Here is a 121,896-nt window from a genome sequence, read left to right as displayed (position 1 = left end):
GGGGAAGAAAGCTGAAAATCCCTGGTACAGCCCACTGTTGTCTTGACTTTGAGCTGGCAGCACTGTCATTGTGTCTTTGTAACATATGCACAGCTTAAATCCAAAGAAAATTTGTCCTGCCCTAAAAAAAATTTATTCTGTCAGGGCCTCATGAAAAATCATTTTAATTGATGGTTTGGACATAATCTAAGCCTGGAGTGTCAGCGTGAGTTTTCTATTAATATTGGTTCATGGATGAAAGAATGTGTGGCAAATACCCAGCATAATTATGCATGTTTCTAATGTTTCAGCTTGTGTAATACTGCCCACCTTCCCAGAGAGGTCAAGTTACTGTTTCAGGCACTGCAGTTCAATGACAAACCGGTGTGCTAGAGAGAAACCGTGGACTAACAGCTCTGTAAGTTTAGTCTTTTTTTCTTTTTTTCTTTCTTTCTTTCTTTTTCATTAAGTAAGTGAAATCTGGTCTAGTTTGGGTCACTGAGCAGGTTTCGGTGTTACAGTCCAATGGACTACTTAAATGTGGCTTTAAGTAATGATTTATTTTTGAATGTCAGAAGTATTATTACAGAGTGTTTGTGTGTGTGTATGAAATCTTTCTACTGGTATCATTTTCTGGTGGACAAACTGTTTGGAAACTGCTGCAGTAACCCAGATAGTCCTGCACAATCAAAGTCTGCTGGGCAGAAGCTGTGGTGGGATGATGGTTAAGTCGCCGATTTTTCAATTGCGGTGAACCCTAGTACCCACAAGCATGCTGACACTTCACACTGATATGATAAAGCAGCGTTGCAAAGCTTGCACCGGCTTTTTCATCTGCTTTTCCCCTCTGTCCTCTCCCTCCCCTGCCTTCTGCTGGCTGTGCTTGCAAAGGAGTGCCTGCAACTTCTCAGGCGGAATCGTTTAAGCTTGCTTTGAGCTGTGACCTTCACATTTTATGTATTGTGTGGGTAGGGGGGATTTTTGCAATTTTGTATTATTCGTTTGGCTGTTTGAGGGAAACGTGTTGAAAAGAACACAGTTCACATGTTTGTTTTCTCCTAGTCTAGTTTGAAAGATTAGATTGTTAGGTTACAACCTTAAAGTCCGTGAACTGGAGCCTGAAAATCTAGTGTTTAGTGTCTCTCTGTGTGTGTGCATGTTTTCTGTATGCACACATATAGAGAGAGACAGAATACTATTGCTGTAATGGCAGTCTCCCTGTATATTTTTTGGCAGAAGGGACAGAATATTGCCATTTGTGCATGCCTTCTTTTGTGGAGTTTCTAATCTGTGCTGCTGCTGAATATGCTAGCCATGGTAACACTTTCAACAGAGAAGAACATCCTGACCACCATCACGTCTCACACTTGTCCTCCCATTGCTGGTCTTTCTTGCTTATGCTAGGACCAGCTACTGTCCTACTCTGTTTCTGAGGGGCACAGACAAATGTCTTGGAGTGATAGGGCTTGAAAGGTAATTGAGGAAAGCTTTCTCTTAAGAGCTAGTGGTGTGACTCTGGAGAATAATCTGTCCTTTCCATTGGAGGCCACATGCTTGTTTGCTTAACCTTCCTTGTCACTGAATGCCTGGAAATGCTCATTTTTGTCTACCACCCCTTGTCCAAAATGAATCATTGTGTCTAGGACATGGGGTGCTCTTGAAGGTGTAAGGACATAGAGTGGTTATTCAGAATATCTTTATTTGTAGCTTTTCTTGTTCAGGTCATTGACTCGGAACGTCCAATGAGACAGCTCTCATATTTCCTTTCTTTTTTTTCCTTTTGCACAGGGGAGACAGCATTGCCGTGGCAGTGCTCCTCAGTGATATATGACTGTTTACACTTTTGAGGATCCCTCTCATTGTAACCTGCTGTAGCAAGGAGCATACCACTTAATTGCACTGTGTAGCCTGGGGTCATAAATTCATTGGGTTTTCAAAGCTTTAAGCTGAAAATATGGCAGAGGCTTATCTTCATCTTGGTTCAATATCAGAAATTTCTCAGAGCTGTTACACGAGTGTGTGATGGGCATTGAGGGTCATTCCCAAACAGTGCTAAAGGCTGGTCTACTGTAGCCCTTCCAAAAATCACATCCCTTAGAAATATAAGATCTGGAATATCACTAAGAAGATGGTGGCAAGATGAGTTTGAAAATCCCAAAGGCAGCTAGGCAACACACAGATGGGAAGTCCAAGCTTTCCTATGAGGAAAGGAAAACAGCATGAAGAAACAGCAATGTTTTTAGAGGTTTGCTTTTGTCACTTGAAATCTAGCAATTAAGAATTTTTGAGGTCCATCAAGGTTACTGGTTTCTGAGCTGCTGTTTCTGGAGATAATGGTGATCATCTCTGTATCTTTAACTTAATGTTGAAGGTTAAGATTCCTTAGTGAAGCATCTTCTGCCTCTTAAAAGCTGGCAGGCCCCTTTCCCTCCCTTCTTCTGCTCTTGCAGCTCAGATAGGACCAGAAGAATAAGCAGGTGGCATCAGGAGCAGCCTGTGTCCCACAGGCAGGTGAGAGGTCATCTGACCTAGGAATCAGGCAAGCAAGATAGTGCTTTATGGTCCCTTTCAGCTTCATTCTCCACCGTCCGGTTCCTTTTCATTGCAAGACAAATGAATGACCTTCATGCCCTTTCCTAATCTCTGCCGTCCTTAAGGAGGCAAACACAGATTTATCATGTGTTGTTGCTTGTCAGAGGCGTTTCACAATATGGTAATGTGAACAAGCAAAGGATATAACTGCGTAAAGGATGTAGTACAGGTTATAACTGGTGTATTGAGAAGAGTTAAGTGAAGATGCTCTGTAGCTGAGGGTTTCCCCAGTTTTCCTTTTCTTGAACCACTTTTAGGTAACTTCACATCATTGCTTCAGTTGTGACATCACCTTCTTGCTCCATTCCTTGCCCAATAACAAGTATCTCAACTAAACTGGCCTGGCAAAGCCCATCTTGCCTTAGAGCCCTAGGAAATACATTATGGTTTTAAATCTGGGCTGGGTTTTAGTAGCTTGGTCGTGTAGACAGGAACAAAGGGTTAGATCCGCCTGCAGGAGGGGACACGTGAAAAAGGGGAAAAAAATGCCTGGAAACAAATCTTGGGTATGATAGTGACTTTACCACCTCTTACTCTCTGGACATGAAGTCCCTATGTATGGGCGATGAAGTACATGCACAGTGATTTCTGTGCAGACGGAATAAAAGAAAGCACTGGATTAGCTCTAGCACTGTCAGTGAAACTTCATCTATGGCAGCAGCCTTAGTTGTTAGTGTGGATATTTGTGCTGTTTGTTCAGAAGTTTGCCCCTTTCTAGTTAAAGGTCAGATTGCTCTGCCAGCTGAAGACCTCCATTGCAGTGGTGATTGTGTTATGGCACTGTTTGTCCTACCAAGCAAAGATTTCTGTTCAGAAAGCCTGTGGTGGACTCCATAGTTTGTATAGGGAAGGTACTGGAGGAGGGAGTGGGAGGTGTATCTGGCCTCTGAGGGTACAGTGAATGGCAAGTCAGTCTCACCTGACTTGACAGCTAAAGGTGTCAAGACTCAGCACATCTGTTTGTGTGGCTTGCTGGGTTGTACTGTTTTGTCGCAATTGACTTTTGTTTTTTGAGACTGAAGCATTTACCTAGATTGTTACTTTTATTATGTACATTTCACTCTCAGCCTTTGGGTCAAAAAAAAATGTATTGAAGGACAAAGCCCTTTATTAGTCAGTCTCAAACTTATATGTGCACCAGATGCCTGTGAAAGTCCTACTGTGTCTGAAAGTGATTGAGTGGCAAATGTGTCTTTTATGACACCTCTCAGTTTTTCATGAGCTGATGCACTTAGGGTCTGAGAACTGCTGCTTTAGCACCTACTTAACAAATGCAATTTAATTGCTCATAAATGAATGGTTATACTTTTTACAGTGGTATTTATATTCATCTGTGCTGGACCTGGCAGACTTACCTGAGTACTTGTCCACTCTGAGAGCATGAAAGGCTCAAAGGCAGGTTTTGACACTGCTTACTCGATGTGGTTTCTCCCTGCCTCAGTGCAGCGCACTTTATACTAGGCAAACAGTTGTGCCTGTGCTTTTGCAGCAAGGAATGGCCTACTTGTTGAAACCAGTCACTGGTTTCTGACCCCTTAGTGCAAACCCTGGACCAAGGTGAAGCTGCCCTTTCTTGCACCACAACCTCTGCCTGTGCTAACAGACCGAAACGTGAGAAGCTGGCCTTGCCCACCAAGTGCTAGCTGAGCTCTGGTGTATCCCGTTCACCAGCGATGTGAGTCCCCTTGCTAAAGTGACCCGTGCATAAATGCATGTGCTTTGCAGAAGGTCTGTGTTTCTTGTGAGAGGCCGTATGAACAGCATTGTCTTGGAAATGCCTGATTCTTAGATGTGGACTGGTTGGGAGGAGGAAGAGGGGACTGGACAGGGGCTGTTCAGACTCTGAAATTGTTCTGCTTGGCAGTAAAACACTTTTCCCTGGCTTTGGCTTGTTTGAGCCACAGTGAATGACCCTACTGTGTCTTTCCATCCTGTGCTGTGGGGCAGGCTATGAGGCTATGTTCTGCTGCAGGTTGTACTGTATGTCACATGTTCCCATTCCCTCTTGCTCTCCAGCAGCTCAAAAAAACAGTTCCTGTTGGGACAAATGCTTCAAGCTACTGCTGAATACATTATTCCTTATGGCATGTATGTTAACAAGTCACAAGAAGCTCAAAGTCCATTTGCAGTACGTGAAGAGCTGGTCTCTGTGTGCATCAGGTACAGCAGATAAGGTGTTCTGGCTTTAGCCCAGGACTTGCTTTATCACCAGAATGTTGAAAGGCAAGTTGCTTTGGCAACAATTTAACTTTTTCTAATGTGCTAACAACCACACCATTATCTGCTGTTTAGAACCACTAACTTGCAAACATTTACACTAGCCTACAGGGACTCTTCTTGCTCTATTTTGAGACCAGCTGAGAAACTAAAATGTGGGGTGAATTGCTGCAGGTGATTAGTGAACTAATCACCATTATTACACATAGTTCCTCTGAGATGCTGTCCTGAACCTTCCCTGATGGAGAGGAATCTGTCCATACATACACCCTCCCTATGTTCCTCCTCCTAGGAGCCTATGATCCTCAGTCATACCAGCCAGTTATTTTACTTTTCTTTAGGAATTAGTGCGGTGTACAGCTCTGTATTGTCTGCTGTAGGCCACAGACTTAAAGAAAAAGGAGCTGTAGGACAGCTTCTGAGTGGAAACACGCTTCCCTGGGGGATTCATCTTTGCTGGAAGATGCTGCTTTCATCTGAAAGAGACTGCTTGGGGAGGGGGGCAGCGACCAAGCGGCATGATACTTCGGGATGGGGAGACTGCCGAGGCAGCAGAGTAGTCATGTTACTGTGGCATCCTGCCCAGATTAATTAGTGTCTCGGCAGGGTTAATTAGCATGGTGGTTTGTGACATGCAGACAGTCCCTTAGTTGTTTCCTTTAGCAACTATCAGAATTTATGCCGGTGAAGTATACCAAGATTGCATATCACTTTTGACTACTTGAAGGTTTTCTGGCAAAAAAAAATAGGACTTATTCAGCAGGAAGTAGTCTTTACCACTGGAAACATTGCCTTCAAATTAAAATTTATTTTAAAATAATGACTCCTTCCCAGCAGGAATGTAACTACCCTTCTGTGCTGTGTGGGGCATCTTTGACTTTGAAGTGTTTGACGCAGTATCTAAGGCGTATCTCAGTAAGTTATCCAGGCATGTCCTTGCAGTTGAGGGGGCTGGTGCTTTTTTCAGGCCAATATAAATTCCTCTTCAGATAAGTGAATCTGGCTGCTGCAGGGAGGTGCATGTGTTGGAGGAGTGAGTGGGTGGAATTGTTGAAGAATATTAAAATGGAAATCGAGAGAAGATGGAATACCTGTTACCCACCTGTGGAGAGCTTGTCAAACTAGAGTATGCTGTGAAGTACATAAACTTTCCATGAAAAACTGTTGAAAACATGTCTTTGGGAATTTAAGAAATATCTGTTGCATAGCAGGCTTTGTTTAAATGTAAAATGTTATCAAGCTCAAAGCTTCCTGTAAAAATGAATTTATCAGCAAATGTGCTCCCTTTGTATATGCAGTATCTGCTTAACTGTTTTACCATGTTTGTTTTCATTTCTGCTTTTATTTGCTTCTACTTAGCACTCAGTTACACTAATTACAGAGTCAGTTTTCTGCCTGGGAATGAATTTAGGTTGCCATTTGTGAGGCAGATTAGAAGAACTCTTTTTTTATATGAGATAGGTAAATCCTTTTTATACGGATTCAAGTTTTGCTTAGTGTTACCATATATTTTTTGCATCCCCATTGTATCAGAATGTTTTCTAATGTTTGGTGTTTTTATTAATACCTGTTAGGTGTGGTTTGTTCTCTCCTTAAGGGGAAAAAAAAGGGTGTGCAACGTAATGGTTTTTTGTTTTGGTTGGTCTTGGATGTGTAGGAGTCAGATGACTTTGTACGCATGTATGCTGTGATTTGTTTGGGGTAAAAAGCAGTGCTGAAGCATTCTTTCCATCTGGCATGGAAAACAGTAAGGTATGTGATAAATCTTAGCTCCCAAAGGATTTCTGACTTCAGTCCTTTTTGACAAAAAGGAGCAACTCCCACAAAGCTGTCACTAGTACATCTTGGAGCTGAAGCCGTGCCCTAGTTCTGGCCTTTGGTGTTGCACAGTTACTGTGCTTTCAAACTGATCTGGATCAGGTGTGGGCATAAACACTTTTAGCTGAATTACACAGAGTACCTGCTACAGAGTTTATGCTAGCTGTGGGACAATACAAAAGGTGAAATAGGCTGGAGCAAAATTAATGCGTAAGAAATATCTGAATGATCTGGACACCATGCCATGGGGACATGGCGTGCTGGGTATGGTAGTGTGAAGCTGAAAGTCAGGGTATTTTGTCCCCTTGAACTGTGACCTAGGATATGTAACTATTGGCTGAACATCTTGCAGATGAAGGCTGAAGTCTTGAAATACTCTGAACATTTACAGAAAAATGCTGTAATGCTTTATACAGGAGTGCAGACCACAAGCTTGTGCAGAAATACAGTGATTGTACTACTTCCTATTATCTTTGAATATATAGCTCCAAGGATATAATTTGTTTTCTATTATCTCAAGTTTCCTAATGCATTACAGATTTTAATATTATGTAAATGGAGATACTTGTTATCATCTTGGAATGAACTACCATTGACATGTAAGAAAAGCATTTTTAGGGTATCATGAATAGCTAATGTGCAGTGTAAACAAGTTCATATTTTACATAGATAGCTGAAAGTACAACTAAAGGTCTTGGGGAAGTGTGAGACAGAGCAGGGAAGAAATTGTCTCCCATTTCCTTGGGGTAACTAAAGAGCACTGATTTTTTTAAAGCTCACCTAAGCCTGGGGCTTTTGGATTTCTGGGTTTGTAACAGATGTTGCATTTATGGTTTATCTTTCCAGAGTCTAAGGTCTCCCACTAAATCCCCTCTCCCTTCTTCCCACTGACAGACTCTTGCAGTTTCCCTTCAAATGCTACTTGTTACTTTAGTTTATGAAGATACTAAACCAGACTCTTAAGGTTTAGTTGATTTGTAAGCAGTATAGGATTAGAAAAAAAAAAGTACGTAGGCACATTGGTCTGTGACATGCTTTCAGTGCTAATTTTATTAATTTATAATAAAAACTCTTTAATTCTTACTTTGTATGATTCCTTTGTACTCCACTAAGCCCACATCTGTAGTTTTGCAAACTAGGACAGTGGCTGACTTTAGGGAAGTACTCGGTTAAAACCTGGATGATAAGAAGTGTCTTTTCCCTGCAAATAATCTTCAAAACCCTCTTGACTAACCACATGAGAAATAGATAAATTGTTCTGCTGTCCCATCCCTCTACAGCTGTCAAATGTTGCAGCAGGGTAATCATGCAGCTATTAAAGGTCAGCACAGCCTCAGGGTGCAGCTGGCTTGGGCTGTACCTGTAAGGTGTTGTGAGGCGGTACGTCTTGGTGCAAGGAACGGTGTCTATGTCTGGGAAGTTCACTCCTTTGGGGGATTAAATGTGCCAAGTGAGCTGGAACCGAAAAGAGCAATGTCTAAACCCTAGTGATAGAACATCTTTGCTGAATTGCTGTGAAGGGAAAGAGCTGTCTTATGTGCTGTAGTGGCGCAGGCAGGAACTTGGCTGCAGCTGGAGTGCCTTAACTCAGGAAGGGTTGAGTATGTATGAGTCCTTGCAAGATGAGAATTTTTTAAAAAGCCTGCTCAGAGAAACGCGGCAGACAAAGCAGCCTGTAGATGTCTCTCCTTTTACTGGGCTCCATAAAGTACCTCCATGTATGTAGTGCTACCACTTAACTCACATGAGCTTCTGCTGCATTTCCCAGTTTAAAACTATACCAGGTTACCTTTCCTTAAACACTTCCTGGTGTGTTTCTGTAACTGGCATGGCTGGTGTATCCTGACGTGCCTGGAGCTTTGTTCCTGTGCATTCACATGGACAGTTGTTTGAACAAGGAGGATTTAAATTGGGAAGGCAGTGCAGGGTGATGTAGCTATTGCAAGATACATGCTTTCTTTCCAGGGTGCTGTAACCAAAATACTGTTTGTGCATTTCACCTTGGAAGCAAAAAATGACTTAGCCTTTCTTATTTATGATTGTTGGGAGCTTCATTATTGTTTAGCAGCATGGCTCTATCAGGCATCAGTCATTTTAAGCATGTAATATATTGCCTAACATGTGCAGTGACTAATTGGTGCTTTTCATTTCTCTTCTTGTAGGCTGACTCTCAGGTTCCTGAATGTGCTGTCAAATGCTGAAGCACTGAGCTAGCTGAATCCTCTGCGTTATTTCTGATCTTTAAAAAGACCTAAAGTAAAGCAGAGGACTAGCGGTTCTGTTACAGTGTTTTAAGGTAAGATGTGACTCCTTTTGCTGGGGGCGGAGGGAAGAGGACAGACGTGGCCCCGCTGGCTGCCCCAGCCCCACCTCCTGCTCTGTGACAACCTGTGGCGGTTACCCCAGCCAGCAGCGCAGCCGCTCGCTCGCTCCCCCTGGTGGGGTTGGGGAGAGCATCAGAAGGGTAAAAGGGAGAAAAACTGTCGGTTGACACAAAGACAGCTTAATAGCTAAAGCAAAAGCCGTGCACACCAGCAAAGCAACACAAGGAATTCATTCACCAGTTCCCACTGGCAGGCAGGTGCTCAGCCATCCCCAGGAAAGTCGGGCTCCATCACGTGTTACTTGGGTTACTTGGTTACTTGGGAAGACAGATGCATCACTGTGAGTGTCCCCCTCTTCCTTCTCCACTCAGCTTTATATGCTGAGTGTGACATTCTATGTTACGGCACATCCCTTTGGCCAGCTGGGGTCAGCTGTCCCAGCTGTGCCCCCTCCCAGGTTCTCGTGTACCCCCAGACCACTCGCTGGTGGGTGGGAGGCAGAAGAGCCCTTGGCTCTGTGTCGGCCCTGCTCAGCAGTAGGGAAAACCTCCCCCTGTTTATCAACACTGTTTCCAGCACAAATCCAAAATGTAGCCCCATACCAGCTACTATGAAGAAAATTAACCCTATCCCAGCCAAAAGTGGCACAAAACCATACTGACAGTCTTAGAGTGGACCCAACTATCATAATTTTCTAGTTACGAGTAAACTCATTTACATCAGTAAGGTAGAAATCGATGCAATGAAGAAATTACTTGGTTTCTTTTCCCAAATCACCATTCTACACTCTTAAGTGCTTGTATACCTTTCCATTAGAATGTCTTAGTCCTTCACCTATATATTAATAAACTTTTAGTAGTAAAAAGATGTAGCCTTCAGCCCCTATGGGATGTCAGGGTGAGACAAATTCTTCAACAGGAAAAATATGGGTAAGAAGCTAAACACAACTGTAGCTATAAAAGTGACCGTTCTGCTTAGACTGGAGCTGCTGCTGCCATCTTTCATTCATTAATTACCCATATTTTCTACCTGTCTTTTGGATTCATAGCTGGATTGTCCATTGCACTGTAGTGCTGCTGCTGCTTTTTCTCAGCAGCACAGTCGACCCACCACAGACTAGACCAACAGAGAATATGTTTGTGCAATGCCCAGCACACAGCACAGTTTTCTCTCATCACAGAATTGTTTTGGTGACCCCGGACTGGGTGTAAGCATGCCAGCAGGACAGGACTATATAGGAATGTTGCTGTGCACAGATACAAATCAGGTTAAGATTAACACCAAAGGGAGGTCTTGAAATGATAGTAAATTCAGATGGGTAATCCCTGTGTAAAAGCTCCACCACTGACTCCTGGATTCCCTCAGGTAGCAACTGCTGTGTGAAGTGGCAGCTGACTCCTATTTTTATTTACTTTTGGTGATTGTGACTGTCCGCCTTACATGCGCTGCAATGTGCTGCGGGTTCAGTTGAGATAAGACACACCTAAAACTGAACTCATCTCTTGAAGAGCTAAGGTTTAGCCTCTTGGCCTTTCCAACTATTTAGGATGGCTCGCTGCAAATTAATTCTTGTCTCACGCTGCTTTTGCTGCTTTAATCAGAGTGAAACCGAGCAGTGGGGGTCAGCTTGTTTGGCTTTTGACTGTAGAGTAAGTCTAGTGCTTACAGGTGTGGTCTTGAATTGCTGACAGCTGTGGGGACAGGTAGGGGGCTACTGAATCTGTCCAAAAGGTATAGGGGCACCAGCTGTTTTTCCAAACTGTGAAACTCGGTAAGTGTGGAAGAGCAGATCTCCTGTCTGTCTTCATTACGCTCTGAACTTAACATTTAAATGGGGCACGGGCACATGTGTGCATGCATGCACCCAGACTCTGCTGACTCTCCTTTTGGCTCTGGTGCCAAACTCAGTTTGGAGAGGGGGCAGAGGGTGCTGCACGCACCTGTGGCACGCTGCCCTGGCCAGGAAGCCTGCCCGCACTTCAGTGTAGACCTCACACCAGCATGTTTCAGATCAACCCTGGGCTCCTGCTTGTGGAGTGGTGACTGTCTGCAGGCAGGATGAAAAAAATAGATTCTCTTGGTTTGTGTTTTAATCTTAATAAATTCAGAGAGTTGAGTTGTTGCATGTATCTGTATTTTTTTTTTCCTTTTTGCTGTTTCTCTACATGTAAGGCACAAGACTAACTCATCTCTCCTCCTGCTAAATGTACTTTTACTTTTTCAAAGGAGGTGCTTTGTCCACTAGGAACTGTGGCTCAGCATGCTAATAAAACTCACTTTATGCCTTTAAAATGTTTATTCAAAGTGGCCTGGCTGGCTTACAGTAGCTGTGTGGGTGGACTGTCCTTGAATTTTGTAGACTTAATTTAGTACTACACAATACCCAGTGATGGAAAACAGCTATAAATTGTCTGTGCGCAGCCATGCATTATTGATAGAGTAGAATAAGCCCTACAATTTCTTTATTTGATGCTGTTAATGCAACAGCTGGCTGATTTGTTAAGACTTTTTTTTTTTCCCCCTATTGGCAGTAAAATATTTCTTCATTTTGAACTCTGAATTTTCTCCTGAATTTTGATTTGTGTGGAGGTGAGCACTTGCTTTTTCTCCAGTGCTACTAAATCTAATGGAAGTGTTTCCACAGAGTAGAAGCAAGCTTCATTTCTGGGAGAGCTAAGCAAACAGTAAGTTTGACTGTATGCAGAAGACAGGACTTTTTTAATTGTCACAAATACTTAGAAATGGAAAATGGAACATTTAGAAAAAACAATCCTTTAATATACATGATTTGGCACATGCTTAGAGAAAATGCTTTACAGTGAGTTAGGCATGCTTTGTAATTTCAGTGTTCCTTCAAAGTTTATGAAAAAATCTCAATAGTCTTAAATCTGTCATGTGTTTTTTTTTTTTCCCCGTTGACACTTACAGTGAGTAGAGTCTATAATATAGACAATATAATTTGCATATAAAACTGTGCTGTCAACTAAACAGTTCTTTCCTTGTAGTTGAACAAAGTTACAATGAGCTGCTCAAAACACTGGAAATAAATAAATAAACCTCCAGATTTGCCAGCAAAACTATTAAAGGCTTGTTCTTCCCAACAAATGTCCAACACTGGAAGTTTTTTAAGTTGTAATTGCTGTAATGGTAGCTTCCCACAGGCTGTTATTCTAATATGGTAGAAGGAATATACAATTTGTGGTAAGCAAATGGTGTACTTGAGCATGGAACTGTTTATTTCCCTCTTATGTGTGTGCATACATATCCTTTGGTAGAAGTGTTCTAGGCCTTTTTTCCCTTTGTAAAAGCGTTAGGATAGTGGAAAATTATAAGTATAGTTGATCTTCATGAGCTATACTGATGTTCATAATGGTTTCCTCTGTTCCATGGAGAATTACTGTGTGTTAGCTTAGCTTTCCATGTATTTACAGCCTTTTAAGGTAAGAAGTCATTAAGTAATGAAGTAATTAAACTGGTTGTGTAGTTTCAATCAGGAGGCAGGAAAAACTAATGGGGAAAGGGCTAACATGATTGATAGAGGCTTGCTGGAGATTTACATTGAGAATAACTCATTCTCCAAAGTTTTTAATTTTCTGATAAAAATTGTGGGGTAAATCAAATATGGTGGCTACGAATGATTAAAATGTGAAAATTATGAATTCTTACTGACTTTGTAAATCTCTAATTTCTTCACTGCTATTACAAAGTCATTTATCTTAAAGGCGTCTTGGGGCTGTGAGGATTTAAATGAAAGCTTTAACATCTTGAAGAAGACTATTTTGATGTTCAAGATCATGAATTTTGTAGCTTGCTCAATGCATAGAAACCTGTTGTGGAAGGGGAACAGGAGGTTTCCCATGAAACTGAGATAATTCACTTGACTGATCAAAGTGGCCAATTTTCCAGTAGTTTAAATGTTTATGCAGTTCAGACATAATACGGGCAACTAAAAATTCTCTGCTGGTTGAAGAAGGTGCCTTTGATTTGATCTTACAGAAAATACAAACAATTGGGCATTGATATGCCTGCGGTCTTGTTTTTGGAGCAAGTGCGCGGCTGTGTGTGTTTTCATGCAGAAGGACAGACTTCAGCAGTATTACTACAATTCTGGCTTTGTTACAGCCTTCTGTTCATACTGTTTTGGAATATGAGTGTGAGGGTTTTTTTTCTGGAACAAGTGTATTTCAGTAGTGAAATACAATTTTGAAAATTCCTTGTTCCTAGTGTTTAAAAGAGCATCTTTCACTGTCATTGTTAGTGGCTGCTGTGATGAGTAACTGTATGATACAGGAACATCACAAAGTACAGTGGGATGGATTTTCCTCTGCATCTGCACACTCTCCACAGGCAGTTCATGGATGAAGTTACTCTGACCTCTTAATTTACACCCCTGGAAGTTAATCGGAACTAGTCTGACAAACACAGAAGTTTTAATGCAATTTGATGTATCTTAATTTTGTCATACTAACAAAATATGCTTTAGTCTAGAAAGGTCAAGTGACTTTCAGAAAGTTGCCTAGCTTAAAAAATTACTGTGCAAGTGTTGATTGCTACCATCCCAAATTATTTACCCTTGGGAAAGCAATTGTGGAGGAGGTCTTTAGAGTGGGATGGATGAGGTGGTAAGAGGTCAGCTTCGCATGACTGATCTCTGCAGGCCATACTCAAAACACAGGGACAGCTACAGCAAAATCTTTCATATCCCTTATAAGTATGGCTTTAAAATATGAGGAAAAGAAATGGAACAAAATTATCCCGTACAGTCAGTGCAGGTGTTGCAGGAATAGAATGATGTAAAAGGACCTGAAAGTAGTTGATTAAAAAAAAAAATAATAATTTTTCCCAAGGGAAAACATGGGGAGACATTTCCTAGCAGTCAGTATAAATGCAAAGTGGTAGGGGAGCACTGAGGCTTGGCTTGTGAACAAAAGTTACTTAACAACCTTCCATTACTTTTAAGGTGGTATTTCCAGTTCCTTTTCAACTGTGTCAAAATATGATGTTAATTTTTTTCTTGCAGTATAGGAATTAAGGTATGTGTGTGGGGGACATCCTTCGATTATTTTTGAAAGGTACTGCCCAAAATAGTCTCTTTTTTTGGAAGTAGGGTAGGAGGACAATACATGTGTGATTGCATCCATCCCTATCCAGGTGTAATGCCAAGTTCTTTGTCTCTGTCAAGTTGCAGCATGCCCTGTTGTAAGGGAAAGAAAACTGTTCTCTCTGTTGTCCCTTTTCTTAGTACAAAAAGATGGGTAAACTTGTTTGGGTGGGACAGACTTCAGCAGCCTCTTCCAGGTTTGATCAGTGCTGCAAAACCTGTCTTGGTAATAACACAGGTGCCTTGTGCTCTGATTACCTCACTGCTGAAATCTGCGGCCTCTTGCCACACAGCCACGCAAAGCTTTGGGTGGGATTAGCGCTTATTGCTATGTAGCTGAACATAGTTCAGCCTGTCTGCAGTACCATCACCAGTTCTGCCAGCTAGGTTGCAGGACACACTCAGCCTGTGCATCACAGGGACATCATCATGGACAAAATGTTTTTTCCTCTTTTTGTTGTGCTCTACTGATTTGTAAGAGATGGGGAGGATAATGAGTTACACACTATTTTTGATGAAGTAATTTTAGCAAATTACCATGATAACAATGCTGTTATCTGCTCTGAGGGGTTGTTCTGTCCACAGTGGCAGAAACAGATTCTTGGTGAGATCATCTAATGGATTCACTAGATAGCTAGCTCAAACTAACTTTCAGCTGTAAAAGTAATGAATTTTCTGCAAAACTTGCTTTAAGTAGAGCTATGTCCTTGCCTAATGTCTGTAGCCATGATAACTAATCATGTCTTGTCCTTCTAGAGGCCTCTATTGATTATCTTTCTACAAAGAAGTTGGTGAGTCCTTTCTTTTTTGCAGAGTTCAGATCGCTTTTTAACCCTTCTTCTCCCAACAACCATTTTGGCTGACAACACTCCTACAGTTTCCATGAAATGTGGTGTGCCAAGGCATGTTGTGGCTGCCATGTATAGCACATATAGCCTTAGGATGCTTTTCTGTTCTCCTCCTCTTCCCCCTTTCCTCCTCTCTTCCATGCCGCTTTTAATGAGGTGCTCAGGGATGGCTGCACAGATTTTTCCAGCATGCATCAATGCAAACATGGCTAAGCTGTACGTAGTATAAACAAACATGGTTAGGAATGGCAGAAAAATTGCTGGGTCGGTAAAAACTGAGCTATGTTGTTTGGGAAAGGGATTGCACCTCCGACTAATTACAAATAATTGGATAAGCAGTTGTGTTGCCTCCCTGCAAGCTTTAAGTACTGAAACATGATCTGTTTTTTAGTGCTAAAGTTTGCTTTGAAATGGAAAATGGAGTAAGGTTTAGATCCGGCATGATCCTAAGCTGTTGAAGGTTCCTTACCCTTTCTCCTCTACTTTAAACCAGGATATTTCAGTGCTGCTGGAATACTGTGCTATAAAAATGCAGAATTTTGTTTCTATTGTTTTGTTTGTATTGTTTTATTTATTTTGTGCTAGATAAATTGTATCCCTGAACGCTTTCTATAGTATGCCTATAGGAAAGGCAATGCTGACAGGTACGGTTAAAAAATACAGAATAGGCTGGAGAACTCCATCTTAAGGGCACGGCATGAGTGATCGGGCTTGAAGTGTCTTATACTCAAAGAATTTAACTCCCCAATAGTTTTGAGATAAGTACAACTTCCAAGGAGTTACCACCCTGAGATGGAGCCTTTGGAGTGAAATCAAGTTTTGTTCCAGGTTTCTCTGCTTTCTTTGCTTTGGCCTCAAGTGTTTTGACATCTTTTGCTGCCTTGCTTCCACATAGTGGAAACTGATGAGGGATCGCAGCTGCCTCAGTAGATAACATCATTGCCGATATATCTCTTCTCAGATAAAGAAGGATGCAAGGGAAAGTTCCGTGGTGTTGCTTCCCAAAGGTCGGTGTGAAGGTACAGATGATAACAATGTCACAAGCAAGCGTGTAAGACAGATCTAGGCAACAGGTATTTAGGAGTTGTTATAGCTGAATGTAGCTATCAGTCCTTGGGGTGTGAAAGGAAAAATTGACAATGTACTGTGGTCTAAAGAAGGTGAGAGAGGAAAAAGTCACCTTCTGCTGGCTCACTCTGCAGCCTCGAGCACCTCTTCTTTATTGGGTTTGCCCCTCAGAAGAAGAGTGTCTGCTTAACTCATGCTACCCCAGCATCAACCTGCCTGCCCAGCATTTTTTTAAACTTGTAAACTAATTTAAATCTTCATTTTGTAAAGATTTGTGCATGTGCTTTAGATGGGCAGTTGTTTTTTAATTTTGAGATTGCTGATACATTGAGCAATAGAAGCTCTCCAGCCCAGACTTTAAAAGGAATATTGTAAGCATTATTTTAGCTGTAAAGTGCTTCAGAGGTTGACTTGCATGCCTCTTGTGTAGGTGATTAAGGGTTGCCTAATATAGTACTACAAAATCTTCTATTCTTGGGTAGGGCACTTCTGAGAAGGCTCTCCGAGTGATGGGACAGATAATTCATGAAAGTCAGATGTGAGCTGACGACAGCAGTTGTTAACCAGAGGGCTCTGCACCCCGAACCTTCCTGTCCAAATGCATGCACCCTTCACATTGGATGTGGTCCTGCCTGTACATTCATTACTCCTAAGGCAACGTAAGAGTCTGTAAAAAGAGAAGACAGGTGTGAAGAAAGAATGTGTAGGTGGCAACAGGACTTCAGAGAAGAGAGCAAGCTACAATACTGTTCCACTTGTGAAAACCTTTTTGATAGTGTTTAAGGCTTGTGAAGGTATATGGACCATAGTGGAAAACCAGTCTTCTGGGAAGCTTGGGGATAGTTTTCTCTTTTTTTCCTTACAGGACTTGAAATAGATTGAACGCACTGAATATCTCAGCAGCAAGTAGCTTGTAAAGAGACTGAGAATAAAGAGATTAAGGATCCGAAAGTTAAAAAAATATGTAGCATTTTAATTCAAATAAACATGAAATAGGTCATAGTCCATTAATCTCCCATTCTAGCAATTATTTTTTTGGAAAAAAAAAGTCAGAAGTAGTTCTCAGTGGTGCAGTATCACTCTGTGCCTAGTGGGTAACTTCCCCATTTCCCCCTACATTTCTGGTAATGGTTAATTTAATGGAGTTTTCCCCTGCCCCTTACTCTGTGGAATAATTCTCAGACAAAGCAGGAGAACAGATTTATTTTTTGCTGAGAAGGTATACAGTTCACCATACATTTGGAAAAAAGAAAAAGTATAGTGAAATAGAAATTACCTTGTCTTTAGTGTGAGTTACTAGCAGTGAGGAAAGTATGTCTTCAGACAGGGTACAGCTGTCTCTGATCAGGCCAGGGAGGAACTGGAAAAAAGTGTTTAAAGTTATGAAAACTCTTCAGTTTGTCACTGGTTGGTAAATCCCAAATGTAAGTTATGAGTTTCTTTGTAGTCATGATGTGGTTAAAAATAGTTTAGGGTAAGGAATGTGTTGATATTCAGTTAATTTGTATAGCCTACAGCTGTTTTTCTCTTTGTAAACCTCTTAAAAAAAAAAATGGTCATACTAGAGAAAGCATAACTTTGGAAAAGCAAAAAACTTCACTGAGGACACCAGAACTTTGCAGTAAATTTTATTTGTTGTTTTGTTGCAGATGGCTCCTGCATTCTCACGAGAGAATTTAGGTTTAAAAAGGAAAGGGGGGGAGAGTAAAAGATTTTTCTGCATTCCATAACTTTTCCCTGTTTTCTCTGTGTTTTCTATAATGTCTTCCTTGTATTTTCTCCACTGGGTGATTTGGAAAGGCCTTCTGATTCACTAATTGTATTTTATCACACTGATGTTGCTGAAGCATATTTTGCCAGTGTTCCCTGTAGAGCAGTGAGAAGTGGTGGCCATGAAGTGGATTAACAAACAGGTTAAAGGAGCTGTCATGCAGAGCTGTATTAGTACCCCGTAGCTCTTAGTACGCTGTACCACAGAACAGGTGCAGGGAAGCAACAGATGCAGATTTCAAGCAATCACATCACCTGGTATTAGCATTTAGTAGAATTTTTCCTGCGTTGGTCTGTGTGGCGTTGTCCCCCCATATCTTGGTGCTGAGTGTTTACTGAGCGCCTTTAGTCATCTGCGCTGCACAGACAGGGGAGCACTGGTCTGGGGGGTCAGCCTTGGTTATGAGCTTTACAGTGGGTAGGGGGGTGAGCGACCTTGGGTGGCAGTACCTTAGCAGATGGCCAGTGTTCACGATTCTTGTAAGGCAGTTTCATGTTCTTGAACTTACTAGTAAGGCCTGACAATTGTATATCCTGCCTTACTGACAACCCCCTAGTTACAGAGATTCTAAAACATATATCTTTCTTTAGCACTGGATTTGAAAACTAGAATGGCCATGTTTTTTTCCCTGTAAATATTTAGCATATGTTTAGGGTTGTGGTTTTAGACAGAGTAGGTATTTCTGGTCCGGAGTACAGGATTTTGGCACAGGAAACACGTGTTTTTATTGCACTGTGGGTTTGGAAGGTGCAGGCTGGGGGTGCGGGGTGCTCATGGGAAAAGGGACGTACAAGCAAAAATTCTTCTTGGGGGGGTGGGAAGAGAAAGCAGGCATGTATGAGAATTCTGTATACAGCAGGCTGTTCTTCAGCAGGTGGTTCTTCAGCTGGAGAAATTTCCTAGTCTGGGTCAAGGCTGAACAGTTGTGCCCTGGAGAGGTGAGAAGGGCAGGAGAAATGCATGGTTTGGAAAGCCACAATTCAGTGAAAGCACTAATTCAGTGTGCTGCTCAGCAGAAAACTAACCTGACAAAAGAAAGATTTCTACTGTATTAATGAAATCAATCAATCGAGTAAGACTCAGTGGGAGAACCTGGGTAAGGAACAGAACTACATGGCAATGGTAATTTATCTTAATTGTTTTCTGTTTTGACATTTGCTGTTTTGTTCTTCACACTGAGGAATTCGGGGAAATGCTGCATGCTGGGTTTCAGTTGTGCAGTTGCAAAAGTCAGTTTAATTCTTAGGCAATGGAGAGTGAATTGTAAAATTACTCAGTTCCATTTTAGGAGGCAGTAGTTGTTCATGCTTCAGTCCGTAAACAGTCTCTTAGTGAGAAGACCTTCAGGCGTGTCCAAGATTATGGGGTCATTCTTTTGTTCATTTGTTGTAACCAATACAAGTTGTTTTCATTTGACTACTGTTAATCTTGGGCCCTTGTGACCTTCTTCTGTCCTATGTCATCAGGAAAAGTTAGGATCTCTGTAGAGGTTTTTTTAGAACCATTTTAGAACCATTTCTGTCTGTGATGCTAATAGCTATTAATATGCCCTAAGTCTGAGTGCTTTACCTCTTCTCTTGGGAAACAAGGGACTATGTTGTTCTTGACTCTTAACACTGTGCATATAAAAATGTGCATGTTCAGGAAGAAAATCAACTTTTTGCCAGTAAACTATTGGTATGCTTTTTCCTCTTAATCTGTGTGAGTCTATTCTTGTAAAGTGGTAAACTGTTGTGGAACTCAGGAGGTTCTGAGGTCACAGTTCCCAAAGTCACGAACCCTGTGACAGCTGTATGGGACCAGACGCTTATCCTATGTCTGCTGTATGAAGAAGACAAGATGATTTGGAGGCGAAGATTTGGGGCGCATGTAGCAGGCAGCCTCCATTAGGTGGCTCTTGGTTATGGTATATACATTTTAGAATACATGCAGGCTCACTTTCAGAGGCTTTAGCTGTGTTTGTGTCCTGTCATGCAGTCCGAACAGATCAAGAGGCCGTAAATTCAGACTTTCTCAAAAGCTGGCAGCTTTTGGTATCCTGAACAGCTCTGCAAATACTGCCCTATCTGCTTGCTTCTGTTGTTTGTAATGTGTTCTCTGTTGCAGGCTCTACAAGTGAGATAAGATGATTGGGGATTGCCTTACTGTCTGTTAAAAGACACTGGAGAATTATTATGCAGTTTCATTATGAAAAATGGCCTTTTCATAAGAAACTGAAAAAATAACAAAAGCACTAATGTGGGTTATGACTCCTAAGTGGAGGGAGGTTGCTGCAAAATTCAAGCTGTTCTTGTTTGCTCTTTACTTTAAAACTTGGTACAGAAATGAAGGCTGTTCAAAGCAGCAGGTGATACTCATGCCTTTGTGCAGACATGCTAGAGCAACCATTGAGCGGACTAATCTGTCCCGTTCTGTTCCTTGGGCAGTTAATCCTGGAGAATTATTACAATTCAAATACGTGATAATTACCGCATGCACAGTTATATGCTTTGTCCATGATAATTAGGTAGACTTTGCTTTGCATGGAGGACAGCATCTAAAACACTGCTGAAACTGCCTTCCACAACACTGCCACAGGTGCTGCTCTGAAGATTTGTGGAGAGGGGAATAAGATAAAGGATGTGTGTAATGATGGTCCCCTGCTTCCTGAGGCTGCAGCAATATGGCACAGCCACAGGCTTTATTCCTGCGCATCACAGATGATCTCTGCAGATTGGGTATCTGTGGTAGCCCAAGGAGAAGCCTTGGAAGCACTGACTTGCCTTGACCGTGCTTTGCAAGCAGGACAAACAAACTTTTTTTGGGGACAGTGGAGGGAGGAAGGGCACAAGTTTCCTGTTGGTTCCTTGCTGTCATCTTGGGAGCAGGCACAAGGAAGTGTGGGTAGAAGATCTGGCTGGTGAAGAAAGGCACGTTGTTTGTGCCTCTTGGATTTGATTTTGATTAAACCCTCCCCAGAGAGTGCAGCTTCATGACTTCCCTGTGTACCAGCACACCAGCGTGTCTGCATGTGAGCTGGGTCCATGGGACTAAACAGGAATAAAACTATCACTACAGGGGAAAACCCCAATGTTTTCTAGCTGCTCATCTGCCTGATCAGCTTACAGTGAGGCATCCGGGGAGCGGCTGGATCGGGGCAGAGTGGTGGGGCTGGGAAGACCTCTCCTTGCAGCAGCTGGTGGTGAGACCGGCTGAGGTGTGTCGCAGGACTCATGGTTAGAGGACTGCTGCTGGCCATCTGCAAGGGGACTGCTTGCAGTCTCCTCTATTTCCCTGCTTTGTCCCGGGGGTGGGGATGGCAACTGACATGGTTGTGCACAGGCCACACTTCTTGAAGGAAGGCTCAGAGGAACGAAGGGGGTTTTTTTTCCTGTTCAGACATTTGTATCAAATGCCCTTGGGAAGGGAAGGAGGGCTGCTGGCTTGTGTTTCTCTAAGGGAGGAGATACGTTTTTTAGAGAAACTGAGATCCTGAGAACCGTGTGTATTGGTGATAAAGCAGAGACAAACTGCAAGAACAGTGTTATGTATTGTGGGTTTCAGTGCCTTACCAAGAGATAGTATGCCAATAAACTTAACTGGTGTTGTTAGTCAGCAAACATACAAATTTTCTAACAGATCCGGTATACATGATTGCTCATGTGTCTTCTGTGGCGGTACATACACAAGCACGTTCTATGTAGCACTGCCAAAATAGCTTAATTTCTGAAAGGCAGTGTGTGTGCTCTGTCCGTACTTGATACTCTCCACATGGGATGCATGGAAATAAAATAAGAGTTTGCTGTACAGCTTCAGTCACTGCAGCTTAGTAATTGATAACTGTTCCACTGGTGGGATGTTCTTTTGTTAGGAGAATTTGGTGTTAATCCCAACAGTATTAGACTCCATGCTTGAGAGTGTTTTCATAAAACTTTGCATTTGGTGACAAGCTTGTAACATATACTGTATGAAGGAAACAGAAGACCTTAGGCACACAGTGATCATGGGAAAATTTGTCTACACTGTCTAAACAGGAAGAACAATTTTGGTGACGCCTGGGCGAGTTGAAACTCATAGTTTCTTCTGTGTTTACTGCATACTTTGTCCTTAATAAAGAGAATATCTTGGCAGTGCTGTTTCAGATTTTAGTTTATAGCAATGACAGATATCAGAAAAATCTCCTTGTACCTAATTTTTATATTAGGCTTTGCATATATTTGTGTGTCCAAGTTTTGAATAATAAGAAGGTTAAAAGTTGCATCCAAGCACTGTCGCTGTGTGTGTGTATATCAGCTTCTTGATGAATTCTGTCGGTCTGTCTCCCGGTATTTATGCATAAAAGCACAACTTCTAAAATAGTCACAAGTTTTGAAACTTGGCTGTAAGGTTACCGAAGCATGGTTCGCTTCATGTGTTCACACAAGTGTTAAAAGCGGTGATATGTAGTGGGGTGGTGTCCAGGGCTTCCAAGTCATCCATATCAACCCTGCCAAAAGTCATCTTGCTAGGTGGAAGAGGGGAGCGGGTGGACTTTGGCATTCATTTATGGATCACTGAGGCTTACAGCATGGAACTAGAAGGAAGTCAGAGCTATGCTGTGGTACTTGCCCTCACCCCAGGAGCACCCAAGGGGGCTGGATCCCATCCTCAGGATTACACAAAGCCCTCTCTGGCACACTTGCTCTGTAGCAGAGCTGGTGCTGTCATGCTGCTTCAATACCTCTCCTAGTTCCTGGTGCCTTCAGAGCTCTGGACAAAGGCATGCCTTGAACAAGCACAATAGCCATTCACTGGTAGATGCTTTGCATGCTGCATAGCCCCTGAGTCCCCTTGTGTGCTTTCCTGCAGAGCAAATCTGGAAACACAGCAAGAGGAAGTGTGGATTTTATTACTGTGCAGTACTTTCTGTTAAGTACTGTGTCTTTATAAGTGTAGCAGTTAGTGGTCCCTTCACTGGCCACCTGGCCTGCTGTGGCTGCAGTGGGGCATTGGCTATGCCATTGTGCTCAGCAGCATCCTCTTAATGTGGTGTTATACCAGAGGTGTTCCACATACCCTACTTTCTGTCGCCCTAGTGTTTCCCCCACGGCCCAGCTGTGTCTGTTTTTACAGGGTGGAGTGTCCCCAGTCAGGTGGTCTTAAAATGTGCTGGCTGAATAAAAGAAGTACAGCCCCCATGAAAGATACCGTACATGAACTGATTTATTATCTGTCAGATGCTCTGCAGGACTACCAGAGTTTTGACCCATGTGGAAATAGAATTGTTCTTAATCTTGTCTGCATTGGATTGTTCTAAAAAAAAAAAAAAGAATTAATATTGCACAGTGCTAAATCTGTACAAATCATTCTGCATTGGCTTCAATATCATATATGAGATAATTGGTCTGAGGATTTGGATGTGACTCATTAATCAGTCTCTTGCTGTCCCCTAGTGCAGAAACCACAAAGGGCAAGCTGGGCAGAAAGGTGAGTAAAGTTGTTTCATAGGTTTATACAGTAATTGCAGTTACCTGGGTTCCAGTATTTGCCCGTGTAATTTGTGACAAGAACACAACTGATACTGGGGTGCAAATCTCACACTGTGCCTTAGGGTCTGCTGCCTGGTGCCCCTCTGCCTGCAGACTGGAACAGCAGGCAGCTGAGCCTCTGGAGAAACTTCTGTGGGAAATGAGCAGCCCTACGTCCCCAAAGGGCTTGGGACAGGTCTCCAGGGAGGGCTGTGTGTGGCAGCCGCCATCGGTCAGTGGGCAGCAGCACCTCCCTAACCCAGAGGGCGCTTGCTATGGGGCCGCAGGGTTTCAGTGGATGAAAGGTGATGCAATGTAGGAAGTATCCTTTGCTCCTTGGTAAACCTGCGCAAATAGTCTTTTAAGAAATATGTTAAAGGCATTGCTCTCTAAATGTTGGAATATTCTGGGCAGAAAACCACTCCAGAGGCTTAGTTTTCCTCCTTCCCTTCCTTTGCCAAAAAACCTGATGGGTGCAGCAGGTAGCTCAACAGAGAACAAGGTGCTGCATGGAGTAATCAAGATATACAACTTAAAGTGGGGAAGAAAAGCCAAGAACACACAAAGCAACCTTCAGAGGTTCCCAGGAGTCTCTGTAACAGTCGGGAGGGTGAGCAGCTGCAGCAGTTTGGCAGCAGGCACCCTCTGTTTTTCTCAAGAGCCAGGCTGCTTTAGGACTAAGCTATCAGGTAGTATCTGTGTAAATCTGCATGCCTATGCCCTGAAGGATGTTCTCTCACTCTCTGTTCAACAGGATGGCCTCCTTTGGAAACACTGTTTTTCATAACATGCTGTGTATATAAATATATCACGCTAATTAGAAAGGTGAGCAGATTTTCCTCTCTGAGAAGAACAAATTTTCAGAACAACAAGCTGTGTGGGTGAAAATGACTTTTATTTCCTAGTTGGTGATAATCCCTAGATTTGCCAGGCTTCTCTCAAGAAATGTGTAGTTTATGCTAGGCATTCCTTAGCAAAATGCTCTATTTGTAGAACAACACCCCCACAAACAAGTTTTGTCTGTGGGCACTCTTGCATAACCTGATGGAGAGCTAGTAAAATATTTCCATCCCTTTGAAATTAAGTTAACAATTCTGGATAAGTTCTGGCATGTGTCCATGGACATAGGATGCAGAGCTTGTGCCTCCTTTGAAATGTCGTTCCAAATAGCTTGGAAATGCTAAGTATTGATTTAAAAAAAAAAAAAAAAAAAGAAAAAAAAATCCGAAAGCCAGCTGTCTAGAAAGCTTTTAAGAGAAGTGCAAGCTTCCTGCACTATGCTTACGTTCTAGTTACAAGTTGCAGAGTTTAGCATGCATTTGTCCATAAAAAGATAAGGTTGAATACTTAAAAATAACGTAATCACTTCAAACCACTTGTGTTAATGCTACTACTAATGGAAGAAATTATTTGAAGTGGCGCTTTCCCTCTGTCACTTTACAGTGTTTTATTTAAGCAGGTGCAACTGTACTGTATCAGGTTGAGGTCCACAGGGTTCAGGCTGTTCTCTGGCAATGACCAGAGAAAAGTGCCAGGGCAGGCACATAGTGCATTCCCAGACTATACCATCAACCTCCAACAACTTGTGGTCCAGAGCTTTCTCAAGCCACAGATAGTTTGTTTCAATAGCCCTTGGTGGACAAATGCATTGTAATTTTTCTCCCATTTGGGGTTTTTAAATATTGTAGACTTTTAGCACAGTCAACATCCTGTGATGAGTTTCGTGGGTTATTTAGATTGTGTGAATGCACCTCATTTTTACTTTCTCTTTTTATCCTGCGTGATACTGTGTATTTGTTGCAAACTTGGGAAACATTCGTTCCCTGTTCATAGTTTTCAAGCCACACATTTAATATGCCTTTTTATTAATGAAAGTTTCAAATTTATCTCAGATACACCAGTAAAAAACCCTAATAATAATTTTAAAAAATTACTGAAATTTACATTTTAAAAAATACTGAAAAAGGGGGGGATGTTGGTATTTATTGTACAGAATTTTTCCCTCCTGATAGTATAGTAGTTGAATATTGGGAAAATACCTGGTTTTCCTTGCTGTTGCCAGAGGCTTCTTGTTAAACTGGTAAAAAATATGAGCATAGAACTTTTAAATGTATTATTTTTGTCTTCCATGCTGAAATCTTTTGAATATTTCCAGCCCTGAACAAGGAGGAGGAGAGCAAGAGGAATCAAGGAGATCCTGTTTTGTTTCTGCATACATTAGCAGAGATGAGGGGTTTTACATATTTAACAGACTTGTTTCTTTTTTCATAGCATTTGATAATTGTTGCTTTAGTGTGAGAGTGGAGGAAACATTACTCCCTGCCAGTGAAATTCCTCTCCTTCCTTGCTGCTCAGGTTTGGTCTCTTAAGTGCTGTGGTATCATCAGTGTCACCACTCATCAGCTCTGCCTGCAGATGGTGAGACCTGACTTGCCGGTGATGTGGTGAGCTGGCCAAGAAGTTCCTAAGTTGTCCTCCTTCCCAGACCAAAAGGCTGTTCCCCTTCCTACCAGCTTTATAGCTGATCAGCTTTTCAGTAGGGCTTCTTGGCAGGGTAAAATGTCACTGAGGAGTCTCCTTGGTACCAAGTGACCTGACTGCTGTCCCCCTGGGTTGTGACCAGGTGGGCACTTAATGGGCTGTGGCTAGCCTGGACCTAGGTATGGCAGAGTGGAGCTGCAGGTAAAGATAATGCCTCCTAAATTCATGGTACCAGCTGACCACTGAGACTTTGAGAGAGTCTGTAATAGATGACCACCATGGCCCCTGAAGCTGGCACAGCAGGTGGTGACTGCTTTTGGGAGGCTACCACTGTCATCTTACTCATCATGGTGTCTTCCAGATAGGGCCATTGGCCTCCTCCCTCCTTTTTGCTAAGTTGGGAAAGGTGAGTCTTTCTCTTGATTTTTAAATAAAGGCTCAACTGTAGGTAATGAATCTATTCAGTTTTAGACAAAGCTTTCCTGTTCCTGAAGGACAGCAGAAGTTTTAGATAGAAGTGACTTGTCCACACACAGCAAGGCTTGGTCTGCTGATCACAAAGGTGACTGGATTTACTAGGCAGCTGTCTGTGCCATGGACAAGTTTGCTTTTCTCTGCAGTGCTATCCACTCCCCTAAGGTGAACTCTCTTATTACCAAGCAGAAAAGCTTTGTAGTTTTACTTGAAGGAAAGGTGCTGGACTGGAGCATGTCCACTGATTGCTGACCTTGCCTCTCAGGGCTGTTTAGCAGGTGAGCTAAGTGGCACAGAAAGCAACCACTTTCCACGGTGTACAAATGTACGTGGGCACCATGGGATCCTCTCCAAGGATTTTTAGGGCACAACACAGAAAATATCTAGCAATTGATCAAAATGCAGTCTCCTTCAGGCTGTGTCTATAGCAATGTTATTTGTTCTTGTAAAAAGCTTTAGACTCCACACCAGTATGTTTTTTGTAAATTGGTGGACCTTGTTTCTTTATAGCAAAATCAAAGAACTTTCCATTCTCTTCTGGGATGCCATTGAGAGAGCAAGCACTGGATTGCTGGTCTCAAGGTCTTCAGCTCTAAGATAGAAAGAAAACTCATGCACAAGGCTGGCTGTAAGAGCAGCCGTCTTCTCCTAGCAGGAAAATTACTCTAGTTCATCTTACAAGGGTGCTGAGCAAGGTAACTGTGTGAGCATCCTGCCTGACAGTTGTGGGTAGGCAGGCTTATTTGGTCACTAGATCTTCTGGTGTAGTGTTTGGTGACTAATCCAGGTTATAATAAATAATGACAGTGAGCAGGCTGCTGATTTAAAGATTTTCCCACACACACACTGTTACAGGTGTCTTTCAGACACTGTACTACAGGAGGGTGTTACTGTGCACGAATATTCTTGCTTTTCATCTAGAAGAACTCAAAATGCTGAAAACTGGATGCCTTCAGGGGTCCTGCAAAGTCATCACTCTACCTCAAGTGAAATGAAAACTTCATGGCATATTAGTATCATGTAACTTGGGTGGTTAATTGAAGAGAAGGGTTTATTTTCATTTTGAGTTGGTGGGGGAAGCAGTCAGACTTCAGGCTCCTGCACTGGATAAGTTACAGCTTTCACTGGAAGTTTTGACTCCTGCTCTTGTGAAGAGCTGCATCTCCCACTTCTTTAGACAGCAGCAGCCCTCCATGCTTAACCATGTAAGTGGGAGCGGGGTGCTAAATGTTAGAGACATTAAAATCCCTTAGTTAAGAAACAGCCCCTACTAAAAAGATGTGGGGTTTTTGGGTACTAGACAGTGATGCTTGAAAGAGCCAGGCTCAATACATAGCTGACAATATGGTTTCCTCACTCATCCTGCTGACCAGAAGGCAGTCAAATAGCTGGTGTGAACCCCTCAGCATCCTGCAATGGCCCCACTGGCAGGGCGTGGGGCACTGAGTGACCAGTGCTGTGTCCCATGGCTTTGCCTTGTCCTTGGCAGGTAGCTGGGGCGGAAACTGGCCCAAGGTCCTGCTCATTCCTGTCCCTCTGTCCCGTCAGCAGCAGTGGCTCACAAACTGCCGTGGGAAGCAGCTGTGGCCGAGCCCTGACGTTGAGTTTTATTGCGTAGCAGCTGTGTAACCCTTGTCCTGTGCAGTTTACTTCTGGCAGCAACCACAGCCAGTGGCGCTTTTGCTTCAGGCATAGCGTAATGATTAGTGTAACATGCAAATAATAATTTTGTTGTAACATCTGCCACCCTCTTGGGGTGAGGCTGCGTGTTTTCCCTGTGGGCTGACACTTGCTGGATGTATTTCATTTGGTTCCCAGACACACCCTGGTTTCTGTATAATTGATGTGCTTATTAAAAAGGGATCAGAAAAACCTATTCTGTTCCCAATACCTGATCTGCTCCCAGACAGAAATGAGAGTTGATGAAGTCTTTATTCCCAACCCTCATCTCACATCTTTGGGTATTGTGGTCAGCAGTTACAACGGTAGGAGATACCTGTGTTGGCTGTTGAAAAGAAAGGAGAGTTTCACAATTCTTACCTCCTTTTGCTGTTACGTATGGGAGAAACACACTGACAACCTTCTGCCTTAGAACTAGAATTTTTTATTTTTTAAGCATCTTTTTGCACTAGATGGCAGTGTGGGTAGTTCTATGGAAAACTTGTTTTATATGCTGAAACTATATAAATGATGGTAAACGGTATTCAGCATAAAAAGGGCTCTGTAGTGATGACAAAAGCCCCTTTCACTGCTCGTCTGCCACACATCCACACTGAGGAGGTGTGGGTGTTCCAGGTCTGAAAAGCATTGGTAGCTGTACCCATTCTCAGAGTTGCAAATTACTGCATTTTTCTCCTTTTCATTTCCTCCTCTTATATCTCAGAAAAACTAAAGTCCTGCAGGGCTGTGTTCATCTGCTCACTTTTAAAGACTCATTGGTGCCATCCTGCATACATAACCCCTGAGAAGGATTCTGCTGAAGTAGTAGGGGTAATTGCTAAATATTTACAAATATGCCAAAATTATGGGCTGTGATCACACATTCTTGGCTGAGGGTTAGTAGTGGATAAATAGGTGGACCAAGTGCAGGTGTCTTGAAGGAACTATCAAAATTAAGCCATAGTTAGAAAAATATGGCATCTTTATATATAGAAAAATATTAAGCACAGTAGATAAATAAGATGCTTGTGCCGTACTTGAGCATCAGCATGAAAGTAAAATGCTGGTGAACGCTGGCAACCTTTATTGAAATTCAGTAGTGCTACTTTAATATACATTGAAAGAAATTGAAGGGTAGACCTGAACTGAGACATGGTATCTGAAGTACTTTTCTGAGTAGATGGTCATGAACCTGTTAGACTCTGGAAAAAGTAGATGTGTTCTGAGTCATTCATGCCACAGCACATCTGTTTGTGACATGGTGGAGTTTGTATTCCTACATTTCCTTAGCAAAACCTGCCACCCAGGAAAGAGAAGGGGGTTTCAGAACCTATGATAATCAGTGCCACATCTACTTACATTTTTATTTTGAGTTAGGGGGAAAAAGTGGCTGTCAGGTGCAAGAAACTGTTTCTAATTATGCACAAGAGGTAGCTTGTGTAGAAAGTGTACCATGCAGGCATCTCTGTGGAAAACTTAGCTGTCTCAGATATGCAAAAGTGTATTTTCACCAGATATTTTGTGGTATGTCCTTTAGCTCTCATAGATAACACAAATAAGAAATTAAAATTAGTGATTTGAGACTGTCAGTTGTCAGAAAGGTTTTAAGGTCAAGTTAATTATGTTGATAGGAGAGAGAATTATGAAATTTGTAATTGCAGATAGGCAGCCATTACCCAGATGCTCTTATGCTGAAGTGACAGTATCTCTGCATGACTTGTGCTAGCTGCATGAAATAAAAGTATAAAATATAAAATTTTAAAAAGCATACAGTCAACAGAAAGAATAAACCTTGGCTTGCAGACTATCAAACCTGACATTTATTAAGCAAAAGCTAATTAGTAACTGTAATGTTACATGTGTCTATATACCAAAAACTTTCAAATACAAATGTACCTTGGTTTTGTAATGATACTGAGAAGAAAGCAAATAGGTTTGGGAAAATTAAAATTATTTTTGTAAAGTAAAAAAATTTTTGACCTGGGCAATGTATTAAATGCAAAAATATTTTAATCCTTAAGGCCAGTTACATAGAAAAAAGATGGTCAGGATGCTGAACTAAACAAGCTTAATTTCCCTGTTTGCAAGGTCCCTATTCTTTGTCTTGTTCAGATGTCTGCTAGTTAACGCATTAGATTATTCATTAATCTGAGTACAATTAAGAGTTTATCCACAGATGTATGCTATTAGAATGCATAGTTATTTCTTTATTGCCCGTTGCTCTTTTGCCTGTTTTACATTCAATTTCTTAATATTAAAAGTTTCTTAATCAGGTAGAAATTGCAGTGTGATACAGATTAGGTAACTGAATGCAGGTAAAAAATCACATTTCTTTCAAGCAAAGAGAGCAAATTGGATGACATTTACTTGCATTTTCTAAGTGATTGAAAGGGGAACTACCATAAAATGGTCTAGATTTCAGTGCCTGAATTTACAAAATGCTGGACTCCATTCCAGTAATAAAATCAGGCTTCCAATCACTTACAAAATGTCTCTTTTTGCTGAATTGTTAAACTAATTGATGTTGTGCTTTAGTCAAAAGTGCAATTCATTCAACTATACTAATGAAAAGAGAGAGTGTTATTTGTTTTAAATGGCTAGGATTTTGCTTAATTAAATATGGAATAAAACAATCTCTAACTTTACCGTCTTCTTTTGAGATAGATAATGAGGTTAGAGCCACAATATGTTATGTGGTGTATGTACTAGTGTATGCTTATGTAAGTGTCCAGCTGTCCTGAGGTGAATCAGCAGTGACAGGTTTCATAGAAAAAGTTAGAAAAGATGGTCTGGGTAAAAAAAATGCAGTTGCGTTTGTCCATAAACTGCACAGCATGTCCAAGTTTAAAAAAAAAAAAATAACACGGGAAAAGGATGCTTCAGGTTTCACCTCGTACTAGCCTTCTCTTTGCTCAATCTCTCTTGTACTGGAAAAGGGTAACAAAGCTAGTGTGATGATTTACTTTTTCTCCTCTCATTTTTTAAGTTTAAGAATAAAAAATCCCCCTCCCCCTTCTGCTCAGTTTCTTTTTCGTTAACTCTGCCAGTACATTATTTGCACTATAACCATTATAGAGGAATACTGCTAGAAAACTGGTTCCCTAGGAGTGCTTATTAAGCATCATCACCATTTGTTGGTACTAAACAAACAAACAGAAACCTCAACCCCTCCTCCCAGTTTAGAGTGATAGATGACCTTAAAGAGAGCTAGTAGTGCCAGTGGAAAGGTTGTGGTCTACCAAAGATAAATGGAAATACATATATGCTATAATATAAAACTTACAGAAAATTAGGTAATAACTGGTTTGCATTATGCTGTAACCACTGGGCTGAGCATGCTCGAAGTCAAGTGTATTTCTGTGAGTTACAGAGGAGGAGTTGTGGCAGAGCAGTTGTTATGTGCCACTCACTGATTTGACCACGAGTGAAAGGAAGCTTGGTTTGTGCAGCTGTGTCTCACTGATATGATGGCTCCTGCATTGTGAAGTGAAGCCTCTGTAGGAAAATACTGGGTTATTATAATGAAAACTTTATGTATAGTGCTCTCAGCAGAGATTTTTAGGAAATTTTCTTGATTCGATACTGGTTGAATTAGTTTGAACTGAGAGGAGCATGTAGCTTCCTGAGGGAGTAGCCACAATGCTTGGAAATGAGATTTGTGGTCTTTTACCTATCTGTTGATTATTCATCATTTTGCAGTAAATAAGATTGATATTCCCACCAATTTTTATGCTGCCTCAGCCAGCTTTGCCCTCATTAGGTGAAATTGTGTGGAAAAACTTTCCAGGCTGATCATGCAAGATATATATATAGGTATATATATATATGTGCATCTCTGTGTGTGTATATATATCATCTTATTTCTGTAAGTATTGAGGCTCAGACTACTCAGTGGAAAATGATCACACCTTGCAAGATATCAAGAGGCATCTACAGCTGGATGGGTTTGTCATCACTTTGAATGCTTTGCCCAGAGGGGCTGACCGAGCTTAGGAAGTGAGTAGCAGAGTTAGGGTTTACAACTTTGAGGATTTCTCCAGCTGAGAGAAATTTTGTCGTAAAGTTTTGGCCTCCCTTAATGGACTTCAGTCAGTCAGTGAAATTTTGGGCAGTGAAAACATTTTTAGAATGGGTTACATGCTGAGAAACAGACCCATATGAGGTTAGCCACGCTGTTCACATGAGAGCTCTGATCTCTGCGGAGTGCGTGCACGGTGACTGCTCTGAACTCGGGCTCAGCTCTTCTGTGAATTTCCTGAAACAGCTGCTTATCAGTTGGCATGTGTTGCTGCTTGCACGTTTTTACTGCTAATGCCTGGGAAAGTTGGGTGTTTGTGCATCCTGTACTTACCTATTGTTAATGTTCCCCATGACATTCTGTGAAATAGAGGGGAATAATACCTTGGTGCTTGCTGTTAGCTTTTACTTTTTCAGCTCCTGGTAACCACTGGCTTAAGCTAAAAGAAATGGCTGGGCTGGAGGGCAGGATGGGGCAGCCCAGGCTTTGCTTTAGGGATATATACAGAGTGAGCGGCACCATGCACCCTACCTTCAGCAAGCCCCAGCGCTGCAAGCTGGTCAGGGAACTACATTACTCAATCACTAAATGAGCAGTGTTTCCGTGTGGGCTTTTTTTGCTGCTGTTTTCAGTCTCTGAATGGGCCTGCTGTGGGATCTCACGATATTGCAGGAGGGAAGGCGGAGTAGTGCAAACTAGTGGCAGTGCCGACCACCAGCAAGCTTCATGGGAGCAACCAGCTGGGAAGGCTGGAAGGGGCATCTCGGTGGTAACCACTTCCAGTGTCCCTTTACTGTCTCCTGTGAAACTCCCCCCGCTAAAGTCAGGGGAGGCTTATAAATCTTGTAGGTATTTGGGTCAAAATTCAGAGACTTTTAGGAATGTAAAGGTGTAACGTGCATACCTGGCATGTTACTAGCCTAACTCTCCTAAGATTGCTTTCTGCATAGGATGCAACTTCTCTGATGGATTCCTGCCTTTTGAAAGCCAGAGTCCTCATAATTCCCTTAAATCTGCCCCTTGATATCTGAGGAGTCTCCATATTGATGTAGAAAATGTTCCTGGCAAAAATGGCACACCTGTCGGCTTGCAACACATTTCCCTATCCTGTTTTATTTTGAGTTGTGTTGTTGGGAATATTAAGCAGCCTACTGCAGCATCTGTGGTGTAGGGGCAGAAGCTACAGTCTCACCAAGAGCTGTGTTTTGCACCAGAGTTGTTTGCCTGATTACACCCATATAGAGGCTCAGAAATTTTCTGAAGAAAATCTAAAACTAGCGCAAGCCTGCCACAAGTCAACGTGATACACTTTGATGTCATAATATACATTAATAAATTTCATTTAATCAGCAGATCTGGTAACATCAAGATTAGGATGTAAAGAATAAAGATAATAAATCAATAATATCAATAAATCTTGTCTAGAATTAGAGGTTGGGGTAAGACAGTTGGCAGGAAATAATTCAAACACCTTCACTGGGTGATTTGGTTATCTTTTATTCCTGTTCTTTATTCCTCCTACTTCTACTTAATGCAGATTTCCACCCATCCTGTAACTGAGCTGGTGCAAAACACAGCTGGCCGTGAGGCATATTGAGAAGTCTGAGGTCTGTTCCCCTCCCATCCCTCTTTAGTGTCTGCCTTGTAGAAGTGTGTATTGCTATGCCCACTGATGATTTTGGCAAATTTGGTAATAAACTGTGTAGGTTCCACCTGATGGTAATCAGAAGCTCTCTGCCTTGACAACAGAAGCTTAAAAAAATATTTAATTCCTTCATAGCGTCCTGAAAACAAGTTTTAAGCATCGTGGTTTGAATGTTAGAAGGGAACTCTTACTGCCATTAATCAGTGTTTGAATGCTGAAGAGGATGATACTGTAAGCTTTTTCATGAGGTCTCACCTTCTGGAATTAAGAAAGTCTGTTTAAAAAAGCAAAACAAAACTGATTTTTGTAGAAAACGTGATGACCACTGGGTGCACTGGACATAACTTTTGTTCTTGTGGAAATTATCTTGTTTCGATCTGAAATATTCTGTTTTGGTATTATTCTGAAATATTTATTATTCAGAGATACTGTTTTTCATTGTGGTCAGGTGTTTCACGGTTCCTTTATACCTAGACAAGCCATACAGCTACCACTCTGTGAATACCACACAGACTTGTAAGTGCACTGTGGAGAGTGAGTCTGTCCCAGTTTTGGAGAGAGGATGGCATTCAGCAGCCCTGAATGCATTTTAAGATGTGCTCTATGCAGTACTCAGCTGTGCAGCAGCTTGTATTGGTAAGACCAGTGCTTCTCAGTGTTGCAGAGGAAGGAGCTCACGTATCTGTCATCCTCGTAGCAAGTGATGACACAGATGAGCACAGTGGTCCATGGAACGTGTTTTCCTACAGTATTTCTCTCTGCAGGATGAATAGATGAAATCCATAATGTTTTTTAAGAACTGTCCAGTATCTTTGGGCTGCTGGTTGTATCTCTGGTTTTATTTTGTTCTTCCTTCAGAAAGAGGCAAATTGCTTAATGTGTAATTTCTTAAGTACAATACTCAATCGGCAATATTTATTTGTAGTGTAACTAAGGCCTTGAAAGTTGTTCACAGGGAGGAAATAATTACATCTTTAGACAGTAGTTGTCTCTTTCCATCGTGCGTCAACACTAACTTGCAGTATTTATCAACACTTTTTAATAAGATGATATATATATATATATTTACAGATAATATTCATATGCATAGAGTAGCTGTGATTCCTAGAGATATTTTTTAAGGGTGTTATATCTTCATTGTTGCTTTTGAATGCTATTTTATTGTGGCAGCAATGTAAATAAGTACTGTTCTCGCAGCTTCTGGGAGGGGCTGGCTGGTGTCTTCACAGATCTAGAGAGTATGGGAAGTGATTCCTGCTGTTCTGTCCCACTTTCTCTCAGCAACCCGTGTGCTGCTGACAACCAAATGCTGTCCCAACAGTCACTTTCCTTCTGCCACTTATCATTGCTGGAAGTCATCAAAATACAGTGGAATTTCTCAAAGCTGCCTTTTTTAAACGTTATTTTTACCTTTAATACTTTGGCTTTTCCAGCAAAGAGCGGCCACCACCAAGTGTTACGCCTTTTCAGTCTCCCCTTCCCACATACTTGCTAATTGGCACTTTTGGGGGGGGTTGTGTCTGTAGCTTTTTGGGGCATAGCTGCATGCAAAAATACTTCGGGAGGGGAGGTGATAGAGTGGCGTTCACATACACAGCTGTCTTTATTTCAATATGAGTTTAAAACTGCTGAACTCCAAAATATACTACCATAAGTGAGCACCGCCAGAGTAACTGTCGGTCACCATATATAGGGTGTCAGGGTTTATGAGCTGTCCTGCAGCAAGGCCAGCTGCCTCAAGCTCTCAGCAGAGAGAGGCAGATGCTGTGCAGAGCTGTATATTTGTGGGCATTGCTGAATTTGTGGGGAGGTGGTGGTGGGAGGCACATTGAAAATATTGATGTACCTTTATAGCTTTTGTGTGAAAGGCCACCTCCCACTTGAGGCAAAAATCCCATCAGTTATGGAACGAGAAGTGTTGCTCTTTAACATCATGCAAAGGAATTTGACTGCTTTTTATGCTCGTCCTTTCCCTGCACCTGGGAGCAGACTAGCTCACAGAGAGGGATATTCCCATCTATTTTGGCTCAGGGACCCCCTGCTGTAATTATCAGCAGTTCTCTGAGCATGCTTTGAAAGCCCTCTGCTGCTTCTGCAAGTCCTACGTGGACACCCTAAGGCAAATGAAATGCTGAATACCTCTGAAGATCTGCAGTCTACTTTTTGTAGTTGCAGCGTCCACTGCTAAGTTAAACTTTCCTGTGCCTATTGCACTTACTCAAGAATGTGTTCTGGTACCTGCGATGTATAAGCCCAAACCTATTTTTTTTAAAAAAAGCTACCCACGACAAATATCAGCAGTAATCATAGCTAATCTAATCATTGTTTTAAAGCAACTATTGCTGTGTGATTTATGCACCAAAAGACAAATATGACAATTCTCTTAAAGCTAGCTAAGGGCTAATTTCAAACAAGTAGAGGTGCGTACAAAGTTGTGAGGTTTTATGCTGCAGCTACTGAACTTCAGTTAAGGCTAGTTTGCAATCATCCAGTTCTTTATTTGCTATCAGTTGTGAGAGTAGTTCACAGTCACGAGAACATGGTGTGACTTGGCATATCAATTTGTGAGATGTATGGTGCCCAGTAAGGCTTGAGCAACAGTTCAGATCTGTCCACGTTTACCATCTTCTTTCCCAATTTGGTGGGAGTAGAGACAATGTAAACTGAAGAAATTGACTAAGGAGTTTTGTTATTTAAGTGCTACTTACCTTTCTTAAAATTGGCCCTTAAAGAGCATGCCTTACTTGACAGTTGCTGATGAAAATAGTGCTTGTCTATGTGTCCTTGTGCCTGAGCTATTATGTAGTGAATTTTAGTTACACTTAGGAGGGAATTAATGCTGGCTTTCACCCTTTAAGAACTTTATTGTGATGTGACCTAGCCAGCCTTTTCTCATTCTTGGTAATGTCCTGTTTTCATAGTAGTTGGAGTTCAGTGTGATGGTAGCAGGTAAGAACCATAGTGAAATCTGTTCATGTCCTCAGATAACTGAGGATAACTTTTTAATCTTTTTTTGTATTCTTTTTTCCAGTTCTAAATATGCTTTAAAACAATATATATAAAATAAACACTTGAATTGTAATATTCAGTTACATATATAAATATAGTCTACTTCTTGAATCAGAACATTAAAATAAAAATTCATACACAGTGTTCAACATTTCAGTTCTTCCACAAACTTTGTCTTAGCATAGTTTTCTTGATATTTCTTCTCTCCTCTCTTTACATTTTTCTGGTGAAGCAGATATCCTTTTACCATGTTGGAAAATTTGTTACCCTGTTTACAAGTTAGTATTTCATGCTGGTATTTCTGTACTGGTAGAGGTAGGCAATAACAGTTTTTGTACTTTTGTAGTCTTTGAAAATAAAATATTTTTCTCAACAGGGTGTTTCCCCAGCTTAAACAATTGCAGAGAGCTTTCACCTTGCTGGAAGCCTTCCTCCCTGAAAGTGGAACTGCTTTTTTGAGTAGGAAAATGTAGAATATTTCTAAATACTGTGCAATCTAATTTCTTAATCTTTTATTTACGGTATTGCTTAATGGCACAGTGGATATGCCCAATGTGTAAGTATGTATATCTAAGATATGTAATGGTATTTAGAAGTAGGGAATGGAAAATGAAATGTTTACTTAAGGAAACTTTTGCCTAGCTTACACCTTTTCTGCTTTTGAATCCTCACTGCAGGTTAATGTCAGCATGCTGCCTTCTTTTTGTTCATTTTCTTGGCAGTGTTTTGCTATTAGATATACATTGTCAGAAACAAAGGGCAAAACATGGATTAATAATTAGTGATAAATGTGTCGACAGAAGTTCAATTGTAACCTCAGTGCTTGCTTTTGCTATTGTATTGTGAGGAGAAAAAAAAAAAAAAAAAGCCATTCCAGTACAGCAGAAAGGAGCAAAGGGTAAAAGTTAATATTTCCTTATATGCGATTACATGGCTTTAGAAAATTAAGAAGTTAAAGATAATAGTAGGAAAAGTATTTGCAAAAGTCTTTAATCCTAATGTGTCATGCTGTCTTGTAACATTTATGGCTGTCTGTCCTCTTCCCTGTCAGTAAAAATGTGTAGATGTGTACCAGTTCCCATTGCTTGCTTTTCAGCAGTGGACCTGTTGTTCTGAGGAATGGGAGCAACTAAAAATTAGGGCTGGTTCCGTCATAGCCTTCTGTGATGGAGTGACTGGCTGGGCAGACGAGGGGAGAGCAGTGGATGTTGCCTACCTTGACCTCAGCAAGGCTTCTGACACTGTCTCCCACAACAGCCTCCCAGGTAAGCTGAGGAGTGTGGGTCAGGTGAGCGGACAGAGAGGTGGATTGAGAACTGGCTGGACGGCAGAGCCCGGGGGGCTGTGATCAGCGGCGCAGAGCCTGGCTGGAGGCTGAGGCCAGCGCTGTGCCCGGGGTCAGTGCTGCTCCAGTCCTGTTCAACTCGCTCATCAGGGACCTGGACGCAGGCACAGAGTGCACCCTCAGCCAGTTTGCTGATGACACTAAACTGGGAGCAGTGGCTGATACCCCAGCAGGCTGCGCTGCCATTCAGCAGGACCGGGACAGGCTGGGGAGCTGGGTGGAGAGGAACCTAATGAAGTTCAACAAGGGCAAGTGTAGGGTCCTGCACCTGGGGCGGAACAACCCCCCACACCAGCACAGGCTGGGGCTTGGGGGTTGACCTGCCAGAAGGCAGCTCTGTAGAGAAGGGCCTGGGAGGTCTGGTCAACAGCAAGCTGCCCATGAGCCAGCAGTGTGCCCTGGTGGCCAAGGTGGCCAATGGTGTCATCCTGGGGTGCATGAGGAGGAGCGTGGTCAGCAGAGGCAGGGAGCTGATCCTTGCCCTCTGCTCTGCCATGGTGAGGCTGTGTGTGGAGTGCTGTGTCCAGTTCTGGGCTCCCCAGTTCAAGAGACAGGGAATTCCTGGAGAGGGTCCAGCAGAGGGTAAAAAGATGATGAGGGGAGTGGAGCATCCCCCTTATGAGGAAAGACTGAGAGAGCTGGGCCTCTTTAGCGTGGAGAAGACTGAGAGGGGATCTTACCAATGTCTACAAATATCTTAAGGGAGAGTAGTGTCAAGAGGATGGGGCCAGGCTCTTTTCAGTTGTGCCAAGTGACAGGACAAGGGGCAGTGGGCAAAACCCTGAAAAATAGGAAGTTCAATGTGAATATGAGGAAGAGCTTCTTTACTTTGATGGTGACAGCACTGGAACAGGCTGCCCAGAGGGGTTGTGGAGTCTCCTTCTCTGGAGACATTCAGAACCCATGGGGACACAATTCTGTGCAACCTGCTTTGGCAGGGGGTTGGACTAGATGATCTTCAGAGGTTCCTTCCAATTGACCATCCTGTGATTCTCCCTAGATAAGGTGCATGCAACCTTTGTGACAGAAATAGTGAAAATAAGTAGTTCCTCCAAATAAGTAAGGTAGGGGAGAAAAAGCTTCAGCATATCTAAGGTAAAAGCCAGGGAGAGAACTTCTGCTGTAACACCCTTCCCCTATAAAAGCATTTCTCAAGATTTAAAATCAGTAAAAGATTATCTGTATCACTAAAAAGGGGTGGGTTTAGGCTTTGTAGGGAAATTACACTGGCTGCATGTAATAAAGGGACCCATAAAAACAGAAACTGGATCTTCAAAACTTTTCCTGTCTGACTGGGACAGACCTTGTTCAAATTCAGCTGCTCTGTTCTTGATTATGCATGAAATGAGGGAAAAGGGGGGGGGGGGGGGGGGGAAGGTATAAATAAGTTGTGGATTTTATATTTTGCAGTTCTTCCAAGAAAACAGATGGATCTGCTTTTAACTCTGTGTTGATTTGTTCGCTGTGGCTGAGGGTTTATCACAAATCCATAGGTGCTGGGGCTGGGGAGAGCTCAAAATACAGCTTAGCTTCCTGGGGAATGGGTAGGTGGATAATAATGTATAATGATAATCTCAACAAAGGAAGTGTGCCTCTGCTAGGACTTTGGTCGTATAGTTTGAGGAGGGCATTGGTAGTTGTGCAGCAGCTTCTTTTGCTCTCTGGATAATGCGAGTGAATATAAAAGCCATTTTTTTGTTGCTAAGATGATTTGATTTAGTTTTAGTTCTATATATGCCACGTAGTTTCCTGCCTGGGAGTGGCCGCCTGCAAAATAACACATGAATCACATTGAAAATGCATTGTTTCATTGACAGTCCTGCTGTGCTGCTCTTTAGAAGGTTAAGCTCTTGTATTACTTTTTTTCTAGAGTTTCATTAGCGGTGAAAGATGCACTGCCATCTATTTATGCCCATGTGCTCATATGATGACTGATAAAGATACATCTTGTTTTGCTATTTCTTTATTAATGTGCTGCTATACTAATAAATCAATCAGAAGTATTTTAAAGGTAAGATATTTATAGATCCCCATAGAAAGGTACTGTTTTTGCAGTTTGTACTGGACTTGATCCACTATCTCAGAGTTATAAGAAGGCGACTTCCAGATCTGTATGTCATTTGGAGAATTACAAATTTGATTCTAGCTTGATGTGTGCTGTAAGAAATAGATGGCCCCTTGTTCATAGAGTGTGCCTGCTTGTGTCAGCGCCAAGATGTATTTTTGGCTGATAGACAATTTGAATGAAAGCTGAGTTTATTGGGATGTGACTGACTGGTGCAAAAATGTTTGCAGTGCTGAAGGTCCTCAGTGCTGTGCATGGCAGCAGTACTACCCTTGTCCCGACAGCTGGATACCCACTTGCGTGAGCATCTCTCCTTCCTGGCACCCTGTGGCAGAGCAGTGTGTACATCATGCTAGCAACCAGGTGCAGGGCCTTGGATCATAATTTGTAAGAGAGACGTAATTCACTGAGTTTTAATGCCTGGCTCCCAGAGGTGAAAAGTTCTTGTGCAATTAATCAATCAGCACACTTCCATGTGCATCGTCGATCTCAGAACTTTACACTCTCCACCTGTTCAAAAAAGAAGGGGAGCATGAGCATGAGAAGATGCTTTGGATCATTAATGCAAGCATTAGCTCACCCTCTCTCTGTGGAGGAGGAGGAGAAGTTTTGTGAACTCTATGCTAACTTAAATTACTCTGATTAAGTGACAAAGTCCCTGAGCATTAGGAACAGGTTGTTTTGATATTAGTTTGACTAGCTGGCAGAGAGGAACACCCCCTGTGAGGGACAAGTGCGTTGCCCCAACTTGTGGTCCCCTCCTTAGGTAAGTTCTCTGCAGGTGGCTACATGCAAGGCAGAGGCAGTACCTCACTTGCAGAAAGCTGACAAGTGTTTCTGTGCAAGCTGTTAAGCAGGAGGAGTTTGGAGATGCCCAGATAGGCTGGCTCCACTGTGCTCTGCTGCAGGTGCTGCCAGGTGGTCTCCAGTTGGTTCATGCCAGCTTCAGGTCAAAATGTTGATTGGGTTTGGTGACTTTTTGCATGCTCAGTAACAAGAGGCAGTTTTGCCTGTGGTGAGGTGGCTGACAGGTTTTTGCTGCCATGAAATCCCATGTCCCTTCTGCCACAATATGCAGCCTTGCAGGCCCCAGGCTGTGACGTGGAGATGGTGGCTTTGGAGGAGGAACAAGAGAAACCTGCTCACCCCTGCAACGAGTGCAAAAAGCCTCAGAGTGGTCTGTGGCCAGGGGAGGTGGCAAGAAAAACTGTGGACACATGCTGGCTGTTCCTGAGGGATGCTGTATGATGGGGTAGGAGGGGGAAAGCAGCTTGGAGGATGTCTTGAGTGTGTTCCCTGGCCAAGCTGAAGCTGCATGTTTGTGGTCTCAGTGCAATGGAAAAGTTGGGAGGGGTGGGGATCCCCTTGTGTTTCCATAGGGCCATAGCAACTTAAAGGGAAATGGGCCCATGTTAATATTGAGGTTGTAGATGCAGTCTAACACTTACTGGTGATGGATGTTGTTGGTGTGGGCTGTAGAGTCATGTGCAGAGTAGGACTTTACAGTCCCCTGTTGTAAACTGTGGTAGAGGAAAAGAGAGAGGCTGGCCCTTGCAACTTTGTCTCCTTGCCCATAGTTTTCCATTTTCACTGTGGAAAAAGCCCGTAATTTCTCTGTTCCTATATGGTAGGGACTGGTTGATACTGAAGTCCACAGTACCCTTATTAGTAGGAAAAGAAAAGAGCTGCCGGGGTTTGGATGTTGTTTTGGGGCAGCAAGCAGCATCTAGGGCTAGATGGAAACAAAGCTGATCGGCTGCTGGAGCTGTCTCGTGTAAAGATAGACATTCAGCTGGGACCACCATGGCAGAGCTACACGGGCAGATGCTGCCTAGACAAGTCTTTGAACTTATCAATTGTCCTGCAGCAATTGTGGTTGCAATGCATGCCACCCTTTTGTCATAGCAGATTTATGGTTGCTCTGACTATGTGTAGAATCTCAGACCTAAAATCAGAAGAGACAGACTGAGATTTGGCAGTCTTTCACACCTGTGCCACTGATTATGAAATGTCACCAAATACTAAATTCTTGAGCACTTTGTAGAAGATTTAAATTTGTCCATTTACTAGAGTCTCTGCTTTAAAATCCTTACAACTTGTCTTAGATGGAAAGTCTAAATGAGATCATAGTGCATTTCATAAGCTGTTTATAAACATCATTGACTGGTTTATTAATCTCAACTTTCAAGTTTATCTACCTTTAAATTCACTTTAAATAAGCAAATTCATTTAAAACTATTTGAATCTGCAGATGTGGTTTTACCACAGTTATTCAACTTTAATGTTTCAAGCCAAAAGAGTGGAAAGGATGCTGTGTTTCATCCTGCCCCACTTAGTGAACAGATGTTATGGGTAGTTTATGTACATGCTGTAGAAGAGAAAATGGGACTGCTTCTTCTGCCAGGCACAGCAGCTCTGGGGTTGTCAGCACGGGGAGGCCACAGGTACACTGCAGCTGGCATGCATGCATCATCCCCAATATACATTTTTTCCTCTTCTAATTTAAGGCCTGTTCTGGAAGCCTTTTTATTTGTTCTCGATGCTGGATTTGGGTCTTTATCACGGTAGATGAAAACACTGCCCAGCATACATGTTGTTTCATTTCCCTCTTTAAGAATCATCAGACTGAACTACTTCAAGCCGTGGAAGTCTCAGCCCTCCTGCTTCTCCACAAGAAAAATGTGGATAGCCCAGTTGCATCCTCGGGGCTCCCTGTCGCAGCAAGCATTACAACCCATAGCAATACCATACTGGCCTGAATTCATGTGCTTTCATATGACTCATTATTCACTGGCATAAATCAAAGGGAGTGTCTTCTACATCACCTGTTAGGAATTTCAGTTCTAAAAAAAAAGTTGTGTTTTTCTACCCTGAATTGTTTTTCTTTTTCTAGTTGATCCCCCACTCCACATCCCACCCCCCTAATATAAACAGAAATTGGTTTCTGAGTTACAACACTGTGGAACCTTCTGAAGGTTTGGGTTTTTTGCTTCTGTAACATAACGTGATGGCAATGATGTCAAGAACGATTAGTAGAAGAGATAGGTAGTCTGGGAACATTTGCAGGGTGTGGGGGGGGCCTTGCAGCACTATGTGATGGGTATCATCTAAACTTACCTGTCCATGTTCAGGCTCACTGCACTTGAGCAAAGATCATGCTCTTGCACATTAGATATAGGCCACCACGCAACAGACTGGACAAAGCAAGAAGATTTTAGCCTGGTTCTATATAGACTGGGTGTTCTCTTTATCAGGAGTGACAAAAGCATGCCACCTATGATGTACAGATTCCATACAGGCTTCCTTTTACCAATGAACGCTAATCCTGATAGTGAGAAAATAGTAAGAGTTGCTACTCCTGGCTGACAGTGAGCCTGCTGGATCTCGGAGAACAGGTATGGTTACCTGAAGTCTGTTAGGCTAACCTGATGTGCGTTTGGGATCGTTGGGAGGGCTGTGTCCAACCTCTGGCCTATACTAGGGAAAACTGCTTGTGCTGCAGGTAAGTTCTGGTTTGTTTTAACTCTTCTCTTGTTTGACAAAAATTACTAAAACCGAGGGTTTCCTTCCCATGTATTAGCTGGTTGTTAGAGCCAATCTCATTTATGCTAAGAGAAGTATTGAATGTACTTCACCCTATTTTGTAAGATTGTTCTTGCAGACAATTTTTTAGTAAGATGCTGTTCATGGCAAGGGTCTTCTGTATGGTGAATATACATGGAAGGGTACAAATAGGGCAAGTAAAATGATCTGGAGATGGGAGTTGCCATATGAGCTGGGAGAGAAGATTGAGGTTTATAAAATCACAAAGGGTGTGCATAAGATGAATCTGCACTGATGCTCACCAAACCCTGCAATGCAAGAATTTGGTGGCATTCGGTAAAATTTGTAGGATATCAGTTTACAACAAGAACAGTGTATGTACTGAGTATTGACAGACTGGGACTTCCCACCCCATGAAGCAGCATAGGCAGGCAGCATTGGCAGGGTCAGAAAAGAGCTAGTCAAATTCACAGGCAATTTATGTGGTATTGAAATAACACAATAAGGAGATACCTTTAGATATTCACAATCCAACCATTGGTGCCAGAAGAGCACAGAAGCATAGACTCACCATCAGGCATGTGCACGCTCCTTAAATAGGATCTCTTGTTGCCACTATTGAAAACAAGATAGTCTAGATGGACTATTTTGTCTGGCTTCACAAGATGTTTGTTACTGTTGTGTCTGTTGGGTAGTATTTAGAAATCCTTCCCCTGTTGCTTGGTACCAGCAAGTCAATGAGTAGCTTGTGCGGAACAGCTGATTTCTTTTCTGGATCCTCCAGACCCATTTGGAAATTCCGTATGAAGGGAAACTAAAACCCAACAGCTGATGGTAGAAGAGCATTGCTGGTATCGCTAAGAAACATGACAAAGCAATACTGGGGAGGGATTCAGAAAATTGCTGTTATTTAGGGTAGCTAGAAGGATGCAATGATTTCTGAAAGAGTTTCATATATGTCCATTTTCTGAGGCATTTTCTGCACCAAAAACTGCCCAGTAAAGCCTGGCTCCTGTGCAGTAAGGTGGCTGGGGAGAATGAAGCAGAAACTTTGCAGAAGCTCAGCTCAGGGGATGAGGAGGAGACTGTTTTCATGTGTGCAGAAGAAAACCTCTTAGACAGTTTTGTTGCTGAAGGTTGTGCATTTATTCTCTGCTTGCAGAAGTAACCAACCAGGTGGAGAGCTTAATGCAAATCTGCTTCAGAGAGGGGGAAGACAATTTAGGACATCCCAATGAAAATGACTAATGGTTAATTCCAACATAACTTAAGAAATAAGAGCCTGGCATTGCAGTAGTTGGGAGTTTGTGGTTCAAAAGCAATAAAGCTCAAGAGTCAGGTCTGATTTTTTTTGGTTTTGTGGCAGAAGGGAAGCACGTGCCCTGGCTGGGAGCACTCTGACTGTTCTTTCAGCTTGCTGACTCAGGTCCCAGAGTTTCTGAGCCATCACTCCCTTTCTACCAGAGCTTAGCTCAGCTTTTGCCTGGAGCTGTGTTGTAAAGAGAGGCCTTTTACAGGCCAATGCCATATGTGGAGGGAGTGAGGAAGGCAGGCAGGTAAATTAATGCTGACCGTAGCCATATCTTGTTAATTAACTTGCCTGTTTAAAGGATTTACAAGGCTTCTTTTGCTCCCAGCGTACTGCAGATCCTGCAGAAAAAAAATATACCATAGTGAGAGGTGGCTTTTTTTTTGGTTGCTTTGTTAAATATAGTCCAATATAAATTGCCTGTCATATTGCATATAGGAAGAATCGGCTCTGGATCATGTCTGTTGATGGAGGAGGCTGAATCACAACAGGCTGCTGCCTGAGAGAGGCTGCAAGAAACACTGATCCCAGGGAATTTTTACTTTTGCATTTTAGGGTGGCCTAGGCAAACAGCCTGTGCTAGTGATTTATTTTGTTCAGTTAGTCAGACTTAGGCAGCAACTGAACTTGCATAGTTTTGCTTGTGATTTGGATTCAACATTAAAAAGGCATTTGCTCTAGAAAGTATGTGAATGGGTAAATTGTTGCATGATTAAATAATTAAGGGAAATTTATAATTGTTCACAGCTTACTCTTATCTCAAAGCTGACTGCTCTGTGTCTGACCTGAAAAAAATCCACATGCCTGCATTCTTACTTGGTTTTTAAATTTAAGAAACAACAAAACCAGCAAAAGTTTTCTGCCTTATAAACTTTGCTTCTCAGTCTGTTGGCCCCGTTTTGATAAACATATGGATAAGAAGAACACAACCACATCAGGGGTAAGACTGAAAAGAAAGTATCAGTGAGATACACAGTCATTCTCCCAGGGTAGATACCAACCACAGAGCAACTCCCTGCATACTTTCTCTTTTGCTGTTGCTGGCTTCAGCCCTTGCTTCATCTAAATTGTGCCTGGCATATTTGGTTGAGGGTACAAATTAGGTTGCAGACATTCCTGTTTACTGTAGAGCTGCACAAGTTTGGAAAGTGCTTGCCCCTCTGGCTGAGCAGGAGGGATTTCCAGTACCTATTTCTTCTTGCAGCTACAGAAATTACCAGTGTGTTTAGGTGGGTTTTGCATGTGTCTTGGCTTTTGTTTGCAAATGTTATCAGCATCTTTCAGAATGAAACTGAGCGAGTTCTACTGCCTGGACAGCTCACAAGTGAGAGGGAAGTGTCAGGCAGAAGTCTTGTTGCACTGATGTGTAACAGGAATGGAGCAGTACCAGTTCTTCCTCCTGTGTTGCATCTCATGGGTTGACTTGTCAAACCTCTCTATCCCAGGTCTACTTAATCTCCCCTTTGCACTTGCTGGACAGGATTGCAGAGCTGGTTTCCCTCCAGGGACCATCCTCTGACTACATCCACCTGAACAACTGGGAGCTGGTACGCCTGAATCCTGCACAGCTCTGCCCCGCAATGCTCCCCATTTTAGTCCAGATATTAAGCAGTAGCATCTTGGTGTATCAGCCACACTCACCCTGTGAGTGGTTCAGGATATCTGCAGATCTGGAGCTTGTGTGGAGTGGCTGACGTGACCATTTACTCTTAACAGTCTGCGCGGGCCATGAGAAAAAAGAAAATTTATATGCATATCTACTTAGCCTAAAGCGCTGTTGCCTGGGAAGCCAAGGCCTGTCTTCTTGAATCCCACAAACAAGCATGTGCACATCACCATTTCCCACGTGTGACTGCGGCCCCTGGACAGGACAACTTTCATGATTGTTTTTCTGGGCTAAGAATTGAGTTATATTTCTCTTCTAATTAGTGTGTGGCCAAGAAACCATTCTACAACTGCTCTTATATCAAAATCTCAACTGTTTTGTGTCTTAAGCTGGTCTTGCAAACACTGGGCTAAAGCAGGAGCCTGGATTTCCTACAAGGTCTGTGCCCCCTGAGTCTACAGCTCTGCTATGTGGATGCCAGAACTGATGCATATGTACATAGATATTTCTGGTGCACAAATAGGTGTAGGTGACCTGACAAGATGCAGCACAAAGGAGGAGCAAGGTTCTTGTCACTTGTGATTAGGACAGGATTAAGACATAGGCTTTATGTTCTGTCTAAAGAAAAAAAACGTAAAAGCTTGGGTGTCGTGATAGTTTGTAGAAACTGAGGATCATGTGTGTTTAAGGTTTCTGCTATTGAACCTCAGGGCAGAAGAGAGTTTGAATATCTCATTCAAAACACTTTATAAACAACTGCTTCATTGAGCAATAACACTTCATATAGCTAGTCTCTGCTTGTTTTGCATTTGCCCTAGGGTCTGTAAATCACAGTATTCACAGGCATGCATGGGGTGAGCATGTAAAAACACATGGGGAGAAATTTGAAGAGTTCGGAATGGAATATATAAGCTCGTCTACAGATTTTCTTTTGTAAGATGTCTGTGCTGGAGAACATGCTTTGCTGTAAAGCAGGCTAGATGTTCCTTTTCTGTGTATTCTCGCTGGCCTCTGGTGTCATCCTGTGCCTTGCTCACATGAGGGACTCCTGCAAAGTGCAGCTGTTGGGGTGTGTGTTGCTGGGGGATCACAGGCAATACCTTTCTAAAAATGCTCCATGTATGTGTCAGTGCAATTTCAGAAATTAGGTTCACAACGTATTGTTGTGGGTCAAAGCAGTTTGAATTCCCTTCCTCCATCAGTCTTTTGAGCTAGGTCAGATTTTTTCCATACTTTTCACAGCTGCTTAATAGGCAGGTTGTCATCTGCAGCTGCATTTCATCTAAGGAAAAAAAAAAAAGAAAAGAGCTAATTCTTCCACTTACCTTAGCTAGCAAATTACTAGACCCTATGTTCTTCTCTTTTTTTTTTTTCTTCTTTTCTCCTATCTGTTGGACTGACTTTGCTTCCTAGATTATTTTATTAATCCTCACTTAAGCTCAGAAGCATCACTGTTTTAAGTAGAGGTGAACTTGTTTCTTAATGGAGATACTTAAGCCTGCACAGTTTTGAAACCAATAGAAGTGTACCTAGAAGGGAATTTGTACCAGGTCAATTATATCTCTCTAAGCCACAACAAAATGCAGACCTGAGGCTCTGTTTTGGCTTTCAGCAGTGTCTTTATTAATTTTATGTCAGTTCTTACCTCAATTGCATTTGGTTCTCGTTATTGGGAAGCTCTCCTCATGTGTGCCTGTGATGGTGCCTAGTGTTTTTGAAACGGATAGGATGGAGCCTAACAGGTTTTACTTTTAAACCCATGATGAGTTTCCAGGCACGCCGAAGCATGGGTTTTAAGTTGGGGCTCACTTCGGTGGTTGACCTGCTTTCATTTGGGACTGCATTGCACCTAAAAGAGGTGGGTCCAGGTGGGACCCTGCAAGGCCCCCTCCCATCCATCTGCTCGTACCCATCCCTGGGTGCATACTCTCACATCTCCCTTTGTACCAGTGTTAGTGGTGGTGCAGCTGGTGGTGCAGCTAGTATTGCAAGCTGAGCAAGTGCAGGCAACCAGCTAACATCCAGCTCTGCAGGAGCACCGAGACAGGACTCTGGAGGACTTTGGCCAGATGGATGCAAATCTTGGGTCAGGTTTCCTGAGCAGCCTCCTTTGAGCTTTCTTTGCTTCTAGAGGGATAGGAAACTGCAGAGTGGCGGAACATGAATTGCCTGATAAAGCAAGAGCTATGTTTAGACACTGTGTATACAATGGTGCAAGACTTCTGCTGCAGCACTGTACAATAAGCATAACGAAAGCAGGGAAGCACACCTGTTTACAGCACTAATGAGAAGTACAGAGCTGTGCTGAACAAATTAGAAGTGGGTGAATTAATTCAGCCCTGGTTTACGCTTGGGTGCATTGCTGGTAGAGTCTGTGTCCAGCAAAGTGCAGCCTGCCCTGAGACAGTGACTGTCCTGAGAAAGTTAACATGGAGACAGATAATAATTTTTGAGTAAGTGTTCATTGTGACTCAGTAAAAATTGCCTTTCTTGAACTGCAAACATAACTTTATATCCTGATGGCAACAGCAGAGATGGAAGTGATTCTTGAAAATTTCTTCATTTGAAAGGAAGTAGTTAATATTTTCCTAAAAGCTCATAGGTTTCAAACTTTGGACCTGGCTGCAGACTGGGCCAGCAACATGCCTTTCTGCTTTTTTTTCTCTGTGCTTCATTGTTTCAGACATCTGATAATTATTCTTACACCTAGAATCTTGTGATGGGCCTCTATGTCAGGGTCTGTGTTGGATGCCTGTTTATTTTGTTGTTTGTAGTCTTTTGCTTGTACAATCTTTATCATGGCTTCATGTCCTGCCCTCCGTTGAACAAGAGATTGTAAATTTAAGAATATATGGCAGAGTGTGAGGAGGAGGAGTTGCAGTTGGAGGTGTTTCTGCATTCTTGGAAAACTGATGTCAGGACTGTACTAAAAATGAAGTGATTTGTGCTTATGTTCCTTGAAGGGGAAAGCTAAGCTGTATTAGCCTGCATGGTGGACCTCTGACTTTTAGGAGACAGCCAGCTTCTCTATGGGTTGGTGCAACTTTGACTCAGATTCACATGGTGCTTGCACTAATTCATTTCTGGGTTTCTTTTCCTCTGTTAATCTGCTTAGCTTTGAAATACATCCATGCATGTACTGTCAGAGCCAAATCAAATCTAATTGGAAAAATGTGACTGGTTTGTTGAGGAGCTGTCAGCTTAAGTCAGACTGGGGTCTGCAAAGCAGGGTGTTCTGCATACACCTAAGCTCCACCTATCTGGGTCAACAAAATGAAATGCTGTTTGGATTGTAGAAAACTTGAAGCAGAGCCAAGAGGAGGTGTGTCTGCAGCCCCAGTCTAGTCAGATCTGTTGCTCTGAACATGATGGTTGTGATCAGGCTGCCCCTATGGTGGGCCAGGGAGGAGAAGCAGGAGCACGGCTGCAGAGCCAGCAAGGCTGGATTTCCAGAGCCAGGCAGCAGCCAGGTAGCCAAAAAACTGCTGCTGGGTTTGCTCCTGCCTCTCACTTGGCTTCTAGCTTGGCAGCCACCCACCCAGGGCAACCGCCCTTTTTCTGTACCAGCAGCCTGAGCTTCTGGCAAGCACTGCTTCTCCACTGAATCCGCCACATGTGGGTTGACAGAAAACCTCACACCCAGAAAACCTCTCACCACTGGGACCTGCATGGGACAGGTCTTGCAGTCAGCCGTGCGCTGTCCCAGCAGAGTCTCTGCCAGCTAGCTCTGGTTCCCTGACCTCACAGGTGTCCTCACAGCTGCCATCAGCTGCTGGGTTTGTCCAGCAGTGGGGATGCATGTGCTGGCCTTGGCTGTGTCTGCAGTGGGTCCTTCTGCCCTCACTTACCATGGGGGACGTGTGAGCTCAGAAATTGCAGCTGGTCCCCCGCTCGCTGGTACAGCTGTTCTGTGGGGGGTCTTTACATAAAAATCCTCTAACCCTGCCTGTGTAAAACATTGGGTAGCCTAAAACTTTACATATGTGCCAGCAAAGTGAGGAAGCTGCTGTGGTACAAGGGAGTCCAGGGACCAAGCACAAAAAAGCTGAGGTCAGGCCAAAAAACCAAGGCCCATTGCAAATTCAGCTGGCTACATTGTCGCTGAGGACAGTGGTCCTCCTTGGAGGTTGCCAGAGAGCCACAATTCAGCTTCAGACGCCAGGACAGCTGTGAATTTTGTAATAGCTAGGACACTGATTAAGAGGAATATAAATTACTACTATGGTGAAGTCCACACTGAAGATGATACTTTAAACACTCAGAGATGTCCACTGCTTAATGTACCTAACTTCTTAAAATTGTGTGTTCTTAACTGCCTTTTTCTTGTCTGTTGCAGGTTGCATGTCTGGTTGGACTTGATGCATGGTATTTGCATGACACCTAACAGCCTAGCTCTGGATGTGTCACTGAGCAAACATGGCCTACCCAGCAAATACTAACGGCAGCACTACAGGTAACTAATCTGGAACGCTTTTCACCCTTCGAATTATTAATTCTTTAAAAAAAACCCTTTTTTTTCTTAAATTGTGAAAGTAGCAGCAGTTAAAACTAAATACTGAAAACTAATTTGCTGGTAAATCGGAGCCTGTCTGTCCTGCCACACACACCCCTCCCCCCATACCTAATATTTTAAGTATATAAAGTGTTTGCAAAGATGTAAGGACTGGCACTCAGTTGTTTAGCATGCAGCGCTCTCTGCTTTCAAGGAGCTATTCTAGCTTACACCAGACTCTGAGAAGCCTAGGGGTTTGCTGCAGAAAGTCATGTGGTTGTTATCCTGTGTCTCTAATTAACTTGTGAGATTAACCAGCTCTTACACATCGAATCTCCAGCCCTTCCTGGTCACCCTTACTCGTCAGGCTGATTTTTGTTTCCTGCTTCTCAGCAAAACCTAAAAGCATTTCTCAAGCAACATCAAGAGGAGGTGTTCAGTTCAGTTCATTTAATTTCACTTTTTCATTATTTTAAGAAGCTCCTGAGATGTCTGTTTTGGTTGGGTGACATGCTTTGAAACAGATCGCTTGGTGTTCAAAGGTTGCTGAGGAGGACTGACAGGTCAGGAGGGGGCAGAGGTTGCAGATAACAGCACAACAGCAGGTTCCTCCTGTGGTTGTGTCAATATTTTCGTGTTCTCCTGATCACTGCGCAAACACAGCTTGAGCCCACTAAAGCTGAGGCTGCCACAGTGGGATTACATGGAAAATTTCAAGTGCGCGGCAGGAACTTGCAGGTGCTTCTTGTGAGACCTCCTAATGTAGGTATGATGGGAAATGGATTTATCAATGAAGGCTGTGGTTGCTGGGATCACTTTGAATATCCTGGGAAGGAACATTAAGTATCTTTTTTGTTATCCATGTTATCAGAAATTTCAGCTCCCCCCCCCGGCCCCTTAAGGCTTATGCATTCGTGTTCAAATGCTACTGGCTAGATAATGACATACATACATTGAGAACTGGCTTATCTAGGGGATTTTAGCACCAACCTCCTTTGAAAGTATGTTCTGGTATGGAAACAAATCCGAAATTACTCACTGTGGTCACTGTAGAATTGTTCTAATTAGTGCAAGGGATTACAGCATTTGTGTGAAGGGCATTAGAAATATGGAGTGTCATCTGCAATTCATGCAAAACGAGAAGTCTTTTTTTAAAGGCTAGTGGAAGCTACATGAAGACATGGGAGTTATTGTTATCTGTTGATGATTTAAGATTAAATTTACCGATGTTGTTAAATCCTGAGACTGATGAAAAAGGATATTTTCCTCTTCCCTCCTCCCCATTTTTATACAATTAGAAGTATACTCTATAAGAAAGAAACTATATCCTTTTGTAGCCTTTCGTAATCCTTCTGAGAAAGCAGGCTTCAAAACTTCTGTTGTGTGACTTAACTGTAGCTGTTTACTGCCTAAACCCCCCCATGTAATTTGACTTTTTTTAGTAATACGCTTTTAACTGAAGTCATGCAGAACGATTCCCTCTGCTTACAAGGAAAGAAAAATTGTGCACGGAGTGTTACTGATTGGTTTTTACTAATTCCACCTCCCCCCCGCACCACCCCCCCCACCCCCCCCACCCCCGCCTTCCCAGCAGTAGAACTGTCTATTGAAAAAGTTGGTAGGCTGATAGGTAAAGCTAAAAGAAGCTGAATGCTTGTACTGGGGATGTGTTAATGCAAGATGAAGTTCTAGTTTCAGGATTGTTATGCAAACAAGGCTTCTTACAGGGTAGAAGCTGTTTGTTCCCTTATTCGTAGAAAGACGCTATAATGACTTGCAAGTATTTAATTCAAAACTAAATTGGACAACATTTTACAGAGACTGTCAGGACTTGTTGGCTTTGCAAACCCTTGAGGCCGGCGTTCTAACATGCAGCTATATATGCCCCTGTCTGCAAATCCTCAGCAGTTCACAATGGACAGAGTAATGGGCTGCAAATACCTGTGATTTGTTGTCCTGCCATTGCTGCCTGGGAGAAAATGCCTTTGGATGAGCAGGAACTGATTTGGGCGTTGGAGTATTGAAGCAAGTTTCTTAATTGCATGGAGCTCTAAGAGTGGAAAGACCAACTTCAGGGGTGGTGTTTCTGCACCCTCTGAATCAATCAGCAGCAGGAAAAAGAACTAGAAAGACTTGTTATGGACTACTCAGCTGCATTTATGTTACTTGAATATTTTGGCAAGTTTGACCACATGTTCAGCTGCATTCAAGTACGAGGTGACTAAGGAGCAGTGGTTTGCTTTGGTTAACTCGAGAATGTGAGTACTTGCACTGTTAAATGATTATACCTATGTGCTATTTTGGTAAATTTTTTTCTGTATAAAGCCTATATGGACTGCTACTGCCGATAAATTCTGTGGAGAAATGCTTGAATTTGGAACTTGTTTCCAGGAAAGGATCAAGCTGTTTTGCATTTGTATAGAGGGGTTTTTTTAAGTATGTTTATGGGAAGTATATTTGTTGTAAATATTTTCAGTGAGTGTGTATGCCAGATAACCTACAAAGCAAGTGATGCGTTTATCATGAAAGCACCTATCATAAATTTTTCTGCCCCTTGCATATCTTCGTAAAGACATGAACTTTAAATGTGGCAAATAAATAACTGAGACTGTGATTTAGACTTCAGTACTGTTTGTCAATAGTTTTGTTTGCTGCTGACAATAGTTTTGTTTTATTACTCTGTTCCAGGTTTCATTGCACAGAGGTCTTGTACTGAACTGTATTTCTGTGAGCTGCAAGCTTATTTGTTCATTTTAATACATTTTAGAAGTCGATTTGGAGACTTGGTACTGATTTTGCATTAGGCTCTGTCAAAGTTGTGCCATCTCCTCAGAAAACAGCTGAAGTCTGTCAAATGGTAGTGATAGATAAATTGGCGTTTTCAGAAAAAAAATTTGCTTTATTTTATCAGTTGAGTGCTGTCAGTTGGTTACAACTATTTGCAGTTTCGAGTCTGCCCTGGTGGCATGTGAGCTTACTGCTCAGTCTGGTAAACTTTGCAGGGTTAAGCAGTGCAGATCATGCTCTGGGAGCAGCTGCAGCAGGAGCTGGGAAATACCCTGCGTCTGTGGGGAGCTGTAGGGAGGCTGGAGATGATTCGATGCAGCGTACAAATTAATTTCTCTTTGCATAGTACAAGACACAAACAAAACAAAAAAGGTGTAATTGTTTCTCAAAATAGTATTAGTGTGTCCATTAACCGCTGGGTGAAACTTCCAGTAATTGTTAGCTTCTGTGCTTACTAGGCCTGATGCCTAAATCATCTATTTAATGAGGCTCTGCAAACATTTCTGTAGTGATAGCTGTAGAAACATCCTCCAGGAAGCTACAAAAAACACGGTGCACACCAGCCTAAAACTTACCGGGAGGTTTAGAAATACTTCTGGCTGGATTTTTATGCCCTTCACTAATAACTGGTTTGCTGAAACTTTCTTTTCAAAACACATGGTCTGAAAGGCACGGAATGGTGTGAAATTCCAGTCCAATTCCATTTATTCTGATGTAGAAAACAAGGAAGCAGCAAAGCAAACATAGGAGACTGATTAAAAAATATAAGGATTAAAAACCATATTTGTTTCTAACCATAATGAAAACATCTGCTTTATTTGACTTCTCTAAGCACCTCATGGTCTGCATCCAGAGACCACAGAATTGTCAGTCATCTGTTTAACAGAGACATGAGGAAGTGTTTTAACGGAAGAAAAGCTTTTCCAGTTTTCCTGAGGAGGACAAGCTGCAGGGGTTGGAATAGCAAGGCTTTCATCACTTTGCTGTAAAGCAAAAGTGAACTGTTTTCTGTATATGGTGGCGGAGTTCTCCCTGGTCTTTTTTTTCCCCTTCTGTCTGTGCCTTCCCCCTTGCTCTTGTTTAAGATTTGTGTTTTCATGGCTTCCTAGCCCATTTTTAACGTGCTTCTACTTCCAGGAGCAGTGTAGCTTACATGGGTGCGTTTGAATTATTTCCCTATGTGTTTAACTGCTATTGGCTTAACCTCCTTCAGATTCCTACACTGTTCTTAAAGCAGTGTCATTGTAGCGACTCACTGTCCTTTTTACTGTGAGTCATGTTACACCTGTAAAGCAAGGAACTGCTGCTGTAGTAGTCAGTGTGCAGGCACCCAGTACCTTTGCTCCCAGTTTACTCAGCTGTCCCCAGCAGACCTGGGCACACGCCACCCCCGCTAGAGAGTGTACCAGGGGCTGCAGGCTTGATGGCAGATAAAAAAAACCGTCTTGGAGCACAGCTTCCTCTGCAGCAGCCAGGTGTCCCTCTGGTTATTTTATATATGCAGTTACTCTGCAGCACCCTGTGGGCCTCCTGGTTAGATTTTCTTTATCTCCAAGTGGTTTTCTTGACTCCTAAGTGAAGTTATAACTATGAATTGGTAAGCTGGAGAATGAGGCCGTTACAAGAAGCTGTTGCTTGAATTAATGTTGAGATATTAACATCAGTGTGACTCAAAGACCAAATGTTTAATAAATGCGTTTTCCATCTGCTGGTATAGAAATGCTTAAGCAACTGGTTGTAAAGTATTATGAAAACCCTGTTGACTTATTAACCCTTTTTATTGAAGCCAATAAATAGAACACACGTTTGCTTAGAGCAAATGTTTTTATCATACACATCCTCTGCATTGATTTGTAACAACTCTTACCAAAATATTTGTAGACATACTTTCCTTTGAGTTAACTGGATTATTTGAATTGCAGTCTTTCCTATGATTTGATTTTCCTGATGTGCATAATCTTAGCCAATATGCATGGAGTTTTGCATGATTTCCAACCTAATGATCTGAAGTACAGAAAAAAGCAGTGTGCAGCAGAACATTACCGCTGTTACTAATTTTGGCAGAATATCCACCAGTTTTCATTACAGACCCTCAGCTAATAAATGGGACTTACAGACATGAAGGAGTTAGCAATGGGAAGTGTTTGATTGCTAGGCCATAGTCAGTTCGATAGAGCCTTTACTCCTGAGTATTGCGGGTGCCTGCCCCAAGACCCCAGCTGACAGCTGCTCTCTGCTGCTTTCCAGCAGGGTTGGAGGGTTGGTGTCACCTAGTATCACTGCAGTGCCACTGACACCCTGAGCTCTGAGCTTAGCAGCCTTAAGTGCACTGGGTTTCCTTAGCTTAGCACGTGCGAATGACCAGGGTTCAAGTGAGTTTGTGTTTTTATCAAATCAGCTGTGCAAGCAAGGGTAATTTGGTTGAGTCAGGGCTGTGTGATGAGAACCTATTTAAGCCTGGGCTTGCTCCCCTACCATGCTCCCTGTTCTGAGCTTGTATCCGATAACCACCAGAGTTAATGGGGATGGGTGTATGCCGAAGGTGTGCTTTGGCAGCTGGTGGGAGACCCTTGCCATCAGGAGAGCCTGCTGAATTGCCGGGTAGTCTTGTGCTTTCTGGACGGGCAGAAGGGATGCAGGGCTGTCACTGGGATCCCGCTCCCGTCTCACTCTAGTGACTCACTGTGGTGGTTCCCAGTATTTAAAAAACAAGCTAGGGTGGGACCCTGAAATCTGTGGGGTGAAGGGTGAGTAAGCCATCAGTGATTTCAGAGGGTGAGTGAGCCTCCAGTGATTTCACATCAGCTGTATCACAAGGCATATCAAAATTTCCATCAGTATTATGCCGTAGTATGCTCACTGATGCCAGATCTGCATTGGACGAACAGTTGGAGATGGAGCACACGATCTCACAGTCAATGCCAACTTTCTGCTTGAATTAATACTCAGTTCTGCTGCAATTGCTATTTGTTACCTGTAATCCAAGGGTGCATTTGCCACTGCAACAGAAAGCTTGAAAACAAACACATTGACTTGCATTTGTCAATATAGAGGCCTTTATCAGATTGCAGAGGATCAGGGATCATGCATGTTTTTTTACACAGGACTTGTTGCCTGAAGAATGCTCTTTAGGCCTCATTTTGGCATCTGCTGGAAAGGGAAGGGGCATGAAGAAGTTAGAAAGAATACAGTAAATACAGTATCATTAGGAGCTGAGGACATAGTAGTCTGGCCCAGATAGCCCAGTCCTTATAAATGGAAATTGAATGTGGTGGGAAGCGGACAGCCCAAGACACAAAGCCATATAGGGTGCAGATGCTCTGCGGAAGGACAAAGCATAGTGAGATACAGAACAGATTTAATTGGTCTGTCACTTGTTAAGAGATTACTGCAGTCGTGTCTGGTTCTGGATTGTCTTCTGCAGCTGCCCAGAAGTTTCTTACACCTCACCAGAGGACTGTGTTCATTCCTTTCTGATGCAGGCTTGCTCATGGAGTAATGTATGCTTTCCTTGTCTGAGCTGTTGAGACGCACTTGCATGGGCAGCACCTGGACCTTTGTGTGTGGCCAGCTGTGGCTCCCTGTGGAAATACATACCCTCTACACCCTTGGAGGCAGCTAAGGGTGCTGATCTTGTATTTTAAAGCCAATAATGCTGCAGGGACTAAACAGGCATGCCTTGCTGTTTATGATACCATGCAACCTCACTGAACTGGTGGCAATTACAGTGATAAAACACCTAAGGTCTCGTGGTGGAAGTAACTGTTCTGCACGGATGTGGTGGTGGTTGGGTGAGAGGTACCTGTGTGGAGGAGCAGCCCATGGGGCTAGGTAAGGGGCAAGCACTAGTAGCATGGGCAGGCACATGGAAAACCACAAAGAATAAACTTCTTCCAGACTTGAAAAATTATTCTCTCTGCAACTTCTACTTTCTCCCCACTCTCAAAATACACAACTCAGCAAATCTACCGGTGGCCATTTAACCCAAAAGAGTGTATTTTTTCCCCAAAACTATTCTGCACTATTCATCATTCCCTTCCCAGACTCTTCTGCCGAAAGCAGTTTATGAATAACGCGTATGAATCTCCTCCCTGTGGGAAGGGAGGGTATTTTGTTGCCTTTAAAAGGATACGGTCCCCCAGGGAAGTAGCTCAGATGGAAACAGCATGATTACAGCTGGTTGTCTTCTGTTCATGAACACTGAGTGCCTGCATTTAGACATGTTTTTTGCTGAAGGGTTACTGCTGGAGCAGAAGTCCTTGGGAAACTTCATGTAATGGCCACCTCTCTCTTCCCCCCCCCCCCCCCCCTTCTGTGCCATTTGTATTAGAGATGACATTAGGGCAGCGCTTCTCGTATCATGTTTTCACAGCAGTTTCAGGGGCTGAGGGAGCACTCATGCTGCCCACGTAGGCACTGCTGCTGTATCTCCATTTCCTTCCTCTGGAAACATGACTCCCCTTGGTGGCAGAGTACAGATTACTGCCAGGATGTCCCCATGTGACCAGCTCTGAGCTTTGGGACAGCAGCGTGCTTTCAGCCATCCTCCCCTTTCTTTGTCCCATTCCCTCCTCTAATTTTATCCGGAAATCACGCTTAACTGTATTGGCTGAAAGCAATGGTTGACCTCCACAGTAGGATGCATATTGCAGCTTGCAGTGTCTGGGGGGATTAGCAGATGAACCGAGTCCAAGTAGGGCTCTCCCCCCTCCTCTGTCTCTCTTCATAGCATATACTCAGTCTGTGTTAGGTACCGTCTCCTGAGATTTTTCTTCACCTGATTCTTCACACAGACTTTGATGAAACTAAGTGCTCAGATGCTTAGAGAGGTAGATGAGTGTGAGAACCCGTCATATTCTTCCATGCTTTCAGTCCATCCTTCCCCACTTGAAAAGCCGCCTTTCCTGTAAAAGTAGGTAATGTGACCCTTACCTCTCTCAGAGCCCGTGCTTTTTTTCTTGCTCAGTTTCTCCTCCGTAGTTATCTCTCACTGTAATGTGTGTTTTATGTAACTGTCATGTTTTTTTTATTAATATTTTCCTGTATGTTTTTTATTTGTAACAGTTACGTTGTTTTTCTTCAACATACAGGACCTGTCTGTGATATTTTGATATTGCTCTTCAGTTGCTTTTGTTTTTTTTTTTAAGTAGGAGAGGGAGGGATGGAGGGAGGGGGTGGAAACTTTTTAATAGCTGGGTTTGAAGCTTTGGTCAGATTAGGGTGAGAATCAAATTAGCTTATAATAGGGAACAGATTGTTCTCCCTATGTGAAGCACACATTGCTGGTCTGGAGTAGTCTCTTATTACTGAGGGGCATGTTTGTTGATGTACTGCTAGCCCCTTACCTTCTCTTCACACAACCAATCCCTTTGCCTGGAGCACTGTCATATGGGTTGCAGATCTAATAATAAAAAGAAAACACTTCTGCAACTTAGCTGCTGTTACTGGAATTTCAGCTCTGATCCTCGCAAATAATTTTAACACTTCAAGCACACGGCCTGGGAAATCTAGAGCATGCAGTTTGAAAAAAAAAATATAGTGCAAGAAAATACAATAAAATGCATGTTTGTGGTTGAAAAACTGGACTGACATTCACACATGACAAGCACAAAGACAAGATCAGAGCAGTCATGTTTTAAGGGATTACAAGGATCAATAGTACTTTTTCACTTCCAGAAGTCCTTGGATGTGCCCTTTCTCCTCCTCTCCCTCCAGCATAAATTGTGATTCTTAAATTTTAGATATGTTTTCCAAATATTAAGTTAAAAGGTTAAAAAACGAAGTGTATTTTAGAATCATTCTCTTCTGCTCCTTTCCTCTCTTTTTCTGTGTGAAAACAGCTAGCTGTTACACAGCTTCTAAGCTTGACAGTACTTGGATGTGCTCACATGGCTGTTCATCCTCTGCATCGCCCTTTAGACTTTCACCATTCTCCCTTGCCATCATTAGTTACAGTCCCCTTCCTTTCCTCTGTTCTCACTGTGTCTGCCATCCAGGATGCTCGTCATTTCCTTTTTGTGCCCTGATATTCCTCTGAGCCCCTTTCTCCAATGGCTTGGTCTTACCCCGCTCTCCCCAAGGGCACACAGGGACTTCTCCTTGGGTGCAGTCCCTGGGGTCCAGCCTGTACCACCCCCTTGATATCCGAAATTCCTCCTCCCCCTGCTCTGCCTTTAATACTCAGAGGCTTCCTTGCAACCCTTCTTCAGTGCTGTGGAAAATGCACTGTTCAATTCTGGGAAGATTACTTCCCTCTCCCTTTGCAGAGAAAAGTTGTAAGGCCACAACTCTACAAGCCCATGTGTAGCTCAGCCAGACCGTCTCAGCCCATATCCCTGTAGAAGACTAGGTACAGTCAAGACCACAGCAGCAGGAGAGACATCTCTCTGCAAAACTGAGTGTAGCATCTCCTGCTCCACTCCAGCTTTACTGTCCTTCTCCGATCATGCTCCTGCATGTGTACTGTAGGCACTGTTTGGCAGTTTACATGGCACATTAATAATGGACATGTGTACTCTTGCCCATGGGTCCCATTAGTTTTGCATGGCACTTTTTTTTCCCACCAGTTTGTGTGGCACTTTTCCTGGCCTCAGCCTTTTGCATAATTAGTATGTTATTGTGGGCAGAAGTGCAGTATTTCTGGATTAGTAGTTGTTACTAGAAATCCATGGTGTTTGATTGATTGCAGAGTCTTAGCTGCAGTGGGAAAGAGATGCTTAAAACTGTCACCTGTATGGTCGTGCTGGCAGACCCGTGACTTCCTTCCAGCACCCTCCGCCTCTGCTCAGCCAGGGAAGTGGGGATTACGGCTGAAGGACACAGGCTGCCTTCCACGCTGGCAGGATCGGCCACCTGGCCCCGAATGACTGTCAGCTTTTTTCAAACACACCAGGAGTCAATCTCTAACTTGAGTTCCCAGCAGGCAGAGTTCACTTTGAATCATTTTCTGTGGCATAAGAAGCCTGTATATGTGTTTCCAGATTTGAGAATATATTTTCTTTTAGAGCCATGGATTTTTCTTTTCTCTTGTGTTCAGGTTCAGTGTCATTCACTTTTTGTGTCTGCAGGATAGGAGAGCAAAGCTGACTCGTCAAGCCCCGCTGGGAGCTGCAAGCCGAGTTGCTAGCTCACTCAGTTCTAACACTCAAATAGGAAGAAGCAAGTATGAAGCAAGCATGCCTCACCATCCATACAGAAAAGAGAAAGCATGGTGTCAGGTGCCAGGCTGCAGGCTGTGCCCTGCTCTTACAGCAGTAGGGGACAGCAGCAGTGTACACACCTGTGGGAGGTGCGCCCAGGCAGTCACAGTGTAGTGACGGATCTCCAGGGAAAGGTGAGTAGGGTGAGGAGTGTCAGGGAGTGAAAGAGAGACTTACTGGAATCACACCCCACCTTCCCCGGGACAGACCCAACGGGCAGGCAGGACATATGATATGGAGGATTGCCCATCCTCTCGCCGCTTGGCAGAACGTGGTGACTTAAGGGACAGGGGGCAACGGCAACAAGCTCCTGCCTGGCCCAGCAGGTGTGTCTCCTCTGGGACCACCCACCTGCCCAGGTGCCCATGCACAAGTAGGTGCAAGGCTCTGCAAGTGGAACTGAACAATGATGAGGACAGTGGCTCATCTAGCGTGGGAGGTGTCGCCCTGGTTAAATCAGCCTACACCCTGCGTCAAAAGGAACTGCTCCCACAAAGGGTCATTGTCATTGTCACAGGAGACTCACTTCTGAAGGGAGCAGAAGGCCCGATATGCAGACCGTACCCACTTCATAGGGCAGTCTGCTGCCTCCCTGGGGCCCTGGTTAAAGATATGAAGAGAAAGCTGCCTGCCCCAGCATGGCTCTCCATTGGTGATCTTTCACGTAGGCAGCAATGAATTTGTAACAAAGAAGACCAAGGGCAATCAAGAGAGACTTTAGTGCCTTGGAACGGTTGTTTAAGGGATCAGGAGCACAAGTGGTGTTCTTCTCTATCTTTCCAGTTGCAGGAAGTGGTGAGGGAAGAAATGGGAAGAGCCAGCAGATCAGTATCTGGCTCTGAGCCTGGTGTCACCGGCAGAATTTTGGGGTTTTTGATCCTCGGTTGGTTTATACATCACCAGGCCTCCTGGTGACAGACAGGGTACACCTGTCTCAAAGGGGCAGAAGGATCTTTGCAGAGGAGTTAGCAGGGCTTATCAGAAGAGCTTTACACTAGTTTTGAAGAGGGAAGAGGATAAAACCAGGCTCACTAGAAACTGCCTGGGGGCAGAACACCAGTGTTTGAGGGATGATGTGCTGGCAAGGTCCTTTGGTCTGCTATATCTGTTCGAGGTGGGGGATGGAGATCCATGTGGCAGCAAGGCGCATGGGTTATCAATGTGTTAGAAACCATGGAAGCACCTGAGAATGGTCATGTAGGAATTATCCCCTCCAAAAAGGTGACAGGATCAATAGCCCAACTGAAGTGCATCTGCATCAATGCATACAGCATGGGCATCAAACAGGAGGAGCTAGAAGCTGTTTTACAGCAGCAAACTGTGACATAGTTGCCATCATGGAAACATGGTGGGATGACTTGCACATCTGGAGTGCTGCAGTGGATGGTTATAAATTCTTCAGAAGGGATATGCAAAGAAGGCGAGGCAGTGGGGTAGCCCTCTGTGTTAGGGAGTGTTTTGATTGTCTAGAGCTTGATGGTGGTGACGAAAGGGTTGACTATTTATGGGTTACAATCAGGGGGAAAGGCAAATATCATGGTGGGAGTGTGTTACAGACCACCCAAACAGGATGAAAAGGCAGACAAAATATTTTAAAGGCAGCTGAGAGAAGTTTCACAGTTCACAGATTAGTAGAATTATTTAGGTTGGAAAAGACTTTTCAGACCATCTAGTCCAACCATTAAGCCAGGACTGCCAAGTCCACCACTAGCACCGCATCTACACCGGGATGGTGACTCAACAGCTTCCTTGGGCAGCCTGTTCCAATGCTTGACCACCCATTCAGTGAAGACATTCTTCCTAATATCCAATATAAACCTCCCCTGGCACAACCTAAGGACATGTCCTCTTGTCCTATCACTTGTTACTTGGGAGAAGAGACCTAGCCCCACCTGCCTACAACCTCCTTTCAGGTAGAAAGCAATAGTTTTCCCCCTGGAGCCACCTCCCTTCCAGACTAAACAACCCCAGTTCCCTCAGCTGTTGCTCATAAGGCAGAGGTCTGTGCTCCAGACCCTTCCCCAGCCCTGTGGCCCTTCCCTGGACACGCTGCAGCCCCTCTACGTCCCTCCTGCAGTGAGGGGCCCAAACCTGAACACAGGGTTTGAGGTGCAGCCTCACCAGTGCCCAGTGCAGGGGGACAGTCCCCTTCCCTTGCCCTGCTGGCCACACTGCTCCTGACACAAGCCAGGGTGCTGCTGGCCTCCTTGGCCACCTGGGCACCCTGCTGGCTCATGCCCAGCTGGCTGCCGACCAGCACCCCCAGGCCCTTTCCCACCAGGCCCTTTCCAGCCGCTCTGCCCCAGCCTGTAGCGCTGTGTGGGGCTGGTGTGACCCAGGTGCAGGACCTGGCACTTTTCCCTGTTGAACATCATAAAATTGGCCTTGGCCCATCAGTCCACGGCAGCAACCAACTGTAGCATGCAAAGTTTCTCATATGGAGGTTTTGGGTTACATAGTCATTGGATCAGATCAGTCATCCATAACTATCTCCAGGCTCTTGTCCAGTAGATTTCCTTACAGTAGTAACACATCAGCTGCTGACGTTTTGAATACAGTTATTGAATACCTCCCAGCTATCCTGAAAATACACATTTTACATTGTGACTGAAAAGCCAGCCTGGACCACCCTTGGCTCAGGAAGTCTCTCGGGTTGCAGGTTTCTGAGACCGAGAGGAGAAATGTTGCTGTATGTTTGCTTTCTTCTTACGCCCTTCCAGAGGCATCTCCTAGGGAAGAGAAGGTGGGTAGTCCAGATCAGTCTCAGGTCTGACCTGAATGGCTAGCAAGTTTTAAATCATTCTATGGAAAACAGCTGCCAAACTTGCCAAAAAAAAAAAAAAACAACCCCAAAAAACCCCCACCAACCCACAGCAATGCCACCCGCCTCTCGCAAGACAAAATCCACCAAAATAAAACTGTGAAGAATCCCATATCCAACCTTCACCAAAATGCATCATCTGTGGTTTTGGGGGCAGGAAAATAAACCTGACAGTGATGGGTCAGGACAGGCTCTGTGCTCCCCTGGGCTGGATCATTGTAGTCAGGCAGATTATTTCCTTCTTTCCAAGCTACAGCCATTCCAAGTGCTGAGGATATGGTCTGTTGGAGGCATGGGTTTTAAAGAGCTGCATTTCATCCATCGCCTTTGGGAGATCCATTGTACCCTCTCTGCCTTCTGTTTTCACAAAGGGTGTGAAATAACCCCCTCTTCAGATACAAATTTACCAGCTAGTTGTCTGCCCGTACACCAAATCTTATGTTCACTCTGCTTCAGATCAAGTCTGTTTTTTTGTTCACTGGGGAGCTGTGCTCTGACCTCAGTTTTGTTTCTACTGTGAACAGTAGCTGAATGAGTTTATTTGGCATCATAAAGTTCTCAAAGGCCAAGAGAATAAATACACATGTGCTCTTTGCCTTTAGGTCTTACTGGTGCCAACCCAGACATGTGCCTCCATACTTGGCTTGCTGGGCAAGGGGTGAAGTGCTGATACATGGTTTGGGATGTTGCTTGTACTCGTGGCAAGACTTTTTCAGCCTGCTGAGTTGACTGACCTTTGAGGAGAGTCCACTGAAGGTGCGTGACTTGATGCAGGGCTTGTTCAGATGTCAAGCCCTTGAAACCACAGGGTAATGATAAACAGATGGACCATGGGGAGACAGCTGCTAAAATTCTGTCTTACCTAAACAGGATATCACACTGTCCTTTTTTTAGAAAATCCTACAATGTTAGAGAATCTCCCCGAACACACACGCGCACACACACACACCCCCCACCCCCCCCCCCACCCCCCCACCCCCCCCGAGCAGAATCCTAACTCTTCAGAAGGATGTGTTGTTGGCCATATCTTCTTTTCTCATACTTTATCCTGGATGCCACTTTTTTTTTTTTTTTTTCCCCCCACAGCAGAAAACCAGATGCATACTTTCATGTTCTCCCCTGCCTGGTGTGAAGGACCTGCTGATGGAGGTAGAGATGCCCAGCAGTTAACACCCAGTGCTGCTTTGCACTGTTGGTCCTCACCCTTCTGCAGGTTGAAGGATGGGGCTTGAAGGCCAGTGAGCTCAAAGGGCTGGGCTGCAGGCTCCAGGCAGTGCTTCAGGGGCTGAAATTTTGCTTTTGTTTCTCTGAACAGAAAGCATAGTTTGGGTTTCAGCAGCCCTAGAGTTTTTGTGTCTTGTAGGAGAAACTTCAAAGCATGGTTAGAAGCTGTTCCCAAAGCATTTTTTATGGAAAGCTGCTTTTCTTTATGGATGGTGTACTTAGAGCAGAGACCAAACCAGACCAATTCACTCAAAATTCAGCACCTTCGTGGTCCATAGATCCAACAAGTTGGTTATGTCTAGAGACCTCCTTCAGACCTTTTTTAGGAGCTCATGTTTCATCATGTATGCATCAATGACTTGTAATGCAAGGAAATAAATTTGAAATTATCTACAGGATATGACTTAGTTTATAGTCCAAAAGCTGATGCCTGTAAATATTAAATATTACTTTGCTTCATCTTAAATATCACTGAAGCCACTATACATGTTCAGGAAACACTTTTATTGGAAGTCTGTGCCATTTTAGCTGAAGGCGCTGTGGAGGACTTGGACCTCTCTCCTGTCATTTCAGCACAAGATCCCACTTCTATTTGAAGCACAACTCTTCCAATCTGCAGTGATCGTAGAAATTATTTTAACAACTCATATCTTTTTTTCTTTTTTTCTTTTTTTCTAACTGTTTTTGGGAATCTGGATGGAAGGCATGATAATAAGGACTCTTTTCCTTTAGTCCTGAGAAGTCTTAGGACCACTATCCTCATTAAATTAGCCTGTCCCCTTGCCCCTTTACTTTTAGAGTCCTTGTTTTGGCTATACTACAGCAACTGTTCCTATCAGCAGAGGTGAAGAGAGATGGAGCTGAGGCCTTTCAAGGTCTCTTTATGATGCTGAGAAGTGACCTTTTTTGCATCTGGAATCCCAGTTATCTTTACTTGAGTGAATAGATGCTGTTATGTGGAAACAAGAAAAATTAATATGGAAGAATGAAATATGTTTGTGCATAATTTTGAAAGTGCTTGTACTAGCATGAAGGATATCTTGTATACTGTGGCCATGTTTGAGAAAAAAAGAAAACTGTTCCTGTAAGTTTATACTAAAAGTTTTTTATTTTTATCCCTCAAATTATAAGGTGCATTTGAGAAGTGTAAACAAAACAGGATTAAATGTAACACAGGCAGAATTGCAAGCAGTGGTGGTTACAACAGAGGTAATTGTTCTGCCCAAATTATATCAATGAACCCTTCTGTGCTCTAGGTGCACATGAGGGAGTGAGAAATGAGAGGGGTGGGGGTGGGAGGGAATGAGAGGGAATGTGGGTGGAAGAGAAGTGACCTGAACTTTTAATTCCCTCTCAGGTTAAATCTGTCTCTATCAGAGAAAAAAGAATTACCTTTTTAGTGTGTCATTTGGTATGGTTTCTTTTGTCCTGCTGCCCATTTCAGGCATTTCAACCCTTGGGGAGCCAGAGGTGTTGCGCAGCATGTGAAGTGCCATGAAGGAAACCACTGGTGCTGCACTGGGCTGGCTGCGGGGCTGGGACTGTTTCAGGAAATTCCAAATGAGTATAAATAAATGCTCTGTAGCAACCTCTGGGCTCCCTGCCTGCTGATGTGTCAGGAACACACACTCCCTTTAAGGCAAAGGAAAGTGAGCTTCAGACTTAATTTCCTGAAAAACTAAACGTGGCAGCATCCAAGGGTTTGCTTCTGTGTGGATCGGTGAGTGAGACCCTCGAATGGGATGGGGGAGAGGTGAGATGTGAGTGGCTGGCTCTGCTAGTGCTGTGGGCCAGCTGAGAAAAGGGATGGGGGGCAGCCCAGGGTAGCACAGTTGAAACCAGCCTCGATGTTCTTTTAGCACATTAGTCTGAGATGGGTTTTCGTCGTTTCTTAACAGTACCCTGTTAGCTAGGTTGTCTCACAAGTGCTGCTGTCTGAAGGGAGTTTGCACTTGTGGTGTCATACTCCTCTGGTAGATTTTTTGGGTTTGTTCTTATATAGAGAGAGGTTTGCTTCCTTCAGCGAACAGGTTTTCTAGTGGGAGATGGTGTTGTGAACACTCAAGTGAAGGGACCACTGCACCTATTTACTGCAAGGCATCATTTCAACAGCAGAAAGGTAGCTGCTATCCTTAAAGCTGCTAATTTTGAACACTGTTCATATCCTTCAAATTATAAGCTACGGGTTTTAGCTATTTAGAATGTGCATAAATAATTAATTCTAATAATGACCTTTTCTGTATTTTCTCTGATTGCTTTTTTGTGGAGAAAATCAGTTCATCAGTCTGAACTATTTTAAGTGCAGAGAAGAATCTTCCAGTGTTTTTGGAAAATGCAAATCACTTAAGCTTTTGAAGTTTGGAAAGCAACACACGTCTTATCTCACGGAAGGAATCAGTACTAGATTAATATAAAAAAGGGTAGGAGGGAACAATTCCCAGTATTTGAAATATCATACTGATCATGCAGCATAAACCATATTCCTTATGGAGGTAAGCATGTGACAAAATAATGTCCTTCTAGGACTCATAAATACAAGTATTTGTAGAACCATTCTTGCAGAAGACAATTCTTCCATTTTTTCTACCCTGTGCACAGCTGTAAGACCAAACTGAAACTGTAAATCAGTTTTAATAATCCATGGCAGGTTTATATCCCAGGAGTTCAGGTTCTTTCCTCATGGTTACTCCTGTTACAATAGCCCTATGTATCTGTTCTCCACTTCTCACCTCTTCAGAGATTTATAGGCACAGAAGGGTAATGACATTATACATTTAAATATTTCAGCTTTGTGATGCAGTCCAGTTGCTCTTGGCAAGAAAGCAAACACAGCCTTCTTTGCTTGGGCTTCAGCAGGTAGCACTGATGCACAGACTTTTTCAGGCAAACACCTGGCTTGCAGCCATGACTTCTTTGGCCCCCATGAGGAGTGAGGAGATGATGTGGATGAGTGAAGAATGAAGATAAATATTTGGGGGTTTGTTCCTCTTCTGCTTTACCAGCCCTCTATCTGGGTTTTGTGAAGCCCATCCTACTATATGGATGTAAGCCTTGGTCTTTGCAATTGTTTTTTCTTTGTCATTTGTTTTGTGATGATGAAGTGGTGTAAAGCAACAGAGGATGATGTACTGTTGGAAGAACGGGGCAGGTCTGCTACATTTCCAAAGGTTGGCAAGGGAGGTGGGGAAGCTTCAAGATTTCTTCTGTGCAGTAGAGGACAGCAAAGGTGCCTTACCAACACTGGGACTCAACCTTGTGTTCATCAGCATCAGTAGCTGAAACCATTAGCCCAGATCTATTGGGACATATTTTTTTGGCGAGGAGGGCTATGCTGGTCTGAAACTGAGCTGCTCTCCTGCTATGTTTGGTAGTTCACACCCATAGCTTTCTCCCAGGCTGTGAGGAGCTTGTGATTGGAATCTACTGTTTGCCATAACTTACATTATTTTGCCAGGCCAGAGTTAGTCTGGTTTGGAAAGCATCTTTAAACTGAATGCTGTTCATTTGTCACAAATGTGCCTGGAGCCCATAAATATGCACACAGTAGAAAGTGAATGAAATAAATGCTTCAGGGAATGACGAAGGGCAGTTCTCAAGTAGACAAATACTGCAAGGTGAAAAAAAGTGGACGTGGAATCAGGTGCTTGGAAAAAATAAATTCATATGGATTTGGACTTGCCTTGTTGGCATCTGGTTTTCAAATGCAAGTAAACAGGACTTTTAACACTTAACGCTTAAACACTTCAAGCCCAAAAGTAAAGGATGACTGTTGACACCTCATCACTCTTCCCAGTGATACCTGAGAGAGAGCAGAAGGCTGACTTTACTATGAGGAAATTAGTGTCTTTCAGGGCAGAGCGTGTTCTGTGGCTGAACCAACTAAGCCCCTTTGCTGTCAATGTAAGGCAAGCTCTTTCTTCCTCCATTACATTTCTTGACAAAGCAGTGTTGGTAAAGTATGGTTTGGGGAATGCATCAGTGCAATTCAACTAAGGCTGCAGCTTGCTTCTGACTTGCTTGATGGTGGTCCTGCTGGTCATGCTTAGAGCCACAGTGCACCCACAAGCTGACTTGTGACAGCAGTTTGCCCAAATGGCTTTAGAGTACCTTCTACCCAGACATGGTAGCACTGTTAACAACAGCAACAGCTGCCACCATGGGATTTGCTCTGCTCCTCCTTGCAGCTGGTGGGGCAGTTAGCAGAATAAGCTAATGGCTATATCCCTTCCCACCCATGCCCTGCTTCCTGCCAGCCATAGTTTGATTTCCCTTGGAACCTGTGAGTCAGAAACTGGGATGGAGGCAAAACAGACTAGTCTCTTAATTTTGAGTTTACGTGGTTAGCGGCCTTGAGGCGGTGCACATACATGATGTCCCACCACAGAACTGTCAGACCTAGAGCTATTCCCAGAAGGTGAGGGCAGTTGAAAAGGGGATTTATTATTGGCCTCAAATAAGGGAGTTAGTTGTTCCAGAATATAAAGGACATTTTGTGAATTTTGATAAGGGGTCATATTGCAGTCACTCTCAGAACAGTTGGTTGTGCTTTTTAATTTTCCCCTAGGAATAGATTTCTCATAAACAAGATTAATCCTTCATGTAGGGTTAATTAATTTGCATGAGTTCTGTTTGAGCTGCAAGTTTTCAGTTCACAGATTCTCGAAGTTTGAGACATTAAAAGGCTAAGGGTTAGGAGGTGTGATTTTTGAAAGGTGGTTCTTACTTTCAGCTCACAGAAATAATTTTTAGTTGTGTTATACGATGTTCAGATATAAACTCTGCAGGTAACTTTTTTACCATGTGAAAGAAAACCTTTAATGGTGTAAAAAAAGGTAATGTGACCTTGAAGGACCCCCTCCTAACACCAAATAGGAGATAGATAGATAGATAGATAGATAGATAGATAGATAGATAGATAGATAGATAGATAGATAGATAGATAGATAGATAGATAGATAGATAGATAGATATGCGCCTTTGGGTAACAGGCTGGTAAGCATTCTGAACATTTTCTATGTGATCCCAAAATGCTCTGGGTTTTGTAGCTATGAACAGTGTCAGCACTAGCTAGCAAACATGCAGCAAAGGGAGAAGAATAAGAAAAGCCAGAGGCTCTTCTACAAAGTTAAGAATGGTTTAGGAATTGACCCTTGAGGAGGAGGTGACAGTGGGACATCCAGACTAGCGCATCCATCTGATCACCAGTACTAAGGTGAGAGCTGGTTCGTTGTTTTTGCTATAATGCTAAACAGTTGAATTTTTAATTTTTTTATTATAATGATAATTCTAGTAAAATGCTGAGCAACTAAGATTTTTCAGGTTCAGAGGAACAGAACTGTTTGAGAGACTGTTTTCACTGTGAGTGCATCAAGTCAATGGAAAAGCCCACTTAAGTTAACAGAAAGATTTTTGATGCATTTAGTGGCATTTGCATTGTGGCTGTGATTGTTTTGAGTTTTTCTTCCATTGCTATAACATTCCTGCTTCTTCTAGACAGAGCACGGTATTAAGACAGCAGATCCATTCTTAAAATGCCTTCTTTTACCAATATTGTGTGGCAAATGTGGCATTGTAGCCCAGTACCCTGTGTCTGCATTCACAGTGCACCCAAACCACCGCAGCTGTCTGAACCATCTTTCTTCAACATTGCTACTGCTTGTGTTCATTGACTTCAGGTGAGGTCCTTAATCCACTTCTGTGAGGCTTCCCACTACAAATATCTGAGCTGGAGCTTCTACCTCTTGAAATAAAAACCTATTTATTACACAGTGTTGTAGCTTCATCCTTTCTTTGTTATTATCAGGGAAGTTGCTGTCCCTGTTTTTTGATTAGAACCCCCAACTCAAAGCATCAAGTATTTAGATTTAGAGGTCAGCTCGCCAGTTGGGGTGTTGACACATAAATTTTAAAAAGTAATCTATAATTTTTCAGCTTCTCATTTTTCTTTGAGATTAAAATTGCAGCAAACATTTCACACTGGAGATTTATTTCTTCAGTAAAATGTGCAGTAAATGGAATTTCTCTGTAACCGGAGAATCCTCCACACCTGTAACTGCAGGGCTGGTAGCAGGGTCTGTCATCCCTGTCTGGCTGTGGTGTTTCAGTTTGGACTGTAGTACCCCATAACTGACAGTCTCAGGTGCCTCAGGAGTGAAATCCCATTTGCTCCAGGCATAGTTGTAGCTGCGTCATAGCAAAACAGATTACCTTTCTTACAAGGTGATGCTTACTAGTTGTTTTTCCATAGCAGAAAAAGAAAGGAAGGTGTTATCAGCCATGTCTATAATGTAGTGTGCTGGGCAATTGTGCCATTGCCTGTACAAGCCGAGCCAGGTCATCCGGGCATCATAGCCTGGCACTGCAGGAAAGTGGCCGAGGCCAGCACCAGGGTATCGTCATGGGCAGCTTCATGGCTTGACTCTGCTGTGCTGTGATGACTCTCCTCCTGTTGCCAGATAAGCAGCCAACTGAGGTGTGGAGTCTGTGCTCCACACTGCGGCATACTTCACACTGCTGCTATGTGCTTTAACTGCAAAGGGAAAAATCGATGCTCCTGCTGTCCGTCAAAGCACAGAAACAACTTTCTGTAAGTTTTCCCCTCTCAGTTCTTGGAAGAAAATAAAATAAAAATCTGATAGTTGATTGTTTCACTTTGGGGCTTTTCCCCCCCTGCCTTTGAAAATACTGGAGAGCTAGGCTGCATTGTTTGGGAGCTAGTAATTTCATGGCATCTTCTGTATATTGCTAGCCAAAAGAAAGCTGATCAAATGAGTGTGCTGCAACGCTAAGGTCTGTTTTCCAAGTGGTTTTGTTGTTGTTTTTTTAACTTACATTCAAATGCTGACACGTGAAGAGAAGAATGAAAGAAAAAATGTTTATTATTCCATTCTGCTTTTTCTTTTTGAACAAATGTTCAGCCTCATGTGTTTTGGGTTTGGTTTGGTGGTTTGTTTTTTTTCAGAAGGCAAGACTGATACTCATTCATATGTGCTGAAGAACAGAAAGAGAAAAGAATAAAAGTAGTACTGGGGGAGGGAGTAAAGGGGAAAAGCACCAATTTTTTCTCTGTTGCAGTAGAGACTCAAAAAGTCAGAATGTTTTTTTATCCCCTTTTCCTGCCCCAGATAACCTTTCAAACTGAAGTTGAGCATGTAAAAATACTGATTTGACCCCATTTATGCCAGCTGTTAAATCTGTATTTTTCCTCTGCAGCATTCTTTATGAATTGTTTTGTGCCATAACTCTGGAAGGAGACTCTGTTATTCATAACATTATTTCAGTGGAAAAGACTTCTTTAATAGCAGTCAGATCCAAGATAAAAATGCCTTAGAGCAGATATCATAACCAGATGGGGAGAGAAGGCTTTAGATGTGATGTCTATATTTTTCAAGGCACCTTTGACTTTTAGCTTCAAAAATACATCTTCAGCTCCTTCTCTTTGATCTTCCTGGGCCCTCCAAGGTGGCTCTACAATAAAGTTTTCCTAGCTTGTAGAACCAAAACTCTATGCCTGCCCAGTTTTTCATTGCTTTTCTCTCCCTCAGAAGTCTTGAAGCACATCAGCTAAATGTTCTGGTTTTTTCCAGTTCTCCTGGTCTGGGAGCAGACAGGATTAGTGTGGACTCAGGTAGGGCTGACTCAGTATTTTAATACACTGATGTTCTTGTGTAGTGCATTAGATAGGATATAATTTAATAGAAGTTGGCAAGACTGGAAAGTTTGGACAGAGCCAGTCCCAGCAGTGCAGGAGGTGAGAACTGAAGAGTGAATTTCTTAAATGCTGCTTGTGTCCTGCCCATGGTTATCCTGCAGCAGGGAGAGGGAAATGAAGTCTTTGCATACTTCTGGAGAAACTCATTAATAACGACAGTACCACACTGAGGCCTCTGTTTTTCACAGGGTGTTTTACCTCGCAGGTACTGGCCAAAAAGCATGATGTGTTTGTGTCTCATTGCATGTAATGACATTTCAGAAGAAAACAGGCGTGTCTGCAGCATTTTCACAGACAAAAGTGTATGTGTTTGTGCATCTGCACACACTGTTTTAGTGTAACACAATGACATGATTGATGTTTGCCTCAGCTACTATAGAGACTGGTGAATAGTTCTAATTTTAGTAATGCCCATGATCAGCTGACCAAGGATGAGACAAGATGCCTAACAGGAGTGTTTGTACTGCCTGGCATTTGCTGCCGTGCTGCCATGCGTTGGGGTGAATGAGGTAGAACTCTTTTGCTGACTTGAGGTATCTGGGCATGACGTCTTGCCTTTCTGGCTGAAGGGCAAATAGACACAGCTTCCTTCGAGGTTAATCAGGGGTGCCTGCTTGTGTAGCACTTGGTGCTCACCAACCAAAGCTAGGGAGTAAGGGCAACCACAGTTCATCCAGGACCCAAGGGCTAAAGGGAAGAAGGGCTGCAGTCTTATCAGGTCTTATATTAACTTCCTTTTTTTTTTTTCCTTTCGGAAGCAACAAACCCATTTTTATTGCTTGGAAACAGCCATACATTTTGCTTTGTTCCACGCTTAACAGCCACGCCCATTTTGGTCCTTTCTCTAGACAGCAAAATGCACAAAGGGTTGGCGCAGCTCCCACACACTGCCTCAGTATTGTGGTTTTGGTAGATTGTATGCCTGATCCTCGTTTGTCTTAACATATCAATAAACGTCTCCACAGATCAACTCATAATACTGGGATTGTGTTGGTGGAGTGCTCACGGTGTCATTTGGAGGAGAAGTGACAGGCAGTCAGCTCTGTACACAGTCTCATGCTTGTGAACAGCTGTTAATGAACTGTGTCCTGGTAGTGCTGCCAGCCTAAGCTGAGGACCAAAGGGATTTCACTGTGAAGACACTGAGCTACCTGCAGGTGTTGTGGAGAGGTTTAGTCAGTGTCAGTGTGAATATTTTTTTATTAGTATTTATTTTTGATTAGTTTTCTGTTGAGCAATCTTGATACTATTCCACGAAGAAGGAAAGAATATATCCGAGATTCCAGTTCAGCTCTCATGACTTAACATGAGATTTGCATGCATATTAGAGGTTTTATGAATATTTTTCCAAACATGCATTAATTCTTTAAGTCCTGGGACTTCCAGAGAGTCTGTTCCACCCTGCCCCATCCAAGGCTTAAGCATTGTGCCCAAGGACAGCTTAGAGGAGCTGCCTGACTTCACTGGTGTAGTGATGGGAGAATCGGAGATATTGCTGGGTAGGAAGACAAGGACCAAGACAAGCAGAGGAAAAGAACTGGGGAAAATGGGTGAGCAGGTAAAATTGATGGAGCTTGAATTTGCATGGCTTGGGTGAAGTGACTAGAATGAAGCCCAGGGTGAGGGGCGAGAGAATAACGAGATTTTGGGTTAGAATTGGTGGAGCAAGCAAATGGATGTAAGTAGAGAAAATGGGTCGGAAATCCCAAGCATGGGAAGAAGGCAGAAAGAGACCAGAAGCCTGCAAGGGATGAGAGCCAGTGTGGGAGCTGGGACAAATCTAGGGTTCAAGTGGGAAAGAAGGCTGACCAACCTAGGGCGAGGAGCTGCGGGGTGTGCAACAGAGTTGTCTGTCTGCAGGGAACTGAGCCAGGATGAGAAATCTGGAATCAGAGCACTGAATTTGGAGAGGAAGAGGAGTAATTTGGAGAGTATGCTCTGTCTCATTCTCTCCGTAAGTGGGAGTCCTGGAGAATTTATCCCTGCCTGACATGGAGGCAGTCCTGCTGGAAGGAGCAGTGTGTGCTTGTGTGCTTAAAGTATGTATGTATGTATGCATGTATTTCTGCTTCCACTCTGGTATTCGGATGGCTATTTTGGCTGCATCTGTAAGTAAATACCACAGCGTACTGAGACTTTCTGGTCTTTCAACAGAAACATGTGGTCTGGGGCAGTTGTTTGTGTCTGCCAAACAGTCTGTCCACACTGCAGGACCGAGATACCAGTGATCTCAGGTCGGCCCCACTTCTGCGGCTCTCAGAGGTGCCTGCCTGCGGCTCTGTCGCCATCCTGTTCTTTTTCTGCCGGGGAAGACAGGCTTTCCCTGAGCAGCATCCTCCTTCCGCCTGTTGCTCCGGGTGGCCTGTGGTATCCAAAGGGTAAAGGATCGCCATGAAAGCAGTTACACTGTCTGTAGACAAAGCTCTTCTTAAGCATGCCAAGGAAACTCGAAAAACAGGAGGTGTTGTTTTTTTTTTTTTCCCCCGAAACCTTTTCATTACAACATTAAGTCACTTCCTGTACTTGCAGTAAGTAGAGTTTCTCTCCCCCACCCACCGCCGCCGCTCCTGAGGGTTTTATAGTCCTTTAAGAGGACGCCGCTTCCAAACGGCTCCTTTTGGAAGCGGAGAGCTGAATCTCGCTCCCAGCCGCGGCGGCCGCCCGCTGCGCGCTGTGCGGGGCGCTCCGCAGGTCCGCGCGGCGGCTCTCCCTTATGGGTGGAAGCAGGAGAAAGGCGGGAGGGAGGCAGGGCTTCGGCGTGTGACACGTGAAGCTGGAGCAGCCATACGTGGATGGAAAATGTGCAGTGTGGGGGCAGAGGCATGTGGCTAATTCAGGTAACCGGAAAGCTGGCTTTTATTATTGCTCCAGCTCCTAACGCGCAACAGTTGGTTTTCCCTTTCCTCCACCCCCCCACCCCCCCACCCCCCCGAGGCGGGACGGGAGGAGCAGGTTGTACAGCAGCACCGCGTATGAATACTCAGCCCAAGGAAGCACAGCAGATCTGGTGAAGTTTTATTTCGATTGCTTTGGGGACAGGTGAGTCCTGTGTCTGGAGGACAGACGGGTTTTCCTCGCGTGCAAGGCAGCAGGCTGCCTCAGCAGTGGGATTCGGGATCCCGCTGCAAGGGGGTCCCGCAGCAAGGGCGTCCCACTGCCCAGCTTGGTGGGGGAGGCTTCATGCAGTTTGAAATGGAAGAGGCAGAGGCACTGCTGGCAGTAGTGTGAGCTGAAGTGAGAGCAAACTGATAATGCTGCTTTTCGGGCGGCAGTTCCCAAAGCCGTAGAACAGCTGCAGATCTGTGTAAAGTCTAATGGCACTGGTTGCATAAGGAGCAGCGTCAGAGTTCCCGTCACCGGCTGGAATGCACTGTCTAGAGAAGTTGTTCTCCAGATGATTCGTGCGGTACATTGTGATCCTGTGGTCTTCATGTGATGGCACAGCATGTGAAAGCTTGGTGTGACACAGGAAGACAGGAGGGAATCAAGGAAGGGCAGCTTTGAGCTACTAGCTGTGCCACTTCTGTGCCCTGTTAACAGACGTTATCGGTGTGTATGCATGTGTACACATATATGTGGATATGCACTTCTCAGCGTTTGAAAACCTACTGATTAACTTCTAAAAAGTTAATCGGGATTTAGTGTTGAGGGTCAGTCAGCGGAAAACTGGTCTGCTCTCTGAGCTGCAGCAGCAGTTTCTGCCTCCAGCGTGCTGTGAGCACCCGTCTTTCTGCACTTGTGTTTACTGAGACATAGTTTTTCCAATGCTGTTTTGTTTCTTCTTTTCCAGAACAAGAGGAAGTTGTTATAAATGGAGAAGATGAAAAAGAACGAAAAGACCCCTATTTTGTGGAAACACCTTACGGCTACCAGCTAGACTTAGATTTTCTGAAGTACGTGGATGATATACAAAAGGGGAATACCATTAAGAAACTAAACATCCGAAAGAAGAGGAAAGCCATACCAGCCTCAGTGGCTACCAAGAGTTCTGGTGGTCAGTGCAGCGGCTGGACCTCCACGGAGTCTCTCTCGTCGTCAAACAGTGATGAGAACAAGCAGTCTTGTTCGGCAGCAAGGAGTCAAGTAACCTCGTCGGTTGCTGTGAGACCCTCAGTTTCCTTTGAAGCATCTCCTTCCTACTTAACCATTCCTGAGAGTAAGCAGCTTCCTCCTCCCTCCCCCCAACCTGCTCGGCACAACCTGCTTGTCACAAAAACCCTCATGGAAACGCGGAGACGACTCGAGCAGGAGAGGATGATGCATGTCACACCTGGAGATGTCCGCAGGCCCCGGCTTTCCAGCTTTGGAGGCATGGGCTCTACAAGCTCCCTTCCTTCTTTTGTGGGATCCAGTGGGTACGGCCACATGTCTCAGCAGCTGCAGAATGGGTATCAGGGGAATGGTGACTACGGCGCATGCTTTAGCTCCTCATTAGGCAGTTCTATTCGTCACAGCCCCATGAGCTCGGGAATATCTACGCCAGTCACCAACGTGAGCCCAGTGCATCTGCAGCACATCAGGGAGCAAATGGCAATTGCCCTTAAGCGTCTCAAGGAGCTTGAGGAGCAAGTCAAGACTATTCCTGTGCTGCAGGTCAAAATTTCAGTGTTGCAGGAAGAGAAGAGGCACATGATGGCTGAACTCAAAAAACAGAGAAAAGCCACTCAAAACGACACGTATGGTTTCAGGAAGCGATCCTACAGTGCAGGGAATGCAGAGCAGTGGGAACACATGTCTCAGGTGAGAAGAGGTGGAGAACTGTATATAGATTGTGAAGAGGAGGTGGAGAGTGTGGAGCAGAGCTCTCAGAGGATAGAGGAGTTTAGGCAGCTGACTGCTGAGATGCAAGCCTTGGAGAAAAAAATCCAGGATAGCAATTATGAAAGTCCAGCAAACTTCCCAGTGAACCGAGAAAGCCTGACAAAAGAAGCTCGGTCTGTTGCTGTAGGTGCTGATGAGAACATGAATGATGTGGTTATATACCACAGATCTGCAAGGCAACACAAAGAAGTAGCTGTGGGGACAGAGAAAGAAATGAGAGAGTCTGGTGTTGGCGTGACAGAGGCCATGCTTGGCTTGTCTACAGAGGTTGAGAAAGAGATAGAGCTTCAGCAGCAGACCATCGAAGCTCTTAAGGAGAAGATTTACAGACTAGAGGTTCAGTTAAAGGAAACGACCCATGACAGGGAAATGACCAAATTAAAACAGGAGCTGCAGGCAGCTGGGTCTAGGAAAAAAGTGGATAAAGCTGTGATGGCTCAGCCCCGTGTCATCAGCAGGATGGTGGAGGCCATTGTACAAATGAGAGACCAAATGGTGGGAGACCATGTGGATGTCACGAATTCGTCAGTGGGGAACCACCTGCAGGCGAGCAGTGTTGGCACCTCCTGCAGACCTGCTGTACGGAGTGTGGCTGCAGGCCCCGAGCTGCTCATGAGCCGCTGGCTGGTGAGAGAGAGGGCAGAGGTGCGAGACCAGGGCACAGGGAGGTCGGTTGAGCAGCTTGATAAGGCTGTTAGCACAGAGTCAAGCGTCTGTGAGACAGGCATCAACACAGAGGAGCCAGCAGGCATGCTGAGCCCCCGCTGGATGGTGCGGTCAGTTGGAGTGATGAGGTCTGTGGGCTGTGGGGATTGCTCTGTGGATGTGGTGGTTTGCTCCCCCAAGAAGCATGTGTCCCGTGAAACAGCTACAGAGGCTGTACCCAGGGCAGAAGCAATGGTGATGGCTGTGCCTTCTATGGCTAGCCAGCAAACCAGCACCTCTTTGGAGATGGTGAGCCAGTGCACCAGCACGGAGGTGGCCTCCATGGCAGACTGCGGGACGAACACCGCTCTGAGCAGCTGCCATAAACAGACCAACACAGAGAGCATGGAGACACGGAGCGTGGCAGTAGGAGATGGCCGGGTCAAGGACATACATGCATCTGCTAAAACGCGTTCGGTTGGAGTAGGCACCTTGTTCTCTAGCCACCCTGGCTTTGAAAAGCCCTCTGCAATAAAAACCAGAGACTGTGGTGTTGGGCAGATAAATGTTCATGAGAATTACCTGGTTGGGCTTAAAATGAGGAGCATTGCCTGCGGACCCCCTGCATTGCCAGTTGTGCCGTCTGGCACCAGGAGCATTGGTGTTGGTGGAGAGTCTGTGTGCGAGCCGGTGAGTGGTCTGTTGGAAAGCCCTCTGCCTCCACCTGAGCTGAGGACAGGCTTGGATCACTACATCGAGCGTGTGCAAAAGCTGCTGCAGGAACAGCAAATGCTGCTTGCTGAAAACTACAGTGAATTGGCGGAAGCCTTTGGGGAGCCCCAGTCCCAGATTGGATCCCTCAATTCGCAACTCATCAGCACCCTCACCTCTATCAACTCTGTCATGAAATACGCCAGCACAGAGGAGCTGCAGAGCCTGGACCTTCAGAAGCAGTGCCTGGAGAGAAGCACTGTGTCAGGTAAGCCCAGCATCTGGGTGCACGTTTGGTCCACTCCTTGCCAGAGCCGCAGGTTAATCACGTGCTAGGCTCTCACTTAGTGTTGGAAGCAAGTGTGTAAGCCTCCCCAGTGAAATGCAGAGCGTGACGTTGTTGCTGGACATGCCTGTTGGGTGACCTTTCCAGCTCACCAGTGGTAACTGAAAAAGTACAGGTGGTTTTATCTTTCCCAGTCCAGCAGACTCTGAAGGGTCAGATGACGATGATGGCTCTGACAATGCAAGAGACGTATCTCAAAGTGTGCAGGGTTTGACCACTGTTGACTCCATTTTGTAACTTTTAAAGAGTAGCTGAGGTTAGTGCCTGTGGGTTTGCAGTTCGGTCCTTCCTCAAAACTTGTCATGCAATTTTTAAAAACTATGGAGTCACATTTGACAAGAGTTGGGTCCCATTCAACATCTGCAGCAAACTGACTTGTTTCCACAGACATTTCCCTGGATTTTGTAGTGTTACTTCCATTGCCTCTGTTCCTTGTGCCTCACAGCCAGAGAGCTGTGGGGTGCTTTCACCATTCCAGCAGAGCTGATTGCTTTATAAAAGGCAACTCAGAGCACTTCACAGAAACCACATCTTGCATCTTCTCTGTGCCAGTAACTGTTTGTCCTAATCCCTAATTATGGCCTCATGTTTGAAAGGCATAAGCTGTAATTACTTCTGGAGGTTTTGGTGACACTCAGGAAAGGCAAGAATTGAGATTTAAATACTCCTTGCATTTTATTTATTAATTTTTAAATCTATACAATTAATTTGAGGTATTCCTTTATTCCTTGGGGTGAAGTTGCTTACTTTTTTTTTTGTTATTATTTTTGGCTGTCTGATAGTCTAGTTTAAAATTTAGCCTTTTTGTCTAACACCTAATTGGTGAATCCAGCCACTTTACTATTAAATTTATAAACACTGGCTTACTTGAAACCAGTATATAATGCCTAGCAGTGACTGACAGATACCGTCTTCTTGGTCCTGGTATACAGGGACTGAAACAAGAGGTTAAGGAGATGGCAAAAACTTGTGCAAATTCATCTGTAATGTGGGTACTAAATTGGATAAAAAAATCTTGAGTAAATACAATTTAATGTCAGCGTAATATTATTGGCTAATGCGCTGCTGTATAAAGGTCTTGCAGCTTATTTACTGACTTAAAATTTACCTATTTCTGTTAGAAGGCAGCTTGGTAAATCTGATTCTTTTTCATATCCATGTGCCAAATGGAACCATCCATTAAATGAGCTGAAGTAAAAAGTTTATCTTCGCATTGTAAAGCAATAAGCAACATTTATGTAGCGGTAAAGAAAAATGTATGATATCCTGCCTGCACACATGCAATGTGATACTATATATGCAGTATTACTATCTTTCTAGTACGCACTTTGTATTTAGGACTTCTTACAAGTAATGATACTATAATAATAAGAGTGTCTAGCAGACACCAGAAGTGTCCTTAAAAACAGTGAACCAGAATTTTCACTAGCTGTAAATCCTCAATTCCTTTCCCTGCTTTTAATGCACAGTATCAAATGTTTAGTCTAGAGATTTGAAAGCATTTAGACGCAGGTGAAGCAGTACATCATATTTTACTAAAGATGTTCATAATCAGATTCAGATTTCACATTCTTGATAAAATTACTCTGGAATAATTTTATTTTAACTTGTAATGCCATTATCTTTAGCTGTGGATGCTAAGTGTAAAATTTCTTTATTTTTAGTCCCTGGTGAGAACTAAATACCAGGACTGCATGCATAAATCAAGCTCTGAGCTATAACAGTTTAGAGCCATGGAGAAAGTGCGAAGGAGCTCATAAGCCTGAAATGTTTCCCTTTTCTATTAATTTTGGAAATACTGTCTTTACTGCATTTATCTGCTGGCCCTGCTGCCTGTTCCTGTGGTTTTACAGATCATGTGTTACATTTTTCTGTAGAAGGATTTTTGCTGAATGAAGCAGTAACTTAAATAATTCTGTAAGCACTGGAACTAATAAAGCCTCTTTTTTTTCCATGTATCAGTATCTCATGGTAGCTTGGGAGCTCTTAGTCTTTCCTCACTTTTATGTCACTTGGATTTATCTTTTCAGGTGTCTTGTGTGCGAATCAGCACCCCTTTCTCCGGGTCTGGCATCTAAGCCTGATTTCTCTAAAGCTTGTATAAATACAAAAATCCTTTAGAGCACCGAGTCTCTAGTCTGGTTTGGTTAAAATAAGCAATTGTGTTTAAGTTATTGAATGAAACATGACCTCTCGCAAGCCTCGGTTTCTTGGAAAAACAAGCTGAAAATAGAGGCAGAAGTGTCTGGTTTCAGATTAGCAGCAGTAGTGTCATCTTTAGTATTTTATTCAAAGAGCATCCTTAGGAATTGCCTCTTAGAAGAGGCAAGGTGCTCTTATGGCAAAAATACCTGATCTGGCTTTGAGGCATGTGATTTGGGTACCAGTCTGCCATGTTAAAGGGTTACTAGTCCATACTGCTTCTGCTGACTGAGGTAGCACATCAGCAAAATTCTCCACTTCTCAGATTTTTCTCCCTGCTAGTGCTGGGTAGACTGGGATGTGCTGCAGGGGCATCTGCAGGCTCACAGCCCCTGACAGAGCTTGTGGCAGGTGATAGAGATGCAGGCATGTGAGCTAGAGCCTGCTGAGCAGGACGTGGGCTGACTGCAGCTGGCATCCTTAGGTGCAAGCCAAGCAAACCTCTGAGATGATCTCTGAACCGCGTCTGTTAGCAATTAGTGTATTGCTTGTTGCAAAATAAACGCCTTCACTTCCGTAACTAAGCAACTCCTATTTATATATGTGCTGTCTTTCAGAAGCCCTATTGACATCAGGGAAATCAAACCTGCTAGCCAGACAAACTCGTTTCCTCTCTGCAAGGTCATGTTAGCCAGTGTTGGCACCCTGTCCATGTCCAGCTGGATCGTATGGATGTGGGTGAGAAACCTAGATGGTAACTGATCCTTATTCTTAGACCATACAGCATACTGGAGGACCAAGAGAGGCAAACATATTCAGATTCTCCATTTATTGTAGCAGACGTTTTGAGAAGTTTCAGAAAGTTACATCTGAGTGCGTATGTGCATTTTGCGAGATACCAGCCAGAGGCCTAATGTCACTTGTAGAGGTTATAATTACATGGACTTTTCACAAGTCTTGTAGATGGATGTCTTTCACAGGCAAGGAGATTGCAAGGGCAGTATTTAAAAATAACTGTTCTACCATTGCCCTGAAAAATTACCTGAGCATATTCGACCTGTAAATGCATGGTTATTTTGCCTCAGTGATCTTTGAAGTAGCAGTTTTACGGTGACTTTTTAGAGCAAGCCTGACTGAGCACCTCAGTGGAAGCATTACACTAATAATCATGAGGAGGGAGGCAAGTTCTTGAAGACTTGAAGGAGTGAAAGGAAGCAGGAAGCAAGTCATGTCAGAAAGTCTTGGAGGTTAGGAAAATGTGATGTGCCATCTGGTGGAAAGATCTTTCCAGGTTTTTGACTCATAACTTTGACCCAGAGCTAGGGAGGCAGGCTGAGTGATGATGGAAAAAAAAGAAGGAATGGTGGTGGTCCAAGAAGCCCCTGGTTGTCCAAAGCTGGTGTGTAGGACTAATGAGGTATTGTGGCCATGGTTGTCTCTGTGTTGTTCATAATGCAAAGCCAACAGGGAGTTGGAGAAAGGCTGTTTTTACAGCTCTTTTGTTTGACAAAGTTTGTAGCCTTTTCTCTCAAAGACTCTAGCCTGACAGGTCAATAGCCCCGCTCCTGGCAGCATGGGCCATGTTAGCGCAGTTGAAGACTTGAGGCTTGCCTGAGGCTCAGGAGCTGGTGTTGTTCAAGAGTGAAGGCATGTCGGTGGACCTTGCAAAGCTGTGGGCTCACACTGGTTGTCTGTGTCTAGGCAAGTGAATGAAGCCCTCAGCTTCAGCTCTGCCACAGGTGCATGCCTTAATCACCAGGTTAAGCTTCTGTACAGATGTGCTTGTTTGTGTAACAAACAGGATCCATCCATCTCTGCTGGGGAGACAGTGGCTGGCATATGTGAAGCATTTTTCATGATCCCTGGGAAGTAGTGCATGATGCAGAACAGTTGTGCAGATGGCCCTGTCTGTGTGCCAGATAAGTACTGTTTATTCACGTCTGGCTGGCTGGCATCTCAAAGAATACAGTGCCTCCTCTGTGGTTTTTGTATGGCAGGTAGTATCTATTGACCTGCTAGTTGTGACAACATATAAAGCTCAAATGCATGTCATTCTAAAATGGTAACAACCTCTGTACTAGAAGCTGAGGTGTTTAACAGGGCTTTTTTTTATTTTAAATACCCATCTGGTTATATCAGAAGAGAAGCAGAGACCTGATCAGTAATTGTCCTACTATTACCATTATTATCATTATAGTACTGGCTGTTTTCATTCAGTGGCAGCACTACATGGAGTGTTTGAACCTGAAAGCTGCTCTGCCTCCTCATTTCTGCTTCATAAAGAACGTAATTTGCCATGGTATGAATAACTTTTTATTTCAAAATCTATTGCTGCTTAGAGAGTGGCAAACTGCAGCCTGCTAGCCTGTCGGTTAGAGTGGCTTTGGTAAAACTCCAGTTCCCTCCCTGCACTGTGGCACATAGTCATGATGTTCAGGCATGGAGTTTTGCTCAGAGTTCAACTCCCATGGTCACAGGCACACCTATGAATATTCAATGGTAGGAGATTCCCATTTTTCCAAGGAAGTGTTGTCATATTTCAGCAACAATAAAGCATCAGAGAGGATCAACTCCTCATAAATGAGAAAGAAAGAAAAGCTGAGATAACCTTCCTGCTGTGCCTAGTATCATGAGATGCTTTGATCCACCACTCGTCAGGGAAACTAAGGATGGCTTTCACCAAGCTTCATGTGTAGTTGTCTTGGAAGAGAGAGCTTTTCATAAATAAGATGATTAGACTGCTTCACAGATGTGTAATCTTTTGTGTTCAGTGTTTTTCAATTAAAGGAATTGGTTTTGACTTAGAGTTTCAACAAACTGGCTTCACAAGCTACTTTGGAGACGGAAGCAGCTTGTCAACACAAAGATGGTTAAAGCAAGTGAGAGTGAAAATGAAGTTGAGATTACTCTTGCAATCCGATTAAAGGAACCATCCTGTTAGAAGGAGCGTTTTCCCTGGAGCCAAATGGTAGTTGCAACATTTACCTATGCCTGGGTCCCAAGTCAATCTGGCTTCTGTTAGTTCATGATATAAAAATTTCATGTGTGGCAACTTTTTGTTTTGAAATTTTAAATTCAGTGACTTTTGGCCTGTAATGGCTCAAAAGTACTTTTAAAAATGAAACTATGCTTAGTCTTCTGAAGGTAACACATTTATCAGGTGGATAGGTTAATGTAATTTGTTGTAGATGTTTAAACATGACATGTTTGCTCATCGCTGTCTTTTTATTTACCTTAGAATGGGTTCTTTTCTTCAATAGTTCTAATGCATAGGCCAAATTGAAAATGGATTTTAAAATATTTCTATGAAGAAATAGCTTTTTAAGGATAAAGGAACTTGATAAGACCACTGGATGGTCATTTTGCTCCTCAGTTACAGTAGTTTCACAGGGAGCTTATTGCTAACATGAAGAAATCATGCAGTATGCAAGAGAAGTATTTTCTTGCTGTATGTGCTCCAGACAACGTGCTGTCTTTAATAGACAGTGTGTAAGTTGTATCATTGGCTGTTATAAACATATTGGGCAAATAAATGCTTGCACTGATCAACAGGTTAAAAATAAAATTTGTGTGCAGCTACCACACAGGCAGCGAGACCATGCCCTTTTTTTAGCTAAAGTCTGTGATGTTCCAGCCAGAGAGCTAGGTTCTCATCCTGATAGTATTTTAATTCCCCTGGCCTCATTTGCACCTCTCTTGATTTCCAGTGGTATAAAAGTATTGTCAGGCTAGGTCTGTTCTGTAGTAATACTTAGGTTTGCTTTCATCAGACTAAATGGAATTTTTCAAAAGCAGGTAAAGGGCAGACTTCTGTTACCATAAGTTCAACCAAATTCAGGCAAAAAAATACTGTTTAAAATTCACCCAGTAAGTTCCCAGAATCAACTTACTACATGACTATTCATGCTTTCATAAATGGGAGGGAAGGTCTGCAGTTAGGAAGGGCAATAGCATCTTAATAACAATAAACAAATTTTGTAGATGCCAGAAATGACATGGGTAATCTACTGCTGATGTATAGTTTTGCTGACACCCTGGTTTAAACTGGTGAGATTTTCAAAAAAAGCACAAGTGGTTTAGGAGAGGAGGTTCCTTCTAAAAAATTAAAAATAGGTGCTCTCATTCCCTCAAACCACTGGAGCTCAACCACTGAAGATGGTTCAGTCACTTGTTTCCCTCTGAAATTGAGGAGAGTAGCTTTTTGCATAAGGGTTGAAGTTGAAGTCTCTTTAAGGTTTTTTGTTTTTTTCCTATCATACTTCTGCTTCTAAATTGCTTGTGAACTTTTCTAAGATCCCCAACTATATTGCAAAACACATGTAGAAATTCCTGGCAGCTCCATGCTGTGGTTAGCTGTGCTATATCCATACTTGGAAAGTTAAGTTTGCATTATTTGTCTGCAACAGTAAACTAACAAAAATCGGCAGGGTGAGTCTGCTGGAGTGGCTCTGTGTGGAGGCAGTGGCTGGCAAAGTGTTGAGCCTGTTGGCTGATTTACTGTCAGTGTTGTGCACCGTGACCTGGTGTCACTGAGCAGTATGCTGTGCAGGCATACTTGAGATCTGTGTGAGGTGAGGTGAAGAGTCTATTTTAAGGTCTCTGTAGACTGCTGGCGATCTTCAGCCAGGGTTTCATTTCCACACTTGAGAAGTGTGAGGCACTTTGAGCCCTGACAGCAACCCTGCAGCCTTGCTGGAGGAGGAGAGAACTTGGCTCATTCAGCTTTTTGGTTTGGGCAGCAGCTGATGAATCTGTTAAATCATTGACCATAGTGCTGGGTAACACAGCTGCTTTCTTCATCCGTTTTTCCAAATGATTTGCACTAGGTTGCTCCTCTCCTAGCATCTTTATGTTGGCTGTGTTGTAAAGGGGTAGGCCTGAGAGCTGATGTTAGATGCTAATTAACTGATTACAGCATTAATGCTGTGTTGGGCCCAAAGCTGTCTTTCTTTGAACCTTGAACCGTAACTGTAGACACCTGACAGCTGTGCTGGGAGAATGAGTGTACTAGCCAGTTTGTCTAATGCACTCTTATTTCTGGAGTGCTTGTCCTCAAGCCTTGATGTCATCCTCTTTCGTCAGATGCTGGAGACTGAGCAGGATACTTTTTCTTCTTTGTTTGAAGGCATGGACAACGTGCCTTAGATCCTGAACTCAGTGTGGTGCATCTCAGCCACTGAGGGAGGAACCAGAAAAGGGACCCTACTGAGATCTTACTGCATCAGTGGAAGGTTTAGCTAGGACACAGTCTGTAAGGCAGGGGAGAAAAGTCTGCTACTGCCCTCCTTTCTGGCGTTCCTACCCTGCAGCTCCCTCCCCAGCTGTGTCCCAGGGCAGAAGGGACACACCTGAGAAGGTTCAGACTCTGGCTTTGGGGGGCATTGCTGAGGGGGAGTGGCAAGGTGTGCCAAGGTGCCACTGGTTCACACTAGGCAGGACCCCTGCTCTGCCCTGCCAGCTGCCCTCAGCTCCGGCACATGCAAGCCCACCCGTGTCCCCAGGACACAGTGCAGCTGTTGCAGCTGCCTTCAGAGAAGGACTGTGACACCTGGCAGAGGATGGAGAGACTTCAGCTGACAGGAAACCCAGGAAGCTTCAGAGGCTTTGCATCTCTCTGCTGCTCCAAAGCAGGTTTCCTCTGCTCCCTCCTGGGTGTCCTTAGTGGTGAGAGTGGAGCAGAAGGGGTGACCTGGTAAAGCCATCTGAGGTGGCCACCACCAGCTGCAGCTGGAAGTGGTTACTCTGTTTGGTACTCTTTAATTCTAGCTGTCACAGCTCCAAGCATGTGGAGGGAGAGGCAGTTTCCTTCTTTTTCAGCTAAGGGTCTTTAAAAATCATTGGTTTTGGCTCAGCTCTCTGCTGGCGGATGCGGGATGGTGCTCGGTGTCAGGAAGAGACCCAGCCAAAGTCAGTCACTGCTGCAAAGTGAGGAGAGGTGGGGGAGCGAAGGGAGGACTTTCCTCTTGGTTTCCACAGGTGCCTGTTTTCGTCCCAAGTGCATAGGCCTGTCTCTAGAGGGGTTGCTCCTGCACAAGGGGCACTGGGGTGGCTGCTACCTTCACCCCTTGCTTCCCTGAGAGGGCAGAAACTTTATGTCTGCTGTACTGACATGTCTGTTGATACCCTGTCATGTGCCTTTCCCAGCAGGCAGCTTCCCCTGTAACTTGGAGAAGCTATGAGCAATAGTGGAAGTGGGTAACAGGTCACATTGCTGGTGAAAGTGCCTTGAAAATGCATGTGGGGTGAGGCTTAGTTGGGATCTTGGAGACTTGGGTGGGAACACGAGCAAAAAGGAGGAAGCTTCTGGGAAGTGACAGTGTTTGGAAAAATCAGCCTCATTATGTCCTGTTACAGAGATAGAAAAAAGTACTGAGGTGAAGCAGGAAGGTGGGAAGGCAGTGTAGCAAGAGTTGTAAAAGATGTCAGCTATTTCTAAAAGTGAATATTTGGAATTTACCTTACTACAAGATGTTAGCATCCTGTGCAGTGCCACTCAACTATAAGTATCATCTTTTTTTTTCCTTGCAGTGCTAGCCAGATCACTTAAGGAAGTATGTGTGTGTAAAAAAAAGTGTGTTCCACAAACAAAAGCATTTGTGCAGTTTTGTTGTAATAGCACAGCTGGAGGAACTCCAGGACAATCTGTTAAAGTCTGTGAGTAATTAGTACTGCCTTTTAAACACACAAAGGGAAAAAATGAGTGGATGCCAGCAAGTCAGGAAAAAAACCCTATAACCCAAACATTTGGAATTTGATTTAAATATAACTAATAGCTCTACAATCCTGTCAAAAAAAAAAAAAAAAAAAAAAAAAAAGAAAACACAGTGGTGGTAGTTTATTGTAGTTGTCTCAGTAAGTAGGTAAAGTATTTAACTTCCAGAATCAGTGGAATGCTAGCAAAAAGGAAAGTTTCCTGAAAAGTTTCTGCTTTCATGGAAAATACCATTTCTTAAAAAAATTAAGATAAAATGGGCACTTATCTTGCAGAAAGAACCGCAGAGCTCATAAATGCATTCTTCAGGCATGTCAGCAAGGAGCAGCTCAGAGTCTGCCCTGGGCTAGGGTGGCAGGAGCTGAGGTCACTGCACAGACCGAAAAAGAAGGAAAAGGAAGGACCATTCCTTTAATCCTTTTTAAAGCTAGTAACTTCATAGTTTTCCTTGTATTGTATGTTTTCATGGAAAGAAAAACAGCTTTTTTTTTTTTTTGCATTTTCTGAAAACGATCGCACCCTTTTCTTATTGGATCCTCAGGAAAGACTATTGAAAAGCACAAATGTTGCCCTTTTTTTTTCCCCCCACCCTGTTGATCACAGTGTTGACAGAAATGTGTTGGTCTTGACTCCTTCGTGATGCTTACTGTCTTTTCTGGCAGGTACTACTTTGGAGTACATTCCTCACGGGCAGCTTGCAAACACACACTTAACTTCAAATTTGCGAACGCTGAAATTGGAGCAGGACATTGTGCCCACTCAGGAGGAGAGGAAAACTCCCCTGGTGGAAGCTGTTCGGGGAAGGAAGCCCTTTTCTTCTCAGGACAAAACTCTCGCTCCAATTAACCTGACAGATGACCAGCTTGCCTCTGGCCTCTATGGTAATGACTGGCTTACATTCACCTTTCGTCGCGCTGATGGAGTTTGAAGATGAAATACAGTTAAAGGAGGTTTTCAGTGTTCTCAGAATTACAAAAGCAGGGAAAGATGCAGCTATGGTGAAAGTCACAGTGTGAGAGCCTGTGTCTGCAGACAGTGGTTAGTTTCTAAGTGGCAGGTTGTAGTGCATCAGTGAAATGACATTTAGTGTCTTCATAAGAAAAATTTACTGAGAGAGAAAGGGTTAATAATGGGTTTGGGTTTTTTGAAAAAACTTAAATTTGTATGAATGTTTTAGCTGTCTTATGCTTAGAGATCGTTTTAAAAGTTGTTCCAGCGAATACTAAAATCTAAAAGAACCAGCCTTGATTGAACCTTCCTGCTCTGTTGAATAGGTTATCGTTAAATGTGCTGTCTGTACTGATGAGTTAGTTCAGGCAATGAGCCGCTGTCATCTGACACCAAGAATTAAGGTTTTTTTAACAGAGTAATCCGTTTCAATGTTAGAAGTCTTTCACAAATAGCAAAGAAAAAAACCCCAAACATGTCTTTTTTTGAAGTTTTCTCAAGCTTCATAAAGATTATCAGCATGTTGGAAGATGGGAAAGCTAGGCTACACTAGTTTTCTGTTTCCAGAGTTGTTTTCAGAAATACTTGTCTGTATTTCTAATGTGTATCTCACACCATGACTATATGTATAAAAAAGATTTGAAAGCCCAGCTTCAGTTGGTAAATTAAATGGAAAGCTTTTTCTTTGTTTTGAAAAATTGTCTAAAGCTGCTGCTGTCAAAGCCAACTACAGGCTTGTACTGACTCCTGTGCCTTGTCTCCCTTTTCAACAGTATGTACTAATAATGAAAGCACACTCAAATCTATTATGAAGAAAAGGGATGGGAAAAAGGATTTGAGCAACACCAAGAAGAACCTGCAGTTTGTCGGCATTAATGGGGGGTAAGATACCTGTCTGCAGCAAATCTGTCATTGTAGCACTTTCACAGTGGGAAGGAAAGGAGGAACTCAGGAGTGTATGCGTGGCTTTGGCCTGTCCTTCATGCTGAGGTGCATCTGCTGTGTTTAAGGGTCAGAGGGAAGCACAAAACATCTGAGCTCATCTTAATGGTGCTTGCAAGTCATATGTGGCATCAGTTTCAAATACCTGTAGATTAGATTGCTGCCAAATTCAACACAGGAAAATGAAACTTAATTCACACTCAAAGAGCGATGGGGACATTTCTCAGGCAATATTTTAGTAAGGAAAACTTTAATATCTCTTTGGCACACAGCATTGTGCTATTGAACAAATCAGCAAGGGATGGCATTGCCTAAGAATTAACTTTTCTGACTTTGCTCTAGATAAAGAGAAACTTTGTTACACAAATACAGAAAACAGTAGGGAAAACTATCTTTTAAAATACTACTTCCCACACAGAATATTGCAAAGAACTTTAAAATGGTTTCACCAAATTGTTTTTATGGAGCTTTTCTAGCCCTTTCCTAAGATTAGTTTTAAATTAGTACAAGTGTCTGATATAGTATGTAGCCTAAATATTGCAGTTACTTCAATTCATACATATAGGCTAAAAGTATTATTACTTACAGTAGAGGATATTTACTTGAGAATTACCACTTATCAGTCACTGTTGTACATTAGAAAATAGGCTTAGTATATTAATTCTTCAGCAGCTGCAGTTAGTGAGGTAAGACAATTAATTAGAATCACCATTATAATTTCCAAATCACTTACATTTCACCCAAAATATCAAAATGTTTTGGATTGTGTCAGGAAGAAGTGTTAAAATTGCAGCTGTTGTCTTTAGATAGGTTTGTTAGCTTCCCTGCTTATATCTGCCTAGTAATATAACAACACAATTTACTCTGAACAAAGTAATTTCATCCTAGGGCTAAGACAAGGTCTAACAAAGTATTAAGACTTCTGTTTAAAAAAGGTTGTTTTTTCATTACACACTGTGCACATAATAATCACAGTGTCAGTTGGCAGTGACCCTGAGTTTAGTGAGTAGAAAAGGTCTTGAGTGCAAAACAGCCTTTGCAAGACATTTTTCAAGCTGCCCTAGTGCAGACAGGTGCTGACTGCTGCTGAATGGCACTGAGCAAGTGCCTCTGCCCCTACCTGTTCTCCCCCCAGGTATGAGACGACTTCCAGCGATGACTCCAGCTCTGAGGAGAGCTCCTCCTCAGATTCAGAGGAGGAGTGCGAGGGCCATGAGTACCCCTGCAGTCGGCACACAGAGGAGGGGCAGCCCACATCCCGTGCTCCAGAGGTCTGTGCCATGGGGGCGGAGAAGGACAGTCCCCTTCCAGAGTGCGAGGCCGAGGAGGTGGAAATCAGAGAGAGGTAGGCTGCTCACCCTCTCCTGAGTGCCTCTGAGGGGGTTAGCTCTGCCTCATTGCATGGGGCGAGCCATGGCTGTGCCTGTGCTGGTGGAGAAAGTGCCAGCCCCATCACTGCTCAACTGCTGCCCACTCCCCTCCTACTCAAGTGGGTAACCAGAGGTGGTTTTGTGGCAAAACAATCATGTGTGAGTGGGGAGAAGGTGTTGGAGGTTGTCCTTTCCATTGGCTGGGGTACGGTTCGTTTATAGCGAGACCCAGGTGGCTTCCACCTGGCAGAGGCTCTCCCAGGTCATAAATGGCACTCGTATGGGAGAGGGCAATGCCCTGTTAACAACCTGGTCTTTAAAACAGTAAGTGAACAAGCAAATGAGTCTTGAACCATGCACACCAGGTCATCAGCCTGCTCAGAGCACATCTTGCATTTGCACCTTGCAAGGCGTCTCAGTTGTGGCTGGTACTGCTTGGTAAGATGGTGGGGTACAGCAGCAACAAGGTCACCCAACCCTAACATCATAAACATCATATGAGATTGTGTACTACAGTATACTCCAAGGCTGCCATCATGCATTTGTTCAGCATTGCATGTGTAAGTTACTTTTCAAACTGCTGGTAATGAGTTGTGTAAGTTAGTATTTGACAGGCAAGGCTTTATTTTATTTTTTTTGGCACATGGAAAGCAGTAGTGTGGTGAGATTTTCTGATTCTTGATTAGTGAATGAACAAAACGAATCATATACGTAGGCAGTAAAGGGATATTTTGTAGATCCTGGGTTTGCCAGATGTTTACAAATGCGCTAACTTGGCAAATTATCTAAGTGGAATAATAACAGTAAAAGAGCTAAGACAAAATTAATGTTTCACTGGACACACAGCTTAACATCAGACTTACCTGTAATTATCAACTGCTAAATAAAAGAGCTGCAGAAATTAATTATTTTAAGAGCTATTTGTAGGCCTTAGGGCTGTGAGTTTTGAAGTGCCCTGAGCTTTGTTTTTACAGTCCTGTAGGATGGCCTGTTATTTTACAAGTGGCATAAAAAGGTGGGCAGTTTCTCAGTGGAGCTCAACAGAGCTCTCCAATTTATATTTATCCTAGCCAGGGGGGATTGTAAAGAGGGGCAGCAGGACAGCTTGGATAGCCACGTGTACTTGAGTAGCATGGTCTTCGTAAGCTGGCTGCCCTGGCGATGCCCTTGAAGGGGAAGAAGCAGGGTGCATGGCCCCATGGGACTAAATATGACCCATGCAATGGTAGAGCATTTCATTGTTCTGGAAGCACCAGCAGCTGGCTTGTAACCCTGGAGGGCTAAAGTGTCTGCCTTCCACAGAAGTATGTTGGCCTCTCTGCTTTTTGGGAGAATTTTTCTTGGAAAATTGCCATTATCTTCTGTGGCAGGTTGTAGCCTAGCATGCCATGTGGCACAGGCATGGGCCTTATTTTCAGCTCTTCCTTGAGTTTTGAAATTTGTGATGGAAAGGAGGCAGAAGTGAAAACATGAAGGGGAACTGGAGAAGGAGAGTAAATTTCCAGAGTGGATGGGATGAGAAAAGTTGGTTCCAGTAAGTGGGAGCTGTCTGGGAACCACTGCCTGTGCCCTTTCCCTGTGCAGTTTCCATCACAGCTATTGGCATTTCCTCAGTCATTGAAGCACAGAGTATATAATACATGCTTTGTCGTACATGTTCCGCAGTTGTACAGCAGTAGGTGAGGATTTCCACTAGAAGGGTTGCCAAATCTAAAGCACAGAAGTGATGCGTCACCTGCTCTCCGTTCCCACTCCTCCTCCCACATACATCTCTGCTTGCGGTGAAGGGAGTCCCCCCAGAGAAGAGATGCCAGAGTGGTTTCTGCATTGCAGCAGCTGATGGCTTGCTGGAAACATTCATTCCTACATGACTTTCAGAAAAGTAGATGTTTTTATGCTGAAACATCAGAAACATTGAAACATGCCATGTGTTCTGCTGTCTCCCTCAGGTATGAATTAAGCGAAAAGATGCTTTCTGCCTGTCACCTGCTGAGAAACAACATTGATGATCCCAAGGCATTGACCAACAAAGATGTGGTAAGCAATGCATGGCAAAATTCTCTCTGAGCTGCAACAGAAAAACTTCAGGGAGGGATAACTTCTGGTTTTGCAGGACCAGCACCGCAGTGGCTAGGCAGAAGAGGATTTAATCTTTCCTGGAAGAGTCAAAAAGTTGTTTTTCTATCAGGGGACTTTTGTCCAGAGAATGTACTTGTGCTTTGTGTGCTGGGGTGTTGTCGTCCCAAGGCACACACATAAAAATAGTAACATGAAAGCACAGTTTAAACACATACATGCATTCCCATGTTATTTTTGTAAGTGTTGCTTTAGCACTGCTATAAGCAGCTCTCAGGCCTTGCATTAAGAGACTGTGTGGAGTCAGGAGCCTGTTTCTAACAGACAGTCTGTTCTGAAACTGCAGTTGCCTCCTTCTGAGCACGGGGGTACTGTTTCTGTCTTGCTTACTGCACTAGTAGCTTTTATCAATGCAGCAGGGAGTAGGGAATATTCATTGTTAATACTCAGCCTCAAGAAATAAGGTTGTATTTGCTTCATATAGGAATTACCTATATGCCTCATATAGGAATTGCCTATGCTACTTTGTGAGGACAATCTGAAAGCAAAGGAACACTGCTTAGTGATACGAAATTGAATTTTGCATTTGTTACAATTTTGCAGTGATGTAAAAGGCAGCAATCCAATGCCAGTCTCCTCTACTGTAGGCTATCTGCAGCTTCTTAAAGACAATAATACTGTCTGTAAGACACAGACAATAATATCGTCTGTGTCCAGTTCTGACATTTGTGGTCCAGAGAATGAAAGGTTGTTTAATGCAGTTGTGAGGGGTAGTTTTTAATCCTGTGTCAGTCCTTCAGGAGTAGTTTAGGAATTCAGACAACAAATGCTTCAGGCCCAGTCAGAGTTGAAAGTGTCAAAAATGGCATAACCAGCTGATAATCTCAGCCTTAGAGGTGTAATTTGAATGCATGTTTCTTGTGCTTGAAATGTTTTCCAGCAGAAGTGGTGTTTTGTACCTGGAAACTGCAGACTAATCAGCACTTGCTGTCTCTCTGTCTGCTGATAAACAAGTCTTGTCCAAAAAAAGTATAAACTTCAGTCCAGCTAGGGATCTCTATAAATTGTCCCAACCTCTTCCAACATACTCAGCTCTTGTAGCTGCTGTTTACACCAGAAGAGGCTGCAGACTGCTCCTTTTGGGATGTGATAGCTTACTTGAATTAAAAAAGTGTATTATTTACTTAATAATGCATGTGATACTGTGTAAAGATCATTAGTGGTATTTTGCACTCAGTCTAAAATAGAAAAACACTTACATTGTGTCACTTTATGACCACTTCTGTGTTTCAACTCTGCATACTCACAGAACATGTGGTCTCTCGACTGAAATGGTTGGACCTTGTAAGTTTTTATTATAGTAGTACTGATATAGAATATTCTGTATATATGAATATGTAGTACAGATACGTATGTAGTACTGATGTGTGTAGAATATTCTCCCTTTACCAGACATGGGTCCCCTCTAGAGCTACTGGTACAGGTCCTTTGGTGTTTTCCCTAGAGCCTAGAGAAGCATGCTGAGTTTTCTCTGCAAAATTGTCCTTGAATTTATTGGCCATGTTGCAGGTGGGGGTTTATGAGAAGAGAATAAGGACGTGGTGGTCCTCTCAGGTTAGAGAAATTCTCTCAGAAGGTCAGAGCAGCGGTGACTGCAGGAACCTCCTTGGCTCACAGCTAGATCTGCTCTACCTACATTGTTCCCAACAGACAGTTACTCGTCCTCAGAGGCTCCTACCCCTCCACCCTGAGTCCACAGAAATGGGAAAGTTTATCCTGAATGTCTAGTTTGCATCTTCTCATTGCAGCTAAAGTCACTTCCTACTACAGCCAGCCAGCTTGCCTGTGAAGAACAAGTTGGTTCTTTTCTCCCAACAACAGCCTTTTGCACTGTGGAAATGTTACAGGGTTCCTTTCCTTAGCTGTTCTTTCAGCAGAGTGTCTTCAGTCCTTCCTGTCTGTCCCATAGGTCAGATTTCCTTGACTTCTAGTTTTTTTCACTGCTCACCTTTGAAACTGTTTCAATTGAATCTTTCATGTCCAGTGATCTGACCAGACAAGGTAGTCCAGCTGTTGTCTTCACAATGCTAGGCAGAGAGAAGGAACTGCATCACATGCAGTGCAAGCTATAAATGTGTTCATACATCACAGAAGAGTATTTGCTTTTTTGATTACAGTGTGATGTTGTTGACTCGGGTTCAGACTATTGACTTGTAATGTCCAGCTGTTCTGCAGAACTGCTGTCCAGCCAATTCTCCTGTACTTTGTGCATTTGGTAATTCATGCCTTGGGATTGGGCCTAATTGATTTAGCATGCTGCTGTTTTAATTCTCCTAGAAATGTGTGTTCCCACCGCTCTTTAGTCTTGGGTTCATCAGTGATGTAAACTTTGTTAAATATTTCATGGAAATGATTACCCCAAGTCTTTTTTCTGTTCGCCAGTATTTGATACCCATTAATTCTGGGACTAATCTTACCCTAAAATTCTGTATCTTCAGAGGTGAACCATTCCTGAAAATTAGGTGAAATGAGAGGAGGTAAACAAATGGTGTTTTAAAGAGGGGTTTAGTCAGAGGGGAAGCTTTAGTCCATACATCTTGTTTGTGAGCTGAATACTTTCTTCCCACATTTGACTAAAAAAGGCTTGACCTCCTGCATTGCTGACCTGTGGGATGGAAAATCCTTTAAATAGATTGCCCATATGTAAATTTTTGTGTCTTGGTTTTGGCAGAGGTTTTGTTTAAATACCATCCAGCATGAGTGGTTTCGTGTCTCAAGTCAGAAGTCGGCTGTCCCTGAAATGGTTGGAGACTACATAACTGCTTTTGAAGAGATTTCCCCTGCTGTCCTCAGACATATTATCAATATGGCAGATGGAAACGGAAACACAGCTCTGCATTACAGTGTCTCACATTCTAACTTTGAAATTGTAAAGCTTCTTCTGGATGCAAGTAGGTTGACTTGTTTGCATATATTTTTTTTAATTACTTCTGGTTTTTTGCAGTCCTCACAGATGAAATTATTGATGAGCAAGAGCCCAAGTTTGGGCTTCAGGTGGCAGCTGTTGTAACTGTTACCAGTTACATGGTGGCTCACTTGGGTAGTTTAGAATCCTTGTTTCTAGTGCTAGCTTTCAAGGTGATCATGGTGGCTTTTGAAGAAGTTACAAAAACACTCAAGTAAATTATATACACAATTGACCAGTGTTCAGGACAAGTAGGTAGATCCCTGACTCTTGGACTGTAGTCCAGGTTCAGTAGCACCAGCCTCCAGCAGTTGTTTTCTCTGGAAGGCAGCACAGCTGCTGCTCAGTCAAAGGTACGGTGCTGGTGGAGGAAGATGCACTGCGGTATAGAGATCCTTGTTAAACACTCAAACTAGTCTATCTTATTCTTAATAGAGCAATACAGAAGCTTTTTCTGGACACCACCTTGACACAGCTATGCTGCTTTCCTAGGAAACTGGAGCAACGTGGCATTCTGCCATACAGGGACATTTCTATGATCCATGAGCAGCGTGATGATGCTTCATTTAGATCCCTTTGTAACGCATATGCAGAGAGGGTGGTGGCAGAGTGTGACTCCAGAGCGTCTGGTCCCCACATGTACTAAGCCAGAAGGCAGCCAGCAGAAGGTGTCATGTGTTAGACCTGGTCCCAGGCAGGATGTAATATGCCGAAGCCTAGTTTTGCTCCCTGACTGAAGCTTCTTTCTCTGAACTAGTTATAAAACCTGTCACAGTTGGTTGTAAAGCTTAACTAGGCTGATTACGTGGCTGGAGTGTAAGCTTAGCAATATTTATAAATTGAGAAGGGTAGCATCAGATAAACAAGGATATTAATGATACAAGTCTCAGCTTGGATAACCCAGCACATCTGTCATAGATGCAGAAACTTCCTCTGCAGGAAAGCGAGTGCTTTGAAATCTCTTGTCCTGTTTGAAATCAGCCTGTAGGGAAGAGTGAGTCACAGTGGGGGAATGCAGGGAATGTGAGGAGTACAGTGAAATGCACCTCGGTGGGAGGAAACTGCCCCTTCACTTCCCTGCATATGTCAGGGTAGCGTGAGCATGCTCATCTGTTGCTGGAAGTGAGGGCTCCTTTAGTTCACAGCAACTGGTGTATTCCTATGAACACGGCAGGTTTTGACTGTCAAATGCAACAACTGACTAGTGCCAGGTGTGCCAGAGTCACACTGCACATGCCAGCACTTGATAAATATTTGCAAACAGGCAAATTCCTTCAGGTTTCTACAGTCTTCCTCTGGACTGTGTCTAAATGGTCACTACAGTCATCTTCACAGTGTAGTTGTATCCCAGGCAGATTCTTGGTCCAAGAACTCTGTGTCTGTGTGTTTGGTGGGAAGAGCAGATGGGACAAAAGGCTCCTCTATATGACCATGCGGTACTACCAGGAGGACAAACAGAAAAACAGCTCTGCTCATTAGCCACATACAAAAGGAGCTGAAATGTGACCTCAGAAAATGCACCTCTGCTGAAGTAGTCTAGTCAGGGTAGGCAAGCATCACTTCCAATAATTACTCATTACTTATGAGGTAATGCATGCAGCAGAGTGTCATGTTCTGTGGCTTCACTGGCTTCCCAGAAGTGACTTCGGAAAGTAGGGTTGGGCTGGCTGTTTATAAAACAGAGGTAATGTCTATGGAACCTGAAAAAATGTGCATTTTCTTACATCTGCGCTTGTATTGCTTCTGCATGTCACTTAAAAATCCTTCGGCAATAAATTTGAAGAATTTGCTGAGACATTTTTGTTTGTTAAGGTGTCTTTGGTGCAGTTGAACCCCAAGTCTAGAGATACTGTTTATGTAAGTCTGAGACTTTGCTTTCCAATACAGTGAGCACACTGAAGGCCTTGCTGCTTGGAATTAAGCCCTACTGGATTTCTTCGAAGTTTTAGGAACAGAGACAGACTGGAAAGGAGAACTCCAGTCAGTTGCTGGCACTAGTCAGAGAACTTCACTGTGTTTGTTCCCAGAGTACTTTTTTTCTCAATCAAATACTCTGTAGAGCTGGAAACGGTCTTTAATTGAAAGATTTTTGTCTGCAGCTCCAGAACATGTCAAAGCACACTTGCAGATCTTTAATATAACACCAATTACAGGAGAATGTTTGTGCTGAGGAGAAGCAGCTTTTCCATTGACCACGTTGTCAGACTGTTTCTGTTCTGCAGTGTAAATCCCCTCAGGAGAGGAGCTTAAAGACTCTCCTGACAGTATTCCTGGGGTTCATACCCATGACCTTGATAGTCATATCAAATTTCAGACCACTTAGCTTTGACAAAAGAAAAAAATGCACAAAGAAGGCCCTAAATGATAACATACAAAATGGTTTTGTGTTCTCCCTTGTGTTGCATGCATAGTAGAAGAGAATCCTTTTCTTTCTCAGGCTCAAGAGCACCCCTGTTTATTTTTTCCTTCTCCACTTTCCCTTCAATTGCTTCCATTATGAGAGCAATTGCTGCTTTTTCTTTTTATAGGCTGCTTTACTAACAGTTATTCAGTTCATTAGCACAATTGCTGCTTTTTGGGTTCCTGCTTTCCAAAGAAACAATCTCATCCCTGTGCAGATGTCTGTAACGTAAATCATCAGAACAAGGCCGGCTATACCCCCATCATGCTTGCTGCACTTGCAGCTGTGGAAGCGGAGAAGGACATGAGGATAGTGGAAGAACTGTTCAGCTGTGGGGACGTGAATGCTAAAGCCAGCCAGGTCAGTCAAACGGTTTACAAGACTACATTTACACTCCCATGTCTTTTTATCTTTTCTTCCACGGCTCCGTCCCTGCTCCACTAGTTCAGCTTTTGCACTCACTCATTTCCACCCTTTGTGGTCTTTGATACTCATGTGTGTGTGGTTTTGATTGCTGTATACAAAATGGAGTTGTGGAAGAGCAGTTCAGCCTCAGGTCTGGATGTCTTCTGAAAATGAAGATTGAATATTATATGATAGAGCCATTAATGAGTTTTGCAAGACATTTACAAATTCTGCACCATTTAGCTCCTTCCAAGGAACTCCAGATGTCTGGAAATAGATCCGATATCTTCCATTAATTTAATAAATAGCTATGTGAATGTGGATAATAGGTATTTAAATAACGGCAAGCAGAGCTTTGAGAGTACTGTATAAAATAACAATCTTTTCCCCCCCCCCAGAAGAAGCACAGCACCAAAAAAATTCAAGTATGCTTACTTTGTCACTGATTGTGTAATTCGGGTTTTTCACTTCTTTCCATGCAGGCTGGTCAGACAGCACTGATGCTAGCTGTGAGTCACGGGCGGATAGACATGGTGAAAGCTTTACTGGCCTGTGGTGCCGACGTCAATATCCAGGATGATGAGGGCTCTACAGCTCTGATGTGTGCTAGTGAACATGGACATGTAGAGATTGTCAAACTTCTGCTGGCTCAGCCTGGGTGTAATGGCACTCTGGAGGATAATGTGAGTTGCCTTTCCAGGTAGTGCTTCATCAGATGGCCTCTCCACTCTGGGATGTTTTTCTAATTCAGTTTTTTTGATGTAGTGGAGAGCTGCTGAAATCTACTTACATGAATCTCTGACTCACAGCACCAAAGTATCAAATACATGAATCCTCTTAGTGGTAGCAAGTGCTGTGATTGATTGGTTAGTATCTTTGCTTCTCTAACAGACTTACCCAGTAACAATTTTTGTGGTTAGCTGTAGGTGTGCAGTGGTCAGAACAGAAAAAATATTTGCTAGTAGAACATCTTCCCTTCTCCCATTCCTTCCCCCTTTTCCAGGAGTCTTCAAATTTTCAGTTAGGACCTTACCTGGTGACTTAACAGCCTTGCTGTGTTGCTTTTCTGTGTTCATGGCAAACATCAACCCTACAGTTCTCTTCACAGATGTTTAAATAGTATCTAAACCATGACTTAAGAGAGTACAGGTTTGGTCTCAGTCATGAAGCTACATTGTCTTGACAGTAAACAGATACAGGCTGTGACTTCAGTGCCAAGGGAGACACTTGCATATTTCTTGTTCGCAAGAATCATTGCAGCCTATGCTGTCAGCAATTTGATCTGTAGACTTCTCAAGCTTGAAAATGTTGACTTAGGTTCTTCTGAGTACTGTGCTCGTTAACAACATGACTTCTTGGGTATGATTCCATTCTTCCTGTTGCTTTATCCACTGAGCACTGAAATGGAGCCTGGGTCTGGAATTCAGGTGGGCAGTTGGTGGTTATTTGTTGAAGCTCTTGCAGAGAGGCAGAAATGTCATTCTGTTCATTCACTCAGCTGCTGCAGCAGCCAGCTCAGTTGCCCAGCCGTGCTGGTGATGTGTAAAGCAGTCCTGAGGGGAAAATATAAGAAGGCCTCAGTTTAATAAACGCTTTTGGGGGCAACCTAGGTTACTGCAGGCTGAATGCTGTTAGCACAGTCAGTCACAAAGTCAATAATTAAAGTCTTTATGGGGACATGACACTTAACTGTTCCTGTAGGCAGTTTGGTACTGCTTCCCAAGCACAACTTGTCTGCTGCTAATTCAGTTTGTAACGGTTTTGTTTGTGCTGTGAGATAATGAGATTTTTAGCATTCCCCTAGCTATTCTGAATGTGACAGCAATGTTTTTCCAGTCAGCATGATCAGTAGTAAGCTGAGCTCCATCCTACTGATGTGTGCCACTCTGACAGTGATTCAGCATCTCTAAGAACTTGGCTTTTCCTGTTGTTAACTGTGGAGTATTTGTCGTGCATTATATTGCACTGTAGTGGACAGCTCTTCTAGCTCCCTGTCTGCTCAGGACAAGCAGATTTATGTATAATCACTCCCTGTAGTTTCATAGGAAGACTTTCTACTTGGATGCTGTCCATCATGTCCCATGCTGGAAAAAGGGTTTATAGTTTCTTTAAACTGGTGCCGACCTCTCTAATACCAATGCTACGGCAGTGGCTGGAAAATGTACTTCACTCTGAGAGCCAATGTAAGAGGCAATCCCTATGAGAGGACATTTCTAATACTGGCATTGTTGTGGAAACTTCTGTGCACAAGAGGCAAAAGCCAGACAGTGGACCAGCAAGCCAGAGGTTCATATCACAGGCTATCTGACAACTGCTTCTTCCTGGACCAAACATGGTCTAAAGGGAAAACAGCAGGTCCATAGATTACCCTTTCAGCAAAAGCACTCTAGCAGCCTCAACAGCTATGGTTTCTCAAAGTAATAACACCTGCTGAGAAACTGAGGTGACAGTATTTGACCAAGAAAGCGTATTTGTTTGTAGTTAGACTTCCATCAAGGAGCATTTGGAATTATGAATGCAACTGCTCTTAGCATTAATGGGAGCTATAACACAATAATTATCATTGTAACACAGCAGTTATCATGATATCTGATTAGCATTTATCCCTCCCCTCTCTTCCACTCCTCACTGACATTATAGTTTCTCTCAGATAGCCCAATCTTCTGAAATCACTAGTCTTACACAGCACTACATGTAACGTTATTGTGATAATGGTGTGCTCATTCTTCCTTAGCAATAATCAAGACTCCTAGTTGGGAGAAATTATGAGGCCTCTGATAATTGGACTGCCCCATAAAACAGCTGTGTAAGGCTTATTGTCACTTAATTATAATAAAAGAAATTAAACAAGACCATAAATTAACCCAGCTGTCTGAGCAGTAGGGCCTCCACTTCATAACTTCCCTTCTCTGTGGGCTGATGGGGCTTTTTAAGAGATCTGTTAATGCACACAAGCACTAATTTTGTTATTTCTTCCTTTATTCTCTCAGGATGGCAGCACAGCACTTTCAATAGCCCTGGAAGCTGGACATAAGGATATAGCGGTTCTCCTTTATGCCCATGTAAACTTTTCCAAAACTCAGTCACCGGTCAGTACACAACCTCATACAGATTATGTTTTAAATTGCTGCACTGAACGTAATAGTAAAACGTAAACAAAAAATCAAATCCATGGCACGTGCAGAACAGGTACAGCACATGAAATGTGGAGTTTATTCACAGGAAGTTTTTTATGCTGGTGGGTTGATAAACAGTTTTCAATATATGTTGACTGCAGAAGGCGGAACCCTGGCTGAAGGATAGCTCCTCCATTTTACCTGGGTTACAGTTAGCTCACTAGCAGGGTTCACGTGCTCTGGCTAGTGTGCATAGAATCATAGAATCACTTCTATTGGAAAAGACCTTTCAGGCCATCAAGTCCAACTGTTAACCCAGGACTGCCAAGTCCACTATTAAACCATGTCCCTAAGCACCGCATTTTTTAAACATTTCCAGGGATGGTGATTCCATCAGCCCCCAGGCAGCCTGTTCCAATGCTTGACCACCCTTTCAGTGGATGAAGTTTTCTTAATATCCAATCTAAACCTCCCCTGACACAATCTAAAGCCATTTCCTGTTGTCCTATTGCTTGTTCCTTAAGAGAGGAGACTGACCCCATCTTGCTGCAACCTTCTTTCAAGTAGTTGTAGAGAGCAATAAAGTCGTCCCTCCCGAGTCTCCTCCACTCCAGACTGAACAGCCCCAGTTCCCTCAGCTGTTCCTCATACGACTTGTGCTCCAGAACCTTCACCAGCTTCGTTGCCCTTCTCAGGAAATGAGGGGCCCAAACCTGAACACAGGGTTCGAGGTGCAGCCTCACCAGTGCCCAGTGCAGGGGGACAGTCCCTTCCCTTGCCCTGCTGGCCACACTGCTTCTGACACAAGCCAGGGTGCTGCTGGCCTCCTTGGCCACCTGGGCACACTGCTGGCTCATGCCCAGCCGGCTGCCGACCAGCACCCCCAGGCCCTTTCCAGCCGCTCTGCCCCAGCCTGTAGCGCTGTGTGGGGCTGGTGTGACCCAGGTGCAGGACCCGGCACGGAGCCTTCTTGAACCTCATCCAGCTGGCCTTGGCCCATCGGTCCGGCATGTCCAGATCCCTCTGCAGAGCCTCCTGCCCTCCCGCAGATCAACGCTCCTGCCCAGCTTGGTGTCATCGGCAAACTTACTGGTTAATCCCCTTGCCCAGATCTTAAGATATTAAACAGGACCGGCCCCGGTGCTGAGCCCTGGGGAACACCACTTGTAACTGGCCACCAGCTGGATGTGACTCCATTCACCACCACTCTCAGGGCTCTGCCATCCAGCTTTTAACCCAGGGTAGAGTGCACCCGTCCAAGCCATAAGCAGTTTCTCCAGGAGAATGCTGTGGGAGATGGTCTCAGAGGCTTTACTAAGGTCCAGGTAGACAACATCCACAGCCTTTCCCTCATGCACTAGGCAAGTCATTTGTCACAGGAGATCAGGTTTGTCAAGCAGGACCTGCCTTTCATACACCCATGCTGGCTGGGCCCGATGCCCAGTTGTCCTGCACGTGCCCGTGATGGCACTCAGGTTGATCGCTCCATACCCTTCCCCAGCACGGTCAGGCTGACAGGCCTGCAGTTCTCCATCCTGCCCTTCTTGTAGATGGGTGTCACACTGGCTAACCTCCAGTCTTCTGGGACCTCTCCAGTTTTCCAGGACTGTTGATAAACGATGGAGAGTGGCTTGGTGAGCTCCTCTACCAGCTCCCTCAGTACCCTTGCAGGGGTCCCATCCAGCCCCATAGACTTGTGTGTGCCCAAGTGGAGCAGCAGGTCAGTTACTGTTTCCTCCTGGGCTGTGGGGACCTCATTCTGCTCCTCCTTGTCCCTGTCTTCCAGCTCAGGGGGCTGAGTTCCTAGAGAGTAACTGCTCTTGCTGTTAAAGGCTGAGGTAAAGAAAGCATTAAGTACCTCAGGCTTTTCCCCATCCTTTGTGATAATGTTCCCTCCCGAATCCAATAAAGGATGCAAACTATTTTTGGCCCTCCTTTTGTTTCTGCTGTATTTGTAAAACCAGGTTTTTTTATCTTTTATGGCAGTGGCCAGCCTGAGTTGTAGCTGGGCTTCTGCCTCTCTAATCTTTGCCCTGTGCAACCTCACAACATCCTTATAGTCCTCCCGAGTTGCCTGCTTCTTCTTCCGTACCGGGCAGGGGGTGTCCTAATGACGTCCCTTACCCAGCCCCAGGGAGGCAGCAGGCTGCCCAGGGGCTGGGTCTCGCTGACACCACAGGTGCAGAGGTGCTGTTGCATCATTGTAATGCTAATTATTGACCTGGTCACCAAAACACAGTTTGTTACAGCTGTCCTAGGTGTTCTGGCAACCATCCACCTGCTCTCCAAGCCCCAGCTCACTCCCCTGACAAACTGCTGCTAAGCATTTCACTGTAAACAACATGCACTTTCAGTTGGTAGGCCATATGATAGCTGGCACTGTTCTGCCTATAAATAAAAATGGAAAAAAAAATAATCTGTGCAATTAAAGGCAAGGGACTGAACAGAGTGCTTGTGAGTGCTTTGTTCTCATTTGGCTGGCTGGAGTAATTTCCCTTTGATTAATTGTTCTTTCCTCTTTTCTAGGGTACTCCTAGGCTTAGCAGAAGAACATCTCCTGGTCCCACCCACAGAGCCACGTTTGAGTAGTAGTGCATGAATATCTGTAAAAACTTTTATGCCATCTTTAAGCTGCTAAATGTTACTGTTTTACTGAGACAGATACTGAATGTAATTGTCTTGTGCCTGAACTCACCAGCAAAGTGAAAGCAGAGATCTAATGCTAAAGACAGAAAATGCTGAACTTGAAGCAAGCATATAGTCAAGTAGTGCTCAGCTGAGAACCTTAGCCAGAACTCTTCTTCTGCTCACCTACTCGTCTTTCTGTACACTGGCATAAATCCTGTTTTTCTTTGCTGTATATTATCCTTTCCTACATTATGTGCAGCCTAAAACTTCTAAAGCTATTTATACAGGGGTGTCCTGATGGCTTGTTTTTCATCATTCTATAACATACTTGTATTTACTGTGCCTAGACTTCATCACAGTAACCTTTTCATGAATTTCATTCCAACATGATTTTGATGTTTTTAATTACTTTAAAATTCAGAAGTTGCAGTTGCTTATATAGTCACCTCCGTGGATCTTGAGCTGGTGGGTCAGTGGGTTGGTATTGGGGATCGAGCCTCTTGTCAGGTCTGAAGTTCACTAAATAAGTTGTTGCTAATTGGGGATAATGTATAACTTTTTATATGAAAGATACTAGTATCTATAAAATTAACTCGCACAGTATTTTCAACATTTTATATTCCTTAATAATTAAAAACTACATGAAGAATTACATGTCCTGTTACCATATTTTTATTAATTCTGTCAGTCTATAAGGTCCATACATGTTTATTGGAGAGTAAAATTAGAGGTACCATCTGTATATTCCCCTTGAGTGGAACTGAGTGTAGTTCTCGGTGCGTATTTATGGAATGCTATTACCTTGTCACATTCACTTTACTCATGTGTATTGAAATGTTTGAAGTGCCTTAGACTCTTGCCATATTTTCAGAATTAAATTTCATTATGCTGTTTTACTCCTCTCCCATTTTACGTGTGATTTGTCATCATCCAGAAATGTTGCAAATTACAACTGCAGCAGCAAAACAGGGTAGATAGTTAAGTTGAGGCAGGGAGGACTGGATAGCTCAGCCTTTGGGGGCTGGTGATGTGAAAGGCATCAGTGCCCAAACTAGCTTTTTGCTGCTGACTACCAGAGTAGAAAGCTTTGCCCAATATGGTCTGCCTTTGCTGGGCTTGCAGATGCTGTGAGGGTTTGGCAGCTTGGTGAAGGGATGCTTTTTAGATGGCATTAGACCAAGACCTAAGCTAGTTCTGTATTCTTGTCAGTTCAGACCTATGTGACAAGACAGAGAAACACACCTCAGTGCATTCCTTCAAGAGACGTAACACTTCTATTCTGTGTCCTTCCTCCTTCCCTCCCATAGTCCTCATCAAACAGCTTTTCCTACATAGTCCCTTTGAAATAGGGACCCACTGAAGCCATCCTCATCACACTTGGTCACTTGGACTGCATGAAGTTTCTGTGAGCTCTGCCAGAGCTGGTTTGGTCCAGCTCTCCAGGTGCTTTGTGATACCAGTGCCAGGCTCGTACCCCAGTGCTTGGGAGCGTTCCCCGGGCAAAGGGCAGGTGAAGTCTGTCTGCTGGGGGGGACATGTCTTAACACAGCAGTCCCAAACAAGCCCACACACACCTTGTTGTCAGTCAGTTTTTACTGTTGCACCCCTCTGGCCAACCTCTCACTTTTCACTTAGTATCTAATACTGTGGAGATGCTCTCTCACCTGGGGCCTACTTGCTAGTTAAAGAGGTTTTTCACCAACCCACCAAGTTACTATGAGAATAAGGTCTTCCCTCTGGCATCAGACTTGACAGCAAACAGCAGCAGCAGCTGTAACAAATTGAACTGAAAAAATGCTCCTCACTTTGCCAGCCACACAGAGGCTCTCAGTCAGAGATGGTGAGTGCAGGCTGCCTCGTGTGGCAGGGAGCTGAGCTGTGCCCCACGTGCATCCAACCAGTGACCTGAGACTTGGTCACACACAGTACATGATACCAGCACAGGCTTCCCAATAAATTCCTCATTCACCAAAGAGCAGGGTGGTTTCTCATTCAGCAGAATTAGCACAAGTTGGATCTGCCTGCCTTGGGCATGGCAAGCATGGCTTTTTTTTGATTTTCAGATCTGTTGATGTGCCACCTCTTGCCACAGGTTGAATAACTGTCTGGAAAGCAAAGTCAAAATAGTCTGTTCTTGCCTTTATGAGCTTAAAACACACAGGGTGCTAGAGTTAAACAAATCAAGCTGATGAAGTGGAGAAAAAGGATGACTGCTTTCATCTTTCTCCAAAACTTGTTCTAATTTTACAGAAAATCTAGTTCACTTATTTACACATGCTTGCCTGTATCTAATGGCTTAAATTCTTACCTAGTGGAGAGACATAATAATTGCCAGGACAGAATCTGGACCAGGGACAGGTTGCTACTTTCAGTTCTACCAAGAATATAATTTTTACTTAGAACTGGTTTGACCAAAACCAGTCTAATTGTGCTTTCTTAAGGAAGTTCATAATCATACATTTAACTCTGATTTGTATCTCATGATTGCAGATTTAAGGACTCTGCAAGGAGCAAGGAGTCAGACTTGATCCTTATGGGTCCTTTCCAAGTTGAGTTATTCTATGATTCCATGACAGCAGTTTTGAAGCCTGTAGATTATGCTTCGAAGTCTGGCTTTGTCAAAGAGTATGCTAAGTCGTCTGGTAACGTGTACTTCAGTACAGCCACTGTATTGCTGTAAGAGATACCTTGAATAGTATCCCTGAATAGAACATGTCCAATAGATCTTTGCCCCCAATATAGTTTTTGAAACAATGATCTTTGTGGCTGCACTACTACCTTGCTACTGTGCTTCATTTGCACACGTGTATAGTTGTACATACTGTAGCCTGAGGCTAAAAGAAATCATTTGAAACTCCTGTGAATTTAGCTTTTCAGAGCAGAGTGCCATGATTCTTACTTTCTGGGTTGGCACAGGTCCCTGTCTGTCCCTCTACAAATCAACAGGAGTTCTGGGTGTGCAACTATCATACAAGAGTTGAAAAAAACTGGTCCAGTTTAGGTGATTAATGACACAGGGAGAGTCACCAAATGTGTTTTAATACATTTTTTTTAACCTGGAAAAAAGCACAGGAGGAGGAATGCAGAAAAAAATATTCCTTCCCTCCCCCTCTCCCCCCCCCCCCCCCCCCCCCGTAGATAATTAGTATAGCAAAAACCAACACGTTAGAGGTTAAAAGTTTCTAAGTGATTGCATTGGTTTCTAATGGCCTTGAGTGGCAGAAGTCTGGGGAGGAATCTGACCATTCCAACAACGTGCAAGAGTCGGGTTATGCAGCTCAGAGTTCCTGGATTTATTTAGATGCCATATTTCTTCTAAGTGAAAGGGTTGACCAAAAACTGGCCTTCTAGAGCTTTAGAAAATGTTAGATGAAGCTGTGGACTCTGCATTTCTGTGTGATGTTCAGTTTCTTCCTGAAAGCTTGTTATTTTTGGTTAAAATGTCTTCTAAAGCAATGTGCACCCAGTTTCAGCTGTCTGGTAAAGCAGGCCATTGTGGTATGCCATGTCAGGAAGACTGTCAAAAGCAACCAAAACTTTGGATGTGTTGGTGGATATAGGTGAAAAGTACAGAATAAACTGACTATCTTACCAAAGTCAGTGAATGTCATTTCTGGCCTAAAATCCTATCAGGAGACTTAGTGGATTGAGTAGTTAAAAATTAAAAAGAAAAGAAAAAAAAAAAGAAGAAGAAGAAGAACAAATAATTACTTCCCTTAGCATTTTTTTCTGTTAGATGGCCCTCTTGTTTCCAAGAGGTTGACACCTGAAACAGTTCACACTGTGGAAGTCAGGCCCCTCCCCAGGAAATAGTTGAGACGTTCCCAAAAAACATTTGTATCCGCTGATGCCCTCTGCAGCCAAGTTTAATTCCACCTGCTAATACTAGATAGCATTTATCACAGGTGCTGGGATTAAGGTGTTTACCATGCATACTAGCTCTGAACTCGGGTCCCCCTACACACTCTCCCTGGTACTTGTTTTTCAGTTCAGATCAAATGATGATTGACCCTCAGTACATCCATGCATGATGTTGTCACCACCTTTGAACTCCGACTGTTGGTGAATATATAAAGCTCTGGCAGTTTTTCAAGATTGTAAAACATGTCACTGTCTTTTTCCAGTCATACTGCCATAAATTAAGCGAAGCTGCCACTTACAATCACCCTAAGAAATAAAACGCAAGGGTTACTGGTACAGAATTTTAAAATGGTGGAGATCAGCCAACACAATATTGATCTAAATGCAATGACTGAAGAAGGCAGTTTGGCAAGACGTTTTTTTCAGAGGTTTTGTATTCTTGATACAGCTGGAAGAACTCAAGTTATTCTAGAAATAGCTTTTATGTCTGTTTCTCCTCATGGCTCATACTTTTGGCTGAGAAGTCTGGCTGCTCTTGAGTCCAGTTCAGCCATGGTGTGAATAATGCAAGCCTTGGCATCCATCCCTGACACACAGGACTGGCTCTGTTTGCTGGGATGGAAGCAGCCGAAAGGCTACAGACATCCTCCTGCCTTTGAAAGGCAGCAACAGAGCTGGCCAAAACAGCACTCACCCTCTTACTGCAGCTGTGAGCAGCCCTCTTCAGTGGGGTCTTTGTCTGCATGAGGGTCTAAACTTCATCCCTTCCTGCCCTTGTGCCTGCATCCAGGTCCATTGACAAAAAGCGTAACTCCTAGCATTTCTTCACTAAAAAAAAGATGCTTTCAGATGTTCAGTTCACATGCGGCTGCTTGGGCCTGCCTCTGAGAGCCTGAGGTGTGACAAGGGACAGAGGTAGGAGGTCAAGGAGCAATGTTGGAAGACATGCAAAGAGTTTGTTTCATTAAACACTCTCAGAAATGACCACAATGAGATTAGAGGAAAGGGGTCCCCAGATTCAGGTTTGTCTCACATTTCAGTTGGGAGCTGTTAAAAGTATTAGCCTTCACTACTCCCAGCCTAACATAACACCTAGGGAAGTCAAATAAAAAATTCTGCCTGTTTCACATCACTTTGGCCACTGTATCTCTGTGCATGCATACAGTGAACAGAAGTGCCTAGTTAGAGCTGAGCTACCTGGTTGCTGTCTTTTTTCATCATTTGCTCCACTTTCTGTTTGATTGTAAGACATCATTCGGCGTATCAGTACTTCATCTCTTCTCAACAAGTACCACTGGACAGCAAAGTGCTGTGAAGAAGCTGCACAATTCCCTGCTATCTGCAAGGGTATTTGGGAACCTCTGTGTAAGATACTATGCAGGAAATACTATAACAATTTTATTTTTGCAAAGATGATTGTAACAACTTATTAAAGTTGTTTATAAAACAGCACATCTTTTTTCCTGCCAGGTCTTTAGACAATGGGAACAAAACATATGAGTAAATCATGCTGGAAGTAGTACTGCCTTACAGTTGTATACATATGGTGGGCTGACCATGGCTGGATGCCAGGTGCCCACCAAAGCCACTCTGTCACTCCCCTGCTCAGCTGGATAGAGAGAAAATAAAACAAAAGGCTTGTGGGTTGAGACAAAGACAGGGAGAAATCACTCACCAATTACCACCACAAGCAAAACAGACCCGAGTTGAGGAAATTAGTTTAATTCATTACCAATCAAAATCAGAGTAGGATAATGAGAAAATAAAAACTAAATCTTAAAACACCTTCTTCCAGGGTTCAGCTTTACTCCCAAATTCTCTGCCTCTTCTCTGCCAGTGGCACAGGGGGACAGGGAATGAGGGCTGTGGTCAGTCCCTCACACGCTGTCTCTGCTGCTCCTTTCCCCTCAGGGGGAGGCTCCTCACGCTCTTCCCCTGCTGCAGCAAGAACAGACTGCTCCAGCACAGGTCCCCCATGGGATCACAAGTCTTGCCAGCAAACCTGATCCAGCGTGGGCTTCTCTCTCCGTGGGGTCATGGGGTCCTGCCAGGAGCCTGCTCCAGCATGGGCTTCCCATAGAATCACACTCTCCTTTGGGCTCCAGCATGGGGTCTCCCATGGGCTGCAGGTGGTTACCTGTTCCACCCTGGATATCCATGGGCTGCAGGTGGATATCTGCTCCACCATGGACCTCCATGGGCTGCAGGGCACAACCTGCCTCACCAGGGGCTTCACCACGGGCCGCAGGGGAATCTCTGCTCTGGCGCCTAGAGCCCCTCCTCCCCCTCCTTCTTCACTGACCTTGGGGTCTGCAGAGCTGTTGCTCTCACATAGTCTCACTCCTCTCTCCAGCTGCAGTTGCTGTTGCCCAGGAACTATTTTTCCCCTCTTAAATACATTATCCCAGAGGCACTACCAATGCTGCCGATGGGTTTGGCCTTGACCAGTGGTGGGTCCATCTTGGAGACGGCTGGCACTGTCTCTGTCAGACACGGGGAGATCTTCTAGCAGCTTCTCACAGAAGCCACCCCTGTAGCCCCACTGCTACTAAAGCCTCGCCACGCAAACCCAATACAACATACACTGGTCAATGTATCAGACAGTTCTATTATAGGTGATTAACAAATTCAGTGCCTCAAAACCCTTGTTGTGTTCTGTTTCCTTATTGATATGCCCCTTCAGCTTTTCCTTTTAAAAGAAAAAGATAAGCATGTTTCCACACACCCACCCCATGCATGATCCCTGAAGAGATCTCAGGAATTAGAAGATCATGCGGGAAAACAGGATCCTTCAGGCGCTTGGTATCCATTGTGAGCACTTCAACTGGGGCCTTAAAGGGAGTGGCAGAGGGTATGGGCCACAAGCTTGATGAATGGTTTTTTCCCCCCTCTATCATTTTTCCTGCCTGTGCTTTGTTTCGTCACCCTGTGACACTAGTCGAGTGGTAGTCTTCCCCCTTGGCCACTTCTCACTAGGAACCACGTCTCTGGGTTTTCTGTTTGGTGAGCCAACACAGCCAGCACCAGCAAAGATAAATTGCCTTTAAAATAATTCTTGCTAGACAAAACTGCCCTTCAAGAACCTCTGCAGTAGAGACCTGTAAATAAGGACATCATTATATTCTTCAGCAGAGTATTATAAAATACATTCAGCCATGAATAGCAGATGTCAGTCTCCACATTCTCTGAACACCACTACAGCCATTTGCAGGATTATTACTTAGATTACATAAGGGGTAACATTTTTTCAAAGCACTGCACGTGCTTTTGTGTGATCTGTAAGTGCTGATCTGAATGGAAGTAGCAAAGTGATATTTCTAGGAGGCATGCTGATAATTTTTTTCTTCATCTTTTCACTTAATGGCTTTAGCCTGTTGCAGAAACAGCCCTTGCTGTGTTGTCCTTAAAAGCTTTGTCTAGCCACAGAGCTGAAAGGGCAGGTCATGCTCCCCCATTAATACTGGCCTTCCCCACTCAGCCACATTAACTTCACTGAGATGAAGGTATGCCATTTTATTTCCATGCCATGGCAAAGAGGCAGAAGATGCTTCTCTGCTTCTTGGCCATGGAATCACACCTTTCTTAAAAGTGTAAAAAGCCACCTGTTATCTCTGGCAGTCATTCTGTGGTGCCCCTGCACTGCTCTTGGGTATTTTCTGGGGCCAGAAGAGCAACTTTTCTCCAGCCCCATGGGTGAGTGAGACTTAGAGCCAGCCAGTTAACAACCCCTTGGTATTGGGGAGGTATGAGCAGGGAGATGTGAGCAGGCAGGTGGCTGGCCCAGGAATGGCTTCCCCTCCACTGTGCACTCATTCTTGCAAATTTATCATGAGAATTTTCCAGCCCAACCACATATATCTGCTCAAAGCTTTATTGTGGTAGTTTAATCTGCATCACCAGCCTAGCAGGAGGAACAAGATGCATGTTGATGCCTTCTGCAGTGGGTGCTGATTTGGGAGAATTCTGAGCTGAACCACTGCACAAAGAGATTGAGAGAGATTAGAAACACTATGATAATAAAATGAGATTTGGTTTAGGAAAATCAGACTGAAAAAACTGATCACAAATAGTATACATGTGGGAGTGACAGAAAGTTAGAAATTTGTAATGCTGAAAGACAACTTGCCAGAGAGTTAATTAAACAAAAGCTGGCAGCGCAATGAGAGGAAAAATGGACCAGAATTGGCAGTATGATGAGAGCAAAAAATGGTCCTGCATTTTTTTGTCCACTTCAGATGGAATAGAAGTAGAGCAAGATGTAATGCAGCTTGACACTGTTTACAGTCAGTGTGTCCCCAGGCAGACAGCTCCAAAGGCTGTCACTATTAACCCAACAAACAACCGCTGTTAACAAGCTGGAAGTTGAAAACAAGAAGTTTAAAAGGATACAAATCTGTAAATAAGGAATTTAAAACATCCCACAGTATGTGACTGCTGAAATAGTAATCCACACAAATGATTTGCAGAGGGGCAGTAAAGCAAAGAGGTACAGCTGGAGGCGAGAAAGTTCTGCAGGTTAGTTCTGCAAAGAATGGGGTCTAGTTCTTGGGAAGCCTGGGTGAGTTTTTAAATGAATATGAGTTTGTCACCATCTTTATCTGTTCTGTCATAAGATAATTGCCCATTCTGGCCTTCATACAACTCGTGTTTGGTCAGAATTCATTCAAGAATTGGAGACAAAGGAAACATGCGTAGATATATCAAAATGGGTAAGTATGAGTGTAAGTTTCTGAAAACATGCTACAGGTAAGACTGCAAATTCCTCCTTTAAGCCGCACGGACAAAACCACCCCGCGCCTTCCCACCGAGCCCCGCCGGCCAGCCCAGCTGCGCCCCCGCGGAACGCCGCCCCCGCCGCCGCCCGGCGGCTGCCGCGGAGAGGGAGCCCTCTGCAGGCGGGACAAACCCCGCGCTGCTGCCAGCTGCAGCGGCAACAACCGGCCTCTGACAGAGCAGGCAGCCACTGGGTTTTGTTGGCTTTGGGTTGTCGGGTTTTTTAGTGTTCTGGTATTGTTTCATTCATGTCTTCTTCCACTTTCAATAACCCCCTTTCAGAGAATCATTTAGGTTGCAAAAGACCTTTAGGATCACTAAGTGCAGCCATTAGAAGTCCAACTCAATTATTTTTCTGTCCTTCCCTTTCTCTTACCCATGAATGATAGAAGTGTTTTATGTTCTACTCACTCACTAATGCTTTTAAAAATATAATTCACAAAGGTAACTGCAAATCATTATCCAAAAAATAGTCAGGCATGCTTTGCCAAATCAATTTGTAGCAGCGTATTTGGTAAGGTGGCTTTAAATGCGCTTCTAGGCTTTCTAGAATTACAGCCTTTGAATGCCTCAAAGCCCAAGTGTGGGCAGAGACCAAAGTTTGGCCCCACTTATTCTGTTTATTCCTTCTGTAGTTTCATGTTTGCTGTCTTAAGCTTAACTTACAGGACTGGGGCTCCAGAAAGTCTTAGGCCACAATACATAAAATATAAAACATTTATCTGGAAAGATGCAGTGTAAGTGAGGGAAACCAGAACCTAGCAGTACTGAACTCTGAAATGTTATGTTGCTATATATTTGAAAGTCAGCTGGATCATTAACTTATGTCCTGTGGACATTCCTCCAACTGCTGCCATGTCAGGGCCTGCATTTATGAGCCAACATGTGCAAGTCTTGGGTTTCAGATAAATATTTTCTCTATCTAACTTAACATTGAATTCTTATCCCACTGCTTTCTACCCAAGCCTTGTGCTTACAAGGAGGCCCAGCAGAATTCTCCTGACATCTGGGGTCAGGAGATGGACAAATGTTGTGGCCTGTACTCTAGCATTGCATTTAAAAGAAGTGATGAATGTTGCAAAGCGAATGCTAACAGAAACGTAAGCTCCATAGATAAAGGAACCTCACCGCGTAACCCTGTGCTAAACCACAAAACCTGTACAGATCTTGATACCAAGTCAGCATGGAAGAAGTTCAGCAGCCTGACATGACCTTCCAGGAGATCTCTAGCAGTGACATTTTTTGGCTCGTGAGGAACTGGCCTACCCAATAGCAAGGGGTACTAAGTTGACTACCCAGTCTCTGAGATCTACTTCTGCCACAGGAATTAAAGTTTCCCTTAAATTACAGAATGATTTTCTTGAGGATGCTAACAAAATCACCTGCTGTGCAACCTGGTGCAGGTGACATGTTTCTGGTGTCCAGGTGTGCCTTTTCCATCTGTTTCCATGTTTCCATGCCTGTTCCAACACACAAACACATCACCCACCCCACCCCTGACCAGCAGCCAGATCAAAAGGGACACTTTCCCCTAACTTACAGCAGCTGAGGATCAAGGCTGAAACTCTCTCCCAACTGCAAAAAAGGTTTGTGTGTTATTCTCTTCAAGCCTGCAAGAAAAGGTTCTTCAAAGGCAGGTACAAACATGGAAAACAGGCTGTCCTACCTACCATGGGCATGCCCAGGGACTCCTGTGCCCTGCTGCTGGCATGCATTTTTACTGAGGGGTGTGAAAAGGAGTTGGGCTGGACACGCTTCTCCAACACAGAAATACATGAGCAGAGGAACTAGCTATCTAGGAGACTTTCACCTGAAATGTGACAGAGACTGCCAGAAAGTACCTAAATTAGCTGATTGCCTTCCACAGGCAGCAAACCTGATCCTTTTCTGCAGCTGAGCAGAGCTGAGCGTGTCAATCTCAACGTTAAACAAAAACACAGCACAAGAATATATAAGCTGCCTTCCTGAACTGCCATGTGTCTTCTTGAGATGCTAGTGGAACAAAAATGGAGAGGAGGCTGCATGTGGAAATTTAGCCTTGGCTTTAAATAAAGCTTTGGGGAAAGCATGAGTCCAGAGTTCCAAGGAAAATGTGCAACTCTTCTGTCCCTGCCTGCTATATTTCTCTTCAGCATTGCCATTTGCAAACTAGTGAGTCCCTCATCACAATGAGGTTGTCTTTCCCACTACTTTGATTACATCAAAATGCAACTGAATGTGTGAAAGTCACTCCCTCCTGTCCCCTGCCAGAAGGAGGATTGTATTAACCAGCATTTCGAGGCCAGGGCACTCCTGAACTCCAGTGCTGGAACTGTCTCCCTCTACCACCATCACCTTCGCTGGTTCACTTACAAACTATCAATGGGATCTTGTATGACTTGGTCTGGGACATCCGTTATTTTGACCGTCTTTCATGAGTGGTCAAGTGGTCCCCCTTAGAATTTAACAGTGATGATAGCAATTATTTTAGAGACCTTCTCTGAACAGGACAAAAAGGTAAGTGCAAGATATTCCTTGTAACAACACAGGCAGACTCCATAACAGCTCCTATTTTAACAAAAGGGATGTCATGACGTGACCAGGTGAGGAGTTGGTGGGATTTTTTAATGTGTGTGTTTGTGTGTAATTTTCATTTTCTTCTTAATGTTTGCTTTGAAAAGATGATAGGCGAGCTATCACTGGAGCATAGAAGAATAAATAGCTACTGGAAGTTGGTTAAAGGCATGTGTTCTCCATCCAGTGGACCAGAACATGACCAGGCTGATGGGCTATTGAATAAAGTGAGCATCCAGGCAGGTATTTAATATATGCATCATTCAGGCAATAGAACACAGTGAGTCCTGCCAAGAGGCATTATGGGCTGTTGTGTTAATACTCCGGCAATTTTAGAGGTGTGCCCTTTTTACCTCCAGGTGCCTAAGGAACAATCTTACAAGGTTTCATTATTGTGAATATACAGAAGCTGCCTTCCAGTAGTGAAAAGGCAATCTCCATTCCTTAGTTCCTTAAAAACCGATATAAGAAAATTATCACTTAAACAGCCATGCAGCAAGGCCACTTGCTCTCAACTGTACTGTGTGTTATCAGTTACAGTTTCAAACTCTGATGGCATTAAAAAAGATTTTACTCTGGCAATATTTGCCAGAATACGCATAAACTTAGTTGGGATGGCTAAGCTGGGCTGGGCTCAGAACACTTCTATTCTGGAATCTGCAAGAGACACTGCATAGGGTTGACAGAAAATTAAGATGGCTGACTAATTAGTTTCCATACAATGTTCCCATCTCCTGACAAGGTATTTCCATGTCTAGACAAAGTCAGCCTAATTAAAATTACTAGCCTGACAGTTGAAATCGTTTGTAACAATGTGTCATCTTCCTTAGCACCTTCTAGCCAGTAGAATTAGAGAAACTCAATTACTCCTAATTATCCGATTTGCATATAAGATGTACAGAGATCATCAACCCCAACACTGCTGACCTACTGTTCTGGTTTCAGCTGGAATAGAGTTAATTTTCTTCTCAGCAGCTGGTACAGTACTGTGTTTTGGCTATGATGTGAGAACAATGTTGACAGCACACTGATGTTTTTTAGTTGTTGCTGGATGATGTTTATACTAAATCAAGGACTTTTCAGTTTCTCAGGCCCTGCCAGCAAGAAAGCTGGAGGGGCGCAAGAAACTGTGAGGGGGCACAGCCAGGGCAGGTGACCCAAAGGGACATTCCATACCACGCTATGTCATGCTCAGCAGCATATAAACAGAGTGAGTTGGCCAGGGCCTGCCGATCACTGGGTCACTGCTCAGGGACCAGCTGGGCATCGGTCAGCGGGTGGCGAGCAACTGCACTGTGCAACATTTGTTTTCTTTCCTCCCTTCCCTTTGGATGTTGTTCCTCTCCCTTTCTCTTCATTATAACTGCTATAATAATTATTGGTTTCATTTTATGTCAATTATTAAATTGTTCTTTATCTCAACCCCCCAAGGTTTACATTCCTTACAGATTCTCCTCTCCATCCCCCTGGCAGTGGCAGGGGAGTGAGTGAGTGTCTGCATTGCACTTAGTTACTGGCTGGGGTTAAACCACAGCACCAACATGCAAGCCATAGAAGAAAACTGTTACCTCAGGAAGCCAGCTAATTAAGTGCTCTGATTATCCGTATCTTGATAGCACTAAGCAAAGCCTTACCTGAGAGATGTCAGTCTCCTGGGACTCAGATCTCCCAGGTTCTTCCTCTGAACTGGATTCCTGGCATGGAGGAGGGATGAGCCTGTGAGCCCTTGAAGAGTGGGGAGACCCGCCACACTGGAGCATTTGGGGACTACCTCTGCATTCCCCGATTGCTCCGGGAGCTCCGGGGCACTGAGGCGACACCAGAGAGGCCATGGAGGAAGAAAGTCAGGCTGACAGGGAAGAAGAAATCCTCTTTCTCAGCCTCGGAGATGTGAAAGGTCAGCAGCTCACATCAAGTCGTTTCACAGCATGGCTGATTAAGTAACAGTCATTTGACTTTGATTAAAATATTTGGAAGAGCTCAGCTGCGGCTGGAGGCAATTCTGACACTCTCACCCCCTTTGCCCTGCACCTCCTCAGTGGATTTGAAAGACTTCACATGAGAAGGGGGAAGAAAGCAGCACAACCTTTTGCTCTTAGGCACACTGACTGATTTTAATGGGAAATCCCACAGAATTGTGTGCTCCCGAGAGCAGAGTATTATGTGAAAAAAGACACTTTCTCTTTACTTAGGCTTAAAGAAGAAAACAAATTCAGAAGGAGCTGTTGTGAAAAATACTTTAGCTTCTATCAAGCATCAGAATTAGGAGCAACAAATAATAATGAACAAATAATTAAATAAATTGGACAGCAAATAAATCACTGCAGCAAAAACTGCACCTTCTGTCACCTTAGTTGAAACCATCCCCTACAATCATGGAGCTCCAGCAGTTTTAAGATCAAGAATGCAAAATAATAAAAACTTTCACTATTTAAAAGGAAGTGTAGGTAATAAAGCAAATGCTTTATAATTTGAAATGATCTATTTGTTCCATTAAATACCAATTGGCTTGTTCAATGAAGTGGAAATTTAACAGTATCCATTAAAAGATTAAAGACCATAAATAAAAAAACTAGCATTTAATTGTGTTGCGAAGAGGTTGGAGCTTGAGTTTTCGCACTCTGATAGTCTATCAAACTCAGCTCCATTACAGATGTCTTAGAGCTGAATTGATGATGATATTCAAAACTAAGGGCATTCTCTTCAGTAGACCTACCCTGATGAAGGAGCTCAAACATATAGATGGCTTATGTGATTCTATCATTCTTACAGTGTGAATTACAAATGTTAGAAATGTCAGCTTAATGAGTCATGCAAGAGTCTTCAATGTTCTAAGTCACTGGATCCAATTAATTTTTAAGTGTGCCTAAAATGAACAATGAAGACTGGAAGAAGCAACCCGGTGGGTTTCCCTGTACTCACTTTTTTACTTCTATTTTGTAAGCCTGACCTAATAATGCTTCCAAATAGCTATCCATGTCAATGACTATCCAAGGAACTGACAGAATGCTCTCTTCAGTCTTCAAATCTGCAATGAAATTATTCTGACTTGAATGAACAAACGAAGAAATAGAGAATGTAGGTGTTACTGAAAAAATGGTATTTTTTTTTCTTTGTGCCTGTTACTAGATAAAATTAGTCACAGCAGTCACAACAAACATGCATTTTTTAAGTATCTACATTCTATTTGCTTCACTGTACTTGAAAACTGCTTTGGTTTTGTAATGTACTTGGCACGATGTAACAAAATGAATTTTGTTTCCAATGAATTGTGGTTTTATTGAGCCCTGTGGGCCAATGCCATTGGCCCACATTCACAGCTATGAAGGGGAAGAGCCACCCATTGTTACAAGCATGCTCTTCTTGATTTTTACATACATAATTTTTACCTTAACTCAGGCATTTGGGCCATTAAGCTCTGACTTTAAGATTCTGACTCGTGTATTTTGCTAAGACATCCCTTAGCTCACTGGTGAAAGGCTGTGGACCCTTTCCCCAGGGACTCTCCTAACTCTCACTGAGAAAAAGCAGCAAATAGCCAACTGGTGGTAGCACTAAAAACTGATTCAGTTCTTCACTCAGCAAACATAAGCACCTGAGACAAAGACAGCAAAAGAAAAAGGAGTTTGAGGAGAAGAGGACGAAGTAGCACATTGGGGCTCTCTACACCTAAAGGCCACGTGCCCTAGAAACATTTTTTGGAGCAAGGATGAATGAAGCATTTGAAATCTTATGTCTGCATGAAAGATTCAGCTTCATTGAATGGACTTTCAGCAAAAGCCATCAGTGGCTTATCAGATTTCACAGACCTTCAGTAATGCTGCTGGTGCCAACACTATTATAGTATCACAGAGAAGTGTCTGAGATGGCAACTCCAGGGCTGATTTTAAACTCTTGTAAATACTGGGCATTACAAGGCAAGGTTTGGATTCAGATGTGCCTGTCCTAAGAAGTAAACCTTACCTTTTTTGTGGTGCTGGTAGTTCTAGAGGTGTAACCTGAAAACAGAAAGTGTAAAAGCACAAATAATGAAAGAGACAAAAAAAAAGCCAAACCAACAACCAACCAAACAAAACAACAAAAAAACCCCACCAAACAAACAAACCAGAAACCAAACACAAACCCCAAATAAAAACCCACAAACAAACACAAACAAAGGCCACCAAACGAAAAAGCTACATGCTGCCAGCATCAAGAAAATTCTCTGCCAGGAGTAAAATACCCTGCCTGTAGGGTGGTGGCTTAAGAGCCAGGGGACAAAACTTCAGCTTTCCTGTAAGTTAAAGGAGGATTTAAAATAAAGAATTTAATTCCTATTTAAAATAAGGAAGGAAGGAATGACAGAGAACTGTGCAAATATGCAAGTGAAACTGCAAAAAATGCATGGCTTATTTATGCCACCTACTGGATTTTCCCTGAAGTATCTTTTCAATCGATTTAGTTGCCACGATCATGTCTGCCAGTCCAGCAAGTACTTTTGCACAGGAGTCTACTCACACAAGTAGGCCAGCAGATGTTAAGCTGGATGACTCATGTGAGTAAATGACATGTGTGGACTAACACACCCCCAGGACTGGACATGGGGGTAGCTGTACACCTGTGTATTCTGCTAACTTGATGGCTGCAGGGCAGCCGAGACACCCAAAGCTGCAGGCACGCACTGAATTCCAGCACTGGGGAGTTCCCCAGCCCCAGTCAGTGCCTCAGGGGAATGTGCCGGCTCTGTTTCCCTCCCTTGCTTGACCCACTCTGGCTGTCTTTGATATTTTGTTCTAAATGTCCAGAGTGATCATGGACACGGTGATGTTTCCAGCAATGATATCAGCAGTGTGATTGCTTCATCTTCTATCCCTCACAATTCCTTGCTCTGCTGGGATCCACAACCAGCCCTGGTGATATGGTCTTTAAAATGATCTGGGAGAGTCAAAAAATTCTGTGAACAGAGAGGGCAAAAGCCCTCTGTCTTGACCCATTGGCAGCAAAAAAATACTAAACAGAAACAAACCTAGCAAATCTCTAAAACGGACTTACTAAATGCAGTCAACTCCCACTGACTTCTGTGATACTAAAGGTCTTTGTTTTCCAGGCAATGGTGTCAGAATTGAGTTCTCTTTCATTTGAGACCTCTCTACCGAGGTGCTCTGTCATGCCAAATGTGGTGGTGGGGACACGGCTTGTTCACATCTGTCCCTCAAAATTATGATCTTGTTAGCAAATAAAACGCTTTTGCAAGGTTCAAGGGAGCAGCCAAAGGTATGCATGAGCAAAGAACAGGTCATCACTAACAGATGACATTTTGTATTTTAAAGACTTGAACAAAAAAAAGCTAAAGGATAACTAGACAAAAAGCAAAAATGTAATTTGATTTCTTTTATATTTTTTTTCCACCAGAAACATTAATTACAGTTATTTCCAAAGGTGCCAGCAAACTGCAGTAATGCTTAGTCACTGACATCATCACTGGATTCAAATCAGATGCCCAGACTTAACACTAAATGAATGACTACAATTTCCTGCAGACTATCCGGAAGACAGTGAGGTTACCCTGATTCATGTTAGAACTGCTGGCAGTTTATAACCATCTCCTATTCCTTCATGACTCCAGTGGATGTCAAATCCAGTAATGTGTTGTCATCCTCATCAAATACCCATTAAAAAAATTTGAGACAAAAATTACCCACTAAAACCATACTCAAAGTGCAACTTGAGCCAGCAAAACCAAAGCAATTCTTGTTAAAGGATCGATCATGTACTTGCTGTATTCATCAGTCATCTAGGTATTTTGGTGGTATTCATCCAGAGCACAAAATACTAGATAAGTACTAACAATGTTAATATTTTGTTCCTCACCAATAGATTTTGTAACATTATGGATAATAGAGATCCATG

At 43.4% G+C, this 121,896-nt stretch overlaps 1 protein-coding gene across 2 annotated transcripts; it reads left to right on the top strand.

Annotated features, from left to right (window-relative positions):
• Nucleotides 1-310: 310 nt before the first annotated feature.
• On the top strand, nt 311-105,716 carry KANK1 (KN motif and ankyrin repeat domains 1). Of its 2 annotated transcripts, XM_027796646.2 has the most exons (13): nt 311-397; nt 8,769-8,902; nt 50,695-50,811; nt 76,383-79,037; nt 88,632-88,850; nt 89,691-89,799; nt 90,995-91,204; nt 93,179-93,266; nt 96,037-96,256; nt 98,889-99,031; nt 99,559-99,759; nt 102,067-102,165; nt 104,719-105,716. In XM_027796646.2, exons 3-13 carry the CDS (start codon nt 50,775-50,777, stop codon nt 104,779-104,781), a joined length of 4,044 nt encoding a protein of 1,347 aa, XP_027652447.2. In that variant the 5' UTR covers nt 311-397; nt 8,769-8,902; nt 50,695-50,774; the 3' UTR covers nt 104,782-105,716. The 2 variants fall into 2 exon arrangements, with proteins under 2 accessions (XP_027652447.2, XP_027652448.2); XM_027796647.2 differs by lacking the exons at nt 311-397; nt 8,769-8,902; nt 50,695-50,811 and adding an exon at nt 51,537-51,616.
• The last annotated feature ends 16,180 nt before the right edge of the window (nt 105,717-121,896 follow it).

Source organism: Falco peregrinus, chromosome Z (assembly GCF_023634155.1).
Source record: "Falco peregrinus isolate bFalPer1 chromosome Z, bFalPer1.pri, whole genome shotgun sequence".
Lineage (NCBI taxonomy): Eukaryota > Metazoa > Chordata > Aves > Falconiformes > Falconidae > Falco > Falco peregrinus.
Note: the sequence above shows the minus strand (reverse complement) of the source record. Positions and strands in the feature narration are given on the sequence as shown.

Coding starts and splice junctions, on each gene's coding strand:
- KANK1 (XM_027796646.2), top strand. CDS start 50,775: ATGGCCTACCCAGCAAATACTAACGGCAGCACTACAG. Junction 96,257..98,888: donor AAAGCTTCTTCTGGATGCAA/GTAGGTTGACTT, acceptor ATCCCTGTGCAG/ATGTCTGTAACGTAAATCAT. Junction 99,760..102,066: donor ATGGCACTCTGGAGGATAAT/GTGAGTTGCCTT, acceptor TTATTCTCTCAG/GATGGCAGCACAGCACTTTC.